Source organism: Pseudonaja textilis, chromosome 2, assembly GCF_049901715.1.
Source record: "Pseudonaja textilis isolate UNSWEBS1 chromosome 2, rPseTex1.2, whole genome shotgun sequence".
NCBI lineage: Eukaryota > Metazoa > Chordata > Lepidosauria > Squamata > Elapidae > Pseudonaja > Pseudonaja textilis.
The window spans coordinates 42,757,131-42,901,309 of NC_141991.1; the positions used below are offsets into that span (position 1 = coordinate 42,757,131).

The window sequence follows — 144,179 nt, forward strand, 5'->3', positions numbered from 1 at the left end:
GCGTTGGTGGGGCACTTTGTATCAGGAAACCTTCCTCCACCATTGCTTTCCCTTCTCCCTTGCTGCCACGGCGTTTAGAGCAACGCTGCGGCATTTGGCGCAGCCATGCGCAGCCAGCCAGGGCTCCTCCCTGCAACCGGAGCCTGATGGAGACACTCGGCTTCAGGTGCTCCTGTCGCTGCATTCCCTTCGCCTTCAAAGGCAAAGCCAATTCTTTAAAAAATGACACCCTACTACTGGTACGACAAAGCCTCCCCTGCCCAAGAGGGCAGCCCAACCCCACGTAGGGAGGCAAATCTCCCGGGGCCGCAGCACTGGATCGGCTTACCCCGGGAGAAGCACCCAGCCGCCATCCCTGCCTGGTGCCGGGCAGAGTGCGAAGAGCTTCGCCAGGGGCACCCAGCGCAGCTGACAGGTGGGCCCTCCTGCCCGGCGGTGGAGCTCTCACCAAGGCAGTGAGTGCTACCCTGCTGGACCTTCTGCTCATCCCATCAGGGCCGCACCAGAGCCAGGCGGGCTGGGCAAAGCCGGGAAAGCAAGCCGTGGGTGCGCACCTGCCTGCCAAGCAAAACAGCCAGGCCGACCTGAGCTTGGCTTCCTTCCCAAGTCCCTCCAGTGTGAACCTGAAGGAGCCACCAGGAGAGGCCGCCCAAGGCAGTGATAGTGCCCATCCATACATGGATAGGGAGGCAAGGTGACGGCCTGCACCGTGTCCTCCTCCGAGCTGATCCCTGCCGAGTCAGCGCCTCTGCCTGATGCCCATTCCGCTGCACCATTTGGAGCTGCTGGCACATTTGAAGATGGGGATGGGATGGGCGAGGGGTGGAAAGGACGGGTGGCTTCGGGCTCTCTCCACCGGCCAGGGAAGCAGCACTGCCATCACCTCGCCTCCCTGTCCGTGGACGGGTGGGCGCTATCACTGCCTCGGGCAGCCTCTCTCAGTGGCCCCTTCAGGTTCGTGCTGGAGGGACTTGGGAAGGAAGCCAAGCTCAGGTCAGCCCGGCTCTTTTGCTTGGCAGGCGGCGCGCACCTGCAACTTGCTTTCCCGGCTCTGCCCAGCCTGCACGGCTCTGGTGCAGCCTTGACGGGATGAGCAGAGGGTCTGGTGGGGAGGCGCTTGCTGTCTTGGTGAGAGATCCGCTGCCAGGCAGGAGGGCCCACCTGTCAGCTGCGCTGGGCGCCCCAGGTGAAGCTCTTTGCGCTCTGCCCGGCGCCAGGCAGGGATGGTGGCTGGACACTTCTCCCGAGGTGGGCCAATCCTGCGCTGCAGCCCCGGGAGATTCACCTCCCCACGTGGGGTTGGGCTGCCCTCTCGGGCAGGGGAGGCTTTGTTGTAGTAGGACGTCATTTTTAAAATAATTGGCTTTACTTTTGAAGGCAAAGGGAAGGCGGTGAAAGAAGCGCCTGAAGCCGAGTGTCTCCATCAGGCTCCGGTTGCAGGGAGGAGCCCTGGCTGGCCACACAGGGCTGCGCCAAACGCCGCGGCATTGCTCTAAATGACGTGGCAGCAAGGAAGAAGGGAAAGCAACAGTGGCGGAAGGTCTCCCGAAACAAAGTGCCCCACCAACGCCGATGTCAACATCCAAGCCATCGCTGCCCACCCACCCAAGAATGCAAAGGGGGGGAATTAAGTCACCCGTAAAAGACGGCCTAGCCATTTTTGGGGGGGGGGGGGTGTCAAAAAAAATTAGGCCTGGCCTTATTTTGTGAGAAACACAGTATTTACACAATGTGTGCATGTGACTTTTATGGTAAGATGACACACAAATTACATTACCTCTTAGGTTGTAAGATGCATACTGCTGAAAGTATGATTTTGAGATTCACCCATTTCTAAACTATTATTGTCTGGCATCTAAAATGAACAACTGGGAACAACTGGGAGTACCTTGAAGAACAAGACCGGGCTGCATCTCTATATTGATTCTGGTTTCTCAGTGTGTGGACTCTGTAATTACTTTGTAATATTTAAAATTATGTGTTGACATGCTACATAATTAAGCAGAACAAATGAATTTAGGACTACAGGCTGTCCAATTTAGAAGGGCCATATCAATCTGATTTATTTGATGAAGCTACTAGGTAGGAGAGAGTTAAATATTGTTTTAGCATGCATGCCTAGACAGAACTGCTCTGAGGGAATGTAGAACAGATAGGATCATCAGGAGAGAGAGGGTGAATGGCAGGGGAGTAAGAGGCAACTCAGTCCAGATATTATGTGTGGGAGAAAGAGGGTACAGACAGCCCCTCTCAAATAGTTCAAAGAGTATATTGTGTAGATGCAGATAATACAGTGCTCAGTATGGCATGATTTTGTGAAACAATAAAAATTGTTTGGAAGAATAGCCACATGTCATTTTTGGTTTGGGGCCAGAAAGCTGCAAATATATATTATTTGGAAGGATGGGGTATTTTTCAAAGGATGGTAGTCTCTGAAACTGAAGATGAGGGCTATCTTTTAAGAACAAGGATCTTAGAACATAATCCTATCATTTTTTTATATTTCTGCAAATACAATAACAAGCTGGACTGTTAACAGTGATTGGAAGAAATTGCTGAAATGAAATTAACTGAAAAGATAAAATTCTACCACTAGGTGGTGTACAAAGCCAGCAGCAAATCAACCTGCTACAGACTAGCAAAATGAAAATTTAGGTTCACTTTTACCCCAATCCCTCATCCAGTGGAACTTTCCAGTTTAATTTATTTTTCATCATGGACAAAGGATAATGGAAAATCAACTCTGCAGCATCTGATGGGAATCCACAAACCATATAATACAACTTATATTTTCAGTTTTCAAATTTTCAATTTCTAGTTCACCAAGTTGAATATACTCTCCATATTTATAGTTATATCTAATGGTGCTGTTCCACTGATGGAACAGTATCTCACAAACTCCTCCCCCAAATTGTTCATTTCTAATTTATTTTTTAAATAAATTTTAAACTGTCCAAGACAGACGATATCTTGGAGCAGATTTGGGACTAGCACAAAATGTTATGGAGGAGAGAAGGAAGTCCTTTTGCATAACCTACCATAGCAGGTTGGGGAAAATACAGATGTACCCTAGAAGTAAGGAAAGAGATATGGAAAATTCCAATACTGTTGCTATCAAGTTATCATCTGGATTCTTGCAGTCCAAATATGGTAGCCCTACATTGCATGGGGTTCAATGAAAGTCTAAAAATATAGTGGTGTACATTTCAAAACATTTAAAAGAGAATATTGCATGATCTTACAGAACACAAGCATCTGGTCAGCTGCTTCAGGCAGACTTACAACCTTTGTTATAATATAGTAATAGGAATACAAAGTTCACTGTCCTGGAGAAACACAGAATGACCTCAAAACATTTTTTTTCTAAATGTGCAACTTATTTTATTCAGACTCAATTATGTGTCAAAGGTTGCATAGATTTCAATATGCCTTCACATCGTTCCCTTCTTCAAATTGGTATCTACCAGCCATGTTAGGCTTCACAACTGTTTTTCATCTGTAATCAATATATTCAAAGACTTGAGGCTGGAAAAGGCTGTTTTAAAGGAGGCATTGGAGGCAAATTTTGTGCAGTGACTTATTCATGCAAGAAATGTATTCCTTGGCATAAAAGGTAGGCTTGGACTGCCTTTTACTGGTGGAAGACCATACCCAGTTTAGGAGTTGGATACCTATTGGATTGTTTCTCAGCGGGTTTTGCCCATCGAGTAAAATTTGGCTTTCTATGGCCTCCTTCCCTTACAGAACATCTTTGTTGTGGCCTCTTGCTTTTTCAGGAAAACCACCCAAATATCGTTATTCCAAGAGGGCTTGGGAAAGTCTTCCAAAATATATAACAGGGTTATGTGGTGGTGTGGTTTTTTGGCATTGGACTTGGTATAGCTTTAAAATAATACAGTACTAATTTTATTTTAACTTGTTTCTTACTGCAAAGGAAAAAGGTAAATTGTTCAGAATTCCACTGGACTGAAGAGACACATAAACTCTAGATATAACTATACGTTTTTTTCTTTCCCCAAAACATTAAGAAATGGTATTCAATACTGGTTTCAGGTAGACCTCAATTTATGACAATTGATCTCAAAATTTCTTTTGTAAAATGAGAGAGTTGAGTTTTGTTCCATTTTACGACCTTCCTTGTCGCAGTTGTTAAGTGAATCACTGCAGCTGATAAGTTTGTTAACAGAATCTGGCTTCCTCATTGACTTTGCTTTTCAGAAGTTCACAGAAGGTGATCTCATCACCTTGGAACATAGCAACCGTCATAAATATGAAACAGTTGCCAAGTATCTGAGTTCTCTTCACATGATCTTGGAGATGGCTGGGAAGGTCATACCTGTGAAAAATGGTCATGAGTCACACTTTTTCAGTGCTGTTGTAACTTGTTACCAAATGGACTGTTAAGTCCACACACTACCAAATGGACTGTTGTTAAGTCCACACACTACCTGTGTATGGAATGGATCAATGTAGCATGAATGTATGATTTAGAAAGTTGCCAGTTCAGTCAGTACTACAAATTTTGCTACCTTTTAAATCACTGCGTAGAAAACAAGCCTTCATGCTATTAGAGACAGGTAAATATTGTTTAAAGTAAAGTCCAATTCCCTCCTGAAGGCCATCTGGAACAATGGATTTGAAACAGTCCAAGGAATGCATTCAGTTGGGCAATTTAAACGATCAAGCTGAACCAGATACAGCTTATCCATTCTATTCCCAATCATTGCTTCTCTGCATGCCTTCACCAGTCTAGGTGATTATTTTATTGTAAGAAGGCCAACATGTTGGCTGCTGAATAGGTGATGAACTCCTGAAGTCTCTTGGAACATTTTAAGCCAGTTTTCAAAGAAAACCTTAATGCAGCTGCCAGAAGAGGTTTTAGAGGAGGATCAAGATATTTCACCGTACCTCCACCCACACAACTGTTCTATGGACACAACATCAGGTGATCTTTGATAGACGGATCAGCGTAGAATTCTTTCAAGGCAAGAGTTTGAAACCCATGGCTGAGGAGGGCTACAGAGCTACTTTTACAGATATTCTCAATTTTGATCACTTGTATTTCCAATATCAAGTAGTCCTATGGAGCCAATTTGGGGGAAAAAAACCTCTGCCTATGACTTTGGAAAGTCTCATGTAAATAACATGAGGGAAGACTGAGCTACAAGAACTGACAGTCTGACTTTCTGTGTGCTATTTTAACCTGTAGTCATGCAGCATGGAGAAAATTGAGTATGCCTGTGTTTCGATAGCAGTCACCCACTGTAACACTGACCTACATTCTTGCAATTTCGATTTCTTGTCCTTAGGATGTAAAGTTGCCTTAACATTAATTATTTCCTTGGTGTGTTCTCCTTCTCACATAACAACTAAGTCACACAACAGTGAATATCTGAGGTTTTATTGAATTTTATATACAGCATGAGTCACAGACAAACCCGTGACTATCAGACAAACGTCAATCCTTCTCAACAGTTAGCAGCTTAAAAGTTCTATAAACTACAGTGTCACTGCCATACTTGTCATCCCAAGCAAGTGAGTTTTTATTTTATCCTTTTTAAAAAAAAACTACACTTACAGTTGTGTCAGTTGCCTACTAATGCACAATGTCACCTGGCCTACACAACACAGACACACACAGACATACAACTCTTTTGCCACATTTGGAATTTCTCAAAACTGCTAAAGAATTTGACAGCTGCCTATCATCGGGCAACTCGGTTCCCATTGTTTGCACTTTAAATTTTGGAAGGTCCATTTTAAAGGCCAGTCCCATCACTTACAACATAGCCCGACCAAATGGAATAGTTTGGGCTCCACTGATGCAGAATAAACAAATTAGAAACTAGTAATTGTAAACATGCTTGATATTATCATAGAGTTCATACAGGGATCGTACTCTGTGCATGTATCGTTTATGGTTGGAGGAACAATGTTGGAACGTAGTATCTTCAGATTTTTTTAAAAAAACCATCAAGGTTAGATATGTTATGAACCATTGAAAATATTCTAGGCTAGTTGTTCCCATCAATTCAATCTGCTACATTCATTTCTTTTTTGTGACCATCTGATATGTTCTTTATACGACCAAAAAGGAAACTGTGGAAAATCAATACATAACTTAGGAGGGCCACATCAGTAATAATACTACACACACACTCACTTACTTGCAAACACTATCTGTAACAAATAATCCAAAAATGCTTGCAAAGGGAATTAGGAGTTTAAAGCTATAGTCACATTTTTAAACAACATTTGTTAACTAATATGATGCAGTGAGAATGAATGAATGAATTTGTTAGCAAAAAAAGGCAAAATGAAACGAGTTATGTTAGAATATTCAACAGATTGGATGCAATCTCATAAAATATGAACAGAAACCTTTAGAATGCATTGAAAGCCTGTTTTAATCATAAACCAAAACATCTTTTGGGGGGAAATTCTGAAGATTAGGACTCTATCACACATTTTTTTTTTTGCTGGTAAACAGATGCTAGCTGTTGTAGCATTTATCTAATAATACACACAAATTATAAATGTTTACAAGAAAAAGCAATGAAGTATTCACTAACAGACTTCAGTGAATATTGAATAATGAATACTCATCTAGGTCATATTTGTTCATATGCTGTGCTAAGTTTATCTATAGAAAATTCCGTACTTCACAAAAGTGGCCCTAGGAATCATCTCAAGCAATGCACGTTTTGACCAGATCATGCCCTACATGCAGAAAACAGGAGTGGTATTGAGTTGTTTAGGAGCAGTGATAATAAATTGAAGGAAAATATTAACAAACAAATAGTAATAAACAATCTACATCTATAGGGCTAGGGCCACAGAATGCTTAGTTGTTAGCCAGAATCTCTTCAAATTAACAATTTTTTTGGGGGGAATAAGTAGATCCCCCCCCCTCGTACCAATCTGTGGTTCATGTTAGCATTAGGGATCTGATTGTATAAAGAACTGCAATTCTGAAAATGATATGCTAGACCTCTTGAATTATGATTTAATTCTAAAGCAAAAGGAAGTTTCTCTATATAGGCTTTATGTATATATGTTTTCTTTGCTGACAGTCAGAAGGCCAAGTTCCATTTAACCGAGGAGAAGGGATAGAAACAAAATTTAAATAATAAAGCCTAAGAAGTAAAAACTTCTGTATAAAATTCCACATTATGTAGGTTATTTGGGGGATTGTTAGGGCTCTTAGATAAAACACTGGTCAAGTTAGAATTAAATAATTATATTCTGGCAATGTGAAAGAATACTTAACTGTTTCATAGTGTAAACAGCTAAACTTAAGAATTGTAATTCTGAATTTCACAAATATAAAACTTGTTGGCCAGCATTAAATACGTTTTGGAAAAACATGACACCATGGCTGAAGACTTACTAACAGAATGAATATTCATATGCGTCTAGGCTCTGTTTACATTTTTGAAAAAGCAGTGAAAGTTGAGGTACAAGCAGCTCATGCCACTGCTTTTCTAAATATATGTCTTGCAAGAGCAATGTCTGTTTGGAACACTTACCTATGCAATTTACTCAAGTTCTTGTTTTACATGCTTTGAAACAGGAAGAACCTGCTTCGAGCTTGTGTTGAGTAACTAGTGTGTGTGTGTGTGTGTGTGGAAATACAGTTTACTTGCTCTTTTGTTTCCCTACTTCTTGACAATGCTCAGCTGCCACCAAATCTTACTAATTTCATGATGTCCTATATAGGAACAAAATGAGGTTGAACAGGCTGACTCTAAATATAAAAAAGTACCAACAGCGTGAACACTGTTAAGTTTGTTAGTAGTACAGCTTTGGTTTCAGTTCCCAAGGGCATATTTGAATAACACATTAACTCGGGTACTATTTAAAGGATTGGCCTTATGACTTGATGCTTCCTTAAGCATTTATGCCTTCCTTAGAGACACAGGGTAACTTTGCAATAGACCTAAAGCTGACTGACTGTAGTCTATCTTAGCTACCACTCCAACTTTGGCATGAAGGAGCCTAAACTTAAAAGTTTAAGTCCTATTTATTATTGATATTAAGACTCCCTATTTTTCTTCTCAGAACAGCTCACTCACTCATGCTTTCAAAACTTCATTTTTCTTAAAACAAACCAGGATTTCTTTATTCTCATTAAAATAACTGGCCTAGACACAACAGGACCAGGGACAAGATTTCCAGTTTCCCCATTCACTCCCAAACAAAACAAACGGGCATTATGACCTGTCAGGAGGGATCAGATCATCTGTTTTCTTAATGTGAGGTCTGGAAGTTAAGGAGGAAACAGATCACATTTGAGCAGGTTTGCACTTGAGATACATTAAATGTTATTTGCAACCTTCCAAATCATCTCAGAACAAGGTAGCTCATATTTATTCACACACTTCTTCATTTAAGAACGTCACTTCTTTATTCAAAGAGAGCAAGAAAGAGAAAAAGAGATGATGCTCTCAACCATTAAGTTCAAAAACAATCCCCAATAAGAATAAAAAATCCTATTAGAAACAATAAGGAAGCACTGAGAGTTTGAGTATTACACTCTTCAAGTATGCCATTTGGATTTTTAAATCTGTGACTATACATACATTAAAAAACAGTCAAAGTGCAACCAAGGGCTTTTGCTTAAAATATTCAAAGGGCTACTTCAAAATACTGTAGAACAACTGTGCAGGAACTGTACACAGTGGAACTAATCCACTTCATGTATCTAGCCAGAAAGTTTAAACAGCAGAAGAGGCAAACCCAAGAAGAGATCCAGAAAGTTCCATGTATTGCATTGGTCTTTCACTAGAGAAAGCCATCCTGAAGCTATACATTCAGACACAGAAGGTGGTCAGGTTTCACAGTAGCAATGTAGGATAATCAAGAGTATCGCTATGCACCGGATTATCTTAGTTAGAACTTATGTAATTGTCTTTTCTTCTTCCGACTGGGTTTAGTACAGTAGTCGAGCCATAATTTAATTTGCCCATTGGTATGCTCCAGATTTGTGTTTTATCTCTGTACACATACAGAATATTAAGATTTGCATCCAAAGAGAACCATGCTACATAAAAACAGTTTTTTGAGAAAAAGAAAAAAAAAAAGAGTTCTTTAATAAATTCTAAAAAAAACCCTCACTATTGCCAATATGTCTCAGAGAGAAAATATTATTTTAACTGTAAACAAATTCACACTCGGACATGTTACGTCTTCAGTGGAGGAAGGAACTGCTGACTAAGTTTGGTGCACTTCCTTGCCAGATCCAGCTCGAGTGGGTGAGGCAACGGCCTGTTCTTGTCATCATCTGGGGGGTGAAAAGAAGCGTTCCAAGTAGCTGGTAATGGCATCCCAGTGCTTAAACAGAAAGGCAATGAAGACCATGGCAAAGAAAGTGCTGAACGTCCTGCTGCGAGTCTTCATCAGGGGGACCACGCAGTTGGCCACAGTAGAGACAAACACCAACAGGACAGCCATCACTGCTAAAAGGATGTTTATTAGTTTGCCCAGAAGGTTTCTGGCAGTGGCATTTTCAAGGCCCTCCAACTGGACAACTTGCTGCTGTTGCTGCTGCAGTTCCATCTTGGAGATTCTGGTCTGGCAAGCTTCCAAGGCCTCCTGTTGAGCACAAGAAAACTGCTTAGTCACCTCAAAAGGGAGGGAGGGGAGGGGGAGAGAGAGAGGAGAGAGAGAGAGATCAATGAGATCTTATACAAGACTCTTTCTTACCCAAACAGAATACACCTCTAGGCATAAATGTAAAGTGTCAAGCAGTCCACCGACAAAATATCAGGTGCCAGAAGTTGACAGGATAATAATCAGAAATGCAGCCTGGCACATTTTCTAAATAAAAGACTAAACACACCCTACAATGCCTTTGGGATTCTAGGAGCTGCAATCACATTTTTCAGGATGTGACTAATTCCTTTGGTTTCATATCCAGGACCAAAATTAAGGTTTCTCCAGGCTTGTTCCTACAAAACTGGGTTTAAAAAAATGTGGACAATCAACAGATATTAGTTTTCTGTATCTCTTTCCTACTATCTGGTACCATAGTTATCAGGATTTCTACTGCCCAGATCTGGCAGCCCAATCTGTAATATGGCTGGCATAATCTCCAAAAAATTGTAGAGATTTGAATGGCAATAAATCCCAAATACAAGTAATTTACAATTCATGGTATCATGTTACAGTCTTCTGCTGTGAACAATATGGAGTGAGGAATCAAGAGACTTTCAGGTTAGGATAACTGTCTCTTGATTTCACTTGCCTGCTTATTTTTCTCTGCACAGACAATTAGATTTTAAACCTGACATTGTGACATTTCTTGGTATAAATGCTCCAGTTGTAGTAATAACATCCAAGCATAATTTATGCTGAAGCAAAAATAAAGCCACTGGTGTAAATAAATTCCTTTTGGTCAGGAGTGCACAACTTCTGTAGCTTTTGAGAGCCGCATGTTGGGAATCACTCTCTAAAAATGGACTGGGGCAGGGCCCCCTTTTTTCTGGATGGGGTTTGAAAGTTTTAAGTGGTGAAAAAAACTACTGAATCATCTGCAACCAGTGTGATCCTGAAGATGTCCGCTACTACTGCCCACCTACATATTCATAACCAAGAAAAAGGTAGATTGTGTGGTTAAAAGTCTGCCTGCATCTATGCTTTTGCATCTGATGTTATATTCCCACACACAAAAAAGCTGCCAAATGACAGGATGGTGGAAAATGGGGTTGCTAAATTTCTCCTCTACATTAATCTCTTCTTAAATATGTCTCTCTCTCTCTCTCTCTCTCTTTCCTGCTCTTGTGTATTCTTATATTTGAAGCATAGCTGGGAGGAGGCCAAACATAATTTATGGAGATTCTCAATCATCCAGATCATGGTTGTCCCAAAGGTGCTGTTCAAAAAGCAACTGGATTTTCTTGGGTTTTTTTTTTACCTTGAAAACATTTTGCTTCTCATCCAAAAAGCTTCTTCACCTCAGAACTGAACTAACCTGAACTTCAGAACTGAAGTTCTTAGATGAGACACAAAAAAAATTAAAGGAAAAACCAAGGAAATCCAATTGTCTTTTGAACAACACCATTGGGACAAACATAGTTTAATTTTCTACACAGGATTGAAAACCAGCCCCATTCCACAAATCCTCTGGGGGATAGATCCATGTGGCAGAGATTATCTCAGTGTAAAGTTTTATCAGCCTCATATGGAATTAGCCTTCTTGTAAGGGATAAACCAATATTCTGAGTGAACATGTAGCTCAGTTCTTTAACGTTCCAGATTTTTTAAGCTTTAAATTCTATTTAAACTTGGGTATAACTTTATATACCCAGATTAAAAAAATCATCTTTAAGAAGTTCTGCTTCCTGAAGAAATGTACAGGTGAAACTCAAAAAATTAGAATATCGTGTAAAAGTTCATTTATTTCAGTAATGCAACTTAAAAGGTGAACCTAATATATGAGATAGACTCATTACATGCAAAGCAAGATAGTTCAAGCCGTGATATGTCATAATTGAGATGATTATGGTTTACAGCTCATGAAAACCCCAAATCCATAATCTCAGAAAATTAGAATATTATATGCAATCAATAAAACAAGGATTGTACATGGAACAATACTGGACCTCTGAAAAGTATAAGCATGCATATGGACTCCGCACTTGGTTTGGGTCCCTTTTGCAGCAATTACTCCCTCAACGCGGCGGGGCATGGAAGCTATCATCCTGTGGCATTGCTGAGGTGTTATGGAAGACCAGGATGCTTCAATAGTGGCCTTTAGCTCTTCTGCATTGTTCGGTCTCATGTCTCTCATCTTTCCCTTGGCAATGCCCCATAGATTGTCTATGGGGTTCAGGTCAGGCGAGTTTGCTGGCCAATCAAGCACAGTAATCCCACAGTCATTGAACCAGCTTTTGGTGCTTTTGGCAGTGTGGGCAGGTGCCAAGTCCTGCTGGAAAATGAAGTCTGCATCCCCATAAAGCTCGTCTGCGGAAGGAAGCATGAAGTGCTCCAAGATCTCCTGGTAGACGGCTGCATTGACCCTGGACTTAACGAAGCACAGTGGACCAACACCAGCAGATGACATGGCTCCCCAAATCAACACAGACTGTGGAAACTTCACACTGGACTTCAAGCATCTTGCAGTGTGTGCCTCTCCATTCTTCCTCCACACTCTGGGTCCTTGGATTCCAAATGAGATGCAAAAGTTGCTCTCATCAGAAAAGAGGACTTTGGACCACTGAGCAACAGGCCACTTCTGTTGTTCTTTAGCCCAGGTAAGACGCTTCTGACGTTTGTTGTTCAGGAGGGGCTTGATAAGAAGAATACGACATTTGAAGCTCATGTCCAGGATCCGTCTGTGTGTGATGGCTCTTGATGCACTGACTCCAGCCTCAGTCCACTCCTTGTGAAAGTCCCCAACACTTTTGAATGGCCTTTTCCTGACAATCCTCTCCAGGCTGCAGTCATCCCTGCTGCTTGTGCATCTTTTTCTTCCACATTTTTCCCTTCCACATAACTTTCTATTAATGTGCTTTGATACAGCACTTTGGGAACATCCAACTTCTTTTGCAATTACCTTTTGAGGCTTTCCCTCCTTATGGAGAGTGTCAGTGATGGTTTTCTGCACAACGGTCAGCTCAGCAGTCTTTCCCATGATTGTGATTCCTACTGAATCAGACTGAGAGACCATTTAAAGGCTCAGGAACCCGCTGCAGGTATTATGGCAGAATTAGCTGATTAGAGTGGGACACTTTGAGCCTAGAATATTGAACCTTTTCACAATATTCTAATTTTCTGAAATTGTGGATTTGGAGTTTTCATGAGCTGTAAGCCATAATCATCTCAATTATGACACATCACTGCTTGAACTATCTTGCTTTGCATATAATGAGCCTATCTCAAATATTACTTTCACCTTTTAAGTTGCATTACTGAAATAAATGAACTTTTGCACGATATTCTAATTTTACGAGTTTCACCTGTACATATTACACTGGTTACTCTTTATATTTCCACATTTCATTAAAATTAATAGCAAACATAGCCTTACTGGGAACAATACTATAAAAAATACTGTCTGCGATGGTATAAACATGTCTCCAAACCCACCTGTATTATAACTCTCTCTAAAGATGGAAGCAAGTTTGCCAGGAAATGAATTGATTTTCATTGTAAACCTGCCAGCTTTTCTTTACCAGGAATTTCTTAATAGGATTTGAACAAATTTTGCCAAGGTATATTGATCCCGGCTCCAGTAAGGGTCACAAAATTAAGATAATTTGGGATTTAGTATCTCAATTCTACTATTAACGAGGATTAAAATATAAACTGAAATAGAGCAATGTTTGTGAAAAATGCTCAGCAGATATAACGTAAATGAAGTGCAAATACAAACAACTGCTGACCTGGATATCTCTGGCTCGTTCATAGGATTGATAAGCTATTTTTTCCTCCATGCTGGCCAATTCCTGTTTTAAATTGAGGATTTCATTCTGATGAAGCTCAGTCAGGTCATTCAGCTGTTCTTCTAGTCGCTCACATCTAGAACAGAAAAAAAAAACCCACGTGGCTGTCATTTTTTTTCTTTTAAAGATATCAGCACAATTTCCTAGGTATCAAGACAATTACAATAATTTTGAAAATAGGATCTAGCTAGTGAACATGACTTACAATGATATAAAATGATCTGCACTTTCCTAAGCTGTATCAGACTCATCTCTTGGTAGGGTTTCAAATGCTCAAAGATGTTATCCAGAGTTGACTGTTCCATCATCAGTCCAATGTGTACAATCTTCAATATGAGTCTTACCAATTAGTTTGGTGTTATGCTTTCTAATTTTGGAATATATACCAAAACAAACTGAACGTTCCTAAACAGTTGAATCTGAATTCAGCCCTTGCCCCTGTTTCCTAGGCGAAGTCACCACTTTGAAACAAACGAGGGAAAACATAATGAAGTATCTTGGAAGAGGGAAGCAATGCAATTTCACACAGAATTTATTTTTAAAAAATTGTATAGTTGCCCTTATATGTAACATAACCCTGAGTAGCTCACAACAGTAATAAAATAAAGACAATAAAAAGAATAAAAATCAGCCAAACAGAGCGTGCCCAGTGTATCAAACACACACACACACACACACACACACACACACACACACACACACACACACACGAATAAGAACTGAGAAGACTCCCTGGGCTCTGGCTCTCACCATACATCATCACTTCAAGGCTTGTGGGAAAGGCAACTCTTTAAGAGCTTCTGGGAAGACCACGAGGATAGGGGCCTGCTTGATCTCAGGGGAAAAAGGTACTTTCAAGAAAGCATGGTGACAAGAATGCTTTCAGTTCTGATCAGTTTTGTAACCTAATAGTAACTATGTTGCTTTTTCTTTCTCAATTTCAAACTGCTCCCTTGATTTTTCCGGAAAGTTTTCACAACTAGAATTGAAAATTGTTTTTTTTTTCACTGTTTTAAAATGCTGTTTCTTTAAGAACAATTGTACTTTCAGAAACTATTTTAGAAAAGTGGGAAAAATTGCTCTGAATGTTGTGAAATTGCTCTCCATCCTGTGGATGATAGGACAGTAGTTGATATTCCCAACATTTGGGGAGATTCCCTTTAGGAATTAGTTGTGCGTTTTCCTAGCCATACTTGAAAAACTAAATGGTTATTCTGCTGTTTTTTAACTGTTTGGATTAGTCAGTTTGGGTTAGAAAAACAAATTTATACTAAAAAAAATTACAGGCTAATATCTAAATTCTCCATAAAACATCTAGAATGAAAAATTGCTAGGCAGCAAAAGCCATGTTTGGTTATACTATGCACAGTTACAAAAAAGAACAACCTGCAAGTGATAGAGAGAAGAAGAAGAAAATAATCAATTCAATTTTAATAAGAAATATCTTACTCTGATTTCTCCGGCTCATAAATGAATTAGAAATAGTTTGCTAGATGTACAAGGAAAAGGGAAATAATTGATTTAAGTATGTGTATGTTCAAATAGTCAAACACAACAGGAGGAAACAGGATATGGGTGTGTAAAAGAGAGCTTCCAAACTTTCTTTGCTTATTCACGAGGTAGAATTACAGAGAAAGAATAAAAGAAACTCACCTTTTATTTGCAGTCAAACCTCTGGTCAGGGAAAATGCTCCAATGGCACTGAAAAAATGTTTTAATAAACCCTTCATTGAAACTGTTGCTAAGTGAATAAATATATTCAGTTCAGCAACATGGGAAGTGAGAGCTTTTCCTTTGCTTGTTATTTTTAGAATAGCAGCAAGAATATGTAAGGTGTTTGAAGTAGCATAATGCTTGAATGCAGGAGGACATAACTGAATTGCTGTTGTTCACATGGCACACATGAGCCCAGTGACACATGCAATAAATGTAATCATATGCACTAGCACAACTCCAATGATATAAGTAAGCAGGAACCTAACAGTTGCCTCATCAATTTTAATGTTGCCTATTTAACATTCTTTAATACTATCCAATGTTTGCAAGCTGTAGCTCAGACATCACCTAATTGGATAGGAGCTGTGGTGGTGCAGTGTTTAGAATGCAGTACTGCAGGCTATCTCGCTCACTGCCAGAGTTCGATTCTGACCAGCTTAAGGTTGACTCAGTTTTCCATCCTTCTGAGGTCAGTAAAATGAGGACCCAGATTGTTGGGGACAATATGCTAACTCTGTGAACCGCTTAGAGAGGACTATAAAGGATTGTGATGTGGTATATAATTCTAAGTGCTATTGCTATTGCTGATGGGCTGCGTCTCAAGAAAGCTGGGTGGGCATCGTGACCCTACAAACTTTCCGTAATCAACACTTCAAGCCTTCATGATATTGTCTTTTGGGGTATGTGCGGAGTATAGGAAAAGAAGAAGAAATAATATGCCAAAGAAATTAAAGACATAAGAAAAGGAAGCATACTTAAAAGTGGTTTAGACCAACAGCATTCATTACATTTTTTCAAACTTCCTAGCCTTGCAAATTATTTCATCTCATCTATGAGACAGCTGATACCACTGCCCACACAAAGGACAAAATGAAACCAGGCTTCCCACGCAAAAAAAAAGGTCCTTTTGGTCCGCTGCAAAACACAGATGAGTGAAAAGAGACACAAGACTAGAGCTTCATTCGGATAGTTCATGCTGCTTCTTAGCTTAGTAGTAGAGATGCCTCTTGAAACAAGTTTTCAGAACAGCCTACCAAGAAGCCTGACAACATACATAAACCGTTTATGGTACTCTCTCAGTACAACGAAGTGAAATGATGTCATTTTGGCTTCATTCGGGAATATCAAGTCCTCGTAACACACCAAATACAGATGGTCTTCAACTTGCAACAGTTCATTTAGTAACCATCCAAAGTTACAATCGCACTGAAAAAAGTGACTTACAATCATTTTCCACATTTACAACCATTGCAGTCTTCCCATGGTCATGTTTCTTAATGACCTGCTGAGGAGAGAAAAAAAAATCTGTCCACAGGCACAACCCCTGACTTGCCGTAAAGCTACATTTCATTTCCCAAATTTTGCTCATTGTCTTATACCCTTTCAATCAGAAAGTTGCCAAACATTTCTTAGGCAAATTTAAAAAACAAATCCCTTATTAATTTTGCATTCATTTATAAAAGCGAGCAATAACATTGTTCTTCCAATGCTGAGATACAGATGCAACCTACACAAATGTGTTGAAACAATCCGTATTTTAACTTTTCTCCACCTGCATAATATGTAACTGAACTCTTACCATTCTTCAAGACGCTCACAATATTTATTACCTATGTTCTAGACACTAATATTCTTGAATTGTACTCTTCAATCTATCATTCCTGTACAAATCTTTAAAATATTCGTTTCAGCATTCTCTCATTTCAGTTTCAAAGCTCTTCAACTATTTCTTAAACAATTTAATACCCGTCAAGAATTCTCTGCATTTTCTCTGCTTCTTTTAATCTAATTGATTCCTTGCTCTCTTTGGCTACAAAATTGCATCCCTTTCTTGATGTATTTCTCACAGTTTTTCTCTCATTGTCATTGTGTCATAATTTCTGACCTTGCATTCTTATTTCTTTTGCTACTTTTGTATTATTTCAAGTCTGTTTTTTCAAAATAAATAGAATAATTCATCATCTTTTAATGTTTTTTTTTAAATTAATTATACAAAATCAAACCAGTCCTACTTTTATATTTGTAGTCATTCACTCAATTTATAAATAAAATAAATAATTCATATATCCAAAACAAACAGGGTCTTCTAGGCAGTTATTTGCCAAATTGTCATTTTTGGAGTTTTCAAACATACCAATAATTTGGGTCTGTGTCTTTCTGTCTTATTCCTACCCATCCATTCAGCTTCCTTGGATTACATTTATTCAGAATGGTGCACTGTTGTCCCCAAAAGTCACCTCTGTTTCCTCCATTAACTCATTAACTATCACCAATCTATTGATTCCTTTCTATACACACCCACAACATAGAAAATACCAATTCATACTCTCTGACATACGTTTTAGCCTTTTTCATTCATAATTAAATCTATACCCTCACTCCCCTGTGCATACAGGTAGTCCTTGACTTATAACAGTTCATTTAGTGACCGTTTGAAGTTACCATGGCACTGAAAAAAGGGACTTATCACTGATTTTTACTCCTACGACCATTGCAGTATCGCCATGGTCATGTGATCATCTTTTGTGACCTTCTGAGAAGCAAGTCAATGGAGAAGCTAGATTCACTTAACAACCAAGTTATTAACTTAATAACTGCAATAATTCACTAAACAAATGTGGCAAGAAAGGTTGCAAAATGGGGCAAAACTCACTTAACAAATGTCTCGCTTAGCAACAGAAATGTTGGACTCAATTGTAGTCATATATCAAGGATTACCTTTACTTGCACACTTTATTCCAGAAATCAAGACTGTCTTTATTCATATTTCCTCTTAATTTCACAAACGGATGATGATGTATCTGTTTTTCTTTCATTATGCAGCTAGAAGTAAGGCGAACACTAGTCAGCTATCACACATCTTAACCATCAGGCTTGTAAGTGCAACCAACCCATTTTATCCTAAGCATGCTAATGTTATTTTATGCAACTAGAATCTCTACTTTAGAGGCTGCTTTGCAAGCCAATATGCTGTTCCTCATATCCCATAAACAGGAAGGATATGAAGTGTACCAACAGCCAGGCACTACCTTCCATATTGTCTACATTTAAAACCATCTAAGTATTTATGGGTTTAAGTTTCTTACAATCGATAGATGTGTCCTAATAGGCTTATGCATTCCCATTTCACTAAGTCTTAAAACCATCTAAGTATTTATGGGTTTAAGTTTCTCCAATCGATAGATGTATCCTAATGGGCTTATACATTCCCATTTCACCAAGGTGGTTATCTCTAGAGCAGGGCTCTCCGACTTTAAGACGTGTACACTTCAACTCCCAGAATTCCTCAGCCACCCATGCTGGCTGGGGAATTCTGGGAGTTGACATCCAGAAGTCTTAAAGTTTCCAAGTTTGGACAGCCCTGCTCTAGAGATAACCACCTTGGTGAAATGGGAATGGATAAGCCCATTAGGACACATCTATCAATTGGAGAAACTTAAATCCATAGATACTTAGACGATTTAGAGAGCCCTGACTAGAGGTAGCAGAGGTTTCTACATGCTTTCTCCCAATATAATTAAATCCCGAGTGTTTCTGTTGAATGTGGTTCAGGAAATAGTCCCCAGGGTATGAGGGATGCACTATCCTCATTAGAAAAGAGATGTGAGATCACTGCTCAACTCTGCTAATCTCACCTCTCCCTTTGCTGTGGGAAAGGGAAAAGGGATTTTGCTGCTGAAATGGTGAAACTTTTCATGGATGAAAACTTTAGAGAACCCTCTTAGGTTTTTTGGGTTTTTTTTGCATACAAGCTCTAAAATTAGAAAAATACAGCAACATTTTCATTTATTTTAGTTTTTTACAAATGATGTGACATCTTGAGTGCCTGGGAGACAAAATATACATGCAAGCATAAGATTTATTTCCTAAATCTTTACAAATTTAAAATCTGTCCAAGGAGAATATACTGAATTACAGGGTTATTAAAAATCCAAAGGTTACAAAAGATAAAAATATAAGAGGCCTACTGGGGAAGACCAAAAACCAATTTAGTCCACAATATTATGATGTAAATCATCAACCAAAAAAATTGACAAACAGGACCTAAGGATGATAAGTCCTGTTTTACTTTTGCCAAACAACAATTGGCATTCAGCATATGCTCTCCTTGGGATTCAGAAGATAATATAAAGCCATTCATGATAACACAGGTTGAAAGACCTTTTAAAAACCACTACAATTGGAAAATATTACCATTTTGATCGCAACAAATTCCATAATTTAATTATGTATTGTTAAATAAATAGCTCCTTTAATTTTGATTTCAATGGATGGATCCAAATTCTAATACTGTGAGAGAAGAAAAACCTCTCTTTGCCATACAGGTAGTCCTCCTTTAGCAAGTACAATTTGGACCAGCAATCTGGTTTTTAAGTGACACAGTCAATAAGTGTAACGTTTTGGAATGCTGACTCTGTGCTGGGATAATTAGCAAGGAGTAAACTAATGTTTGTATTTGCATTCATTGAAAAGGAAGGGATTACAAGAAAATAAGCAAGCACACAGTGTGGAATACACATCAAAAGAAATGTGCTGGCATCATCTGTTTGCCTAGCATACATGCTTCAGTCTCTGAACCCCAAATCTCTTAGAAGGCTAGCAAAAGCTAAAGATTCAAGTCTTGTCAGTTACTGGCAGCAACTCCAGCTAGCATCAATTTAGTTCACAGAACTTGTTAACTTGTGATTAGCACTTTTTAGAGAGGCACTGTGCTGTGGAGACAAGCAACTCAGCAAGAGATGTCTTGTTCAGGCAATCTGCTCTGCAAGTTGGGGGAGGGGAGAAAGAAAAAATGGACTGGGCATAGGACAATGCATACTAATTGTCTGTAACGGTAAACATGACTGAGATAGATGCTGTCATAAATGCAGGCATTGGTTGGAAAGTTGTAACTGCAAACCATTGCTGCCTCAGACAGTTATTAGGTCTACTTAAACGTGATTATATATCTTTTGTCAGAACCTTTAATTGCACTTGAAAGCTAACTAGCAGCCAATCACAAAGCAATGGTATTACATGAGCATATTATACATTGCCCGTAACTGACCTCATAGCTTCAAGGATAGCCTCAATAAATATGCACTGCAATAGCCAAATATATGGGTAGATTAGGATATGAGTAACTATTTGGAGGGCCTACTGGCTAAGGAAATGCAGAACAGGTACACCGGATGATCTGTGAGTTCAGAAACTCCTCCAAGTTGCATACCAATACTGAAAGAGAGAATGCTATCCCATCCAAGACTAAATGCTACCCCATCCAAAACTAAAAATTCCAGGACTGAAGCATTTAGCTGTGCAGGGACTGAGCCTGAGTCTATTCTTCCTCATCCAGACACTGGGATAGAACTTTGACAGCATCATTTGGGTGGTCCAAGGTCAAGATATATAACTTAATACCATAAGCATATTAATAATACCTGATGGGTTGATATCCTCATATCCCATGTACATTTAAACAAAAGGGATAAGAACATCAAGCCCTGAGGCATCACATAGACTATGGGCTTGGATCTCAATTACTCACCAACAACTAGCATCTACCACAAACCAAACAACATCTTGACCATCTACTATTGCCAATATTTTCTGGACTAAATTCAAAATGCAGGTCTTAACTTTTAAGCTTTAAATTTTTTTATTAACCTGGCTATTTTGACTTTTCAACATACAAATAGTTCCCTTGTCATCAGACTGATACTTAAAAAACAGCAAATCAATGGGTACATATCATCAAAATATTTTACAAGCAGTCTCTGGCTTGAATCATAACCAGAATTTTTTTAAATTAAAAAATGGCAACTAATGCTTGCGCATAATACTATACTGGAAACATAGGCTGCAATCTTGAACATCTAAGTATTCTAAAGCTCAATGTACCAAGGACACTTTTAATCTGTATAACAGGATGTAAAGTTATAGCCGAACAAAAACTTTTGTCTATGTGTCCACCTAGCAACAGTGAATAGAATGCTGAAGAATTTATCGCAAAGCTTTCTTAATGGACTATGATTAAACTCCATGAAATGCGAGTCCAGGAAATTACAGTCTGCCAAAAAGACAAACTAAATGTACAATTTCAGTTGATACAGACAGTATGTGAAGTAAACTGAGAACAAAACAACTAAGTACATCTTATTTATGTGAACTCGTAATTCACTTTGTATAGAAAGGCTATTGAGTCATGAACAGTTTCAAGGGAGACTCAACAGGAATTCTCATGAAAGTACAGAAAGGACCTTTTTATCAAATGAACATCTGCTACAGCTCTAAAAACTGATAAGCAACAGCTTGTTTTGAAATCTAGTTGTGCTGATAAGCCTGCCATTGTAAAAAGAACAGAGGGATGAATGCAGAACTGGATTTCCAAAGAGAAAGGTGTGGCCACTCTCTCTCAACCGTGAGGCCACATCAAATATCCAATAGAAAATCAGCAGAGCTTTTGCTCAAGCTTTAACTGTTCGTTACATTACAAAGCAGGAAGAGAGGACTTAAGAAATTATTTCATCCTGAAAAAAATGTGGAGGTGGAAAGAAAGAGAAGAGTCGGAACTGGAGAGACAGCTCTAGCAAAATCAAGCCTTCGTGAACACAAACTACGACAGGATCAAGAACAAAGATAGCTACAGAAAAACAGAGAATGACAAACGCAGTTGATGTAAAATAAAGAAATACTCATTACGGGGGCTGGGGGGGAATCATCCTCAAGAGTCTAATCCTTTGGTAGACCTCTTTGGCTGAAATATTAAAGTGAGAAGAAAAATGTGATTGATAATTTGATTTCCAACAGTGGTTTTATTTGCAGGCTTACACAAACTGCTTTTCATTTTATTTCAAGACTAGCTAATATGAAAAGTTTCAATATAATATTCTTGATTTATCTGCAATTCTAGAGTGGTTATATCAATGCTCAGAAAAAGAATCCTGATATGGTGAGGAAAAAAAATTAGTAATAATTAATGTTAGCCCTACACTACAGACATTATATTTCCTAACCAACAGAAATTGTGTTTCTGAAAGCAGCTGGAAATTAAACTCTCAATTTTCATTATAAGTCTGTTGTTTTGGGAAACAAATATTGTACACTAAAGAAACTCCCATAACTATCAAATTAATGCCATTCCAATTATATTTATTGTGGGTAAGAACCAATATATATTCCCCTTTAAAAAAAGTGAGTGTTTAATATTATTCTGTGGGTCAAAAATGTGCCCAAATCTTACAATACAATTTAAAATTCTGCAACACATGTAAATACTTAATCTATGCCAGGGGTCCCCAACCCCTGGTCCATGGACCGGCACCATCTGTAGCATGACAGCAACCGGGCTGCGCAAACAAGCAAAGCCCCATCCACGAGATGCAGGTAGCATGCAAAACCACAGCCCGCCCAGTCCATGGAACAACCTTTCTTTGTGGAACCTGTCCCTGATGCCCCAAAGGTTGAGGGCCACTGATGTACGTTATGGCCATTGTTTTCAATATTAATGTTTACCTTTATTGTGAAATTATATTTAAAGAGATTTTGGGGGAGAATGGGGATTTGTGCATAAGATCTAATAGTCAAGGGGCTTGGAAAAAATGGTAAAGGAAATTAATTATAATGTAAACAATTTAAATAATATTTTTTTTAAAAATCACAAGCCTTTTCATGAAATCGGTAGAATGTTTAATTAAAAACTCCTTAATGAGTGTTGTTAAAAAAAAAAATCTGTCTCCATTCTGCTCTGAGAGATCTGAGTTTCTTAGCTTGAGGTTACAAGAACAAATGGCTAAATGGTATACTTCAAAATGAAATAACCTCATGTATTTTATTTATAGATACATAAATAAAAAAATGCAGAAAAGTTTTAGATCCCCAAAGATTGATGCTTCTATTGAGTGAAATGAAATAGTCATTTTTCCATGTTCAAAGAACAAGAACTATTTTATTTTCTGTCATTTGCTATCTTCTAATTATTTGTCTCCCCTATCTGATTCTATATTTTTCAAATAAAATCTTCTAATTAAAAGTTTTCTGTTAATTCAAACATGCTTCATTTAATTTTCTGACAGCATGCAATTGTACCTTTTGGCTGTTATAATACTTTTGGCAGTTAGTTTTCACTAAACTGCTAGAGTTTTAAAAATATTAAAAACAATTTAAGGTGGCAACTCCACTTTGAGGGTTAAATAAAATATGTATTGATATTATAAATGATTAATACCTGCATAAATTGTAATAGGATTAGTATTTTGTTAGTTCTTAAATAGTCTCTATCCTTTCTCCAATCCCAAATGTTATCAATTCAAGACTGTCATTTGATATGCTCATTTAAGTGAATTGTTAAACATCTATTTATTAATACTTAAGGATAACAGTAAAGTACAATTTTGTATATTCAGATTATAACCTAATTTTATAGTTACAACCACAACAGATAGTATAACTATTTACATTATTTGCTTTGAGATCTGCAAATGGCGTCAAGATTGTCAGGACTCTTTAGCACTACGCCTGGAGTTCTAAGGAAGAACTGACAAAATATCAAAATTTAGACTTATACTAACATCATATATGTAGGTGAAAATGTTGCAGAAAAAATATTTGTAAGATTTAATCTGTATAACTAGTATGAGTACTGAGCTTGAAAAGTAGTTGTCAGACAGTGCAGTGCTAGCTTATTATGCTCCCAAGCATTCTGAAAAGTATGCTTCTGTAAAAATACAGTAAGAAATAGTATATCTCTCTCTTTACACACACACACACACACACACACACACACACACACTCATCTATATATCTGATCTAACGACTTTCTAGATTACAGAATACACATTCTGTATTTTTACAGAAACATACTTTTTGGAATGCCAGAGAGCATAGTAAACCAGCACTAGCAACACTGCACTGTCTGACAACTACTTTTCAAGCTCAGTGCTAATACTAATTATACAGATTAAATCTTACAAGAAATTTTTCTGAGACGTGTTCACCTACTGTAATTTATAAACACTGTAATCAAAAGGGTCGTGCTTAAACATTCCTCATCCAACAAGATTAGGACTATGGGGCTATTTTGAAATGATAATCCAGAGTCACCTCAACATTAAAAATGAGTGCAGAAATTCACAGAACTGAAAAGTTATGGCAAAAAGACAGACATGTTGATTTGGAAGGGAGGAAACTTAAATATTTAAGCCAAAAATAAATATAAAATAATTATTAAGTTTACTGCCCCCAAGATTATCAATAGTAAATGAGTGCTGGCCCCCAAACAATTATGAATGTGCCTTAATATTAGGAGTATCAGTGAAAGATTGGACTGCCAAGTGCTCACCGGTATCTTTCTTCCTGTAGAGCCTGCATTATCAAGGAATAATCTCGCTGGTAGTGAACCTTGAGATCTTCAAAGGATTCCTCCAGGCGGACTTGAACCTCTCTGAGCTCTTGAATCTCATGCAGTATTGCATCAAACCCTGAGCTTTGCCTTTCCAGAGTGTTTGATTTGGAGCTTGGTGCTCCCAACAGGACACCTGCGGTGCTATTGGCTCCCACTGAGCCTGATGTAGCACTGGAACAATCCTCCTCACTGCCATACTTTGGGCTCAACTGAAAGTTATGAACACCTAAAGTCTTTCCTCCGGTCCCATCTTCTTGACTTTCTTCCAAAGCATCCTTCAGATTAGCAATATTGTCGGCACTTCCAAACTTGTTTCTAAGGAGTGAGGCAATTTCCCGAGGTTTAGAAGCAACGGCTCCAGCTGCTGAATGAGTTGCCTGGGAAAAGCTGGAAAGTCCACCTTTAACGCTATCTACCACTCCTTCACTGAAGCCAGTGACTTTTGCTCCTACATCCTTTAGCCCCTGGTGCATGTCCCTCAAGACATCTTTGGGCTGTCGATGAATACCATTCTGTTCAATCTCTCGCAGCTTCCGATGATAGTGCTCTAGCTTCTTCTGCAGCTGGAGGATTGTCTGGGATGATTTCTGGTTCTTCTTCTCAAACACCTGCTTAATCCGGGCGCTCTGCTGCTTGTCAGCATTATTGGCTAATTTCAGGTATTCGGCTACATTGTCATCCCGGGCAGTTTGCTCTATTTTGATTTGCTCTGTGAGTTTCAGTATTTTCTGCTGCAGATGAGTGATGGCCACTTTTGTGCGTTGTGGGTCTGGTGTTCCATCAACAGAATCTGCATTGATACTGCAGTCTGTGCTTGATGCCACTGCGTTAGTTGTTTGTGCTAGGCTACTTACATCTAATCGTTCGATCTGGAAAAAGAATTAAAAAATGAACATGAAAGTCTGATTGGATAATGGCAATGTCATAAAAAATGCAAACCAAGCCGAGTGAAAAAAATCAATAAATTTCAATAGGGCCATTAGCATCCATAAAGAAAATGATCAAAGAAATATGAATAGACTTTATGTAGTACTCTGTCATACATTTTTGTTTTGTGAATAGAGAGTGAATAAACTTAAATTTCAAAACAATTAGGTCTATCAATTAAATCCAAACCAGGTCTGTCACAATCCCGTATAAATTTACAATTATGATTGACTGCTATGTGCCTGCCTTGCTGATCATTAGGAACCACAAATCAACAAAAGATTGTTTAGCAACTTCAGCTAGGATTCCTGTGGAAATGGTAAAAACTGAGAGTTCAAACAACAGTGTAAAGCAGAGATGGACAATGTATTGTTTCCAAATGTTATAGACTACAACACCCAAAATCTTTAGCCATGGCTACACTAGCTGGGATATGAATTGGTTCCGAACATTTGGAAGGTACCAAGGTACCTTTCTCAAGTGTAATGAATCAGTTTTGGAAAGTATATATAATTTCTAGGCAATTCTAATTAGATTATAGAGTTAAAATCTTTCAAGTTTATAGCAAGAATAAAATTCCCACATAATTTAAATATGTTTTCCAAAGTAAAGGTGCATACACAAACTTTAAATTCTGTACTGGAAATAGTCAAACAAAAATGGTTTTAATCATCTCATCATACAGATGTTCTTAACCAATAAATGTCTTCAGAATTCATACATGTAAGTAAAATGTAATTTACTCATCTATTTTCTAGCAAAGAAATCATTCTTACTCTAGCCTACCTTGGCTTTCCTGAGGCGCAAGACTTGTTCCCAATGCATGACTTGAACAAAGGACCGACATGCCTACCACTGCTCTGCTGAAAGCTCATCTACCTGTGATGCCTGAAAGTTATAAAACTAAGTTTCAAGGAAGGCAACTCACTACAGAAACTAGTGAATCATTTAATTACTCTGCAGCTCCTCCCCAAACAGGGAACTTGTTCACCAGCATATGAAAAATAGCAACATGACTTCATTACAAGCCAGCCCTTTATGGAGATAAAAGCTCTCTTCCTCCTCCTTCCTTAAAAAAACAGAACTGCCTAAATAAAATAAAAGCTGTAAAAGTTCACCAATGTGGAGTGTCCATATAAACACCAAATGTTTTTAAAGGCAAAAGGTCCTAATGGAAAGAATGATTTAGAACAGCCTTTTAAAACAAAAAGCAGAGTCTGTTGAGGAGAAATGCTAATTTCTTACTCATTTCTTTTCATACGTAATTGTTCAGAAGTTTCAAGAACTACAGCAGTAATTTGTTTTGAGAACAGGAATCACAACCTCCTTCTTATTAGCCGAAACAAACATGTATGTACCTGTGTGTCTGGGTATATGCCAGAAATTAAGAGACTGGACAAACTAAGCTCTGAGTAACCATATAAGTCTGAGTGCTTGTGAAGTTACAACTTCTGGTCAAGTGCTCCATTATCAACAATGGATTGAGTTGAAATAGAGAAAATTTCATTACAGCCTTCAACAAGGCTGCACATGAGATAAGACAGAAACTGAGATGTAATAAGGGCTATTTTAAGCTAATGATTGAAATAGAAATAATTTAGAGAGGGGGAAAAAGAGAAAATGCATGCACACATATAGAAAATGATGGCTTGAGGGAAAACATAACTATGCCATGTTAGTTAGACAGAAAGATCCCAAGAAGCAAATCCAAAATCTACAAAAGACTGATACAATGGAAACACTGGAATCTATCCACCCCTGTTCTAAGAAACAATGGCAGTATGTCTACTCTTGTGAAAGATTTATGAAGGATTTTTAAAGCTTTGCAACAGAGACTAGTTCAGCTGACAGGCATTGAGGGATGGGAGACAGGTACCTTTACCATGTTACCAAATGATCCATCCCAAAACTGGTCAAATCGTATTCAGGTTCACAAGGAGAACAATAAATAAATTACCAACACAAGGACGGTTAGTGGTAGGAGGAAAAAAAAAGACTAGCTCTTTCCTAACTACCAGTTGCCTGCTTGGCAACCTGGACGGGAAAAGCTGGCTCTTCTTCTTCACCTGTTAGACCTGGTCTTGGAGAGCTGGCTCTTTCAGAGGCCCTCCATTTCTAACCTCACCACAGATGACCTGCGGGACTGAACCTGGTGTGAATAAACAGCTGGTTATCCCTTTTCATCTGCCAGAATCTCCCAGCATGGGGATACTTGCCTGGGCTGGAAGGATGGCAGACCAACAGTAAAATATGGTTTTAAGCTGCCAGATCTCTTGATTCCACAAGGACTGAAGGTTCTGGAAGTTTGAAAGAACTCCCTGGCAAAGGATGAAGAGTCCTGATATGGCTAAACCCATCACAAGCCACTCCAATTTAGTTGTGTTTGTTTATTTCATCAATTTATATGGCTGCCCAACTTGCAAATTACGATTCAGTCAGTAGATATGCCACAAAGTCAGCTGAATTTCCTGGTTCATTCTCAAGAATAATTTCAGAGAATACTTTTCTCTGGAGGCTGGAATTGTAGATGAAGAGGGTCAAGGTTTTTAGAAGTTGCAACAAGTGTAATTAGAGACAGGTGCTATGCTTCTTTTAGAAAAAAATGCTACCTGCTAGTATCCCTAAGCTGTACAATTATTCCAAAAGACTATACCTATTAATTTGTACAGGTGATACCAGTACTTAGTTAAATTGTTAACAATGAGACTGGGTCTACTAATGTCAGAATTGAGTGAATATATTGAATCACGAAAGAGCAACAATTTTTAAATAAACATTAACTTTGACAAAAGTATAACTATTGCAAGTGATATGTATCATTTCAAAGGGGGTTATTTCTATAGGAAAGTATGCATACCTACCTATAAAAACTAGGTTACTTCTTTTAGAAATATCTTTCACACATACAGAGAGAATAACTTTACTTATTTTATGCATATACAATTCATAAAACAATACTTTAACTTAAAAAAAAAGGAGAGCCTCAAACAAAGTAAAAATTCAGACTAAGAGAAAAAGAGATTCATGTTTTATACTTATCAATAATCAATGATTTATAGTGAATACACTACTATAATATTTATCTTATATCATATAAGCCATTTGTTTTGAGCCAGTACTCTTTAACATCTTCATACGTGATTCAGATGAGGAGTTAGAGAGGGAACTCATCAAATATGCAGACAACACCAAGCTGGGGGGGAACAGTCAATATTTTGGAAGACAGAGTTAAGATCCAGAAGAATCTTAACAGCTTGAAGACTACGCCTTTCCAATAAAATGCAATTCAATGGCGAGAAAAGTTAAGGTTTTTCATTTAGGAAGAAAATCAATAGGTGATGCATGGCTCAATAGCATAACTGTGGTGTACTGCAGGGCTTGGTACTTTTCCACTCCTTTTCAACATCTATATGAAGCTACTGGGTGGATCATCCGTCACCATGGGTTGAGGTATATATTGTATGCTAATGACACCCAACTCTACATTTCTCATCCTGGACATTCATATTTCGATTTGTTACCTTCAGGGAAGCATTATAGGTGTCTTAAAATGAGGACTAATAGATTGAGAAACAGTTTCTTTTCCAAGGCAGTAATTGTCTTGAATCAAACAGTGCATTTGTGATTTAGTCCTACTATTATTAGTATAATTATTATTTTAATTTTTAAAAACTCCGTAGTGTAATTGTGATGTGGTGTTTGGGGCACTGTGCTGGAGTAGCTTTCAAATTTCATTGTATTCGTAGAATGCAATGACAATAAAGGTATTCCTATTCTATTCTATTCTATTCTATTCTATTCTATTCTATTCTATTCTATTCTATTCTATTCTATGTAACCCAAGTGATGCTGTGGCTGTCGTTTTGCAGTGCCTGAAGACTGGGTGGGGGGTGGGGAGCTAGATGAGGGATAATAGGCTTTAACCGAACCCTGGCAAAACCAAATGGCTTTGAGGATGTGGGGCTCTGGGATCCGGGACTTTGCCATCTTTAACTCTGGATAGGGTGGCACTGGATGCTACATTCTAACCACTGTGATAGCTTCTAAGTTCACAGCTTAGACAGACTGTATCTGAACATTATTAATCTGTCAAAGATCAAGGCACCCATGTTTGAAAGGAAGAATGAAGTGTACAATTCTAATTATATGTTAACAATGAAATACTAGAGTATGTACATGAGACTGTATACAAGTATATGATTATTAAAAATGGGACTAAAGATGGAAGATTTAAAATCATTCACATGCTGATAGAATTGTAATGACGAATATACAGTCTTCTGCAAGGAATTAATTTCAGTTGAAACAGCTGGTCCTACAAATATTCTCCGTACTTATCTCCTCTGTTATAAATATAAAGTAAGCTGGTTAGAGTGGAAATGGGATGCTTAAGAAATATGTATGGTAAAATGAGATAAGGCAATGAAAAAACTGTTGTTGAATGAATGTGGACTGAATACAAAAGTAACTGATCAATACAACAAAAAAACATTCAGGTGGTTTTGTTAGCAATAATGAATGAGGATCCAATTGCCGAATAAATATCTGGAACAAGAGAGTAAATCACAAGAAAGAAGAACAGGTACAGTGAATGGTGGTGATATCAACTAATTTTAGTTATATCTCAAATTCCTTTTTCTCATTTCATGCCTTTATTCTTTGGTTTGATATTTTTCACTCCTTTTCTGCATTCTTCTGTAAAGCACATACCTTGAACAGAATGATGGGGATACATAGTCAAACTAATCAGATTTGTATAATTCATATTAAATATATTTTAGTGAAATTGTAATAATTACAACAACTAGCTATAATGTTTCAAAGGAGTCTATTATGTTAGCACATATATATTACAGTGGAGCATACTTTCCAAAGAAACTGAGGTCAATGTTTTGCAAACTTATTTTGTTTATTGACTGTGACTTCAAGTCCCACCTTAGCCATGAAAGCCAGTTGGATGACTTTAGGTCAATCTCTCCCAGCCCAATCCTCCTCACAGGGCTGTTGTTGTGGGGAAAATAAGAGGAGGAAGATATGTTGGATATGTTCTTTATTTTTAGTTATTTGCAAAAATAATAAAGATGGCATACAAATACACATACTCAAAACTCAATCTGACACCAGTAGGTAAACATCATTCTACACATGGAAGGAACATGTCCTGATCTGCCTTAGGCTGAAAATTTTGTGAATTGTACATGGATTAAGGAGTAACAGTCATGCATGAAATAGTTTTTGCATTTACATGTATGGCAGGACACAGGGTTTATGTAAACCCTGACTTGTACAAACCTGACTTTATGCAATGAGTTGAAAAATGATGAGAAGTTCTTCAAAAAATGCAGTGGTACCAGCTGCTTTATACCTGCATGAGGGATATGATTTAAAATAAAATGCGTGTGGAGGGGGCTGAAAAAAAATCTTTATAACTTATTTATTACTTTCACAGCATCTCCTCAGTCATATCATCACCACTGCAGGCAGTACCTGTGCTTGACCTGTGGTTTTTTTTTCTCCCATACCCAACAATTAGGCAGAGCAGAAAAATTGGAGACAAAAGGATTTCAAGAGAACAAGATGATTGGGCTGGCGCCTAAAGGTGGGAGCACTATGCAAACAGTGTACTCTCTTGAAATCCCTTTCTGTCTAACCTTCCATTCTACAAGGAAGGAGAAAAAAAAAGCTAGTGATTTCAGTATGCAATATCTCCTTCACCTAACCTTGCTTCCAAAGAAAGAAATTTCAAGAGAGTAAGCTGTTTACTCTTTTACACATCAAGAGCAATGCAATCATGCCAGTAGGTAAAGAATTGCCTACATCATTTGCTTATTCTCCCCACCCCCCACCCCCCCACAGTAGAGAGACTAGGAAAATAATTCAAGAAAATACTAAAATGTATGTATAGCAGCCAGCCCTAGACTGCCATCCCCGTCGTATTGCCTTTGATGTGCAAACAGCTTCTTTTAATGCTTACAATACAGTATGCAGGCACTTGAGCATTCCAAAGGGTGGGGGAATGGTTAGGAAGCAAACAAAGGCTAAAGGTGTGCAACTGAACAGTTTGTCTCTTTCCAGCTGGAAAGCACAGTGAGGGTCACGTGAGTTCACAGAGTTGCCAGTCCAAATTTGGGCAAAGCAAGGGCTAGCTGTAATCAATTATTACGGTTATTATTCAATGACATAGAAATGGCTTTTATTATTATCTCAACATTTGAACCCTTCTTTTGAGTACTATAATTCAATGAAATGGCACTTCACTTCTCTGTTATAAAGAACATTTTTAAAGACAGTTTAATAATTAAGAGTATTTGAATTTTAAAATGGATATTTATCGGCAATATTAATTAAAAACCAGATGCCCCTTTGCTGTGTATTACTAAAACATATGTGATACATGACACTCTTTATTATTTAACAGCAAAGAAACATTTTGACGTAGTGTGGTTTTCCTACAAAAATACAATTGTTCAAATTATGGGGAGAGAAAAACTTTGTCTTTGCCCTGCATTTCAAATGTCCACTCTGGTATCTTTCCAATGCAAGTCTTATATATTTTAAAAAATGCTTCCCAAGCTTTTAAATTTATGTATGTATTTTATTTCGATCCTGCTTTTTACAGAGTAGTTGTTTTAGCTTACTGTAATGTATCAGCGATTGCATGGTGTTTTAAATATTTTACTTGAGTCACTCCATTAATGTATTTTAAGGGAAGAGTATAAATCTAAATAAAATATTTTTGTAAATAATTCACAAACATAGAAAAATATTTATGGATGCTAATTGCAATAGATATGAAAAAAGGTATGCTCATCTTCAGAAAAGAGGATAGGAGGAATACAATCAAAAACCAAATCACAAATAAAAATACTTTGATTGCTTTGGAGTTGCCTCAACTCAAACTGAAAATTAGCACTTATATTTCTCTCCAAATGAAGTCAACTTAAAAAACTAAACATATTGTGTATGTTCTTAAGACTGGGTGATCAAGAAGTTATTCCTGAATTAATACTCTTATTACTTACTGTAAGGTCATAATTAGATGATATATCAATATTAGATATTTCTTTTTATATAACATCACGTCACATACATAGAATAGCATGTAATTAAGCAATATCAGTTTGTATGCTTTTCAGGTGACTTATTGGGGAAAGGACGAGGAGGAGCTATGTAACTGCTATTTGGGGGAAAATAAATCGAATGAAAATGAAACTATCTAGATAATGTTCTCTGTAGCTTATACTCTGGGAACAAGTGGTGGTCCCCAACCTTTCTGGTTCTGTAGACCAGTAGTTCTGGAGTTTTGCATACTCACACTCTTGCTCACCCCTTGCGCAGCCTGGTACCAGGCTGTGGACTGGGGTTTGGGGAACCTTGCTCTAGAAAACTTGTTGTGTTATGGTCTTTTAAGTCAACCCTGACTCTTGGTAACTGCAGAAACAAGTTTTCTTCATTTTGGGGAGGGGGGGGTGGCTTCTCAACTTCTTCTTCCCAGAGCTAAGAGACAAGGATTCTAAGTGGCTTTTGTACATACGGGGATTAAAACTCATGACCCTCAGCTTCTAATGGAGGGGCTGTAACCACTGCACCAAACTAGTTTACTAGTTCTCAAAATGCAGGACATTAGGAACAACACATTCTAAATTCTAAGCAAACATTTTGGGCTTTTATTTATGTAGTTATTTATTTATTTGGCCATCCAGCTCATTGGGCAGATTACATAGGGTTCAAAACATAAAAGAACACACCATGTTCCAGCATAACTGAATTGAAAGCAGACCATACAGCAGTCCAATTCTAAAATCACTACAGGACTGGCTCATCCAATACTCCAATACAGTACAGTGAGCCAGTACACTCTGAGAAGTACCAATATTACATGGATATGTTATCATCATGTATCAAGACAAGCAAGCAAATTCAATGGGGACGCCAGTAGAAAGTGACAAGTTGTGATCCCATGAGGACTTGCAACCTGTATAATCCTCACTTAGTGACAGCAAACAGGATTACCAGAACTGCCATTGTAGCAGTCACATGATTTTTTTGGCTCACAACCACATCATTTAATAATGGAATTTCTGACCCCAAATTAGCCTTATTACATACAGATCAGACTGTTCCCTTTCAGCATAAGCAACCGTATGCAAATAAGAGAAAAGGAATAAAAAATTTTTTGTTGTGAACTTAAAGGCATGTGGTGAGAAAAAGGCAATGGAATATTTCTCTAAGTCAAATTTACACCAACAATGTTCACTAAGCCTTTCCATGCTCTTTTTTTTCTCCATATCCTTTCAACATATCCAATGTCCAAATACTGCTCCATAAATTGTCTTATGTTCTTCAAACATCTTGCCTCTATTTTTCAAGATTTAATCAATGCCACCCAACCAGGACCTTCATGATTTTCTCTTTTCTTTTGAACCCCTTGCATGCTCTTTATAAATTTGTTTTACAATCTTGTTCTGTCTGCATGATCAGACCATCTGAAGATCTGCATTTTATATTGGCCACTTTTGTATTTATTCTAGTCATTGGCATTCATTCTTTTTTGACACAATTCCTCCATGTTGTTACTGTACACCAAGGGTCCCCAATCCCCGGGCCACTACTGGACTATGGCTTATTCAGAACCAGGCCACACGAGAGGCAGGCCAGTATACACATGTAGCTCTACTCGTGCAAGTGGCACCCCAAAGGTTTTTCTCTTGAGTGACTGGAGCTGTGTGCACTCATCGACCTACTGCTTGAGCAACCCAGTTCCCATCTCCTCCCCACATCCTGATGCCGATGTCCAACAACAGAGTGATGAGAGCAGAGTCTGAGTGGGATGAACGCAACGTGCTCAGCTTCTCTGACTTACTGAGGCTGCCTGTGCAGGACACCCAATCTGCTTTTGGAGTGTCGGGCAGCCTTGTTGAGTCTGAAGAAGCACGAGACCGTGCCCTCAAAGGCGTATCTTCTCCACACCAGAAGCTTTTGCCAATGGTTGAGAAACTTCAGGGGAACGATCTCGAGCTGCTTCAGGCCTTCCATCCCTTTGCAAACGATTTTGGCATGGAGAAGCCTGAAGGAGCACGAAAGCGTTCCCTAAAGGTTTCTATTCTCTCTTGTGCGAGTGGAACTCCATGTGTGCGCATGTGAACATCCAGAGGCCAGCCCACCAGTTACGTGGCCTGGTTCCCCTCCCCCCCAAGCCAGGCCGTCAAGCCGCAACGGTTAGGGACTGCTGTTGTACACCCTTAAATATCCCATCACATAGTATACCCACTCCTGAAGCAAGCCACAAACATATTTTAACACTTCTTCAGTTATGCTATCAATATCTGCAACTTTGTAATTTTCAACAAGATATTACGCTTTCCTCTTCATAATTTTTTTTTTTTTGGTTATGGTATGAGTTTCAATTCCATGTTTCAATGTATGACTGTAATTTCCAAAACAAATCTTTAAATTATTCCCTCCAAAGTACCCTCATTTCAGTTCGTTCTCAAATTGCCAATACTTTTATTATTACCGTGTTTTTCACACTATAAGACGCACCCTGACCATGAGATGCACCTAGGTTTAGAGGACAACAGGCAATGACAAAGACAGAAGAGGCGGGCTTCAGCACTGTAAAAGGATCTTGCCGCCATGGCCTGTTTTTTTCCCACTCCATAAGATGCACTTTTTTTGGGGGGGTGGGGGAGTGTGTCTTATGGAGCGAAAAATACGGTAAGTCCATTTACTATGTTGGAGGTTCCTTTTAGCCCTCGTCACAGATTTTCAAAGTAGCTGTTTATTACCATCAAAACTGATTTATTTCTTTCCTTCCACAACATCTTTTGCAACTCTTTTTCTCTATATATACACTTTATACATTTTTCTCAACTCATTTTCAGTACCAGATTCTCTACAACTCATTTTGCACAACTGCTGCTTCTTTCATTTATCATTTAACCAAGCATCCTTTATCATTCTTTCCACAAGCATGATGTCACACACTCCTGTAACATTGTATAAGTTAATTTTTCACCGTGTTCCAAGCACCTTTCATATCATTCATTTTGCTGTGATATTACTTGGACATCTAACACTTTTCCCACCCTCGAAAATTCATATTTTTTCTTCCTGAAGTTCCTTTACTTTCATTTTGGTTCCTTTCACTTCTTTCCTTTTCTTCCATATACCATTTTCCCTCAAGTTCCACACAATTCTATCAAATAATGGTTTGTTCCATATTCAGAACTTCTCACCATTCTTCTATCCTTCATTTATTTCCTAAAATTTTATCACAAAGCAAATAGTAATGCTTTTAGAGTTACGTTTTTTCTTTTGCCCTTTGTGTATGTGTGTTTGTGTGTGTGTGTGTGTGTGTGTGTGTGTAGCTAAGTGTATAGTATGTCTAAATCAATTATCTGGGGGGGAAAACATTTTCTGGGTGATCACCATTCTCTTTTGTATTGGGTTTCCAAACAGAACAAACATTTTTCTTTATACCTTCTGAACTTGTTCATGTCATCCAGCAGAATATTTTTTTCCCTGAATTTTTTTTCATTTAATTTTTTATATATACAGTATATTTTTTTCCCAAAATGCCTATCTGGTACTTCCACTGTCATCGTTCACCAAATATAACAAGCAAATATCACTAATTTGCAGATTACTATGTTTATATGCATCCACGGTAACCTAATGTCATATTTATTCTCCTCATTCAGAATAAAATATATCCAATATTTTAATATTTTCTCTAAATATATCCAATTAATAAAAGTGCACTAAAGGCAGTCAGAGAGGCAGCCTTGTGTTACTTATCAAAAAGCAATAATGGTGGGATAAAAATATAATCTAATAATCACTGGAAGTTGCCATTTTTTTTCTTTAAGGTAAACTTTTTCTTCAGCTTGCTTCCTTTCTTTCCTCTATCTAAAACCTGGCAGCACTCATCAAGGAACTTACAAGTTTTGTCACCTTCTTACCAGTAAATTTAGAAAATTCAGTAGTTAAAAAGGATCCAGATTAAAGGGCAGAGGTAGATAGTTCAGTTACAGAACCTAATGGGGGAGAGATTAACAAGTCTGACCCTCCCAGCTTCGTTTTCTTTATTGAAAAAATATGGTTTTTTGCTGGTAGGGAGGGAGTTAAGCAAGGAAAAGGTTTAGGGAAGCTGCTGCCTTGATTGTAGGTATCCGATTTCCCCAAAGCCTAGGATTGGTTTGCAGTCTCCCAGTACCTTAACCCACAAATGTGGCTTCATCAGCTAAGCATGGAGGCCTGTTTGGAAGCCTTTCTGGCATTGGAATGGGGTACTAGGCCCTAATCTAGCTGGACTCTTCCTCCCTTGCTGGGCTGTTTTTGGCTTTGCAAAGCTTTTTGCTGCTTGTCTGCCTACTTAGCTGACTGATGGATCTCCCCTACCCATGAGGTCACCCATGCTGGCTTACGTTCATTTTATAGTGGCATCAGGGAGGCAGGAGGTAGGGGTAATTAAGCCAGGCTGTCTCACTTAATGGTTGTCATCACAGGTTCCATTACATTCAAAAGTCAAGGACTACCTGTAGTGCCTCTAGTTCAGGGGTGCCAAACTCAAGTCCTGTGGGCCGGATCCTGCCCATGGAGGGTTCTTAGATCTGGTCCACGTGGCCGCCCTGGAAACAATGAAGAACCAGCCTGCTGCCTCTGCCAGTGAAAACAGAATCCAGGAAAGCTGTGTGCGGCCTCCCTGAGCTCTGTTTTCGCTGGCAGAGAGTTGTAGGAGGCTGTCACGACTGAATGAGTGATGTCAAGCTGGCCATGCCCCCTGTCCTCCCAAGGTCAAACACAATCCTCACATGGCTCTCAATGACATTGCGTTTGACACCCCTGCTCTAGTCAATCTCAACTGATCTCTGCAGAATTAGAAGTAACCAGATTAGTGAATGCATGGGAATCGTCATCTTGTCCTGCCTTTTAAAATACATTTTGATCAACTCAAGGCAGCAAAAATGCCTAATACTATCTCCTCCTCCTATTTTCTTCATAACAATAACCCTGTGAAGGGAGTTGAGCTGACAGAGAGCGAATGAATAACTGATGGCCAGACTAGAAAGTTGGAAAAAATACCCTGGACAAAGTGGTGGCAAAACAATTCTCTATACAACATGGGTAGAATCACTAGGAGTTAATCGACCACAATGGAGGGAATTCTTTTTTTTATTGCTGAGTCACAAGTTATTTTAGAAACTATTTATCACCCAGGCATTTACAAATCAGCTGTTTTGGAGAGTTGAGAGAGATTTGGCTGCAGGAGAAAAAAACAGGCCTTTCCACATTAAATAGCATAATTGTTCCATACAGTTGGTAGCTTGCACCACCAATGTCATTTTGTGGAGTTGTTTTCCTCTTATAGTGGTGTAGAAAGTATAGTTTTCATTTAGAACTTTTTCTCTGGTCTTTTTAATTTTGCTGGAGTATAAAGGAAAACTACTTTAGTTTAATTTACCTAAATACCGACTTATCTAAATACAATATGAACCATTATGTGAAAATCCTTTAGAAATTATTTGAAAAGAAAAGATAAGTTCATATCATGGAAAAGCCCATCCATAAGACCCTCCTGAACTTTCACTCCACTTCAAAATATTGCTAAGAAATATTGAAATCTATGTTGAAGCAATGGAGAATGCATTTATAAGCTAACGAACAATGGGAGATGCAAATAGTTACTGACTTTTCTGACTGCTTTATCTTTTTGGAGCTATTTCTTTCCATTTCAATTAGACAAACTTCTTAATTTTATTTCCAGTAGACATACTGTACAGAACTCTTCAGTTACTGCTATTAAATCCAAAATGCATAGTATGTTTATATCTGGATTTCTAGGGATCAAGCATGGACTCACAAAATCCATTGCCTTGAGTGGAGATCTGAAGTAGTCTAGGAAACAAAAACCCATTTAAATGTTCTCATCTAAATATTATTTAATTCTAAGTTCAGTGATGATTCTTTTGGGGAAAACATGGATAGTAAAAGTCCAGCTTATTTGATTGTAATATGAGCAACCTCTTTTGTGGCAATGGAGCAAGTCTGAGCAACTATACATTTGTCTTTTTTTTTTTTAAGATAAAAATGGACTATACTATTGCAATATAAGCAGCTTCAAGATTAAGGGAATGTTTGGTTTTGTGATGTTTTCCTTTTGTATAGATGTTTGTGTGCCATATTGTATTTTTATATTGTCAAACTAATAATTTAATTATAAGAATTTTAAAAAATCAGTCCTCAAAAGGTATATTTTGTTTCTTCTCTTGTAATAATTCTTCTACATTAAGATGTAAATCTATAATCGATCAACATCTGTCTGCCTGTTGTCTGTCTGAAAACCCAGAGAACAATCTTCTGTCAAACCTACAAAATTACTAAGTAAGGTTTATTAACAGATTCATTAGAAGGAATTAGGAACCAATTTAGATATAAGTTTCAGCAATTCACCACTGTTCTTTATGCTTTTTTTCAAAAATAGAAAGACATATAGCATGCATGTATGAATCACAGAAGTGGTTCAGGAGATGCACCGAGAAAGCTATTCATCTATTCTATTTGGATTGTTCATACTGTCACCAATTTGTTATATCACGTGTAAGATAATTAACTACCTTATGACTATCTTAATTTGGTACAAGATATCTTTTTTTAAAAAAAAATTTTTTATTGGTTTTTAAAAACAAACATAAATAAACAAAACATAAAAACATCAAACTTTCTTCCACAGGTATACAAACAGTGTGCCGGTTGGTTTACAAATTATTTTGTGCATCCATTTCGTAGTCTTCAATTACAGCTACATTACATAAAAGCTCATATCATCAATCAAAAATTAAATATCTTAGTATCATTATTAATCAATCATTTGACTATAGTTTTATTCATTCATATTTTACGAGATAACCATAATTTACTTAATTTATTTTATAACCATTCATATTATCCTCTCAAATCTATCCTAAATACATTTTGTAGATATAATAAAAAAAGAAGTACATCTTTATATATTTATTATTTTCTAAAAATCTACATATTTCATTACTGTATTTTATTATCTAACCATTGATAGAAAAGGTCCCAAATTTTATAAAATTGTTTATCCTCTTGTTCTCCAATTTCAAATGTCAATCTACTCATTTCAGCACATTCCAATATTTTCATAATGATTTCCTCCTGCGATGGTATTTTCTCATTGATTTGTTGTTGGGGTGGCATGCTTTTTTATGGTACAAGGGAACTAAAACACAGGGGTATTTTAGAAGACATTATATATGGGAGTCTTTGTGGTTAAATTGGGAGAAGATTAAAAGATAATGTTATTTGAAAATTCCAGTCTGGCTATCGACTATTGAAGCATTTTCTTATCCTATAATATATAAAAAGGAATAAACAGTTAGATATGGGGAAATATTGAATGAAAAGGGTGAACTTAAATCTATGCAAAAACTAGAGGAACAAGGTATAAAGATGAATTGGTTTTCATACGTGCAAATACATTCAAGGTATGATAAAGATTTTAAAACAGAAGGTTTCTATGATAAATTGACTGATCTTGACAGATACTGATGAAAAGGTGATTAAAAAATTGTATGGATATTTATTAGAAATTAAACTAGAAGAACAAGTTAAAGAAACTATGATTGCTTGGGGGAAGAACTTTGGATCTGGGATTGATTTAGAAAAATGGCAAAAATTGTGGTCTCAAAATTATAAAATGACAATGTCAACAGCTTATAAAGAAAATTTGTATAAGATGTTTTACAGGTGGCATTTCCCCCTGACAAGAATAGCAAGAATGTTCAAGAATAAATCCGAAAAATATTGGAAATGTCATCAGACACCTGGCTCATATTACCATATGTGGTGGACTTGTGCGGACGCTAAAAAATACTGGACTAAAATCCACATGTGGTTGGAAAAAATGACAAAAAAAACATATAGACTTGAAACCAGAGATATTTTTATTGGGAATTTTACCTGAAACATATAGCAAAGATTTGAAATACCTGATTGTAAATGTATTAACAGCGGCTAGGATTGTATTTGCTAAAAACAAGATATCTTTGTATTAATACCATTTATATTTATTATCTAAGTAATTTATTACTTCTATCTTCTATCATGAAAGTGACTTCTAACTTTATACTTATGGTAAAATGCAGCCCATATCAGCCTTGCAAGATAGTCCATACAGGAAGCACACCCAGAAGTACTAGATGTATCTTCTGTTAAATTAACAGAATCTTGCAAGTCTGAAAATATCTCTCTCCCCGCTCACCTTTACAGTCCAAGAAACCAGGCAGAGCCTCTTCTGAGTCATTTGCCACACCCCCATTGCTTTGGCAAGCTTAGCTGCCCTTTATCTGACTGTTGTCTAGTCTGCGATTCTTCTTCCAATTTACTAAGGCCATTTCCACCTGCCATTACAGTCCACCACTACATCATCAGTAAGCTATTGTTGTTGCGGCACATCAAAACAGTGCTAAAGAGTGAATTAGTAGTATCAGGTGCTGGCTATAACAAAGAAACTAATATGTTAAATACTGTAATAACATTTTGTTCCTATATTATTTCATATACATTGGCATCCAAATTTACATTGGTTAAATGGAGACACAAAATTTATTGGGATCAACTGTGTTTAATGTAGTACAGCAAGTTTATGATATGGGGAGAAAAATAGCATGGTACAATTAAGAGAATAAATTTCAACATAAATGTATGTAAGCATGTATTATTTTACTAGGCTGATATTTTAGCCTAGCTTTCAGGCACCATTTGAAAACACTACTGTTTATGTAAGTTTTTAATGGGTGTAATAATATCTGCCTTGATCTTGGATATTTGCAGTTCTTTTACAATTATACTAAAGATGTTTTGAACATTCTTGGCATATTTGCAGAGGTGGGGCTACTAGGGAGTGGGGGAGACATTGTACTTTTGCCCATAAAATAAATATTCATCTTAATTATATTGGAAACCACTTTGAAAATTTTCATTAAAAAGCTGGGCATTTTTCAAAGATATTCATCAATTTTTTTTGCATTTTAAGAACTGTGAGGTATCTTCCCATTCCAAACAGAAGACCCCATTACCTGGGATTAATATCACTTGAAACTTTCCACCAGAATATTTTACAGTGATTTTTTTATTGTGCATTATTTATTCTAAGCAACTGCTTTGATTTATGGAAAAAGAGGGCTGCTGCACACAGTACATTAGTAACAGCAGTGCCATTTCTTAAGAAAACATTCACTCAGAAAACAATATATTTGTAGGCAAATGGGGCCAGATTTTTTATGGTATTAGCATGGAGCTAGCATAATAGCTTATGCATGTATATTTTATATTCCAGAATGGGAAATAAATCAGTACAAGTATAAACTTTTTAATCTATTTTCATCTGTACACTGAGTAACAAATGTAACAAGGATGCTCTTCCAGAACGTACTCTACAAAACAAATTGTGTTTTTATTTTCAAATGTACAGATGTACAGAAAATTTGTTAGCCCTTATATTTCTTTTCAAGCTGGAGTAGCAGTTTATAAAAAAACCAAAAAGATAATAACTTTAATTACAAAAAGAAATGGGATATACAATAAGAGTATATGCCCATACTGGTTTCTCTGTCCGGTATCGATGATTCTGCAGTATTGTTTATATTCTCTATAAAATGCACATTATATAGCTAGGGGGGGAAAAAAGCAAAGCAAGCCAAAAAAGGTTTGTGGGTCGAAAGCATCTCTTTCACTCGCTTATCTTTCAAAAGGAAATGCCATTCACAACTGAGATGTAAATTCAGGCAAGACTCTCTATACCCTGAACCGACTTAACTGCCAGAGTTAAAACAATTACAAGATAACCAAAAAGCCAAGGCGGAAATAAATTTCCTAAAAGATTGCTTATCAATGAAGTCATATGCTACCTGAGTTTTAAATAGAACAGCTCCATCGGTTGCCACAAGGTTTCCTGAGATGATCTCACCTGGATTGCCTCACAGACATGCTTTTCACAGCACACACAGGTACAGCAGCACCACATAAACATTGCTGCATGGCCGGTGAGCAATGCCTTGCCCAGTGCTAGGTACTGCTCGGACTGTGTCCCAGACTGGCTACTTCATTCCCTACATCTGCAAGACTGAAAGTGCTCTGTGTAATTGCTGTATAAAAAGACCATTTGCCAAAACAAACAGCTCTGTGTGCTTCAGTATCATTGATTCAAATGAACAGTTACACTGAGGCTACACATGGCATACGCTTTCTTGGAAGAGAACATTAAGAAACAAAAAGCAAGCTCATGGACACTTGAATTTAACGTGACAGAACCATACAAGCCATAGCTAGAGAGCCCCTCATTTGAAAAATCTATTTATTTAATATAGTATTCTTGTTAAACAGGGATGGGAAAGCTTATAACTATTTATAGAGCTGTTATGTAAAGGGAAGGAGAATTCCTTTTCAGCATCCAGCTGGTGTGGATTCTATATGTTTAATCTTAAATTTATTTGATATTTGGTCCTTTTTTTGGTAGACATTTTTTCTTTTGTTGTTAGTATTGTTAGTGTTGTATTATGTTCTTCTGTTTTGCATTTCAATCTTGCTAAAGATGTATATAAAGATATCTTGCTAAAGATATAGATAAAACTACACAATCACACACACACACACACACACACACACACACACACAACCTATGCATATTAAAATAGAACTACAGTTAGTCGATTAAATTTTTTTTATTGCTAGTCAAGTAGATTTAATTAATCTACTTCCTCAAAATTTATTTCAAAACAGGATAGCCAATAACTACTACTACTACATGCATGGAAGACAGGCATGATTAGTCTAAGAGATGACTCTTCAGTTTTATCCTGGCAGTTGATTCATGTAAAAATGATTGTGACCAAACAATACCCAGAAATTAAAAATACTGGACAATTGTTTATCCAATTATTAGTGGATAGTGGATTATTATTATGTTAGTAAAGTTAGATGTTATAGGAATTATGGGACTGTGCTTCAATTTCTGTTTCCATTTTATGTGCTCCTTCCAAGTCATCCTTTCCTTAACACAAGCCAGGTCTTTGATGTAGTAAATAAGCCTAAGATACTGACTGTGATGAAGAAAAATTAAGACCTCTTTCCAAGTATATCCCTACATGGAAAATTAATAATACTCAGACTGAGCATATTAAGACCTTTATAATCCTATACATTTTTCTAAAGACAAAATGGCAGAAGCAAGGCAGCACCAGTTTACAGCAATTACAGCATGCTTTCAGTTCTTGTAAAGCAATGTCATAATTTCAGTACTTCCATATACATCAGCATGTTTAACAGAACGTTCATGTATATAATATTGAACTAAATGAAGTAGGATTTTACTCCTGGAGCAAAACAGAAGAATTTGCAAGGATGGATCAGTAGAAGGAAAAATATTTGTTTTACTTGATAAAACAAAAGATGTGTCAGGGTATTTTTTTAATTTAAAAAAAAAAACATTTTAATTTAGCTCAATTCGATTTAGATGGTGCCCAACTCTAGGCAGATCACAATAGTAGCAGTAGTAACAGTAATGGCTGTGATAGGCTGCCCAGTCAGCTACATGTTTAAACTGGATTTTATATTTTACATCCTCATCATCCTCATCATCTACTACCACCACCACCTACTTTGGTGTGGCTACCCATTCCAGCAGACTCTGGGAAACAAACAAAAACAATTGAAACATAAAACAATATATACATTACAACAAAAAATCAGTATTATTAAAATGGCTTTATAGTTCATAACCAGCACCTTAAACCACACCCAAAACCAGTGCAGCTTATGGAGCAGCATTATCATGTGGGAATACCAAAGCATGCTTATCATCATGCTGCTACATTGTGAAACAGTTGAACATTCTGCGAGATCTTCAAGGGTAGCCTCATGTAGTGTGCACACCAGAAGTTCAGCTGTGGGGTGACTAAAGCCTGAGCGACTTATGCAAGAAAAGGCACAACTGGCATACCAAAAGATGCCTTGTGCAAAGGCTTTCTTGGCCATAGCTGCCATCTGCTTAACTGCCACAGCTGCCATTTGTGTAGAAACTGTGAATCCCAAAAGACCTTCAGATGCATACCACCCTTAAGTGGGGAATACAATCCCACCCATGGTCAAAGATAGAGTCTCCCTGGATCTAGGTGGCCCTAGAACCCAGAGCTATTTAGTTTGAAGATGGCTTTACCTCATCCTGTCCCTCATGGTCTCCAGGTACCGGGGAAGGACACTGATAGCTTGTCTGCCACCCTGGTATTAAAAGATATACCTGGATATCATTAGCAAGCTAATGATACCAAACCCCAAACTAGATAATCTCACCAAGTGATTTCATGTAGTAGTTAAATAGGAGGGGAAATAGCATTAAACCCTGGGGGACACAACAAAGGAGGGGCCTGGGAGCAACCTCTTTCCCCTGACTAACACTGACCAGAATCAGCCCCAAAGGCAGGAAGAGAACTCCTGAAGAACAGTGCCTCCAATTCCCAAGTCCAGGAGCTGACTGGGAAGGATATAGTAGTCAATGTTACTGAAAGCCATCAAGAGATTAAGAAGAGCAAGGATGGATGCACCTCCCCAATTTTGGCTTTATTATTGGCTATATAGGTAGTCCTTAGGTTACAACCATTTGTCCAGTAATCCTTCAAAGTTATGATAGTCCTGAACTTAAAATGAGTTCTCAGAGTTCCAGCTGTGGCAGCATCCTTCATGTCATGGTGATCTGGGTACTTGGCACCTGACTACGATTATGACATTAAAGCAAACCAGAGTCAATAGTTATGATTTCTGATGTTCCCTGTCAGTTTCTGTCAATGGTGAAGCTGGCAAAAAAAACAAAAAAAACCCAGAGATTGCAAATCACATGCAGTCCTTAATGACAAATGTGGTTCTTATTTAACAATGGCAATCAGAACTGTCATAATTGCTGTTGCTAAGCAATGTAGGTATGTCATGTATTACTTTACAATAATTTCTTTAGCAATGGAATTCCCAGTCCCTATTGCCACTGTAGCGATAAATGTATACATTTAGAAGGATGGGCAAGTAGGGAGAGGAACAGCAATTTATAAATATTTCAAACAAATACAAATAACAAATAGCTATTTGGATACATGCTCGCTCTTCCTCTCTCTAATAATCAGAAAGATACTGGAATATTTTCCTTTGGTTTTTCATTGCTCAGAGTTTTGCAGTGTCAGGTTTGTTGAACTAAACCATCTTTGTAATGCATGATTGAAACTGCCTTGGAAACCATGGCTATTTAAGTTTGCTTTAGGAAAAAGACAAGCTAGGTTTAAAAAAAACCATATTTTCCTTATCACTCTGTCTGTAAAAGAGAGGAGAGAAGCAGTGTGTAAATTATGGTTCACTTCATTTCCATCATAATATAATGGTTTAATGTAATGCTGGATGGTCTTGATTTGAAGCTATCTGACAGACATGCAAATCCTTCCCTTGACTGTCCCTGAAACACTTACATGATTTAAAGTAAAATTAAAGATTAACTAATGTTTACAGATAGAGGAAATGGAAGAACATGTCTGTGTTGGTGCCTACAGCAATTCAAATTTTATCCCTTATTATAAAATATTTTTTGTAGCAATCTCTATAGTACACTACTTGTCATGCTCTTAGTTTCCGTTTATTAACATTCAACCTGAAGGACAGCTTACAGTACACCTACACTCAAAAGTATCTTCCTACTCATTAAGATCTGCCTCAGAGATGTTGGTCACAGGCCAGCTTATGACTGGTAACTATGTATGTTATGGAATTTCTGATCCAAGGAGGTAAGAATTTCAATTGCCCACAAATTTAAATGGATTTTAAAAACAATTTTATTTCACTTAGCATGATTTAGCATAAGCAGCTGATTGGTGGTTGGATTGCCTCCCGGAATACCGCCAATCAGCTGTTCCAGGCTGTGGGGATTGTCGCTGCCCATCACTGCTGCCTATCGTGACCACCGTGCACCCCATTTTTGGCCTCCGTGTGTCCTGTTTTCACCCCAACAAATGGGATGTGCAGACATCGAAAATGGGGCATGCGGAGGCCCAAAATGGTAGAATTTCTTGAGGCAGAGGCCAGGCAATTCTTTACTGTTATCCTACATCATGTCCCATAAGATCATACAGCTAGCTATTTTCATAAACATTGCAGTCCTTGACTTACAATGGCAATTGGAACTGGAATTTCAGACACAAATTGATGCGGTTCTAAAGTGTGACCACATCACTTAGCAATACAATCCTTCCAGTCCCTATTGCCATTGTTAACTGGAGTTATCTGGTTGTTAGGCAAGGCAACTTCCTGCCTGCTTCCCACAACCAAAGTCAGGGTGGAAATGAGCAGGAAATTGCAGATGTCAGTCCCACAGCCAGATAAGCAGGAAAGGTGTGCAATAGGTACAGTGTGATGAGGATCATGAGAGTGGAAAGGGATATACAAGAGATGATGCGCAAGAGTGCAATGGGGAGTACGAAAGGCATTGTGCAGGTCAGAGATGGTGTGTGGAGGTTCAGCATGAGACATGGAGGGTAAGAGAATAGCCAGCATGGCACAAGTATGGAGGGGGAATTCGATGAGGGTGACTTAACCCATCGACATGTGGCCTTTCCATTGATTTTCTGGGGAAACTGGCAGGAAAGGGAGCAAACAGTGATCACATGATTGGAGGGTTTTGGTAACCACATAAGTCAAATCACTTGCCTGCAAAGTTGCTGGGACGTCTGGAATGCCAAGACAGTCATAACTACCATTCATTGAGCGCTGTTGTAACTGTGAATGGCCTCTGACTAAACAGTCAACACAACGTGAATGGGACAGGAATTTCTCTCTCTAAGTGATGTGACCGTAAAGCGCAACATCATGTGACTTAGCAATAGCAATCCTGACAGTTCCCATTGCCATTTTTAATCTAATGTCACTGGTCGTTACCAGTGACCTCACCGTGGTCACTGGTAATGGAGAGACAGAGAAATCACTGTGATGCAAGCCATTCCCAGCTTTGTCCCTCCCAGCCATGAGCCTCAGGAAGGAATTGCATCTTCTGCTTCCTTTAGATCCTCACAACCCTCTCTCCTCCTGCCCGCCCCCAAATCTGCCCTTGTAGCCACTCTGCATTAAAATACTTCTCAGTGGTAGCTCTGGAGTTGAAGGGCTGGGGCTGAGTCTTGAGTATTGTCAGCAAATTGCCACCAGCCCCAGGCCTCTACTTCAGCCCCGGCACAGCTATCTCCTCAAACCCGGTGCCACAACCAGCCATCTCAGCACTCTAGCCCAGCTTCCCTCTGCAGACCCTGCCATGCTCAGAGGATATTTGCAGTTTTCCTCTCATTGCTGGTAAGTATGGCTAGCTTGGCCATAGGGGAGGCAGCTGCTGGCTGCACTAGGCCTTCTTCCCAAGGCTGGTTTTCTCCAAGGCCACTCTCCAAATAGTGCATACTGTTCTTCCCCCACAAAAATATGTGTCATTCTATCCTGAGAATAGAATATTCTGCTCCTGAGGCACACCGAAACGTTCATGAGAATAGTACGTGCAATTTGGAGAACAGTGGGTGCAGTCTTCTTGCAAAGGTTTCAGAAGGTCTCAAAAGTCTTCCGAAATTGCAAGAACAGTATGCACTATTTGGAGAAAGGTGTGGTTATCTGTGGTTTATTTGCAAGCAACCTCAACAAGGAGACCTGGTGTGTTCAGCAACTCCCCACACATGCTAAGTCGGATGTGCCTTATCAGCAGGAGGAGGAAGACAACGGAGATCAACTGGGGGTGGCAGGATTGTGAAACTTGAGGCAGCACACCTTGATGGTGGCACAGAGATAAAGGGCATCAGCCCTACAGCCCCAGTGACACGGAGGAGTGTTGCTGTGCATAGCAGTAAAAGGGACAGAGATAGGGAGAGATAAGCAGGTGGGGAAGAATTGAAGTAGTCATACAGTAAATGTGGGCACACTGTCAAATGGCCACAGAGGTGCTGCAAGGGGTGTAATTTCAGGGACCATTCATTTAGTGCTGCCATAAGTCTAAATGGTTGGTGAATGAATGGTGATTAAGTGAGGACTATATTTACAAATACAAATTAACAAATTTTCTCTGCAATATGAAAAATAGCAATTTACAATGGGGTGATCTCTCTTTCAAAGCAGGTAGTTAAAGTAATATATTGGAAACTGATGGGGAAATCCCAAAATATGTTTTTATGTCAGTAGACTATAGCCATTGGATTTGTTTTTCATTCAATATTCACCAGTTTACTTAAAGCACATAAGACTGGTAGTTAATTTATACCTAATTTCAGATCTATAACTACCTTGATATATTCAGGAAATCTGAAACTATGAGGAAAATTTCTCTTCCTTTTGCAGATCAGGATAACCTGGAACCCGCTGATCCAGGTAAAATTTATTCTCAATATGTTTAAACTTATCATCAAAGGCCAGGCTAAGTACAAACTCAGGAAGAGAAAGTTCTTTCGGCACAACAAAATGCTGTATGCCCACTATAGCACAGGGCATTTTAAACATGTGAAACCCAAGATTAATATTTAGGAGTTCAGATGAACCCTCACATGAATTTATTTCAAAGCTAATAACTTAGAATCAAGAAGGATTTTAAAGTCAAAAACATTTCTGCCTACACCCTAATAAAGATACCAAATATTGTGGAAAAGTAGTTTAATCATGTGGTGATTAGCAGTCCTCACAAGAGCACAGAGACGTCCTGATCAAAAAGATCTGTGCTTGGCCTACATACTCTTACTAACAAGTAAGCAGAAAAGGTTGGAAATAGGCTTCAGCACATACACTAGAAAAGATTAAAGAGTTCACAGGAAAGTCCAGATTAGAAAGCCACATGTATGTTCTTTCTGCTTTGCACACCTCCTGTCAAAAAACAAAAAGGGGGGGTTTGCCTCAAAGTTTTCTTTGTTACATTAAAAAAACAATCCGCTTTGTCTAATAAATTTTAAATGTTAGCTAAAACTGTTGATGTTTGATGATTCTCCCCATGTATTATGAATACCTTCCCAGTATCTCAATAGATCCTGTATAGTATATACATATCTGCGGATCAAACTCTTTCAGAAAAAAAAGGAGAACTGCACAACTAGAAACACTAAAAGAAATGTATTTCAAGATGCTTAATTATATTAAGCCAGCAGAGGGCATTCTAGTTAGGTTAAAATGCAGGGTTCTTTTTCCCTAACAATCAATCATGTCTCACTTATATTACAATAATTGAAAATTGTAGGTGTGTGTATGCATATGTTTATACTGTGTGTAAAATCCCCTCCTCACCCCTATGGATAGTACGTGCCTTCCTCAATCTTGGGTTCTCTACCAGAGATCTTGGAATTGGAGGGTTCTGCACAGTATAATTAGCTGTTCCTAACTCTGCATTCTTCTGGGCGGAGAGCTCTGATGTTCCTCGATCTAGTGGAATCACTCTTCCAGCTTAGGATCACAGCCCCAAGTGTTCCTATTACCACCACTGGGACCACTTTGGCTTTACTTTCCACATTTTCTTTAGTTTCTCTTTCAGCCCTGATACTCTTCATTTCCATGCTGCTGTGGCTTGGCACCACTATATCACCACTTCTGGGCTTTGTCTACTACCATGATGTATGGTTGATTGGCAAGTAACTGCCTGTGGAGTTGGAAATCCCACAGGATTTTTTTTTATTTTTTTGCCTGTTATTATGCTGCTATAATCAGTACCTGGTGCTATCTTTTAGTCTGGTCCTTTCCAGGCAAGATTTCCCAATGTTTGCCATTCCATGATCTGTCACTGGTATATCCCATGCAGGACCTAGTCTTGCCATGGCATTTCCTCTCTTTGATCTTCCTCCTATGCTCCTGTCTCATACATACTTTCAGTAGCTCATCTTTGGGTGCCATCTCACTAATGGACTCCTGGATGCTCTGGGTTTCATCCAGGTCGGTGGGTTTGACAATCCCTGCTTGCCCTTTTTTCAGCTAGTCTACAGACTCTGGATTTTGGACTTGAGGTGGAAACTGCTGTATACTGTGAAGATCAGCTTGGCAGCTTCCATGTTTTCCTTTGGCTAACTCACTATACTAGAAGGCTATATGATGGCTAGCAGGACATATGATCGTGTGAATCTTGTTTTTACCCCTGAACTAGCTCTTCAAAACTACTTTTATCCTTTGATGGTATTTGGATGCTGCTGCCTTCCTCCTCCTCATGGTTTCCACATGACTGTGGGACACCAATGTACTTATAGCTGGTTTGTATGTCTGCTATGTGGCCCACTGGTAGTTCCATCCCCATCAGTCTTAAATACCTTCCTTCTTTTGATTACTGTCTAGTTACACTTCACTAGGTTGAATGACATCGCAGTGTCTTCATTGTAGATCCCTATCAGGTGAATCAATGTCTCATCCACTCTTAGCATCCACCTTGATGTTCCACTCTTGAATTTGTATCAGAAGAACTTGAATCACGAAGCAACAGAAGAGTGTGTGTGTGTTTGTGTGTGTGTGTGAGAGAGAGAGAGAGAGAGAGAGACGGAGGGAGGGAGAAGTAGTGGGACCATCAAATAGACAAAGTAATAGAAAATTAGCAGCAGAATTCAGATAAACACTTGCCATAAAACACCTCAGATTTGAAAAGTGTTGATAAAGAACGACTTAAGTGTGGATAATGGACATGGCAGTACGCAGAGACAGAAGAAGAGAAAGAACCAGAGAAGATAACAAAATAAAAAGACCCGAAAATAGAAATGTGGCAATGAAAGCAAAGAAAGTACCAACCGTAATAGGCACTTAGGGTGCAATTCCAAAACGTTGGAGCACCACTTGAACACCATCCACATGGCCAAATCACTGTCAATTGCAAAAGGCACCTTTACTTGGAACAATATACATCCAGTGACAATATATTTAACACCATCAAACAATACCTGCCTGTCCCCGGTCCTTTGGTATGACTCAATAGGTAGGTTAAAAATAACAAAACCTATCTAAATATCTGGCTGACTTTGTGACCAACCAAAATTTTATGCCATTTGATTTCTGATACTCTGAACAACTCACAAGTAAGAATTACTTTCTAGCTAGTCTTTAATATATACTTTTTGTGCTTGAAAAGCCTTATATACTATGTAGTAGCTGTAGATAATTTTAAATTGGATAGAGGGGGTCTGGATTCAAATCTCACTCAGCCATGCATATTCTTCTTACCTTTCCTAATCCTCCCTCTCCATGGTCTTTTCTTTGGCCATTTTTAATTCAAAACTGCTTTGCAAGAGAATTCTGGTGGTTTAAAGAAACAGACAATAGATTCCACAGTAAACTAAGAGGAACAGTTTAATGATGCCCCTCTGTTCTTTGTCCCAACAAAGCAGCACTGTTCTGGGACCATGAGCTGAGAAGCCAAACAAACACAGTACGTAATGCTCTTCTTTTCATTCTTATAGATTTCTAATTTATGGACACTCATCCTTCCCTCTTCTGATACAGCAAATAGCTGATTTAAAGCTACACAAACCCACAAGTCACATCTTTTAAAATTTCTGATTACTGGGATTCAACAGTTCTGAGAAAGAAACAAAAGCAAACGCTGCTGCAGATCCAAACTTTAAAATTATGCATAAAACTAAGCAATATAAACCTCTTTGGAGCAGAATTATTGGCAGGAAGAATTTTTATAGTTTCAAGAGATACCTGATTTCGGGAACACAACAAAGGACTGCTTAAACCTTTAATCAGCTTTAACACAATTCTATAGTTATTCCTTATTACCATCATTTGACTAGGAGACAAAAATGAGACAGAAATTATCTTTCTTTAAATTTCTACTGGTGGAAAAAACTTTTGTTTTAATCTTCCTGAAATTCTAAAAGGCTCACAGAAGATTGAATTTCAGTTTCTTGTTAAAACAAAATCTGACCTCAAAGCCCTAATGGGGGGGGGGATAATTTTAACTACAACATGTTTCTAATGAGGTTGAAAATATTTCACTTCATATAAATAAAACAACACACAAAAAGGAAACACACACACACACACACACAAATACAAAGTGAGCATCTCAAGTCCTTATTACAGTCCCCAAACAATAGAAAATGTGAGGGTTAAGTAGAGTTTCATTCAGCTAACCTTCCCATACTTGAATCCTTTCCACAATGAATCCAAATTATTTATATTCATACCTAACTTGCATATTAAACTAATTTTCTTTCTTTAATCAGAACTACCCCGAAGCGCCATTATTGAAGAGAGGATAAGAAATATCTTGTATTCAAAGATGATGGCAAGTTTACATGTTGGCGGTAAAACAAGCAAAAGAATTTGCAATTGAGACCAAAGTTTTCCCCCTTGCTTGAACATGCTGTTCTGGAGAGTAAGAGTATGCCGGATGTTGCTCCAGTCTTGTTTCATTAAATTCTACTCTGACCATGCAGTATGAATCTAGTTACGAGAACAGTCGCCCTGTTGGCAACGCTCTGAATGGATGTTCAGGAAAGAATCAGTGACTTCAAATAAGCGAACTGTGCTGTGTATCAGATGAACAAACTTCAGCTATGTTAACAAGACAAATATAAATAAGTCTATGTTCCCGCTCCCCTCAAATGTTTTGCTGATGAAGTTCAGAAATGTACAAATCATGCGAATCCCAACTTCATCTTCACTGAACCATGTTACTGTATAATAAATTGGCTTTAACAGCAGAACTAAAACTCATGCTAAGTTGAATTATAACCGTGGCATTTGCAAATAAGCACCTCTTCTCTTCAGTACCATATGAAGTCTCACTTGAAGGCTGATGCTGTGGACTTTTCCTTTTTGCAAGTTAAGGCTGGGTCTCAGGAGTATATGTGGTTCCCAGAAACTGTAGCTCTCTTTCTCAAATACTGCCCGGAATTAAAGATGGTAATATGAAAGTTGATAATTTTTAAAATGTAACTGCAGGATAATCATATTAACCATACTGAGTATTTATTAAAAGTGGCCTTAAATGAAACAAAATCAAATCCTTTTTTTATCTTGATCCAGCTTCAGTCAAGTTAAAATGTAGCTCCCAGTTCATCAAAGGGCAAATACAGCTCCACACTTTGAAAAAACAAGTATGACTATTTCTAATTTTCAATAGGGGCAGCAAAATTAAAACCCTAAATTCTCCTTGTTCCTCTTTCTTGAGATGCTTGAGATTATCAAACCAAGACATCTGACTTCAATTTTCCTGACTAGTCTTTTTCATAATCTCATATAATTTCATAACCCTGAATAGGCTGAGGGTTGGAATGCCTAAGTGTAAGACCAACATGCTTATGTGAAGGTAGTTAGTGGAGAACAACAACTCTGTGTGACTGTGGAGAGACACGGAGCCTGGCCCATCTGATGGTATGTAGGTTACTACTAGAAACATGTACTGACAATAACTTACTTTGGGCCAACAAGTGGGCAGTCTAAAGTTTGATCTGGACAGGGAAGAAGAATTTCATAACAACATGAATTCAGTATTTAAAATATATTTATTAATATTTGTTCAAAATGTCCTTGAATTTTGCTGTTATACCATTTTATGAAACATTGTTAGCAATCACCGCTTAAGACACACTGACACTTTTATCACAAGTAGGTCTCCAGGCTATAACATTAGTAAAAATGAATCAATTCAGTGTGTTTTATCCCAGAAGAGAGATAATAATAATGTTAAAAACTGATCATGGACTAACAGAAACATATTTAACCTAGCCAAAAAAAAAAAAAGGAATTCCAGTGGGTGGCGGAAGGGTCAAGTTATTTTGGCACATGGGACATTATTGCCATAAATTAAATTCTATATTTGCAATCTGTCCTGACAACATTTAATGAGGCAACATATTGATGTACACCAAAATGTATTGTAGTATCAAAAGTCCCAAAGCTCAAAAAGTTAAAAGTTGCTTCTTGAGGATGGAGGAAAGAAAGCTCAGAATGAGCATGTGATATTTGTACCAAGAATACAAAATCTTTTGTAAAAAAAAATCATTCTTTGGGGTGTGGGGGGAACCTTTTCCTTGCCATTTAAAGGAAAACACTTCTTGTTCAGTTGGGCCAGCAAGTCCTTGATTTGAACCTTTTCTTTCTTAAAAAAAACAACCCTTTGTTTTCTGAAAAAGGGCAGATATCTTTTCTACCATTAACTGTTTAAAGTCTGCAATTTCAAAAAGTGTTATGATTTCCAAACAGCATTCTATCCCAAAACATTGGCGGCTGCTAAAGAAGTTAAACAGTTATCTAGCATTTAGTATGGTTTTCTGTTTTTTTAAAAAAATTGCAAAAAATTTTTTTTTCTTAAAATGGTTAAAAAACTTTCTGTCAAATAACACATTTTAGTCATATCAACATTTAGCCTGTTCCTTCCCTGATATAGAAAAGCAAAGCTGTAAAGGACATAAGCCAATTTAACATATTATCCAGAATAATCTACTACTAGTCTTCAAGATAAATTCCAAAATACAAGTGTTCAAATTAACACTGAAAATCCTTTAGGCAGATATTGTTACTGCTGCCGCTGCTGCTAATACTATTATAACTACAAGTAATTGGCAGATAAGATACAAGAGAAACTGGAATTTTGATCAGAGGAATTCAAATTGGTATCTGAGACAGAAAATTTCACTGCCTGATTTAAAATTAGTCATCTCCCAGCTTCACTATTTCTCCTTTTGTTTGGATAAAATGAGGGGTTTAATAAAAGTTGTAATATCAATAGTTTTTTAAAATTATATTTAAAAACCCAAGAGTTGTTTCATTTTAAATTCATATTCTGCTTTGAAATTAAACGTAAATTAGTCAATTGAACACTCGTGGAAATGAATTAACTGAACCGAGTTATAATTGGATGTCATAAATAGATCTGATTCTACATAAAAAAGCACTCTAGTCTAAACATGCAAAGATTCTTTTTGTGCCTCTGCTGCATGGCAATTGAACCACATTAAAGTCACTCTCCTTTTATTATTTAAGCACACATACACAGGAATAAAAAAACAAACCTAATCTTTCAATAAGTTATATAGATCAGGTAGTGGCAATCAATTTGCAAAATAGAATTATCAGTGGAATGAATTTGTCCTTGTCCAGAAGGATCCCCAAATGTTTTCCAATGAGTTAGAAAGTAACTTGTTTGGAGACCACAAAGTTTTGTGGTTTGGACACCACAAAGAAATTTGTAGTTTGGAGACCACAAAGACCGATCAATGCAGGGCAAAAACCAAGATGTGAAAGTATAACCGCCATCCTTGAAATAATGTCCCCTTGCGTGGATGCAACATAGCCTAGTCTCATGTCCGAACTTCATTCATTTTCCCTATATACAATTTAAACTAAGATGAAATACATTTTAATTGTAGACATCAATGATAATAAAATCCATATAGGAAACATTAACTTGCAATTTAGAGCAGTGGAGCAAAGCTTATTTAACCCAGCATAGACATATAGCCTTGCAATTTTATGGCTATCAGTGGCATGATTGCTGGTATGAGAGTGCTTTCTGAATACTTTAACTAGACTGCCTTTTAGGAGACAGAAAATAAATCTCTGTTATCTACAGCTGGAAAAGCTAAGATAGAAAGAAGGCAATAACTGCCAGTAGCCTGTGTGAAGCATTTGTGTGAACAAAAAAAAGCAGAGGGGGAAACAGCTTTGTCCTGCTTTATTTTCTTGGCTATTACTATCCGAGTCCTGTTGCTTCTTCTTTTGGTGGGGGGAGGGGAGGGAAGGCTACAATCTTCTATTTCAGTGGCTGAGAAGGTTATCTCTTGCTAATGTATTTCACTTTGCTAAATAAAAGCAGGACATTCACATGTTGTGGTGTGAAACAAAGGAGAGCAGTCCACTCAAGCATCAAATACTTTTATATTTGACATTTGCAAGTGTGAAGAAGGGATACCAGTACTACAGTGATGGGATTCAAATTTTTTTACTATGGGTTCTGTGGGCGTGGCAGGGGAAGGATATTGTAAAATCCCCATTCCCCACCCCACCCCACTAACCTGCTTTCCAGCTCCATTCTCCTGTGCAGGGCAACAAAAAAAGACCAAGCCAATCAGCTGGGACTCCGGAGGCAGAGAATAGATGGGGACGGGGCCAGTCAGAGGTGGGATTTGCCGGTTCTCCGAACTGCTCAAAATTTCCGCTACCAATTCTCCAGAACTGCTCAGAACCTGCTGAATACCACCTCTGCACTGCTACTATCCTTCACTTTTGCCAAAGGAACAGATATGAAGTAATTAAGCAGTCATGTAACAAAACCCTCCTAAAATTAATATCCTACAAAATGATTTAAGCCTGCTGAGTCTGTCAGAAAAGAAGCAGTGAACTGCATTGCTAAACTGACGTCTGGCAACCATCATTGAACTTCTCTTCTGATTTCTCTTCAACAATTTTATTTTTTAAAGATACTTCAGAATGAAAACAGAGAAAACAAAAAAGTTGTTTGCAAATTATAAACATAAGAATTTTCAAAAGGGCAGGGAAAAAAAAAAATCCCTCTCTTATTCTAGTAGTAACGTTAAAATCAATCAATATATTTCTATCAGTCTGCATCCTGAAAAACTATGATTAGAATCAAGTCAATTTGTTTAAACAAAAAAAAAAAAGCCAGCAAAAATCATATGAATTACCTTTATGACTAATTAGAGAGAACATGATTTATTTGATCTTATGTTAAAGAAAACCCAAATTTTGGATATGGCAGAATTTTATGTGCAGAATATTAACCCATAAATGCTTTCAAAATTAAATTAACATTGGTACTAGGCTAATTTCTTTAGATGTGAAGTGATATGTGACATTGATGCGTATTCCCTGAGCTTGATCTGCCAGTTCTCAAGAAGAAATTGAATGTTACTTCCAGTGGGAAGTATAAAGAAGCTGTTTATTTATAAACATCCAGATCAGTATTATTAACAAAGTATTTCTCTTTTACCCAGGGAAGAATGAACCACTCTATCCTTCTTCTGCTAGCCACTAAAACATCTGCAGGGGGTTTCACCACTCTCCTATATATAGTTTTCACCTAAGAGCTAACACATAAAACCTATGCTATAAAAAAGCATCAAATTCTAATGAATATGAGTCTAACCAATAAGCAAGGCCTCACCTATTAGTAACGCATTCATACTTCCAGGAAAAGTGACATAACTAACACATATTTGAACACACATCCTGGTTCACACATCTCTAGAAAATCTGCTAGTTGGGGGAGGCTGTCTTAGCAGGAAATAATGACTTGAGTAGAAATTTCTTTATTGTTTAAATATAAGTTAGGGATGAAATATGAGCACACTCAGTGAATAAAGTGATATTCTAGAAAAATGGATAGAGCGTACATGACCTTGGCTGGGAAAGAAATTTCATCTGGGAGACTTTGCACAAATACTCTAGAACAGCGGTCGCCAACTGGTGGGCCGTGGCCCACTGGTGGGCCGTGAGAAAATGTTGGTGGGCCGCAGAGAAATCTCACCCCAGAGCACCCTCCCAAAGCAATTAATCCAGGCTGCACAGAAACACAAGGCTACGTCATCCACATGGCCCGTGGGAACCTTCCCCACCCACTCACTCCTTACCTGGTAAACTTGCCTGCTAAATTGCTATTTTTCCTTTTTCCGACCATCATCTGTCCTACTGTGCCAGGAGATTTAGATTAGCTAGAAATGGTTGGATTTCTTGCTTTCTAGCTAGTGTTTAGATCTTCGGCTCTGCTTTTAAGTACAGCCGAACCTTCCTTAGGACTGAAGGTTCTACTATTCAGTGCAGACTCATGGCAAGCAAATTTGAGAGACTAAGCTAGCCGATGGCAGACAGATAGATCACTTAATGGTTCTGTGAACAACTCAATCTGCCTAGCTGCTTTGCCTGATTTTGGGTAAAAGTTGCTCTTTTTAAATAAAACATTCAATATTTATATAAATATTTATAATATTTACATACAAGCCACGCCCAGCCAGTCACATGACCACCAAGCCACACCCACAAATTAAGCCTTGCCCACAGAACTGGTTAGTGGTCCCTGGGTTTTAAAATTATGAGTTTGGTGGTCCCTGAGGTCCAAAAGGTTGGAGACCCCTGTTTTAGAATACATTAACCACAGGTTTTAGCCAAGTATTAACCTAATGCAAAATGTATTTCTTTCCAAAGACATCTTAATCCCTGAAGGGGGGAAAAAAACCTTAAAAGCAGTACAGTATATAATAGCAGGCAGAGAAATGAAATGAATACTGAGAAAGACAATGCTGTATCAGTTCATTCTTATTAATTATTCATTAATATAATTCTTAATATCACAAGCTGTTTTCTTGTATTAACAACTTCATACACTTACAGGAAATGAAACTATTCTATCAGTGAAAATGGTAGTTATTGTGCCCTCTGTAATATTTCAACAAGAAATTCCAGAAAAAGAAAGCCAGAAAAGTAACTGGAAATAACAAAAAATGGGATCTGTTTTAAAGCTTTATCACTCTTACTGATTGGGGGTGGGGGGTGGGGGGGCAGATAAGCAGAAAAGAAATATAAATGCAAGTCACTTGGCTGCTAATATTCATTTACAAACTCTCTACACCTACATTATGGGGTTTGAAGATATAAGACCATTACATAGATACAAAATATGTGTCTTCCATGCAAATGTCACAGGTCATGTTCTGATCCAACCAGGTAAACTCCAAAACAGGGCTCGGAAAGCACTCCTGTCTAAACTATGGCAAAGCTGCTAGTAATCAGTAAGGATAATTCCAAGCTCTATGAATCAGGGCTCAATACAGTGGAGTTTTCAACCAAGAAAAAATATTATTTTATAAGCCAACTATTTATTCTTATATACTCCCCCAATATTCCCTAGCAGCATCTACATTTGTTAGAATCTGTTTTATTGCTTAACTGCTGACTGATTCTTTTAGCTTGTGCAAAGTATGTAAAATCAACATAGTAAATGTTTAAAGAGATCAGCGTTCACAGGGTTTTTTAGGTTTTCAACTTGATCATCTTGATAGTCAAATCAGGACAATATTGCTCCAAACTCTATACATTTATTCCTAGCAGTGATTTCTATTCATAATATTATCTGAAAGTATAAGAGGAGGCACGTGTAGATTTTTCAGGTCTTGGGAAGAAAATTCACCTGGAATATGTTTTTGGTGAATTATCAGCAGCTACACTTCTGATTCAGGAAACTGAGACAAACAAGCAAAAACAATATAGCAAAATTCATTACTCTTAAAAATAACATTAAAGTGACATAAGAGCATGTGAAAGCCACTTGATTTTTTTGTTTTTGTTTTTTACTGTTTGATCAGATTTTTCCAACTCACCTTCTTTGAAGGCTTTGTCTGCATGGCTTTTAAAGGCAGCTCTATTTTTATTAGGTCCTTGAAATCTTTGGATTTATATCACCACTCAGGCATGTTACTGGGTTGCATTAAAAACCCAAGCCAGTATTTCAAAGTGCATTATTGCTCAGCATTTCTGAAGATGCCGTCTCATCAAGAGGAACTGCTCAAGAGGAGGAGCTGATAGAGATCACTCTCTAGAGCATGGTTGCCAAACATCCCTGGTCCTAAAGGGTTTGTTTCTATCTCACTGTTTTGTCATTATGGCAGACAATATTTGTATAAATTCTAAAATGTGGTAATGTTGTTTCCACAAAAAAGGGGAACAGTCTATTTCTCATGTCAAACTCTGAAGTTAAAAGACTCTGAATTACAAACACTGGAATTTTAGGAACTTTTTTCTTTTGGCTTCATAGCAAAGAAGAATGAACAGAAGAATGGTGTGTGGAGATGTGTAGTAAAATAGGAAATGAGGTGTGAAAGAGAGGTAAACAACTAAGCAATATCATAATTAAAGCATTACCCAACATTTTTCCATTAGATTCAGAGGATTACCTATAAATTTGGAGGGAAGCTGTCATTGTTGCAATAGATTCCTCAGTGTTCAACTAGGAGGGATAATATGTGTTTAGGTGTTTTTTTTTAATTCACATTTTTCAATGTTTTTGTTTGGTTTTGTTTTCTCACTATTCAAATTGTTTTTCTTTTGGATTTTAATATTTTGAATAAAATAAAATGAAATTGTTAAAAAAATTCTGAGATTCCATACACCATCAACAAAACTCCATCTATTTATCTATCAAACCAAGATAACATTTTGTGACTTTGGATAACCAATTATATGAGGGTCTGAACTGTGGGAGCAATTCAATACATGCTAAATAGCACATATAACAACAGATCTAGTCAGTAAAGTACAGCTCTTGATATATCAAGACAACAATAATCTCAGCCCCATAGAAATTCTCTTTTATTAGTATTTCAGGAAAATGGAATAATGAAGGTAATGAAAGAAGCTCAGAATTCCTTTAACTCTCTGAAAGACTAGGCCTTGTTGTAAATTGCAATCCAATTAGTGAAATTAAAAAACATACTGATAAGCTATTAAAATATAAATGAGCAACCTTGTTCAGTTGGGCCAGCAAGTCCTTGATTTGAACCTTTCTTTCTTAAAAAAACAACCCTTTGTTTTCTGAAAAAGGGCAGATATCTTTTCTACCATTAACTGTTTAAAGTCTGCAATTTCAAAAGTGTTATGATTTCCAAACAGCATTCTATCCCAAAACTTATTGGTAATGGCTTTAAAGAAGTTAAACAGTTATCTAGCATTTAGTATGGTTTTCTGTTTTTTAAAAAAATTGCAAAAATTTTTTTTCTTAAAATGGTTAAAAAACTTTCTGTCAAATAACACATTTTAGTCATATCAACATTTAGCCTGTTCCTTCCTGATATAGAAAAGCAAAGCTGTAAAGGACATAAGCCAATTTAACATATTATCCAGAATAATCTACTACTAGTCTTCAAGATAAATTCCAAAATACAAGTGTTCAAATTAACACTGAAAATCCTTTAGGCAGATATTGTTACTGCTGCCGCTGCTGCTAATACTATTATAACTACAAGTAATTGGCAGATAAGATACAAGAGAAACTGAATTTTGATCAGAGGAATTCAAATTAGTATCTGAGACAGAAAATTTCACTGCCTGATTTAAAATTAGTCATCTCCCAGCTTCACTATTTCTCCTTTTGTTTGGATAAAATGAGGGGTTTAATAAAAGTTGTAATATCAATAGTTTTTTAAAATTATATTTAAAAACCCAAGAGTTGTTTCATTTTAAATTCATATTCTGCTTTGAAATTAAATGTAAATTAGTCAATTGAACACTCGTGGAAATGAATTAACTGAACCGAGTTATAATTGGATGTCATAAATAGATCTGATTCTACATAAAAAAGCACTCTAGTCTAAACATGCAAAGATTCTTTTTGTGCCTCTGCTGCATGGCAATTGAACCACATTAAAGTCATTCTCCTTTTATTATTTAAGCACACATACACAGGAATAAAAACAAACCTAATCTTTCAATAAGTTATATAGATCAGGTAGTGGCAATCAATTTGCAAAATAGAATTATCAGTGGAATGAATTTGTCCTTGTCCAGAAGGATCCCCAAATGTTTTCCAATGAGTTAGAAAGTAACTTGTTTGGAGACCACAAAGTTTTGTGGTTTGGACACCACAAAGAAATTTGTAGTTTGGAGACCACAAAGACCCATTAATGCAGGGCAAAAACCAAGATGTGAAAGTATAACTGCCATCCTTGAAATAATATCCCCTTGCATCGATGCAACATAGCCAAGTCTTATGTCCGAACTTCATTCATTTTCCCTATATACAATTTAAACTAAGATGAAATACATTTTACTTGTAGACATCAATGATAATAAAATCCATATAGGAAACATTAACTTGCAATTTAGAGCAGTGGAGCAAAGCTTATTTAACCCAGCATAGCTATATAGCCTTGCAATTTTATGGCTATCAGTGGCATGATTGCTGGTATGAGAGTGCTTTCTGAATACTTTAACTAGACTGCCTTTTAGGAGACAGAAAATAAATCTCTGTTATCTACAGCTGGAAAAGCTAAGATAGAAAGAAGGCAATAACTGCCAGTAGCCTGTGTGAAGCATTTGTGTGAACAAAAAAGCAGAGGGGGAAACAGCTTTGTCCTGCTTTATTTTCTTGGCTATTACTATCCGAGTCCTGTTGCTTCTTCTTTTTGGGGGGGAGGGAAGGCTACAATCTTCTATTTCAGTGGCTGAGAAGGTTATCTCTTGCTAATGTATTTCACTTTGCTAAATAAAAGCAGGACATTCACATGTTGTGGTGTGAAACAAAGGAGAGCAGTCCACTCAAGCATCAAATACTTTTATATTTGACATTTGCAAGTGTGAAGAAGGGATACCAGTACTACAGTGATGGGATTCAAATTTTTTTACTATGGGTTCTGTGGGCGTGGCAGGGAAGGATATTGTAAAATCCCCATTCCCACCCCACCCCACTAACCTGCTTTCCAGCTCCATTCTCCTGTGCAGGGCAACAAAAAGACCAAGCCAATCAGCTGGGACTCCGGAGGCAGAGAATAGATGGGGACGGGGCCAGTCAGAGGTGGGATTTGCCGGTTCTCCGAACTGCTCAAAATTTCCGCTACCAATTCTCCAGAACTGCTCAGAACCTGCTGAATACCACCTCTGCACTGCTACTATCCTTCACTTTTGCCAAAGGAACAGATATGAAGTAATTAAGCAGTCATGTAACAAAACCCTCCTAAAATTAATATCCTACAAAATGATTTAAGCCTGCTGAGTCTGTCAGAAAAGAAGCAGTGAACTGCATTGCTAAACTGACGTCTGGCAACCATCATTGAACTTCTCTTCTGATTTCTCTTCAACAATTTTATCTTTTAAAGATACTTCAGAATGAAAACAGAGAAAACAAAAAAGTTGTTTGCAAATTATAAACATAAGAATTTTCAAAAGGGCAGGGGAAAAAAAAATCCCTCTCTTATTCTAGTAGTAACGTTAAAATCAATCAATATATTTCTATCAGTCTGCATCCTGAAAAACTATGATTAGAATCAAGTCAATTTGTTTAAACAAAAAAAAAAAAGCCAGCGAAAATCATATGAATTACCTTTATGACTAATTAGAGAGAACATGATTTATTTGATCTTATGTTAAAGAAAGCCCAAATTTTGGATATGGCAGAATTTTATGTGCAGAATATTAACCCATAAATGCTTTCAAAATTAAATTAACATTGGTACTAGGCTAATTTCTTTAGATGTGAAGTGATATGTGACATTGATGCGTATTCCCTGAGCTTGATCTGCCAGTTCTCAAGAAGAAATTGAATGTTACTTCCAGTGGGAAGTATAAAGCAGCTGTTTATTTATAAACATCCAGATCAGTATTATTAACAAAGTATTTCTCTTTTACCCAGGGAAGAATGAACTACTCTATCCTTCTTCCGCTAGCCACTAAAACATCTGCAGGGGGTTTCACCACTCTCCTATATATAGTTTTCACCTAAGAGCTAACACATAAAACCTACGCTATAAAAAAGCATCAAATTCTAATGAATATGAGTCTAACCAATAAGCAAGGCCTCACCTATTAGTAACGCATTCATACTTCCAGGAAAAGTGACATAACTAACACATATTTGAACACACATCCTGGTTCACACATCTCTAGAAAATCTGCTAGTTGGGGGAGGCTGTCTTAGCAGGAAATAATGACTTGAGTAGAAATTTCTTTATTGTTTAAATATAAGTTAGGGATGAAATATGAGCACACTCAGTGAATAAAGTGATATTCTAGAAAAATGGATAGTGTACATGACCTTGGCTGGGAAAGAAATTTCATCTGGGAGACTTTGCACAAATACTCTAGAACAGCGGTCGCCAACTGGTGGGCCGTGGCCCACTGGTGGGCCGTGAGAAAATGTTGGTGGGCCGCAGAGAAATCTCACCCCAGAGCACCCTCCCAAAGCAATTAATCCAGGCAGCACAGAAACACAAGGCTACGTCATCCACATGGCCCGTGGGAACCTTCCCCACCCACTCACTCCTTACCTGGTAAACTTGCCTGCTAAATTGCTATTTTTCCTTTTTCCAACCATCATCTGTCCTACTGTGCCAGGAGATTTAGATTAGCTAGAAATGGTTGGATTTCTTGCTTTCTAGCTAGTGTTTAGATCTTCGGCTCTGCTTTTAAGTACAGCCGAACCTCCCTTAGGACTGAAGGTTCTACTATTCAGTGCAGACTCATGGCAAGCAAATTTGAGAGACTAAGCTAGCCGATGGCAGACAGATAGATCACTTAATGGTTCTGTGAACAACTCAATCTGCCTAGCTGCTTTGCCTGATTTTGGGTAAAAGTTGCTCTTTTAAATAAAACATTCAATATTTATATAAATATTTATAATATTTACATACAAGCCACGCCCAGCCAGTCACATGACCACCAAGCCACACCCACAAATTAAGCCTTGCCCACAGAACTGGTTAGTGGTCCCTGGGTTTTAAAATTATGAGTTTGGTGGTCCCTGAGGTCCAAAAAGGTTGGAGACCCCTGTTTTAGAATACATTAACCACAGGTTTTAGCCAAGTATTAACCTAATGCAAAATGTATTTCTTTCCAAAGACATCTTAATCCCTGAAGGGGGAAAAAAACTTAAAAGCAGTACAGTATATAATAGCAGGCAGAGAAATGAAATGAATACTGAGAAAGACAATGCTGTATCAGTTCATTCTTATTAATTATTCATTAATATAATTCTTAATATCACAAGCTGTTTTCTTGTATTAACAACTTCATACACTTACAGGAAATGAAACTATTCTATCAGTGAAAATGGTAGTTATTGTGCCCTCTGTAATATTTCAACAAGAAATTCCAGAAAAAGAAAGCCAGAAAAGTAACTGGAAATAACAAAAAATGGGATCTGTTTTAAAGCTTTATCACTCTTACTGATTGGGGGTGGGGGGGCAGATAAGCAGAAAAGAAATATAAATGCAAGTCACTTGGCTGCTAATATTCATTTACAAACTCTCTACACCTACATTATGGGGTTTGAAGATATAAGACCATGACATAGATACAAAATATGTGTCTTCCATGCAAATGTCACAGGTCATGTTCTGATCCAACCAGGTAAACTCCAAAACAGGGCTGGGAAAGCACTCCTGTCTAAACTATGGCAAAGCTGCTAGTAATCAGTAAGGATAATTCCAAGCTCTATGAATCAGGGCTCAATACAGTGGAGTTTTCAACCAAGAAAAAATATTATTTTATAAGCCAACTATTTATTCTTATATACTCCCCCAATATTCCCTAGCAGCATCTACATTTGTTAGAATCTGTTTTATTGCTTAACTGCTGACTGATTCTTTTAGCTTGTGCAAAGTATATAAAATCAACATAGTAAATGTTTAAAGAGATCAGCGTTCACAGGGTTTTTTAGGTTTTCAACTTGATCATCTTGATAGTCAAATCAGGACAATATTGCTCCAAACTCTATACATTTATTCCTAGCAGTGATTTCTATTCATAATATTATCTGAAAGTATAAGAGGAGGCACGTGTAGATTTTTCAGGTTTTGGGAAGAAAATTCACCTGGAATATGTTTTTGGTGAATTATCAGCAGCTACACTTCTGATTCAGGAAACTGAGACAAACAAGCAAAAACAATATAGCAAAAATTCATTACTCTTAAAAATAACATTAAAGTGACATAAGAGCATGTGAAAGCCACTTGATTTTTTTGTTTTTGTTTTTTACTGTTTGATCGGATTTTTCCAACTCACCTTCTTTGAAGGCTTTGTCTGCATGGCTTTTAAAGGCAGCTCTATTTTTATTAGGTCCTTGAAATCTTTGGATTTATATCACCACTCAGGCATGTTACTGGGTTGCATTAAAAACCCAAGCCAGTATTTCAAAGTGCATTATTGCTCAGCATTTCTGAAGATGCCGTCTCATCAAGAGGAACTGCTCAAGAGGAGGAGCTGATAGAGATCACTCTCTAGAGCATGGTTGCCAAACATCCCTGGTCCTAAAGGGTTTGTTTCTATCTCACTGTTTTGTCATTATGGCAGACAATATTTGTATAAATTCTAAAATGTGGTAATGTTGTTTCCACAAAAAGGGGAACAGTCTATTTCTCATGTCAAACTCTGAAGTTAAAAGACTCTGAATTACAAACACTGGAATTTTAGGAACTTTTTTCTTTTGGCTTCATAGCAAAGAAGAATGAACAGAAGAATGGTGTGTGGAGATGTGTAGTAAAATAGGAAATGAGGTGTGAAAGAGAGGTAAACAACTAAGCAATATCATAATTAAAGCATTACCCAACATTTTTCCATTAGATTCAGAGGATTACCTATAAATTTGGAGGGAAGCTGTCATTGTTGCAATAGATTCCTCAGTGTTCAACTGGGAGGGATAATATGTGTTTAGGTGTTTTTTTTTAATTCACATTTTTCAATGTTTTTGTTTGGTTTTGTTTTCTCACTATTCAAATTGTTTTTCTTTTGGATTTTAATATTTTGAATAAAATAAAATGAAATTGTTAAAAAAAATTCTGAGATTACCATACACCATCAACAAAACTCCATCTATTTATCTATCAAACCAAGATAACATTTTGTGACTTTGGATAACCAATTATATGAGGGTCTGAACTGTGGGAGCAATTCAATACATGCTAAATAGCACATATAACAACAGATCTAGTCAGTAAAGTACAGCTCTTGATATATCAAGACAACAATAATCTCAGCCCCATAGAAATTCTCTTTTATTAGTATTTCAGGAAAATGGAATAATGAAGGTAATGAAAGAAGCTCAGAATTCCTTTAACTCTCTGAAAGACTAGGCCTTGTTGTAAATTGCAATCCAATAAGTGAAATTAAAAAACATACTGATAAGCTATTAAAATATAAATCCACTTATCTCCCCCAAAGTAAGACAAGTCACTTTCTCAATGGCAAAAATAGGCCAAAATTGTCAAGTGCAATTAAACACAAACTATGTTTAAGAACTCAACACAGTACCAGTCTAATTCCACAGAGGCCATGACAGAAGCAAAACAGTATCTTCTGAGAGGTGCTTTTTGCATGAAGGAGAGCAATAACTTGTATAGAAGATTTTTCATGCAATTACACAATAAAGTTGTGAAGAATGATGCAAACTAATACTGGTGGAGGGATACTGAATACAAAGAAACAAAGAAGAATTTAACACCGACATTCTATGTAGAAAATTGAAAAGCCAACTTGTACCGCATACTCATTATTGAGTCCTTCAGAGCTAACTGGAGCAAGATGAATCTGTTTAGAGTTGGGTTCTGGCAGAAGATAGGATTCCTGTTCAACTGAAAAAGGGAATAATATTCCTTCACAAAATACTAACTAGAGTTTTAAAACATCTGGCTCTGTAGATTTTCAATCTTTAATTCATGTTGGGATTGCACAACCCCAATCGGAGTTGGCACACTATATTTGGGGGTCCAACACATATGAAATGTTTCAACTTAAGATTTTAAAAAAGCTATAAACTAGCCTAGCAGTGTAGCTATTGTGGAATAGCAAATAGTAGTGAAAAATATAATTTTAATTTTATAAAATGTGAGCAAAATAAAAAAGCAGAGAAGAAAAATATACTCCCAAGGTACTGTATTGCAATGTTGAGAAAATGTTTTGTATTAATGATTATTAATTATAAGAACAGAAAAGTATAAGAACATGTATTAGTTAAAACCTATTTATGTACAACAGCTCTAAAATCTACTCTTCCCAAAATGACCGTGATTAACTCCCTCTATAAAACACTGACTTGATTGCAATGAGTGGTAACACACTATGTCAAAATGTGTAGAAACAATTTATATCATCCTCTGTAGACAGGAATATATTACTGCTATCACAAAAATGACACAACTGTTAAATAAATAAAGATGCTATACAGAAATTGAAGCAGTGTGATTGCAGATTTATCGAAGGATATATCCCTGAGTAGATGGTTGTTTATAAATCATTAACAGTATTAATGCAAGATTTTTGAACCATTAAGATTGAAGATGAGACCTTTCTCATCTTAGGTTTTTGGAGGCAGGAGTAGCTACAATCCAAACAAAGTGCTCTCATAGGTTCCTGTAAACAAAACACAGTTTTTACTTAAAGTCTTTAGTTTAATATTTACTACTTTAACTATTTGAAGTGTGATCCTATATTACTTTCTAATTGTTTTTAATGAAACTATTTTAATTGATATAGCCATCCAAAAAACAGCTGCAGAGGAATAAAACTTAAGTATTTTAAATTCGTAACTTTTCTTCAGGAAAATCCTATTTTTACAAAATTATAGCAGTGCTCTGTCGTATATTAGATATGGTATAGTAAGACTGCATATCTGCATTTTTAAACAACTAGAAACAATATTGGTGTAAATGGAGCTAAAAGTGTTATAACTTTAATTAAAAATCTTATTTACATATATAACTACGTTTATTATGGTGGGTACCATAATTTCTCCAAAACACCTTGGATTCTATTCAGTTGTGTCCATCCACTAATTGTATAGTATTCATGAGTGAATCATATTCAGTGGTGTTCTCTGCAAATCTCTTCTGAATTCTGAGGAGCTCCATGAGTCTAAGTTGTAAGGCCATGTAAAGAGGCCAGAGCAAGGGAAGCTTTGCTACTAGTTTGAAGAAATTTATAATAGCATACACAAAAAGTGATACACAAATAAACCAATACGACAGCAAATAATGCTAACATGAAATATGAAATCGGCTCAGCCTCCCTGTAATGCAAGGGTCTTCAAACTTGGCAAGTTTAAGACTTGTGGACTTCAACTCCCAGAATTCCTGAGCTATCATGACTGGAGGAAGAATTCTGGGAGTTGAAGTCCACAAATCTTAAAGCTGTCAAGTTCGAAGACTCCTGCTGTAATGGATAGAGATCCCAGAGAATCCCATAGTAATCAGGGTGTAATCTGACCATGATCAAAAGCTTCTCCAACTGCAGATGACATAGCTACTGCTCTAACAGAACACCAAATCTGTTGTGTGACCACTGTCCTGGGTCAAACTCTGGATGATCTGGGATAGGCCCATGGTTGTCATGGTGGCCATGAACCTTGAACCACCTCAATCCCCATTTCCAGGGAAGGCGTATTGAAGTCTCCAAGACCACAAGTCTGAAGAACTCCACTGCCAACCTGGAAATAGGGTCAAGGAACTCAGGGAGGGAAGCTGCTATGCAGCAGGGAGACTGGTAGAACAGCAACAATCCCAACTGATCCCTAGAGCCCAACTTAATGAACAAAGTCTCAAATCTGATGACCTGTGGAGCAGTGCTCCTGAAAGCCATAAGTGATTATTGGATGACAATTGCCACACCACAACTCCTACCCTAAGCTGGTGACACCCTCGAAACTCAACTGGCCATATCTCCAAAAGGGCCATTTTTTTTTCCTTTTGGAATAAACTGCAAAAGGGCGATTAAAACATTTAATTTTGGAAAATTAGAATGTACTTAAAAGATGAGAAAAATTATATTAGAAAGATTGAGAAAGATTAGAAAGATTGAGACTAATCTGAAAATGGATTTTAAAATGACCAGCTACAAGAACAATATAGAGAACTATGATACATTGGACATATAAAATAAGTCAGCTGATACCTTAATAATTTAAAGAGTTATGCAAATAATAAACCAAAATTGACCTGGATAATTTTCCTATACTGGATTTAGAAAAGAGGCCTGTTAAAGGTTTGTGAGAAGGGACAAATAAAAATATATCAAGTTCCACGATAGTATTTGAAAGGACTAAAGATTAAGATTGTTAAATGGAAAAGAAAGTAATATAAAGTTGATTTATTTGATCAAGGTTATAGTAGATATGTTGTTATCTCTAGTAACCCTTAATTGAACTTTTGCTGATCAGGAATAAAATGAAGAGGCTTTAACCTGTCTTACTGAAACCTCAAACATTCGATTTGATGTGCTTTTAAGTATGGGTATAACTAAACCTAGATTGAAAGAGCACTCTGAGGCTTTTAGAAAGAATGTTATATATGCCAATGGGCCTGGAAAGGGATTTAAAGGGATTGACAAACAATTGGATATCAATCATTCTGTTGTCCAGAAGATTTATCTTTAAGTGGAAAAGTTTTCGAACAATTGCTGACTTGCCCAGGCCAGACCTCTCAACCAGTTCAGCTCAAGAGCAGAACTTGATGCTAAAAGAATTTCATTACATGACCTAATGTAGCTCTTTCCACTACTGATTATCATGTGGTGCCAAAGTCTACCATTAGAAAAAATGAGGAAGAAGAATGGGGTGGAGAGAATAAATGTGGAATGAAGTAGAATTACTTTCCATGATTTGGAAACTAATTCTGTTTATGCAACCTAAGGCATCTGCCTTTATTGCATCCTTATCACACTTTCACATTCAACCTGTAATCAACTACTGTACTGGGATTTTTCTCAGAGATACTACTACCAAGTAAGCTGTCTCTTAACATGTACCTATGCACCTTTGCATTTACTTTGCTCCTCAAGTGAAGAAATTTGCATTAGTTTGTTAATTTTTCTCCTATTCGTTTCAGTTTCTCTCTCTAACTCATGAACATTTGGAATTTTATTTTCATTTTCCAAACATGAAGAATCTTAATTTTGTTTTATCTACAAATCTGAAATCTTGTGTCACTGCTCTTCTTCCCCATATGTAAATTGCATTGGAAAAACAAAAGAACTAGGGAGCAAAGAAAGAACAAATTCTTTTAAATCTGTATTATTTTCATGGTTTTAATTGATGCCTTTCCTCCACTCCCCCCCCAATTAACATTGCATAAAAATTAAAACTTAGCTGGTCCCAGAAATATGTCATAGTATATAATAGTGCAAGGCCCTGACTTCAACTGTATGATAATGTACAAATCAATAGGCAGGACTTCTGGTAGTGTAAACTATTATACACAGAGAGGCAAAAAGTAAACATTACATATATAACAATAGAGTTGAACCAACAGTGACTAACCTAGCTTTGTATAATAATGGAGAGACACATAACATCCAATAACAACATGAGCCATTTTCTATACAATGAATGTATTTTATATTTATACAATTCTGCTGGGTTACTTAGGTGATACTATTCACTGTACTAGATAATTTAGGAGTCTAAAAGTCTGTATATCATGCTTATCACTTTGCCAAATAGCATTCCTTAAACTAGACACTCTTGTCATGTTTCAGAATGTGAAATGCACTAAAATTGGTGCATATTAAGTAGGACAATTATAAAGGCCATTTCCATTAGAAGTTATTTTGTTCTGTTACTTATAATGAATAGTTTAAAACATGACACTTTGGAAGAGCTCCCAGTTTCATCTATTTTGTCTTTCAAGCCTTATGGAAGTAACTAGATAATGAACTCAATCTGCAAGTAATAACCAGGAGTGGGATTCTACCGATTCTGTCCACCTCTGTAGAATCTGTTTCTCTGAAGAGCAGCAGACATAGAACTGGTTCTATGTCTGCTGCTGTTGTGGCTCGCCCGCCCGCCCGGGCTCTTACCTGACCTTTATTTCCTGCTTTTTCAACTGCAGCTGCTTTGCGTGACACAGCTGCAGTTGAAAAAGCAGGAAACGAGGGCTTTTCCAACTGCTGCGCACTTGCACATAGCACTGCTCAGCTGTCCAGGAAGCTCAGCAGGTTGTAAATTGCACTCGCACAACTCACGCATGCGTGCACGACACTAATAGATAGAACTGTTATAGTTATACCAGTCAGATCCCATCCCTGGTAATAACAGACCAAAGTCGCTGTTAATTCTGGCTTCTTGTAAATAAACACAACGAAAGTACACCCACTAAAATAGGTACAGGTAATCCTCAACTTACAATCAATCTTTTAATAACTGTTGGTTTAACAACTGTTTGCAGTCACAACACCCTCAGAATTGGTGTTTTATGGCCTGGAAACCACATCCAGCTATAACGCCGCCACCCAGGACATATGACTGCATTCTGGGCACTTGGCAACCTGTTTGCATTTATGACCAGTTGCCAGGTGCTCTGCAAACATGTAAGTGCCATTTGCCATATTCTCTGAAGGCTTCCTCAGAATGTCAATAGAGGGAATGCTGGATTGAGATCTCTCCACTCAGCGTACTGAGGGATTTTCCCTCCACTCTGTGCAAATTGAGATTCTGGACAATTTACAATTGTGCTTGTAAGTGGTACGTACACTGGTGTAGTAGTTAAAGTCCTAGATCAGGACTGGGAAACCCAGACTCAAGCCATTCAACCATTTAATTGAATTTCATTAAATAATTTTGGTCAGTCATGCTTTCTCAGCCCAGCCTACCTCAAAATGTCATGAAACAAAATTAGAAGGATGGAGTACTATGTACATTGGCTTAAGTTCCAGAAGGATATGTGAGATATAAATGTAAGACTAACCTCTGCCTCAGAATGGAAGTTACAAATGATGCAAAACTATCAACTCAACTGCTAACCATGTAGATATAATGGACAATTGACATTCACAGCAAAGGATCTGGAATGACTGTCAATTATTTTTCAGGCACAGCCGAATGTGCTGGTTTTATTCTTTAAAATGGCAAAATATATCCAATCACATCTTAAATGGATGCTGGCTGATCTTCTGTTAGACATGTTTTAGTGGATTCTGAATAAAGCAGGTATTTGGACTAGATAGCCTCTATGATCCTTCCAATTCTATGTTTCTATGATATCACTATGTCAAATTCTTTCACTTTAAGAGAATATCTGAATCATCCCAAATCTAGATTTATATTCTTGGCATTCATTGTACTTGAAAAAGCTGACCTAACATTTATTCAAGGAGTAACTAATACAATTCTAATATATTAGGAATTCAATTTTAGTCCCAAAGCAAATTGCACCAAATTCCATTTGTTGGTTGTATTACAGTGATTGTTTTCTTCATTCTCTATTCCATTTGAGTAGATTCTTTTAATGCTACAAAAGTAAAAACATGAACAGATGTAAAGTATTCAGTGGAAATAATGAGATTTTCCAGGAAAAATATTGAAGTTTCTTCAATCAGCTAGCATTCATAGCATGATCACAGTAAGAAAAGCCCTTTAAACTGTTTATCTGACACATCATCATTTTTTTTTAAATGCCACAACAGGTAACTCATTGTCTCTTTTCAGCCAAGCTTGACTATTGAGGTCCTTTTGGGCATGAGCATGTAGAGCTTTTGGGGAACAAAAATGACTTCAAGAACATTTTTTTCAACTCCCAGTTTATCTTATAGTCCTGGTATCTACCAAAGGTCTCTAGTCTATGTTCTACCTAGAATCAGTTCTTCTTGGCTTAGCAGACTAAACAAGCAAATTTTTAAGTTGCTGGTACTGTACAAACTATTATAATCCTGAGGCAGCAGACCTGTGCATACACCAATGCATTTGGTCTTGTTCTGTGTGGTGCTTCGCCATCTCTATATTGTTTATCTGCTTGCCACTAATAAACTTCCCTGTTGGCAATTTGTAATGCCCTAGTGGCAAATCATGCTGTGTGGATGTTTTGTATAAAGACAGTTTGGCATATGGAACAGATTTCAGAAGCAGGCAGGTATGCCTACAGAAGCAACTGCAAAACTTTTAAGATACAACTATTTTACCAGTCAAAAAAAATTATCTATTATTTCAAGTATTAATATTTAATTACAGAAAGATACTTGAAATGCAGTAGTTAAATGCTCATGAGGAAAGGTGGTTTTTTTTAAAAAAAGAAGAAGACGAGTATTACAACAACTATACTGTTTGCTTTCTCGACCTATTCACAAAGTATAATTGTGGATTAACTTATTTGTTTTCCCCACTTCCTTTTAACTTAAACTGCTGTTCTGATATTAGCAGAGATTACTTTATAATCAAACACCGAGTTAAATATTTGTTTCTGAATAGTTTTTGGAAACACAGCTTCATGTCATTCCTTATATATTGATCTGTTCCTAGAGTAAACACAGCTCATGACACATAAAGCTGGATCCTATCAGTCTACAAGAAGGATCAGATAACACTTACACTGGGACTGCCAGCAAAAAGAAACACACATATAGGCAAAAAGGTAGGGCAGACTGTGAAACAGCTATAGGATCATTCTATAGGTACATAGGAATGGCCTGCTGGAGTAATCCAAGGCATATCTATTTTAGCATGTTCTCAGAATAGCTAACAAGAAGCATTTATGATGCTCACAAATAGAGATATACCGATACTCCTCAGAACACTCCTATACCAAATATATAGGTATTAGAATGAATCCTTATCCCAATGTGGAAGTAACATGAATTTACCTGGTTTATTTTTAAAGCCATTCAAGTTTGTGGCCATCATGTCTTATGGTGATCTAACTCAAGGCAAGCATTGTTTGTGCAATTCTATTAGCCCAGATATCAGTCCAACAGGAAAGGGATGTAGAAGGGGTCAATTCCTTCTCAAGTCTTAAAGCAGTTAGCAACCGTGGAAATTGAGCAAAAAGCACACACAGATGATAATTTGAGGACCAGAAATGAGATAGGCAAAAGAAGGAGGAGGAGGAGGAGGAGGAGGAGGAGGAGGAGGAGGAGGAGAAGGAGGAGGAGGAGGAGAAGAAGAAGAAGAAGAAGAAGAAGAAGAAGAAGAAGAAGAAGAAGAAGAAGAAGAAGAAGAAGAAGAAGAAGTTGTTTATTGTCATTGTACAAATACAACAAAACTGTGGATGCACCCTAGTAACTGTTCTCAATACAATAAAGCTAGAGCACTTAAAATGAAGATAAGAAAAATAGAGTACCCACAACTCCATTTGCAATAATATATACAAAATATACATCCAACACTGACTGTGATGCTTTGCTGAGTATAATACACAAGAGATGGATTGTACTGTAATATGTTATTACACATCTGAATGAGATATTGAGATTTCACATCTTAATAAGGTAGTGACTTTGTTAGTCTAGTGGTGTGGGATTTTATTGACCTAAAGCGCTGTCCAGACGGCAGCAGGTCAAAAAGATAATTGCCAGGGTGTGAGAGGTCTCCTATAATGGCCTTAATTCTGCTTTGGCAGCGGGACCTGGCTAAGTCTTCCAGGGAGGGCAGAGGGTAACCAATGATCTTTTGAGCTGTGTTTATCACCCCTCTGTACAGTTTTCCTGTCCTCAACTGTGGAGCCTGCATACCACACACCTAGACAATATGTCAGAGTGTTCTCCACAGAGGCTTTATAGAAAGCCAGCAACAGCTTCTTATCCAGATTGTTTTTCCTGAGAACCCGCAGGAAGTGCAGCCACTGCTGAGCCTTCTTCACTATGGCCTTGGTGTTTGGGGACCAGGAGATATCAGCTGAAATATGGATGCCAAGGAATCTGATCGTAGGGATAGTTTCCACTCGTTCTCTATTGATGATGAGTGGGGCATGGTCCTGTCCATGTTTCCTGAAGTCCATAATCAGTTCTTTGGTTTTACGGACATTCAGTGACAGATTGTTCTGTGAACACCAGACAGACAGGTTCTCTACTTCTGCCCTATATGCCATCTCATCCTCTCCGGAGATGAGACCAATCACGGTCGTGTCATCCACAAACTTTATGATGGTGTTTGTTGCGTGGTTTGGTGAGCAGTCAAAGGTGTACAAGGCATACAGCAGGGGGCTCAAGACACAACCCTGGGGGGAACCAATACTGAGTGTAATAGTGGAAGAAAGGTGGGGGCCAAGTCTAACAGACTGAGGTCTGTTTGTCAAAAAGTTCTTAATCCAGGAGCATGTGGGGGTGGGGACCCACAGAGTATACAGTTTGGTTACTAGTATATCTGGGATGATAGTGTTAAATGCAGAGCTGTAGTCCACAAAGAGCATCCTCACATAGGTCTGTTTGTTCTCCAGATGACTCAGCGCTCTATAAAGTGTGATGGCCACAGCATCCTCTATAGATTGGTTTGCTCTATAAGCAAACGGATGTTGATCAAAGGAGGGCAGAAGGCAGTCTCTGATGTGCTGTGAAACTAGTCACTCAAAAACCTTCATCATGAAGCTTGTTAACATTATGGGCCTATAGTCATTGAGAGTGTTTATATTTGTTTTTTGGGGGGGAATGGGGATGATGGTTGCGGCTTTCAGGCATTGTGGGATGATGGCATGTGTTAAAGATAGATTGAACAGCTCTGTAAGTATTTCTGCCAACTGGTCAGCACATGCTTTAACTACTGCACCAGGAATGCCATCAGTCCCTGCAGCTTTCCTGGGATTTACTGCTCTCAGTGTTTTTCTCACCTCATGCACCTGAAGAGAAAGAGGTGCAGCGTTGTGGTCCTTGTGAGGCAGTATGTCCAGGTTCTTGGTGGTCTCAAAGCGTGCGAAAAAGCTGTTTAGCTCCTCTGCTAGAGTGCTACTGCTCTCGCTGTTTGTTGGGCCCTGGTCTTTATAGTTGGTCAGGGCCTATATCCCTCTCCACATCTGCCGTGGGTCACTGTCAGTAAAATGGCCCTCAACCTTCCTCCTATACATCTCCTTGGCATGTTTGATGCCCTTCTCAGCTCAGCTCTGGCAGTGCTGTACTGTGAGGTGTCACCTGCTCTAAAAGCCAGGTCACAGAGTCTGGACTTCGCTGGTCATCCAGGGTTTCCTGTTTGGGGAGGTCCGTATGCGTTTGTCCACAGTGACATTTTCCACACAGGTCTTCATGTAGAAGAACACAGTCTCTGTGTATAACTCGAAGTCCTGTTGTTTGAAGATGCTCCAATCTGTGCGGGCAAAACAATCCTGAAGCTGGGAGAGGGCATTTTCAGGCAAGCATCTAAGGAACTGCTTAGGTTGAAACTTGTTTTGAACAACCTGCACAGGCATCTAGACTCCTATTTATACTTCTTACATGCTCAAAGTATTCCCCAGCTACAACTTGCCTGAACCTAGGAAACTGATCTATCTGCTTTTGAAATTTACTGCTCCTTCATTGTTCAGTCCATTCCATAGCCAAACATTGGTGGTGGTGTTCTTTAAAATGCAAAATAAAATTATAACTCTAGAATCCCTTTACCTGACTAGTTATCGATAACTCAAATCTCGTCAACATGTTTGAGAAGTTAAGGCTTTTGTTTCAACATACATCATTTTAATTTACTGAAAAATGAACCACATTTGGCATTTAGCTGACCATTCACCCAATTTAAAGATGTTTAAAACTCTTCATAATGACTTGGCTTTCACTACTTTCAGGAGCTAGATAACATCTGAAAATTTAATCAGTTTGCTGTTTATCTCCAAGATAATTTATGAATGGGTTTAAAAAGTATCTGACCAAAGAAATGTGAGGGATTTGACTTCTTTCTGTGCTGAGAAACTTGCTCAATTTTTTTCTACTCTTTGCTTTGATTTTCAACTTTTTAAATTTTTAATTCAACTTATAATTTAAAAAATATAGAAAATATAGAAAGGCAGTTACTTTTATTCCATGACCTCTAGGTTTATTTGAAATTTTTTGTCAAAGGAACTTGAGCAAATTTAGGAACTCTGTCAAAATCCAAACATACAATGTTGACGAGATGTCCTCATTTACATGCCTACTGAAATGCTCCAATAACTGTTATACGGTTAGTGGGATAGGATTTACCCTTGCAACCATGCTGATTCTTATTCAGCTAAGCTTGTTCCTATGTGCCATGTTTCTCAAATTTGGCAACTTTAAGATGTTGGAATTCAGCTCTGTAGACGTCAGTTCTGGGAGCTGAAGTTGCAAAGTTTGAGAAAAACTGGTGTACGTGCTTTAGTTAATTTTTCTTTAATATTTATTACATATAATTTTTCTAGAAAAGTTGTTAGGTCAACCAGACTATATTTTTTCTACATACTCTCTTGGTGTCTCTTTAAAAATTCCAGTCTTGTGACACTGAATTAAATATTTGTGCTAGGAGACCCAAATTTCACATCTGAATAGGTGAAACTGGATGGATACCATTTGTTAGAGCGTAGTCTCTTAAAATGTAGTCAATATCATAATTTATTTTAGTTGTTTGGAATATCTGATAAAGTCAATACAGACTCAAAATCTATACCTTCTATGTCTATATTTTCCTTGAGCAATCTTTTCATTATTCCTTCGTATATGGACAAAGACTGCTACCTCCTTCCCAAAACTATCCAGCAATTTATCTTGATAGCGTATAATGTCTGCAACTTTTGTACCAGCAGATAGGCACTATTGTTCACAAATCCACCTCTAAGTTTCTAATAACCAGACTGCATATAACCAAAAGCTGTTCACCTTCTGGAGGACTATCTTCAGTATGAAAGCATGTGGATTCACCACTCCAAACTAAGTTCTCCAACAGTCATGTCTCCCTTACCCTCAGAGTAGTATCTTTCTTCCTTGGAAGCCTTGGCAGCCCTGGGAGTAAGACAAAGATATCACTCTTTGTACTTCTTTGGCTCTCAAAACATCTCCAAATTATCTTTGGGTTTTTTCCCTTTAAACTACTTTAAGTTTAGAGATCTGGATTCTAAACTTATATAAATATTTAGCCTATGAAAGTGGGAAATTCTCATCCATTCTCCTGCCTTACAAAATTCCCCTACTCCTGTTTGTTCACTCAGTTTGCAAATTCACAACTTCCTTTCCCTTCCTTTTTTTAAAAGGAATGTTGGTTGGGACAATGCAGTTGGCTGAGGAATGTTGACTCTACCCATTAACAATTTGACTATTTTAGACATGGCACAATTTCAACTGATTCTGGGCAGTCAATTACAGTTATAAGCCCATCCTCCTATGTGCCATACAAGTAAGCACTTACTGTATTGAACCAGAAAAAAACATAAATCATTTCCACTAATTAACCAAACAACCTTCCTTAAATATAACTGATCAGTTCCATAAACTCATCAGCTCTCTTGCAAAGCTCTCCCCTTACTTTTTGTCAACTTGTCTGTTTGGAAACTTCAAATGACCTCTCCTTTTGCAAAGAAATACAGCTACTTTAATGTTTTAAGAAAAACAAAAACAACTATGTCACTATATATGGTCTTCATTCAAATATTTAAATAGTATGTTAATGATTATATCTCTCATTACCAATATTGTCCAAGATGTGATCACAAGCCTATTATTTCTAATAAGTGAACAATCCCCATGCATAGCCCAGTTAACACAATTTATCATATTCAATAAGATCATTATACTGTTAAAGGTAAAGGTTCCCCTCACACATATGTGCTAGTTGTTTCCAACTCTAGGGGGCGGTGCTAATCTCTGTTACAAAGCCGGAGAGCCAGCGCTGTTCGAAGACGTCTCCACGGTCATATGGCCGGCATGACTAAATGTTGAAGGTGCACGGAATGCTGTTACCTTCCCACTAAAGTGGTCCCTATTTTTCTACTTGCATTTTTACATGCTTTCGAACTACTAGGCCGGCAGAAGCTGGGACAAGTAACGAGAGCTCACTCTGTCAAGCAATGCTAGGGATTTGAACTGGCCAAACTACCAACCTTTCTGATCGACAAGCTCAGCATCTAAGCCACTGAGCCACCACTCTCTTTTCACTGTTAAATCCCAGTAAATGATTTTGCTGAAATAGAGATAATTATGTCAACAGAATTTTGAACAAAGGTTCTATATTCATAAGCTTCAGACTCACAGATTCTAAGACTATTGTGTGGAATTGCTCCCAAGAAAAGAATTGAGAATTAGGATGGAGAACATTGCTGAGAAACTTCTAACTCTGGAAATAGTTGAACTACAACTCCCAGCATCCTTCACTATTTGATGTGCTGGAACATGGCAAATAGTGTTAGGATTTGTAGTTCAGCAACTATAGTTTTTATTGTTTATCCAAATATTTTTTCACTTGCATGCTTTTGCATTATATTATTACCAAATGAGTGAAGATTTCCCCCTTTCAGTGATCATTAATATGTTCATTGCTTAGCTATTTCAAAAATGCTGATGTACTCTGAAAGGGGTCATACTGAATGCCTGTTCATTTCAATACCCTAAGGCTTCCCCACACTGTCTGCAAAGAGTGCATTTTGACCTAAATGCTGTGATCAGCAGCTGATCATTGCATTTTACACAAAAAGACAGCCTTTACAAGCAGTTCTGTGAAACAGGTGGAGAACAAGGGTTGTTATTATTTTTCTAACTAAACCTTTCTTGGTTATAAAGATGTACAGAACCCAAGATCCTTCCTGTCTGTCTCTTTGAGTATCTAATTCTCTCTCCCTTCTTCTCCTCCTTCTTCTTCTCCCACTCCCTATTTCTTTCTATCGATCTATCTATCTATCTATCTATCTATCTATCTATCTATCTATCTATCTATCTATCTATCTATCTTCTATCTACCTACCATCTCATAATATTAGTTTATCTTGGGTCCTCTTTTATTTAGTCATTTAAAAAAAACATTGAACTAGTTTCTTGAGGAAAAAATGGATTTTATTTGCTTAGTAGCCCCACCTTTTCTTTTCAAGCATCTTAAGAACAAACAATGCAAAGTATTTCCATAGCAGAATCTCTTAAGAACAACCCCTTTGTTCTTCCTTCTGCTGAGAGCCATGCCTAATACTTTGAAGCGATAGCTGCCATGTGCTTTGCCAGGTAGATTTTTCTGGGTTACCAGTGAAATGTATCCTAATCCTGATTCTCTATAGATTCTAATCCATCTTTGCTATTTCATCAGATCATATTCTGTTCTGATAATCATGTTTTGTTTCCTAGATGCTACAGACACACATTAGATGCTAAATCCAAAGAAAGAAGCAGCAGTTCTGATTTTAGAGAGAGAAAGCTTCTATGGCTGCTGACAGAGAATATATTTTAAAAACCTTTGTTCTGTTGGCAAAGGGAACAAAAGGCAGAGCTCCTTTCTCTCAAGCAGACCCCCCCTCCACTTCTGTCTAAGCAGGTTTCACTGTACTAGGAGAGAAAAGTGATCAAATGTAGATAGTTCCCACACATCCTGATGACAGAAGCAACCTTACCTTTGATAGTTGCCTCCTGAGGCTGAAACGTTGGACCATGGTCACTTTATATCTTCAGACAAAGCGATCCAAAAGGGGAAATTGTGGGGAGGAAGCAGGGAAGAAGAAAAGAAATTGACAGCTGTCTAAGATGGTGTCAAACAATGCATGCTGCAGGCTGCCACAGACAACTCCAAGGGGATCCCTCCCAGTCTTAAAACTTCAAATCAGTTCATTGTTCTTCTAAGGGAGCTTGTAAAACATGCAAGCAGAGACAGCAGAGGAGGAGGAGGGGCAGAATCCTGAAGCGGTTCAGCCTGTGCCAAGCTTCTCAGTCATTCCTACAAGTCAGCTGAGAGGGAACATGACAGATGGACCATTCCTCTTTCTCTTTCTCTTTCTCTCTCTCTCTCTCTCTCTCAATTCATTAGCTGAATGTTAGTACAGAACCACCTGAGCCTTCAAAGGGACAGAGTCCCTCCTCTAGTTAAGATAGGGTGGGGTTTAGCAAACATGTGCCTGAAAGACCGGTAAGGAGGAAGATTAACCAACACCCTAAATCATCTTCACAAAGATTTCAGCAGCACACCTCTTGCAGGTGTCAGGTTTACAGAACGCACATGCTCACACCCACATTTCCATGCCTTTGTTTAAAAGGGCCACCTAATTTACTTAAACCTCCGAGAAAGGGTGGGGGGAAGGGATGTTCAGCAAGGGCTTGGAGGATGCCGGAGGCACAGCAGCTGCAGGGCTGTGCTTAGAGTTACCACCACTTCCTCTTTACTCACAGAGAACTGACACCGCAAGGGAGATCACCTGGTAGAACTGCACATATTATAACAATAACATCAATTCTGCTTGCTGTATAAAAGCTGCCAAATTATTAATAACCAACTACTAAGTACTAACAAAAACCCAGAATGGGTGGGGTGGGGGGAATTAAGGAGAATGGTTGTATTATTACTTGATTTCAAACTTCTCTTTTAACTTTGGTGATTGGTTAACCAAAATCTTGGTTTGGAAATAAAATTAAGAATGGGTAACTTGGACAGGCCCTCAAACTTTCCCTTGGGAAAAGCCATGTGGGGGCCGAAGATTAGAAACACCTACACATAAATGCCAAGTTGCTAGTCTAGAGTTACTGGTGTAGATTTTCAGAAAAGATAAGCAAAATAAAAGAATTGGAAAGCAGGTATCTTGTTAATTATTACACACATTCCCAAGACACCAAAATTGCCCGATTCAAGTAAGAAACATATTTATATTAGAACCACTTAGTCTCTCATACTGAAAATGTGAATATTTGCACAGCACCTAGCTACAGATCTATAGTAATAATGTTGGGGCATTTGTTACCAGTTTGCATAAAAGAGTACATAATGGCAGGCCCAACCATGTTAAAATCTTTGGGCATTACAAATAAACAGTTTTCACAGAGCTGTAGAGTACAGTATCTATTAATCTGTTCCTCTCCCACTTGCATTATGCAGTACTTTAAATATTGTAATACATACGGGTAATTTTTGACTTGTAACCACATTTGGGACAAGACAGTTAAGTGAGTTGTGCCCAATTTTATGACTATTTTTTGCAGTCATTAAGAAAATCACCATGGTTGTTAATTGAATCACAGCTTCTGACTCCCCATATTGACTTACTTTGATGGAAGCCAGCTAAGAAAATAGTAAATAGGACACTGAACAGTCATAAATACCAATTGCTAAGTGCTTAATTTTTGATCATGTGACCATCTTGATGATTTAATTCTGAGAAAAGATTGTAAGTTATTTCTCTCAGGGCATAGTAACTTTGGTCACTAAATGAACGCTTATAAGTCAAGGACTACTTGTATTCAAAATATTATAAAGGTTCTGTAGCATTACAGAAATAATTTAGAAAAGCTGCTTTGGCACATTGCACCTCTCTGCAAATCTTAAGAAAGTCGGATCTTTCCTGGGATCATGTGGCTGGCTCTCCTCTGCAGCTGCAGATTCCAAAAGGGACCCGGTTGCTTTAAATAATTCAAGGTAGATGTTGGGTCTGTCCTCAGTTTGATGCCTAATCCAAAAGCAATCCACCTCCCTAAGACTTATGCATATTGCACAACTATATGAAATCTTATTTCAATGGTTATCAAACTTTCTTCTGTAATAAAAAAAATCTAGAAATTCATGGAGTGAATCTACAATAATGCTACATAATAAATCCAGTTTACATATAATTGTGTCAAAAGCCTGCATGTTCTACCAAAATTAAGGTTTCCAATAAAGCTTTTTTTTTTGGGGGGTATTGGCATGTAGACTGACCTCTTCCATTCTACTGATGTTGGCCTCCAGTTTAGTTTGGTTAGAATCTTTATTGATTATTATTCTGTTACTTGCCACATTTCTGTAATATTCCATCAACTTCTTCAAGATTTTGGTTAACTAAGTCTTCAGATTTGGTAATGATATGAGTACTGATTGCTAATCTACCTTGATAGTGATATCTCTACTATACAGAGTTTCTTTATTTAGTTGATTTTCTTTGAATCAGTTACTACCGGTAGCTATCCACTGGCACTTTTTTAGAATACCAATTCAAAGTTGGAGCTTCCTTCAAAAATCTTTTGGAAGACTTTTCTTGTTTTTCTATGTTTGTTTCCATCTTTAATATCTTTACAAATACTGTTGTAATTGTCTCGTTTAACAGATCTCTGACCTTCTTTATTAAATTCCTTCTTGCATAATTCTCACCGAAGTCCTATCCTGGCTATATCCTTCCTGACTATGAAAGGAATGCTATTTCCTAAGTACTAAACACTATCTTCTATCAACATTGTAAACCTTGTCTAATCAAGACAAGAAGCAAATCCAGAAGAACTATACCTACTTAATTGTAAGGTTAGATTGATAGAATTTTGCAAGTCTGAAGGTACATTTGCCCCCTGTCACCTTTACAACTGAAGAAACTAGGGAAGGTCCTTTCTGAGACAATTGCCACACCTGCATTCCTGCTGCAGGCCAAGTCACCTCTTATCTAACAACTGCCCTGCCTGTGGCTCTTCCCTGTCTCCCAAAGTCATTCCTACATATCCTTACATCATCTGACCGAAAGTGTTAAATTCCAGTTCATTCAGTTTGCCAGATGCCAAAAATGTCAATATGCAGCCAATTGATTTCATTTTTCATTGGGTTGAGCATTACCATGTTCTTGCTGCTTATGTTCCATATTCATATTACTTTGCACTTCTTGTCATACATTTAACCTTTGATTTACCTGAGATATGAAAGCTAACCATCACTTACTGCATGTATCTGTCAACTCCTTTACACAAATTCAGTTGATTATTCAGTTTGATGATTTCCTTCTCCCTTCTCTTTGTTTCAGAAACATACAATGTATCTTATTGATTTAAATTTTATCATAGTGATTGTAAGAAATACTGTAAGAAATTATGATTGAAACACTGAAATATAACACAAACAGAAGACGGAAGACACAAACACCATGTACACGGGCACTGTTACACCAATACATTTTTATTCTAAGTAGCCTATACAGTAGGTATTTTTGAATTTATCATTACCTCTGTTATAGCTTGCTACCATAAATTGGTAGTAATAAAGGAAGGAAGCTCTTTAAGGAAAGATAGAATACAGTAATAGTTATATACTTAAAAATATGATCTTATAATATCTTGCTTCTAAGATGAAAGCTAGAATATAAATAACAACATAGATATATTTAAAATAATGAACTTAATAACCACACAAAACCATTATCTTTTCCATATAAGATGACTGACCGTATAATTTACACTTTTATTCCCATATAGAATAGATGTAGCCAGTATTTCACTTAGTATCATACAGGTATCTGGTGAGCAAATTAAAGCTTATAACTCGATAATCTTAAAATTCTTGCTCTTCTTATTTGCACCGTTCATTTGGTTTGGTGTTTTGGGTTTTATCAGGACTATGGAGTTGCTCTACTTTCATTTGAAAGTTGGGGATCTGGTTACCCAATTGCTCATCTGACCAACTCATAAGTTATCCAGTCACCTGAGCTGCTGCTGAAGTCAGAAAAAGTAGCTTTGATTAAGGCAAGGGATAGTGGTGCTTTTCGTTCATTAACTACAGCACAACTCCATCTCCTTTAAAATAGACATTTAATTTTAATTAACAGGACATATTTTATATCTCAATTTAGTCTCAAAAACCTATCCTGTCACATTTGTTTTTACTTTACAGGATAATGAAATTTTAGATTCCTATGAGAGAGTTGAAATAATTCAATTAAATTTGTGGTATTAACAAAATTCTAATTGCCATATAGTAATTAAAAACTAATAACTTTGTAATTCACTATTAACATTGTATATTATGAAGAGGCTTAGGATAACAAAATGGTGATGAGGTAGACTCTGGGAAACTATTATGTTTTAGTTGCACTGAAAATAATAAAGAACAATAAACAGTAAACTTTACATAAAAAACCCACTAATGATGAAGTATTACTTTAACATTTTATATTGAAAAATTGGTAGTTTCCTCTACATCTATAAATCCTGTAAATAAAGTTCAATCTAACACTAACTACACAGTTGCCAGAAGTTACATACTATTAACACTTCATTACAATTACTGGAAAATATACCACATATTTTGTCCGCTGTCTGAAAAATGAGTTCACTTTATTTTGAAGCTTAATGAACAATTTCACCATTACAATATTTTGATTTCTTCAGTATACAATACAAGATATTTTGCAATTTGCTTGAGGCAGAATAACAAAATCAAAACAGCCTTCTATGAGTGAAAAATATCTGCAAAGCCCAAGGAAGGTCATAAAAGATAAAAGATAAAACTGAAGCCTCTAATTCTAGGATAGTATACCACACAAGAAATTACGTAATTATAATTACCAGCAGGTTAAGTTAGGAACACTTCCTGGTTCATAGAAACAGCATGCTTTTCCTTTATTTCCTTTATTTGGATCCTTTATTTATTTATTTTCCAGTTTGGCCATATGCTGCTTCCTCTATGATTTCTAACTCTAGTATCATGAGATTTTTGGCATTTTTGCTCATGGTGCCTAATAGTTTCCTGCTAGCTTCCTCATCAAAAATGAGGACGTTTTACAGTGTTAGTTTTACAGTGCTTGTATAAGTTACCAAAAACTTCCAGTGGCAATGTGATGATCTAAAAAAGAAAAAAAGAAAAAAAACCAGTAGCTTCGAGATAGTCCTGAATGCAAACTGAAAATTGTAGCATCCAACACTAACATTCTTTTCTTCATTTCCATCTGAAAGCTCACCATGAAGATTTCAAATCCTCAAGAATATGTTCAATTCCTCACTAGTGATTTATACTGCAATATCATATAAAAGCAACTGTGGTGTAGTGGACCAATGTTTTGGACCAGGACCAAAGAGACACAGATTCTACTTAAGTCCCACCCCACTTGGGTCACCCAATTATTTTCAGTTCAGTTTCCTTCACAGAATTAGTGTCATGGCCAAAGTATGGGATGAAAGGGTTATGTAAGATGCACTGGGCTCCTAAAGTCAGGATATAAAGCAAACATATAAATAAATCAATATTATCAAGCCACAGTAACTGTTTCTTTCATAAATGATTATAAGAGCAAACCATCTAATTAAGGTTCAATTATTCTCTAAACAATTTAGATATATCAGATAATCTTTTAAAGTTTGGGGACTATGAAAACTTCAGAACGTCTATAGCACCCTCTCTTGGCAAGGAAAAGAAGTTTGTAATCCTCTAACTTGCTTCTCTTCTGTAATACGAACTATCAGTTAATATGAATTCAATTGTCATGGAGTATTTCAACTAAATGCCTCATCTAATGGAGGCAAAAAATGTTATACATTAAGATGTTGGCACCAGAACTTTTCAATATTCAATTTTCCATCTCGGACTGCCATTTCAAGAGAGATGAATAGGTTTGTAAAAATCATCTAAATTCCATTTTCATCCCCTCCACTAAAATCACTGTAAATAATGCAGAATCACTATTTGATAATGATCTGGGGCACTTTTTACTGAAGTCAAATCTTGACCTTCTTTAAGCATTAACAATATATTAACAATGTATCCAACTATCTTTTCCATTTGTAAAACACAGGTACTTCTCGACTTACAACCAAAATTGAGTCCAGTAATTTGTGGTCGTTAAACGAGAAGCCCACATGACCACCTCATTCAATGACTACAATCGCAGCTTTCCCCACTACAGTCATTAAGCAACTGGACAGGTGATTAAGCAGACAGAGCGAAATACTGCCTACCCAAAGAGGCCAGGCTACTTCTCTCAGTACTCAGAAGGGAAATTGTAGCACTGGGTGGAGAAAAATAGCTGGGACCATGAAAGCTCAAGCTTCTTTTTCTCCAGCCCAGCCCTGAAGTTCCCTTCCCTTTTTTAGGCAAACGATAACTGTAGTAGTAGATCAGAGGGGGAAAAAAAGCTTGGAACTTCACACTCCCCAGCCCAGTACTGGAGTTCCCATCCCCTAGGTGTGCAGAACAGCAGCACGTGGCTAGATTGATTTTACCCATGCTAGGTGAAATCAATCTAACAGGCAGCCTTCTCAAAAAGGCTGGCTGAAAAACGTCCTTACTAAATCCAAGTGGGATTTTGGCATGAGGCACTTGCAGCATTTGCACCTAAGCTGGAAAAAAATATCCATGGAAAAGAAAGGGTGTGTGTGTGTGTGTGTGTGTGTGTGTGTGTGTGTGTGTGTGTGTGTGTGTGTGTAGCATCACCATTTGTGTATGTCCATGCATCTACAAGTTCTAAATTGTCCATTCTGTCAAAAACGATGTGATATCAAGCGGTTGATTTGGTTGTTGTCGTGTGTGGGGGTTATAGGCTTTTGTATTGGGGTTTTATTTTGTAAGCCACCTGGAGTCACTGTGAGCTATAAATTTTCTTCATAAATAAAGCTACAAACATTTTGGAAACTGTCATTTTAATATCTTTCCCAGAAATTCTCTATTTCTGTGGACAAATTACTCCATTCTAATATCCCATTAAACACCATTTTCAACATGATAACTCCTTTTGGTTTATCTATAAGTGCTTTGCAAAATGTTACTTTATCCTCATTTGGAGCATATATTGTAATTATCAATCTTGCTCTCATGAAAAGTAGCTTGAACCCCACATATCTGCCATAATCATCAGTCACTATTCGTTTTATTTGCAATTTTCATATAGAAACAACTCCATTTCTAATTCGGCTGAAATTTCTTTTTTCTTTAACTAGTAAAGTATTTTTTTAAGGAGAGTTTGCTCTATTTATATTCCATGTTATGAATCTAAAATTATATTTGTGCCCAACACATAGAAAAGTCAATACCTGTAGCCAAGGGTGGACTGCTGGGGGTTCGCAGGAGCCCCTAGCTAAGATTCTGTACAGTTCGGAGAACCCCCAAATCCCACTCCTGGATGGCCCTGCCCATCCTGCCCCTCCCCTCTCAGGAGTTCCCATGCGGTCCATTTTGGATGCAGGTAAGTGCAGGACGTGCGAGGGGACTCAGGAAGGGTGAAAACTGGGCCTCCAGAAGTTCAGGAAGACCAGAAATGGGCTGTTTCTGGCTTCCAGAGAGCTTCTGGAGCCCGGGGAGGCCGTTTCACCCCTCTGGAGGCTCGAAGAAAGCCTCCAGAGCCTGGAGAGAACAAAAACATCCCTCCACTGTGGTGCAGGAGGCCGACTAGGCTAGGCCCACCATGGTCACGCCCACCCAGCAACCGGGCAGAGAACCCGTTGCTAAATTTTTTGAAGCCCATCCCTGCCTGAAACACTAACATAGTGATATCCTTAATGTCTTGTCTTTGTTGTTTAGCACTGTCACTCCGGTTTGAATTTCTTTTAATTCCCCTTTAAATTTTTCTAAGAATTTCTTGCTCTCTTAGAATAAACTTAATCTAACCTCTGTTGTTTAAAAAGGAAGATCATTCCTTCCAATTTTTCCCATTGAAATTGTTTTTTTTCCTGCTTGATTTTGTCAATTAAAGAAACTCTTTTCATTTACACGGTTGATTCTGAATGGTAGTGATCTGGGCTGTCAGGACTACGTTTTATTTAGCATCTGTAGATTTCCCTGACATTGTATGCCATAAATAAATAATTCACACAGTATTCTGATTAGGATTTAAGTATAATCACATCTGCATTATTAATCTTCAGTCTGTAAAAATGCTGCCTCAACTTGATTTCTAATCATCTTCCTGACAAAGTGCATAAGAATATCTTTTGGTACATTTCTTAATTTTGCAAAATGTGTTTTAATTTTATGTTCTTTGTCAGTTTCTGCCTCCATATCATCCTCATCCTGTTCCTAAAAGTTTGTTAAAGACTGAACAATCTTTTCTTTAGTGTCTGCTCCAGGATCCTATGAACTGTTCAAGCCTACACACACACACACACACAAAATCAGTTCCAGTAATGCCAGATTGTTTAAGTTCTTATCAGCCTCTCTATTTATTATTCTGTTTAATTTTCTAAAACCATCACATTGTCATTAATTTAACTCATGTAAATTGCCCTATGGATTTTTCAACTTTTTTGTAACTTCCTCTTCTCTTTACAAATGTTTCTTCCATTCTTACTTCAAAATCAATCTAACTCCCTTTTAACAGATTTGATATATTCAGATAGCTGCTTCTCCTTCGTTTCAAATATATTTTGCAAACTTTCTGGACTAATCTCTTTTTCTGTCAGTTGTTCCAAAGATCTTTTTATCCCTCATCAAGTCTTGCGGTTTTTCTGGTGGTCACCATTCTTTTATTTATAATCCAAAAGAAAAAGTAAATCAATTATGAAGATAAATATGAAGACAAGTTTCTACCTTTTTCTCTTTGCTTTTTCTATAGCCTTAAAGCTTTAGTCCAAACTATATTTCTATAGTTTTAATGACACAGTCAATTTCATATTACACTTTGTTAACTTTATCATCTAAATTCCAACAACTGTCTTTTCTTTCTGATGTCAAACAGTCAACATACCCATGAAGGTCTGGCTTATTTATTCAATTAATTCCAAACAACAAAAGCACTTTTGCTAAAATATTAATCTTTCAAATTTGTACGGATACTTTTTTATCTGTTTATAAATTTCTTGGTCGAAATTTTGTTTTCTGTTGTTTCAAAGTCTTTTACAAATACTTTCCTCTTTGGTTTAGTTTCTATAATTTGGAAGGCTGATTGACTGAGTTGCTTCCTTTGTTCCACAATTTTCAACTGTAAATTGATATATCCAATTAAGAAAGTGAGGGTTAGGTGGAACTTAATGTCCTTTAAAAGGTTGTGCTTCTATGTGTAAGATGCTGTTTCTCTCTCAGCTCCCTGCCAAAAACACAGGACTTCCATCCTATGGTTTCCTTATGAGGAGCAGCAGGCCATGGTACATGTGGGTAATTCTTAGTCAGAAAACTTTGTTGGCCAGAAATCACTGCAGGCTGCTGTTCACCACTACAACGCCTCCTCTCCTTGAAGATATCTAGTCCATCATAGAAGCCCCCACAATTTGTTTAATGCTAAGGAACATAGCATCTCTTTATGTCAGCCTAAAAGGAAAAGGGAAGTAAAAATTCTGGACAGGAAAACCTGTACCATTATATAAAGGTACTGAAGGACATTATTTTTTCATGGAGAAAGCTGAAAAGGGAAATGAAGGGAAATGCTTGTAATATCCGTTTTACCACATGGAATACTGTCTACTCTCATTTACTGAAGCACGATCAATAGTTTCTACTTTTGTCATTTTCATGAGCTTTTGAAAACTGGAGACTCGCCTATATTGACATTACCTTTTCTACCTTTTCTTATAATAATCTGTTTTCATTTTGTATGTTTGCTATTCTGAAACAGCGAAGTGTTATAGCTGTAGGAGTAGACAGAAAATAGGTGGGATGGCTAAAAAATTTGAAATTACACATTATATTACCCAAATGATCACTTTGGATAACTACTTGCCAGCTGCTGCAAAAATTCCCTTACACACTACTTTCAGCCGAACATAAATACCCTTTAAATTAATTATATAGAGAAAGTGTTGAAGCTAGCGCAATTAGCTTTTATCTCACTGTAGTTTATTTTATCTCATTTCATTGTATCTTACCTTATCTCATTTTACTGTATTTTACTCTGATTTGGTCGACTAATCAATAAATAATAATTGTAATAATTGTATAATGTTAGAATTAACTTCACGTGCCAGCAACATAAACTTCACTATGGCCGAACTCGGTCAGCCTATATACTTTACTTCTCCTTTATCACAGCTTCACAACTGGTAGGCGTCTAGTGATGATAGGACATCTGCCATCACAGGACTCATGCATTGCTAAGTGGTACTTTATGCTAAAGTTATGGACTTCTCCCATATGGCAGATGAAGTGTGGGAGGTTAGGATTTGCAGGGTTGATAGCTGGCTACTATTGCACTGAAACTGGCAGCTCTGAAGATGCTCCCAAAATGGATCCAGCTCCAATCTCAGCTACAACTCCATGGACATTGACAATAGGAACAATAGCATGTAACAGTCTGAAAAAGCTTGCTATAAATAGCTCCCAATTTGCAGTTTATTATACAAAATGCCTAATTCTGGGAGACAACAGCACCAAAAGCTGACAATGCCATTTAGAATCATATGAAGAAAATGTTGTATCATTGCTTCTACCATAGAGAGAAAGGGTGTTGGTACTTACCTGACACGCTCGTTCTCTTTGAGCTATGAAGAGCATCCAGTAGTGGGAGGTGCTTCAGTCTCTGCATGTCTAGGCTGGGCTTAATTTGTGGAACGCTCCTCCTCCTCCACGGGACTCCTCCCCAGCGTTCCCCAGTTTTGGCGAAGAGAGAAATAACAGCCCTCATCCTCAATGCCCTAACAATTCATTGGCTGAAACAGGACCACACCAGATGGAAAAACGGGTGGGGCTGGATGCTTTTCACAGCTCAAAGAGAACGGGCGTGTCAGATAAGTACCAACGCCCTTTCTCCCATGAGCTGTTCAGAGCATCCAGTAGTGGGACATACCAAAGCTTGGCCTGTCCTACGGGAGGGACTCTGTCTGGCCTGGAATCTCCTCCTGTCCCTGTGGACCCATTGCAGAACTCTTCTGCCAAAGGAGGCCTCAGCGGATGCAAACACATCTATTTTATAATGCCTAATGAATGGCGATGGAGAGGCCCAGGTTGCGGCTCGACAAATTTCAGTTATTGGTGCCTCTGTGGCCCACGCTGCCGATGTTGCGGAGCTCCTTGCTGAATGAGCTGTTATGCCCCTGGGCACCTGCAGGGATTGAGTCTGATACATTTTCGCTATCGCGGCCCGTAGCCAACGACCTATTGTAGAAGGTGAGACCTTGCATCCCTGAGTGTTGGGCTGAAAAGACACAAATAAGGCTTCCGTTTTTCTGAAAGCCGCTGTGCGGTTGATATATATTTGCAATGCTCGCCTTACATCAAGCCTATGCCATTGTAGTTCCAACCCTTGGGATGGTCTGGGACAAAAATTAGGAAGTATCAGCTCTTGTGCCCTATGAAAAACCGAGTTAATTTTGGGTATAAATGTAGGATCAGGGCGAAGGACCACCCAGTCAGAATGGAAAACACAAAGATCTTGTCTGATAGACAAAGCTGCAATCTCTGAAATACGACGAGCAGAAGTGATCGCTACAAGGAAAATTATATGTCAGAAACTGGAGACTTGAAGATTTCAAGGGTTCGAAAGGACCCTTAGTGAGTGCGACGAGGACCTTGTTAAGGTCCCAGGTGGGATAATGGTGTACCGCTGGAGGGCGTAAATTTGTGGCTCCTTGAAGGAAACTCCGGATACGTGGATGATGGGAAAGAGATAGGAGACCTTCACAAGTGAGAACTGATGCCAAGGCCACCACCTGTCTTTTCAACGTATTAGGTGATAATCCCTTGTCAAATCCCTCTTGCAAGAACTATAGGATTTGAGCCACATATGGAGAGATGGGATCAATTCGAGACTCGGTACACCATTTGCAGAAACTGGACCATGTGGCATTGTAAATGTGAGTTGTTGAAGGGCGTCTGGTGGCTTGGATAGTGGCGATAACTCTGCTGGAAAACTTTTCACTCTTCAAACAACTCCGCTCAACCTCCAGATGGTGAGGTGCAACCATTGAGGGTCCGAATGTTGAAAGGGTCCCTGGGTTAGCGAGACCCTGGCTGGCAGAATTCTCCATGGTGTTGATACGGATAGACTGCAGAGGTCTGCAAACCATGGCCATCTGGGACAGTAAGGAGTTACTAGAAGTAGTTGACCTTGGGAACCAGTGGAAGTGGCGGGAATGCATACAGAAGTCCCGGGGGGCAACGCCAGCGGAGCGAATTGAAGTTCTCTGCTCCTTGCAGGGGGTACCTGGAAAAAAATCTTGGGAGATGAGCGTTGAGGGGGGAAGCGAACAGGTCTACCACCGGCTGTCCAAATGTCCTAATCAACTCTTGAAACAGGGTCGGATGGAGGCGGCACTCTGATTGATCGATCGTGGCCCTGCTCAGCCAGTCTGCCTATGTATTCAACAGACCCGAAATGTGCTCTGCTCTGATGGAAAGTAGGTTGCTCTCCACCCAACGACACAAGCGCTCCGCTTCTCGCATGAGATGTTTCGACTGTGTGCCCCCGTTTGTTTATGTGAGCTTTGGCTGTTACGTTGTCGGTCAATATTAGTATGTGCTGATAGCGTACCTGTGGAAGGAAGCTGCGGAGAGCCAGGTGTACTGCTCGAAGCTCCAGCCAGTTTATGCTGCACAACTGTTCTATGGTGGACCAGCGGCCTTGGGTTGTGAGCAATTGAACATGCGCTCCCCATCCAAACAGGCTGGCATCGGTGGTGATGGTAAGTCTGTGTGGCTCTTTGAAGAGGCAGCCTCTGTTGATGACTGGTCTGGTCCACCAGAGGAGAGATATGAGGACCTTTGATGGTACCTTGACCTTGTATTTGGAGTTGCTTCGGCCGGAACGCTGGTACGGAAGCAGAAACCACTGGAGGGATCTAGTGTGGAGCTGGGCCCAAGGGATGACAGCGATACATGAGATCATCTTGCCTAACAATTTTGATAGTTCCTCTAGGGACACCCTCTTAAGACCCCTGATCTCCTTGATTAATTGCTGAATGTTATTTAGTCTATCTGGTGACAGGTAAACTTTGCCTTCCACCGTATCTATGACTGCCCACATATGGGTTAACCGAGTCGATGGTGTTAAATGACTCTTTTTCCAATTTATTGAGAACCCGTGTTGTTGTAGGGATTGTAATGTGTTCTGAGTATCTTTGACTGCTTGATGAGCAGATGACAAAATCAAGATGTCATCAAGATAACACTGGAGTCATACGGGGATATCATGGAGATGAGCAGCTAGCAATGCGAGAACCTTCGTGAAGGTCCTGGGGCAGAAGCTAGTCCGAAAGGAAGGGCCACATATTCAAAATGGTGTTTATTATAACAGAATCTCAGAAATTTATAGTGGGAAGGCCAAATAGCAATATGTGGGTATGACTCCGTCAGGTTTATGGACGTGAGGACGTCACCCTTGTATGCCTCCCGTGTGCACTTATCTATCTGTTTTTATAAAGCTTTATGGCGTCTGATGGCATCCCTTTCTGAAGTTTTAGAATTTCCTTTAGCCTGCTTAGGTTTGTGCTGAGATTTGGCTTTGACCTTCAAGGATGAGGTCCGAGAGCTGCCACCATCTGCCATTTCGACTGAAGTTGGAATTGCAATATGCTTGTTATACAATGCAATACTGTGAAGGTGGTTGGCACACCTAGGGGCCTGATCTGAGGACAGACCAGTTGCCCTGAGATGTTTTTCCTCTTTTTTTTTGAATAATACCTATCTATAATGAGTCGTATCTCAGTAATAATATTTTATTGATATTAAAATATTATACTGAAGAGATTATTATTATTATATTATTATATAACCACTAATAAATAAATAAATAAATAAATAAATAAATAATATCTATCTCAATATGTATATGAATATTAATTAAGTGGCACGATGTTAAGTGCTGAGAAACCAAACATCCAAATTGAGAACGCCTAAAGGCCCAGATTGATAAGGGTAGAGGCCTTCAACAGCTTCCCTGCACGGGCGGACACAGGCCTAGGTGCTCGCTGTTGTGTTGCTGGGTTGATTGGGCTGTGAGGGTTAAGCCAATAATTTAACTGTAAGAATAGCCTCGAATGTAGAAAAGATGAGGATATAATGGTCCCCAGTGTTCCTGAAGGGAACTTCTCCTCAGGACAGAGTTACCTCACACAGCACGAAATGGAATACAGGCGCACGGCCATGAGGTCTTGTAAGAAAAGATGCCCTCCAGCCATTAATCTTTTGGCACACTCCCCAGCAGCAAACTCGCACCGGGTGAAGAAATAGCCTCCGATGGCTTTTCCTATAAGGCTAAACGGCAGGGAAGGGTGGAAGGCACTAAGCATTTGAATCTTCCACCCCAAGTGGCGTTCAGAGGGGGAAGGAAAGCGATACTTTCCTGTTCGGAGCATAGAGCTCACACCGCTGTTCGGGTAAAAGAAACTCTGCGGCAATCTGTCAGAATGGCAGGGGTAGAAAGATCGGTTGTGGGGAGGGGGCACGGAGCAGCACTGAAGCCTCCCACCGCTTTGGGGCGTGAATTGGCGCTTCCCTGTAATGCGAGCGATCTCTGTAATGCGAGCCAACGTTGAGAGATCACAAGCTAAAGACAAGCTGATTAACTTTCAAACCTGCTAGCAAGGAAAGAATTTTTCCTGTTTCGGCCAAGGAAGAATCACAAGCACTGCCTATCTCTCACGAGGCTGAGCCAAAACTGGGGAATGCTGGGGAGGAGTTCCGTGGAGGAGGAGGAGGATTTCACAAATTAAGCCCAGCCTAGACATGCAGAGACTGAAGCACCTCCCACTACTAGATGCTCTGAACAGCTCATGGGAGAAGACACATATTCTTTATAAAACTACACCAATGCCAGATTCCACTCTGCTGAGCACCTATTTCCAATAGCACTTTCTTATGTCTAAGGATATTTACCCATGTAAATATAACTGCATAACTTTTATCCTCCTCATCTTTCCTATTACCTTCTACTATTGGTATCATGATATATAATATTATATAGTAATCTTTGTTATTGTTTGTATGTACACTGAGAGTGGGTTTTGAGCAGAGATGGGGTTGTGCCTTCTTTATCACTGCACCAAACACTTCCAGCCTAAGCTTCTCCTTCAGAGCTCCATGCCAACTGGAATAGCCATGCTTTAAGCTCACCCTGCCACACAGCAGCAGTTGTGTCTCAAATGCGGGCTTGCTGATCATCAACCTAGCATCCTAACCATGTGTTATGTGCTTCATCTAAAGAGACAGCAAGAGCTAAACATCAGTTTCTAACACTACCCACATTTTTCAGACATGATATTCCCCTCTGAAAAAAAAATCAGGGCCGGCCAAAAGAGACCCCGCGCCGTGTGCCAAGAAATTGCACACACAACACCAACGCTACACGCCCTTCCTTTCCAGCCGGTCAGGTGTGGATCAGCTCTGGAGCTGGGCAGCCGCTTCCCTGGTGGCGGGGCCGAGGCCGCCACCCAGGGAGTGCCTGCTGCTTTCCCTCGCCAGGGCCAGGAGGTGGCGTGTTTTCCTGCGCCGCCTGGCCCCCGCCTGGCAGCGCGCTTCTCAGCACGAGGCAGCCGGGTTGCCCAAGGAGCCTGGTCAGCCAGGCGAGGGGAAGGCAGCGAGGGCCCTGCCGGGCTGGGGCGGAAAACCCGCTTGGCAAAGGGCCAGGGAAGCCTGTGGGCGGAGGACCAAGCATGCTGGGAGGCAGAGATTCAGCCGAGGCCATCAGACAGAGAGACGGCTGGTCTGTGGCTGCCCAGCTCCCTTTTCCTGCTGCTCAGCGGCCTCCGCTCGCACCTCCCGGGCTCTGCTCAGGTGTCCAGCTGGGGCTGTCAGGAGTTGCTACCGCCGGCACGGCTCCAGTCCCGCGTTGCCTCGGGAAGGGAAAGGCAAAACCGGGAGCCGCTGCGCCTGAGCCTCCGGTGCTGCTGCTGCCGTTGCAAAGCGCCGCCACGGCTCTTCTTTTTGCCTTTCCCTTCCCGAGGCAACGCGGGACTGGAGTCACGCCGGTGGTAGCAACTTCTGACTCAGGGGGTTTCGAGGGAGGGGAAGGAGGAGGAGAAGGGGGGAAAGGGGGGATTCCCCCCAAAATCGGAATTCCGATTTTAATTGGAAGAATATCATGTCTGATTTTTGTAAGTATAAACATATCCCATCCTGTCATGCCCCTATCAGAATCTGATTCCGAGGGGGAGGCTGAGCAGCTGACTTGGAGTGGGAGTGTGGCTCCGTTGGCTGTGGAAGAAACAGGGAAGGGCAAAGTCCGGCTTGGGAGAGCAGGGGAGAGGTAGTGCAAGGCAGGGGGAATTCAGAGGAAGACTCAGGGCCACTCCCTCTTCATCCTAGGGAGGAACGGAGAAGGGAGCAACATGAGTTGCGTGGCTTAAAGGGAGGAAAGGGCCCTGATTCCCTTCATTAGCTGCAGCTGGGAACACAGTGTTTAAAAAGGGAAGCTATGCACAGCAAAGTTGTTGGAAGCAAATGGGTTCCTGGCATCTTCCCAATTGTGTGTTTTGTTGGCCTTTCAAGTCTGCAATTCCTTATCCTTCCCTGTCAAGTTAATTGTTGCAGCGTGATTTGTGTGGATTTTTATTTACAGTTTGTATGTACTTTGTTTTCGGACTGAATTTCCTCCACTTAAAGACTGTTCTTGGGAGAGTTTTTTCTCCAGCCTAAGGTAACTTGGACATAGGGGGGAAAGTTGGAGGTATTTAAGGGACTCTTCTTGCTTATTTGACTGTGTTGCCTTTGTGCCACGCCCCGGATCATCACACTTCCCTTGGAAGGATTCTTCATTCCTTGTGAAGAAAGAAGTGTCTATAAGTTCTTGCATATTGTAGGATGGATTTTTTATTACATTACCTCAGTGAGCAGAAGAATAATAGATACAGTACTCTCTTTATTGTGGGACGAATGATGTTCCTGATTGAACCTGGCTGCACTCCCACCAAATAGCACTTAGACTTATATACTGCTTCATAGTGCTTTACAGCCCCCTTTAAGCGGTTTATAAAGTCACCATATTGCCCCCAACAATCTGGCTCCTCATTTTACCAATCTCAGAAGGATGTAAGGCTGAGTCAACCTTGAGCTGGTCAGGATTGAACTCCAGGCAATAGGTAGTCACAGATCCCAGATGAGAGGATACCATCAAAAAGGTGATGTGGAGAAGATGGAACTTCTGATTATCCTCAAAACCAGCTGCCTTTATTAGATATTCTCAAACTGCCATTGGACAATGACTAAAATCCTGCTTACTCCTTCTTGTCTAAAATAATCATCAGACACTTTCACCTCAACATCAATCAAAAGAAACATTAATGGCAGCTGCTATTGCTGCTGGCTCCAGTCATAACTGGTCTGGATGAGACCAGGTGGTTTTGCTCTAAAATCATGTCACGCTACACAGAGATGACTGACTAATTGGACAAAGTAAGCAAAATTTGTTGATCTCTGCATGAAGATTGCAAATACAAAAATGTGCAGTATGCATATGTGTTCGTAAAAAAGCCAATACTGAAATAAGGGAATTTATTAATATAATGCTCTTAGGTTCATGTGATGCAATCTTTACCATATTTTTGTGACTGTTTCGCTAACTGTAAAAATGGTGCTTAATTGTTGCTTCTACAGCTTACTAAATACATTTTTAAAACAAACAAACATTAATCTGAGGTTGGGTGCACTTGGCCAACACTATTATAATCTACTTTTACGGATAAAGCACAAAATAACCAGAGACTACAAGTTCTATTGTTTTCTTCTATGGAACACACAAAACATTAGCTTTTTGTTTCTTAGGAATCAGGACACTCAAAATGTTATGATAGAATTGTTCCTAGTGGGGCTGTTATGGCCTGAATTCATACCAAGATGAACAAAAGAGTTTTGGAAAATCTGGAGAAAGAACCAAACCAATTTCAAATAAAACAAAAAGAAACCCTCTCTTTCTAGATTATTTATAACTTTAAAACTTAAGCTTTTTTTCTTTTCACAACAAAGCCAAACCTATGAAATATTTAGCAATGAACTAAAAAAAAAAGCAAAATACGGCTTTATCTTCCAGCTTATACATTATAATTTTGATTTACAAAAGATATTTGATCTATGCATATTAGGTTGTAACTCCTTATTGAATACAACATAGCCCTTAATGCATACAATTGCCTAGTACTATAAAAACTGATACCTAACCAAAAACTGATAAATTAACATAACACAGAGAAATGCAAGACTGCTGGAATGGCAGTAAATTTTAACCATGTCAAATGGCATAACCTGAAATAGTAGAAAACATTTTTTAGGCAAAACCATTGTATTTTCATCAGGAATTCAATAAGCACAGTCACATAGTAGATTCTAAATAAAATGGATAAAAGCTGTACTCTAAAGACTACTCTTTTTACAAGAGAATTTTTTAATTGTTTAATGGGCACCACAGTATTCTTAAAATAGAAGATAACAATAGTGAAACATATTATAACTACATTAACTAAGAAGACTTAATTTCCTCCATTGGAGGTACATTTATATTCTATAGTCTTAAGATACTGTATTTTATTGCCATCTAAGACCTTAATACGATACTTCCAATGTTTTCTTTTACTTACTTCACCCTCAGGTCCTTGGCTATTTGGTTCTTCTTCCATGACTCTTCAGTTAAATTTTCAATTTTCTACAGACCACTATTCCAAGAGAGATTGTTCATTTAATCATTTTGCATATTCTTGTGCTCAATTATTACTGTTTTGTTTAAGGCAAACTTAAGAAATTTTCAGTACTCATTTCACTCAACAAACAATTCAGCACTTTTGATTAGCTAGTGCATCGAGATTTGGTACCACTGGAGTTTCTCTATAATAATCACTCAAGCAGAATCACATGTTTTGTACAACTCTGCTTGAAGAATTATACTGTACAAAGGAAATATTATTTGTGAACACTGACCAAGCTTAAGATTCTTAACTGAAAAGTTGTGCTAAATCATTACAAGATAGCTCTCCAATTAAGAATCACAAACTCGTGATACACATTTGTGGACTGAGATTCATGTGTTTTCATTGTGTGTAATATAATGAATAGCTCAATTAACTAAGGTACATCACTATTCATCTATAATGAGATGATATTCCAAAACAGTTCTGGCTTTGGTGCAGAGGGGAGTTCCAGTTCTTTAAGAAAACTGATATTCCCTTTAAAAGAACAACCAAATTAATCCCCACACATTTAATAATTAAGGTGGCCTGCAAATTTCTCATAATTGAAACTCACCAAAATTCCTCCATGGAATTACAAATTGAGGGTTTTGTCATCATAACTGAAAGAATTTTCAAGACTGATATGTAGCATTCTTATTCTAGAAGAAGAATGCTGTCCATACAACTGTCCTTCTGTTAAAGTGACCATACCTTACTCATATAATTCATGGGAATTTTTACAAAACTGTTTTGAGGGTTTTTTTCTTCTTCAAACTTCTTAAAAATCAAGAACACATATTGGGATGTATCGATATATTACAAATCCCTTTTGTTGGAGAAGAATGGATCAAACTAGGAATTTAAGAAATTTTTTCAATGTTAAAATCTTGCTATTTTTACCAAGCAGTTTGTATATTGGTTCTTTTCCTTTTCTTTTGAACATAGGTAAAGAAGCCCATTTCAATACCCTTAGCATCCTTTGCTGAAACTCAGGTGTTTCTGAGCTTTTGCTTTCTTCATTCCAGCTCTATTATTTTGGGTAACTGTTATGTCCCTTCCTCCGACCACCACTATAACTACAACTACTTGCTTTTCAGATCTTTATTAACCCTTTTATTAGATTTGGTTTTAATTAAAACTATTGGCTTTTTTCCGCATATTGTCTTCTTCTTTCTTCCTTTCCTTTTTTTTTTTTTTTTTGCTAATTGGAATTGTGTCTTCTGGGTTGCCTTCTCTAGTTCCCCTGTCCATATTCTGCCCTGGCTTAATTGATGTATATTTTTTCTGGAAAAAAAAATGAGGCACTTGATCTCACTCAATTCTGAATTCCCTTAAAATCATTAACTCCAGCAATACATGGTCATTTCCTCACAACTGCATGTTCCTGCTACCTCAACTAAGTCTTCCCTAAATGAAGTCAAATATATAACTAATCATATTGTGTCTTCCTTCACCCTTTGAAGGAGAAAGCTGTCAGCAATACAAGTCAAGGATTCCTGGGTAGACAGCACTAGACCAAATCTGTCTCACAGCAAATATCAAAGTAATTACTGCATTCAACTGCTAAATTTCTTCCCTTTTTTTTAAAGATCTGCCATTTTCTTTCAAAAGGTACCATCCATATCTATTCGGTTAGGTACATGCTAATGGACAGCACAACATTGTTTATTTGTTCTTTCTTGCAGCAACTGTATCAAATAATTCATCTGGATTTCAGAGAAGGAATAAATATGTGTAACATTTCTGCCTACTTTTCAATTGTTTCTGTTCTTTTGAACAAATTGCATCCTTTTTTATTATCACTGCTAGATAAATTAGCTGCATTTAAAATTACTATTCAAACTAGAATTCTGTTTCTGTTTTCTATACCCCTAATGCTGAAGACAATAAAGAAAAAAAAGCACTTCAATCAACATTGGCTTCTCATTGAGATAAGATGATACTTATCAACTATATGCCTCACAGAGTATTTTATGCTACTTTTATTCTTGATTTTAATTTAAAAAATGGGGAACAGAAGACATTTCATTGGCAAACTACTTATGTGAATTAAATATAAATCAGCAAGACCACCAACTCCCTACCAAATGTAAAATTATAAAATTTCATTTCCATTTCAGGTAACGTAAGATATATGCACATTCTTCCTTCAGTGTTAAGCAAAATGTTTCTGGATGGCTATAGCAGAATTTGAACATTTGGCCAGGTTTTAAATGGAAAAATTATTGCCCGTGACACTGTATTTGCAATTTTGAGATTAGAAAACAGCTGGGGGTTTCAATATAAATATAAAGCCCTTGCAGTTGTCGTAATAAAATAGTCTATGCTTGGTTTAATAGGGCACTCATTAAATACACTAACTGCTCTACTGGATGTCAAAAATGTCAGAATTAATCTGTCTGAATTAAGAGAGACATTACCAAATTTAAACAGGGGGATAAACTGCATTCAGTTTGCAAATTAATTGCAAAGACTGAATGCTTGTGTTTTAACATATAATTTACTGGAAAGCCTATTAATCCTGAGGAATGAAATACACATGATACAAACATGGCAATGAAATAATAACCATATCCTGAAAATGCTCAAGCAGAAATACACAATCCTCAGATCCTTTCAATAAATTTTTACACTGACTAGGCAGAAAGGCAAGGCAATGCATAATGATTGAATACAACTGGCAGATTTATCTACAGAAATAATTCTTCCTTTGTTTTCCCTTCAATTTGCAGGATTTCAAACACCAGACTTACAGCCTATTTTTTCACATTACTGGAAAATACATGATTTTTTTTTTAAATAATAGCATATTTCAAAAGATAACTAGGCTTTGGCCACAATACATAACATCAGAGTCTCAAAAGATTCCGAGTATCCATTTTTAGTAGTTATTTCATACAGAGTGCATAACAAATGTTAGTACTTGATGAATGACTAATACAATCATTTTTATCTTCAAGAGTAATTTTAGCCTTAAGAGAATTAATTTAATGAACAGCAACTGAAGTTCTTAAACTTCTTAGGTCAGATAATTGTCAATATTTTTAACTTCACACCTATTTTCTTTTATAACCAGGAATTCATGATACATGCTTTCTCTATAAATTGCAACTTGAAAAGCCACTTGTAAAAATTTCATGCAAAGCAAATTATCCAGAATATTTGAATACACAGCATATTATTGTCAAAAGCAGGAGACAAAGGAAAACCTATTGGCCAAATACATTCAAATTAATTCTAATTATTAATTTTATGTTATAGCTATATAGAGTATTGTAAATGTGATTAAAATTCATAAAATTGATACAATCTTAAGAGTAAAGACTTGCCAAATACCAATTAGAACTATGAAATGACAAGTATAATACATACACATGTTGAACAATGGAGCTACACTTAATGGTTTTAAGTGGGAAAAGCAGTGGCCATGTCTACTTTAACTGATAGTTCATTACAGAATATGTCTTTCTCATTAGATTGTATTTCACTGGGCTTCAAAGTTCTGCAGAAGAGAGGGTGAAATGAAAGATGTATTGTTTGTTACTATAGATGCACTAATCGCTAGTGTTAATAAGTGCCTACATGTCTCTTAAAAATGTATTCTGAATATGCTCAAAATTGTTGTAGATATTCTAAAGAACAGAATTATTTGCTTGACCAGGATTTAATTTAGGTTTGGATTTAGTGATATCAAATATCAGTAAGAGGTTCAGCAGCAGAATCAGAATAGCCAATTCCTTCAATTCAAATGCCACGACAACACATTCACAAGTGATTAAAGATAATTTATTCCTTTGACCAAGTCTGAAATATTTCTGTCAGGGTTCTAAACATAATTTATATAAGTACTGTAAATTAAATATTATTTTTGAGAATGAGGTTAAATTCTAAGTCATGGATAGAATATTTATAATAATATAGGATAGCAAATTAGACATTACCTTTAGCTTGTTAACCATTAACTGCAGAGAGTGCTTCATCACTAAGAAATCCACTGATCCACATTAAACTCCACAATTGCAATTTCATGTAATAGTAGAATTGTTGGGCTACTTTACACAAATCCATATATTTATGAATTTAAACGGATATCCAAAGAAAAACAACAATTTTGGGGTTAATATTATTTTTGAAACAATCTACATGATAAGCTTCTACTTTGTCCAAAGATTTTTTTAAAAGCTCTAAAAAGAATACAACTCAAGAATATTGACATTCTCCAGCAAGCTGTACTATTATTTAGATGTATATGCTTACCCTTCAAAACCAGATTTCAAGCCAGCTTACAATATATGAAAATCACGCAAAAAAAAGAAATTAGGACATACAATAAAACATAGCTGTTTTGATAATGTATTATTTTATTTAAAATGAAGTTTATTTGGTCTCCCTTAAAGTATGATAGCCAAGAAAAAAAATTGGTCAGGCCTCTATTTTTTCTCAATACCTTAAAAAAATATCATATAAGGAAAATAATTTTCTATACTCACCCGATCTGCTGATCCGACATCGTCACCAGCTAAGCAGATAGGAGAGGCCATCTCCAGAATTGATAAATTGGATGGAGCATCAGTAGTAGATGAGGATCTGGGACGACCTGAATTAATATCTTGGACAGACTTCCTGTTGATTTGAGGACTTCCTTTCGGAGGATCTGACTTGCCCCGTCTGCTGTGAAGACTTGTTCCTCTCTTCATTTTAGGTGGCACTCTGATTTGTTGGAGAACTCTATTCAGAGCTGTAGAGTGGGTAGAGATACCATCAATTTCGGCACAGGTGTTTTGATTTTCCAATTCTGTTTCAGGTTCCATATCAACCTGAGTTTGTTGAACATCATGCGGAGATACTGACGACCTCCTACGCTGATGCTGGAAGAGGTGCTTCAAACCTTGACCAATTACATTAATGTTCTCCAAGGCATTGTGGGTAATTTTTGACAGCTTTTGTTCAGATTCATGCTGCCTTTTGTTTTCTGGATCTTGAGTTTTGTTTCCAACATCAGGGTCGTCATAGAGTTGTTCACCACTAGAAGGCTCCATCAGGTGACAACGCAAGTTTATTTGACAAGTCAAACATAAATGTGTTGGGTCTTTAAATTTTGTCTTTTGCTAAAAAATGCCAAGATTGTCAGCCAATAAAGTGTGCAATTGCTTCAATTGTGCATATACATACAGCTGTGCCACGCTGGTCTCATGCTTATCTAATGTTAAAGAAAAACCTGAAGTTATCCATCATGCATGGATTAATATATATCCATGTGAAAACATACAATTAGTTCACAATTCCATCAAATTCTAAAATACCTTATTGAAGCATCTTTTTACCATGGAGATTTAAATGCATTATCTATTGAGGGCAGAACATACAACTTATGAATAGTTTGTTTTTTATTTGGAAAAATGTCCAAAGAAAGAACTGAAAACTATAAGCCATGCTATGCTGGAAGCAGGAAAAAAGCTAAAATGATATGAATCTGTGAATTTTATCTCATAATATAGCAAATATCTAGTAGTATTTTATTGCCAAAAATGTAAACATATCAGTAAAAAAATGTTTTCCCATGTTTTGGTAAAACACAAACATTGAACAAACTGAAATATATACAAAATCTACCATTAGTGTCTTAAAAATATTATACATATTTTGTTTGTAAATATGTTCATAGTGTGAATCTCAAAAAAATTAAAATAATTAAAATGCATTGATTAAATTTATTTTATTTTTACTTATTGTAAGAAATGATGCTACAATTAATATAGCACATCTTCATTTTGATTAGGAGAAGCAGGCAGAAAGGCAAGCAATTAATGCTGAGAAAAATTATAATTAAAAAAATAAAGCCAAAACCACCGCATAAAAATAAAGGAAACAAAGCTATATAGTGAGAAACAAGGCTCAAAACACTTACATTTAACAGATTTGTTTTTAGAATCTGAAGTACCATAAGTATTAGCAGCTTCTACTTATAATTTTTACTTTTTCGTGGATTTTGCAAATTCAGATTTTGCTACCATTTCAAAGATTATCTGCCATCAAGTTGTTTCTGACTCATATATAAGGTGTTTATATTTCTAGTATAATGTATTTCACATGTTAATCATGTAAAACATTACTGAAAAAGGAAATACAAGGAATATATACTTATTCTTTAAATTTATATCTGCCTGCTTAGGATTTTTGGGGAAAAAATAATAAAATGTCTTGAGGGAAATATGAAAATAGAAAAAAGGGCAAACATTTTCTCCCAAATTTCTTTTGTTTTTTCCTTATCTCAGGCTTCTACATCTCTCATATGGTATACCTTAGTACAGCTACACTGTCTAATACAATAGGATGGGTAAGCAATAAATCGTTCTTGTTCACATTCACTGGCTCCACCTACAAGTTGATATGGTTAGTGAACAATTTGTGGCCTAATCAATTATGCTTAAAGCTCATCTATAAACCATTCCAATTTAAGGACGTGTTCTCATGATACAGCATTTGTTTCATTCACATCCCATAGATGAGGCTGTCTCACTTAGTATTTAACTGATCCTATGTAATAATGGGGTTTTCCATCATTTCCCAACACAAGCCTTGCTGTATGCATGGTTTATGCTACTTTGGTGGCTACTGCAGTAATGATCAGCAGAGGCTGGGATCTGCCCAACTCTTGTCATATTTGACAAATGTAAGCAAGTTCCATTCTTCTAGACAATGGTGACTTTTCTCACCATTTTCATTTTGGCAACAGGACAGATCATGCATACCTAAGAGTACCTGGCACTTTGCAAAACACTGATCAAACATTAGGCTGGTTCTGTATTTATCATCTACAGGTGAAACTCGATAAATTAGAATATCATGCAAAAGTTCATTTATTTCAGTAATGCAACTTAAAAGGTAAACCTAATATATGAGATAGACTCATTACATGCAAAGCAAGATAGTTCAAGCTGTGATGTGTCATAATTGAGATGATTATGGCTTACAGCTCATGAAACCCCAAATCCACAATCTCAGAAAATTAAAATATTGTGAAAAGGTTCAATATTCTAGGTTCAAAGTGTCCCAATCTAATCAACTAATTAAGCCATAATACCTGCAAAGGGTTCCTGAGCCTTTGAATGGTCTCTCAGTCTGGTTCAGTAGAAATCACAATCATGGGAAAGACTGCTGACCTCAAAGTTGTGCAGAAAACCATCACTGACACCCTCCATAAGAAGGGAAAGCCTCAAAAGGTAATTGCAAAAGAAGTTGGATGTTCCCAAAGTGCTGTGTCAAAGCACATTAATAGAAAATTATGTAGAAGAGAAAAGTGTGGAAGAAAAAGGTGCACAAGTAGCAGGGATGACCACAGCCTGGAGAGGATTGTCAGGAAAAGGCCATTCAAAAGTGTTGGGGACTTTCACAAGGAGTGGACTGAGGCTGGAGTCAGTGCATCAAGAGCCACCACACACAGACGGATCCTGGACATGGGCTTCCTCTTGTCAAGCTGCTCCTAAACAACAAACAACATAAGAAGCGTCTTACCTAGGCTAAAGAAAAAACAGACCTGGTCTGTTGCTCAGTGGTCCAAAGTCCTCTTTTCTGATGAGAGAAACTTTTGTATCTCATTTGGAAACCAAGGACCCAGAGTCTGGAGGAAGAATGGAGAGGCACACACTGCAAGATGCTTGAAGTCCAGTGTGAAGTTTCCACAGTCTGTGTTGATTTGGGGAGCCATGTCATCTGCTGGTGTTGGTCCACTGTGCTTCATTAAGTCCAGGGTCAATGCAGCCATCTACCAGGAGATTTTGGAGCACTTCATGCTTCCTTCTGCAGATGAGCTTTATGGGGATGCTGACTTCATTTTCCAGCAGGACTTGGCACCTGCCACACTGCCAAAAGCACCAAAACCTGGTTCAATGACCGTGAGATTACTGTGCTTGATTGGCCAGCAAACTCGCCTGACCTGAACCCCATAGAGAATCTATGGGGCATTGCCAAGAGAAAGATGAGAGACATGAGACCCAACAATGAAAAAGAGCTGAAGGCCACTACTGAAGCATCCTGGTCTTCCATAACACCTCAGCAGTGCCACAGGCTGATAGCTTCTACGCCACGCTGCATTGAAGCAGTAATTGCTGCAAAAGGGGCCCAAACCAAGTACTGAGTACATATGCATGCTTACACTTTTCAGAGGTCCGATATTGTTCGATGTACAATCCTTGTTTTATTGATTGCATGTAATATTTTAATTTTCTGAGATTATGGATTTGGAGTTTTCATGAGCTGTAAGCCATAATCATCACAAGTATCACAAATCACGGCTTGAACTATCTTGCTTTGCATGTAATGAGTCTATCTCATATATTAGTTTCACCTTTTAAGTTGCATTACTGAAATAAATGAACTTTTACATGATATTCTAATTTTTCGAGTTTCACCTGTAAATGCTTCATGCAAGACTGGTAGATATACGCAAGTGACCCAACTGTTAGGCAGTTTGTATGGCAGAACACTCCATCCTGCTTCATCCAGTGACATTCTGCCATGCATGGTTGAAGCCCTTCTCTTTACAATTACAAGAAAATGGGAGAAGCAGCATTTTTCTGGCCATCTTTTAACAGATTAACAGATAATCAGAGTTGGAAGGGACTTCGTAGGTCATCTAGTCCAACCCCCTGCCCAAGCGAGAGACCGTACACCATTTCTGACAAATGGCAGTCCAATCTCTTCTTGAAGGTCTCAACTGATGACGCTCCCACAACTTCCGAAGGCAAGCTGTTCCATTGGTTGATTGTTCTCCCTGTACGAAAGTTTCTCCTTAGTTCCAGGTTAAATCTCTCCTTGTTCAGTTTCCATCCATTATTCCTTGTCTGGTCTACAGGTGCTTTAGAAAATAGCTTGACCCTTTCCTCTCTGTGGCAACTTCTCAAATATTGGAATACTGCTATCATGTCTCCCTTGGTCCTTCTCTTCACTATAGCCATGCCCAGTTCCTGTAACCGTTCTTCATATGTTTTAGTCTCCAGTCCCCAATCATCCTGGTTGCTCTTCTCTGTACTTTTTCTAGAGTCTCAACATTATTTTTATAGTGTGGTGACCAAAACTGGATGCACTACTCTAGGTGTGGCCTTACTAAGGCTTTATAGAGTGGTATTAGTACCTCCCTTGATCTTGATTGTACCCCTCTGTTAATACAATTTAGGATTGCATTAGCTTTTTTGGCTGCTGTTGCACACTGCTGGCTCATATTTAGCTGGTTGTCCACTAAGACTCCAAGGTCCCTCTCACAGTTACTGCTATTGAGCCTGGTTTCACCCAGCCTATATGTGTACTTTTGATTTTTCTTGCCTGAGTGTAGGACTTTATTTTTCTCTACATTGAATTTCATTTTGTTAGATATGGCCCAGTGTTCTAGTCTGTCAAGATCCATCTGGATCTTGAGCCTATCTTCTTGGGTGTTAGCTATTCCTGCCCGCTTAGTATCATCTGCAAATTTGGTAAGTTCCCCTTCTATTCCCTCATCTAAATCGTTAATGAAGATATTGAAGAGTACTAGTTTTCCTGATCCCAAGCTTGGAGTGTCATGACGACTAGGGGGTAGAAAAGAAGAGAAGAGAAATGAAGCAACACTACTGCTTGAAGTGTAATAACTCGCCCAAAAAAGCTGGATCCTGCTTTCACTACAGCTTCCATCACCTTACGGCCATGGATCAGACTTTGCGGATAATCTGTAAGGTAGTTCTATCTCCTGTTTTACTGGGAATCTGTTTCTAATTCAAATATCAGGTTCTGACACATAGCTATGCACAGGGGTCAAAACATGCCTCCTCTCTTAGCTCCAGCCTCCCCCATGTTATGAAAATAGGAAATCCTTTAATTGCTTTCCTTAAATTGTCCTTAAATTTCCAATGAAGATGTAAAGACAGTAGCACTCAGTGGCTTCATTACCAAGTCTGACAAGAGACATCAAATTATGCTTGCATGTTTTTGTGCCACTTCATAGACTGAAGAAAAGCCTATTAAAGCAACTGTTTGGGATAAACTCTTACTGTGAATGTGAGTAGAGGTCTGTGGCCTTATCCATCCAGCAAACACAAGAATATGAAGTAATTGTTTGTTGTTAATGATGTCTTCAGGTAGATGAAACCAGAATTCTGTTTTTGTACATTTATTTAATAATTTTGTTGTGTTATCAATTTAGATAACCAAGTTAGCCATACCAAATTAGCCATACTTGTAAGCAAAATTAGCAAGTTTATGAGGACAAGTTTACTGCTAAGCCAAAATGGAAGTACATGTGGATCTAGTTTAGAGTTTTAGGAACAAATTTATTCCTCGAGAATTTCAGGCAGGAGAAACAGGCAAACAGTATAACTAGAAAAAAGAGCCAGGCAGCGCTGAAGCAAAACTGCTAGAAAGGAAACTTACTGGAAGCAGTGAAAACTACATAAAGATCCACACATTTAGTTTAATCTGGATCATAAGCAAAAAAAAACTTTATAAAGTGATAAAACATTTTGTATAAAGTTTTAAATCTTGACAAAATTGAGCTTTAAGCTATATCCATAAATATGATGTATATATAATGGAGAAAACATCTAATAGAGCATGTGATTATGATAGCCAAACTGGCTGTGTGATATCATTTGCAGCTAATTCATTTACAAAGATTGAAATGATCTGTTTTAATTTTTTTTAAAATATATCTAGACACACAAATCCTCAAGTTAGATACCATTAGTATCCCCCTCATGAACCCTGAAACCCATAAAGGAGTAAGAACAATGTGAAGAACAATTATGGAGATATTTTGATTTGTGGTTAAAAGAGCCATATACATAAAATTTGTAGGATTATTAAGATGCAAAAACATCATAAAGCATGCAAAGCAGAGCTATAGTTTCCAACATTAATCCAAATTCAGAAAAATAATCTGTCAAAATATTTAGTACAAGTGAAATCTGAAAACCTCTAAAGAGCACAAGTTTAATAAAAGATGCAAAGCAGAGTTTATCAAGAGAACTGTTTTTCAGCTATGGCAATTCCTACATAGATGGACTACAAATCCCAGAATTCCATTCTCAACTTGGTCAGTGATGAAAATTTTGAAAGATGAGACCCACATACCAGAAAGTTGCCATATCTGAGAAACACTGATCTAGAGATTAAGAAGACTCCACTGGTTAAATAATTTATACCTTTCTGCATTTGCAAATAGAACAGTGCAAGTTGCTACACAGCCATTCACTCTTTTTGCAATTAATCAAACTAATTCCTCTGTTAAATTTTGTAGTTTATTACACAGTGATTATATGCTCAGAAAAAGTATATCTTTTATGCTTTACTCAAAACCAATTATATTTGAATGTGCTGCAGAATCATTAAGATGTTTATAGGTGAGTAACATGATTGTTACAGTACTAAATTCTAATATTTATCTACCATCAGCTATAAATGCTATGTGCATTCAATATGAGTTTGTCACTTTGTACTGACGTCTTAGTCAGATTTATTAGATCAGAAATATGCAATCTTCATTTCCCAAATATCTATAAATAGCTGAATACTGAACTGCTGAAATAAAGCAGCAAAATAGCCTGATAATTGACTGGTTTTCAAATTGTAAAAATGGGAATAGACTCATTTCCATAGTTAAATCTATCCCCATCCATCTACAAAGCAACACAGTGAAAATTTTGTGACAAGAGTAACTGAATTTCAATAATGTTTTTTTATTTCAGGAGAGAGTTGTTTAACAGTGGGAATGGAAGTGATTTAAATATCAGATGCTTTTTACACCCATTATAACACCTACAACAAAGCTGTTAAACACGCGGCCCGCAGGCTGTATGCTGGCCATGTCCACGCATGGTTTAGCGAAGGGAAAATAGTCCCAATACTTCATGTGATGCCTCCATGATGACGTGAGCTTGACACCCCTGACCTACAACTTCCAAACTCCTAGAAAGGCCAACACTTGTAGGTCTAGTCTTTCAAGTACATAAGGATAGCTAGCAGATATTTATTTGCATCTTTTGCTCATCACTGACTCAAGAACTATTACATGGTAACATTTAATCATTAGATAGCATGAAAATCATACATATTTATAGCTAATTACATCTTTTCAGCATGATTCTTCAAAATGCCATTTTATATTTTTTAAGCAAGCTTACTACTTCCTTATGAGTATAGCAAAATGTTTCACTACTTTTGTAAAAAAGGTTAATAGTGCTCAACTCAGCTGGTAACAGGAAAAATGTTCAGTTTTTTGAACATTATATAATTCTAACTTGCCAAGAAAGAGATCAGATTTGCTGATTAATATAACAATTAAGAATGCTTTTGAGACCAGATCTCTTTATGCAACACATGCTGGAAGAAATGCACTACATTTTAGCCAACAAACTAAGTCAATACTAGAGCTTGCTTTAAAAAATGCCTTCCTGTGCACTCATCAAAATTCTCACATGCCTGTATATCTTTCCATCTGCTGATCTGCCTTCTCAAATTCAATATTTTTCAAGTTCTGTATATAAAAATTTCATATGAACTAATAATACAAAATATCTGTTATCTTAACTATAAATTAGGAAGTGATTTCTTACCTCCACCACTTATCCTTAAGCATGAATAGCTGATGGGGCTCCTCTTCAAACAGCAGCTTGGGAATGAAAAAAATATATATTAGAACAAAACTCTCCATATCAGAATAATGTGATTTATAGAATGCCCTCAAAGCATACATTGTGCTAAGTTTAAAGTTCTAGCTGACCTCAGGATAGCAAAGAACAGAAAATACAATGATGCCTATGTACCTGCTGCCATCTGCAATTTTTGGTTTTGCTGAATGCGAGCTTCCTTCACAATGCTGTATTTTGTCCCTGCAGCCAAACAATCTTGAAATGAACTGCCAGAAATGGTGAAAGATGCAGCTTCTCCAAGCTGAATTTTCCAAATGCATTTGTTCAAGAAGAGGTTTCCTTTGTAACTTACAGCACCACAACCAAAATGAATAGATCTATTTATGTTTTAAGCTATCCAATTTTAAAAATAAAATTATTTCAATAGCTTACTATTATCATTTTGTAGCAATATGAAAAGAATTCAATTTTGAAAAAAAAACTGTAAGTAAAACAAACATGTTGATATTGGTCTAGGTTGTTCTCAGAATTCATTAAGCTGTTATATTTTGGTGGAAAAAAAGGATACACAACCTTTTGTATGATCAGAACCATACTTTTCATTATAAAGAGGCTACTAGAACAAGACATTATAACAGTGTTACTGATATGTTCTCTCACAGTTTAAAATATTCTGAGGTACACAACAAGGTAGGAAGACATACCTGGATATTTAAATTCCCCACATTTCTGCTAAAAACATCAGGGATTTGATTAAACATTTACTCCTGCCAAAGAATAGTCCAACAAAATTTTATTCAATAATGTGATGTATTTTACAGATGTGTTTACTGAGTTGACCATTATGAGATTTACTATTGATTTATCAAAATATTAATAGTAATTCTACATTATTAGACATTTAAATATAATATATAATTATTCAATAATACAGTATATAAAATATCTTGACAGACTATATTTTTAACTCACATTTCTCCTATACAAGTTTGTGGGGCACACAGTTCCTAGAAAAGTGTATGAGCAACTCATTTAGACAGCCTGATTTAAGATGATACTATTAATCTACTTTATACAGGTACATTACAGTAATGACATGTGAAACAGTTTGAATACTCACTCAAATATTAATAAAAACTGTCTAATAATTATAGCTTTATAAGTAAAAATGAAATTTTACTCTAGAATATTGCAACAAAACTGATACTACTGAGAAGCATCAAATGAAATTTACTTAGTAATGTATATGTTTACATACATCTTAATATAGATAAATCCAGTGAACATTATTTGGTCAATATCTGTGTTACTTATTATCTAGTTGTTATTTCATTGGAAGCAATAGAAATCTGGGGGGAAATCTGAGAATCTGCTAATTGAAAAACAGATTCAGAAGCCTGAGGGAATGTACAATACCAAAAATATGCTTCAAAAAGGTAATGAATAATTAATACTGCTCATTTACCTGTGGCTTACAAAAGTTTAAAACACACTATGCAATTAAAGATAAATATGTTTCCATATTATTACTATTGAACAATCCAGTCCAAACAAGCTATCTTTTTTAATGGAAAAGAAACAGTTGTAAGGGAAACAAGTCATAATGGACAGGCTATGGTATTTTTAAAAAATGTAAAATTCCAGAAGGTAATACTTGATAGCTCTGTTCAACAGTGTGTTTACTGGCAGCTGTTGCTACTAACATCTGCTTCCAAATGCCATTTTGAGCTCCAAGATGAATAATGTTATTATTTAAATATGTATTGAAATTTATTCATAGACAGACAGAATGTTATAGGGACAAAAGACAAAATCAGTAATATAAAAAATAAAGATACCAAGATATGGATATCAAATTGTCTTAGAGATATGAAGGATATAAATAAACCCAAATTTATTAAGCATATATGAATAAAACTAATTTGAGGCATGTATCTATGTTACTAGCACAAATCCTAGCTGACTCAAACCATTTCCGTTAAAGGTCCCAAAGATCAATTGACTTGGAATTGATAATTTTACAAAAACATTTTGCTTTTAGCTGGCAGATTATGATCACATCACAATCACTCCATTATTGTTAGCTGGAAATAAGTTTATTTCAAGGCAGAAAAAAAATTGAAGGCACAAAAGAATAGATAGGATTTGAAAGAAGGGAAAAGGGAAATAGATACAATGAAAATGTAAGTGACTCCCTGGAAGGATATTGCTCTAATTGCTAATTGCAACTGTTAATACATACAAAACAATTATTCTATTCTTTTTACATTCTCATAAAAGTCTATCATATGGTCTACTACATTGTTCACCTTGTGTAATCCTGAAAATGTTCTAATCCAAGGGTTCCTAAACTTTTTACCATCACACTTATTTTAGTGTAATTTTAATGTACACAGCCACTCTAAAAATCCAAAACAAAATGAATATAAACGAAAGCAATACAACACAAATCTGGAAAAGGTACATTTATTGTAACAATGTAACCAAAAGGTTTTTCCCACTTTCCTTGGACTCTGATTGCATCTCACAGAGGGAAGTACATCTCAGTTTGGGAAAGTGTGTTCTAATATTTAACCATTCTATTTTCAGATCACATACAGACAGTAGAGAGTTATTAAGAGCTAATAGAGACAAATGACTCTTGTGATCATAATTATCCAGCTCTGTATTAGCAAAATTGTATAAAAGTACAACATTCAAAGCTGAATAATATGTTTATCTCAAGCACTGGTTAAAATATTTGACTAGTTGCTGCTTCTACAAACCTTTTCTACTGTCCCTAGACATCCAGTTGTTCTCAAAATGTCAAAATTCATTTTAGATTAAATTATATTATTCATTCATAATGTATTATGCCCAAACTGTCTGATATTATGTCCTTGCCATTAGCAGGAAATGCTCTGTAATATAGGTGTAACTAAAGTAGGTGGGTCCATACCTTATCCGGCTTAGTAAGAGGTATTATGTAAAAGCCTAAACTTACACTTGGACCAGGATTGTTAACAGGAGAACATGAGATGTGGAAAATCAGATTTTTTACACAGTTCTGATGTGTGTATTTTTTCTTCTAATTAGATATATTTTTTATATTTGTGCATTGCCCAGAGTTCCACTGGTTAGATGGGTGGCCATATAAATTTGATTAATATTTTTTTTAAGATGAGAATAAAAAGAAGTTTTTTTCCCTCCCTTCATGGTATTTGAGTGCAGGGCCATTTGATAAAAATAAATATTGGGAGATTCAATAAGCCTTTTTATAACATGGTTGTGGTATTTCCTAACATTCAGTATACTGATAATTACCAATATAGATGATTTTAACATAAATTCATGGCGAATCTGGTTATCAGTAACTACTAATAATCATGGTTCTTTGCTATCTCAGGCAGCATACTTTAAATACCATTTGCTGGAAAGAGATAAAAGAAATTGAAACTGCAGATCTCCCTTGTTCCAAACATTAACCTCTTTTATGTGGGCCTCAAAATAGAAATATTTGTAACATCTATGAAGTTAAGTCAGTATACAATATCAGTAAATAATGTGGTTAATATTATTCATATCAGCATAATTAATCCTGGAAAAGTCCCTGAAATTTTCTTACAAGGTTTTTTTTCAGAAATTACTTCTTTCCTAGGGCTGAGGGAGAATAAGTGGCCCAAAGTCTCCCAGCCGCCTTTGTACCTTATATGAGATTAGAACTCACACTCTCTCAGGTTTCTAATCTGACATCTTAACCACTACACCAAACTGGCCATCAACTTTTAGATATGCATTTCTAATAAGCTACTTTGCATATAACAACAGAATTGCAATGTAAGTATATTCCAAATAATTAGCTGTGTTTAAAAGTAACTGCATGTTAGCAAGATTTAACATTATATGAAGGAATAAATTGTCTCATAATATTTCTATGCCATTTCTTTTTATTATTCTAGTTGCTGCTCTATCAGAGAAACACAAAATTTGAATTAGAAATATATATATAGAATATATAAATCTTATCTGTCTTTTAGACCCTTCCTCTTTACTATTAATTGAGAAGCATCAATAGACCTTATGTAACTGACCTATCAAGTTCCTTTTTAAAATGTCTATGGGAAATATATTGGGGAAGTTAGAAATTCTGGTTAAACTACAGACACACATACTAATGTGCTCAGTTCAATGTATAGTTTGGAGCATGCATGGGAATACAATGAGCATCTGTCAGCAACAACTTCAACCAAATACATCATTTATAAGTTGTAAGATATTCCTACTTGCTAGTCATCAACCACAGCTCAGTAAATTTAACTTTATTTGAAGAGATTCCTGACAGATACAAATCTACATGTGCTCAAAAGCAAATTCTTCTCATTTAATTTGTATCTCTTCATAGCTATAATACATACAGTATTATTCATGCTTCAAAAGCTAATATACATTTTTTCTGAAACATAGGAGTAAGCCTCTAATAATAGTAACACTACTGAATCAGATCAAAGATTCACATAATTAGTACAGCATCTCATCCAAAACCTATGCAGATATTATAAAAGTAATCGTTACTTCCTTTACTACTCCATGCACAGCACATTAGTAGTTGTCATACTCATCAGAACATGGAGCTTATATAATTATAATAAAATATATAAAATGTAATTATAATAGTAATATGTAACCATTGATTTAATTCATCACATGTTGAGGCAACAAATTAAAATATGTGTTTCATATTTTATGTGCTTTAGTTCTAAAATTAAATATGGTGTAATGAGGGAAATGTCCTAACTAGAACAATACCACAGGAAGAAAGAGATAAACTTGACATGAATGCAATCTATAGTAAATTAATAATCGTGATTTTAAAAGTTCTTCCTCAAAGAACAATTTATGCACCTTTGGCAGGATCAAGTTCTCAGAGTTTCCACTATATGAAGTACTAGAAGAGTTGAATCCATGTAAGTCATGATGAAGTGATGCAATGCCTTTTTATTTCAGGAAGTACAAAAAGATGACTAACACTTCCCATAGGGAGGCTACGAGGGGACTTTACCTATACAAAATAGCAATACACACACACAAAAATATTTTATTTCCTTCAACTATGGCACACTGATTCCTGATGTAACTAAGAGATAAATGTTACAAGTCTTTCCAAAACAGTCATAGTCAATGGGGGGGGTTTAACTTTTCAATATTTTGAAAAATTAATGTTCCTTGGTTTGTTCATGTTTGTATGCTTTCCAAAATTGGATTTTTAAAAAACTAATGAAGATTCTATCACAATAAAGAATTTAAAGTTCTTAAAACTGACTATTCTGCCAACTTAGGAAAAATACAAGTTACAATTTTAATAAAACTATGCCTATAAAATACTTCATTTGTTTATGCCCACCAGACTCTTAGTAATTTTTAAATTAGATAATGGTTAGGATGCACTAGGCATCCTAACTAGTCAGAGGGCCACACCTGATCTTTTAATTACATGTCAGAGACCACTTTCCAAAAATAGTGGATGGAACAAGGACAAAAAGTAATATTAAGAAATTTGATTGGCTATAATAAAAATACAATACCAATATTACTCTTCGGTCATACATTTTAAAACTTTTGCATTCTGTCCCATAGCTGTATTGGATAACAACTTTTGCAGATCAGGGCCAAATATATGTATGCAGAACCAGCATTTCCTAGATTTAGTTTCTATAACATTTTTAAAGCAGTCTTATTTTCACATTATATTGCCATGTTTCCATATTTTCAGATTATATTGGCATGTTATTGTATAGTATTGCTATTTCTTTAAGGTGCTATTTAAAAACCTGCACCTATTTTTATATTTTAAAAACAGGGCAGCAGAGCTTTTTTGGGGGGAGGGGGGGAAATAAACAATCAGAAAGAAAGAACTGGCGTTCTTATCCAGAAGTTAATTTTATTAAAAAGAAATTTTATTTGGTAACACAGAGGAAAAAATTAAAGACCAGCTCAACCCGCATACCTAACGAAGTCGGATATAAGTTGGTACCAAATTAAGGATGCTGCACGCAACCGCAAATACGCCCACAAACAAAGCTAAGCTAACTCCACTCGGAAGACGACCTCCTCCTCCTCCTCCTCCTCCTGGCAAAACAAACGCGGCACAAAATTAAACCGGCAGCCGAAAACCACAGGCACCGTCGAGAGTCCATTTCCTAAAACGGACCGTTTTGCTGGCAAAAAGCTTCGAGTCTTGCTCTCTCGCCTCGTTTGTTGACATTTGCCATTGTTTCCCACGCTGCGAACGGAACAAATGCGAAGCCGGGAGAAGGACCCCATCCAGTCCCCGAGCCCTTTTGAAACGCCTCTACCCACACACCCACCCCCAAAAAAGAAACCCCACGCCGGTGCGCGGTTCCGAAGGTATTGGCAGCCCGCAAAACCCACCCAAGTCCAAATCTCCCCGCGATTTCTTCCTCCTTGCACAGAGCTGCTTGGCGAGCGGGACAAAGCGCGTCTGCGGAAAAGCTGCTCCCGGCTGAGGCCGGATCCCAAACCCGGGAATTGGGGTGGGTGGGGGGTGAGGATAAAAAGGGAGGTGGGGTAAGCGCAGGCAGAACCTCACGGAAAGCAGGTACTCGGCAGAAAGACCCACCAGGCCAAGCAAGGGAAAAGGCGAGGGGACGGAGCAAGTGGCCGGGAGCGGCTGCCCGGCACCGGCGTCTCAAAGAGAAGCCGCTTGCGCCCACTTACCGGCTGAGGGAGTCGGGGGAGGCAACGCCCCAGCAGCTCCTGGAGGGGCGGTGACGGCGGCGGCGGCGGCTGATCCTCCATCCCGCGGCTCCAAGCGCCGCCACCAACACTTTCCTTTTTTTTTTTTCCTTCTCCTCCTCTTCCTCCTTCCCGCCAGCCACTGCCTCCTCACGGCAAAGGCAGGAACGTCGCGTCGTTGCGCAAGAGGTCGCCAGCCGCACATACACATTAAGCCCCACCTGACGTCACTTTTGCGCGTACCGAGGCGGAGGTGTGGGGGGGGGGGAGTTGGGGCGCAGCAAGGAGAGCGCGAGCGACTGGATCCGCCCATCTCGGCTGGCGATTGGAGGAGACAAAAAGTGGAGGCGAAGAGGAGAGAGGTCGCAGGACGGCAGGACGGAAAAAGCAGGGACTGCCCCTCCGTCGACTTCCTGCGGAGCATTCTAAACTCTATGGTTAGAGCGGGGCTTCCCTTTGGATGCGGTTGCTAAGGGATCGGCGTACGCTTGGCTTGAGGCTTCGACTCACGTGCTCCTCGGAGGCTTGAGGGAGAGATGCGTCATGTCTTCCCTCGGGAGTTTTCTGTAGTTACCGCCGCTTACCTCTCAAATGTTTTTAACGTTAATTCGAAATCTCATTTCCTCACTTTTCTTTGAGTGAATGAGAGCGATAATTTTTGGAGACCAGGGGAATGGAAGAAATGTAATATTGTCCGCAATATATCTAATGGCTGAACGACCCTATTTTCTTTGGAAAAGGAAAGTTTGCATCAATCTCTTTTGTATATAATAAAAGGGTTAACAAAAATTCAATATGTCACAGACTTCACAACGGTATTTCTCAATCCTTTATTTCCAAAGGCACCCAGAATAAAGCAGCGTAGAATAATAAGAGTTGGAAGTGACCTTGGAGCAAGGGTGGGATTCAACTTTTTTAACAACCGGCTCTTTGGGCGTGGCTTGGTGGTCATGTTATTGGCTAGGCATGGCCAACTCAATATCACTCACATCGAGGCACGCATCTCCTTGCCTGGCCTCAAGACTGCGGGGATGCTGCAACAGTCGTAAGTGTGAAAAATGGTCATAAGTCACTTTTTTTCAGTGCCATTGTAACTTTGAATGGTCACTCCATACAAGCAAAGTACCAGCAAAGAAGGGGGGAAAAAACTCCAGAGACGTCCAGAGACAGGAAGTCTAGTCCTGCCAAGAATGTAATAAAGGTCAACGGAGAGGCAGTTTCTGTAAGCAACACCAAAATGTTTCCTTCCTGCCTTCCTTACAGGATTAGGCCAGTAATTTCTTCTAACAACTGGTTCTCTGAACTGCTTAGAATGTTAACAACCAGTTCTAGCAAATAGGTGTGAACCTGTAGAATCCCACCCCCGTCTTGGAGGTTTTCTAGTCCAACCCCTAGTTCAAACAAGACACTGTATATCATTCTGGACAAATGGCTTTTCTATCTCTTCTTTAAAATCCTCAGCGATGGAGCACCTACAACTTCTGGAGGCAAGCCATTCCATTTACTTGTTATTCTTACTATTAGGAAATTACTTCTTGATTCTAGGTTAGATCTATCCTTGATAACCTTCCATTCATTTCTTCTTGTCCTGTCCTCAGGCACTTTGGAAAATAGGTTGATCCCCTCTACTCTGACAGCTCCTCAAATATTGGAAGACTGCTATCATATCAACCCTAGTCTTTCTCTTTGTTAGACAACACATACCAGTTCCGGCAATCATCATATTTTTAGCCCCCAGCCTCCATAATCATTTCTGTTGCTGTTATCTGCACTATTTCTAGAAAGTCAACATCTGGTTTGTATAGAGGCAATCAAAACTGGATGCAATATTCCAGGTGTGGTCTTACCAAGCCATTATAAGGTGGTACTTACGCTTCACATGGTCTTGATACAATTCCTGTTGATGCAGTCTAAAACTGGATTGTTTCACTGGCTCATACTTGGTCCGCTAGGTTGGACCTAGGATTCCTAGATTCCTTTCACAGTTACTGCTGTTGAGCCAGGTACCACCTATTCTATACAGTGCATTTGTTTTTTCTTGACTATAAAACCTTACTTTTCTCACCACTTGAACAGCTTTTTGTTGAATAGAGCCCAATGTTCAAATCTATCAAGATCCTTCTGAATATTGAGTCTATCTTCTAAGGTGCTGGCACACACACCCGGCTTCATATCATCTGCAAATCTGACGAATTCCCTTCTGTTACCTCATCAAAATAATTACATTCCATCCCATCTATTCCCTCATCTAAAGCATTAAATGGCAGAACACAAGCTTCTACGCTACTCAAACTAATTAGCCAAACTTAACTAAATGGAATTGAAGCTATTAGTCACAAGCCTAGCTGGTTTACAAGAATATATTTACAGTATATAACTTAAAGAATATAAAACAACATTAAAACTGAACATTGTGCCTGTAAGACATTATGAAATTAACATAAAGATGGATTCTATTTGAACTCCAATAGCATATGTTTACTGTACTTGTCCTTCTATGACCAGTTTTTACTACCTGGAGAACAGTGATGCTTTTGAAATTCTCTGAGCTCATAGAAAAGAAGAAATATGTGTAAATTACATCAGAGTACAAATGACAACTTGATACAAATCTTTGGGTAAGAAGTGGGTGTCCTAAAAAAAAGAAGAATTTCTCAGTAAACATTTTTGTAAATAAAAAAGCTAGTAGAGCAACCAAGTTCCTCATTCATTTATATTAGATTTTTACTTGCCCATTGCAATGGGTCTAACTTTTTTTCTGTTGCAGCCCTCTCTTATGGAAGAACCTCTCCCCTGAAGTCAAAACAGTGCCCACCCTAATGGCACAGGACTTGCAGGGTGAATAAAAATAGAGGCTTTCCAGAAAGCATCTTAAGGACAAGGAATATTTATGTATTTTTATAGTATTGTTATCTTTTAATATTGTTTTATTGTTATAAACCACTAGAAGTCCATGTAGATTATAGGAGTATATAAATGGCAGAATATATATCTGTAACTGTGAAAAATGACTATAAGTCACTTTTTTCAGTGCTGTTGTAACTTCAAATGGTCACTAAATGAATTGTTGTAAGTCAAGGACTACCTGTATTTCACACTAATTTACAGCCAAATTAGTACGGTTTAGTGACATTTTTAGAAGCTATTATTCATAGGCTATCAAGTACATAACTTGTTAAAAAGTACACATTGACATCATACTGGATTTTGAAGGAGCTCTCAGTATTTACCTCATATAGCTTTACAATTTTGTTATATCAGATTCCTACTCCCAGGCTTTTGTGCAAATAAAGCAGATTTTGAACAGAAGCTAAAGGAGAAAAAGGGTTGCTAGGCAACATTTATTTTCTTCTCCTCAAAAAGAAGTCAGACCAGCTTGTTGCCTTTTTGAAAGGGTGCAGGATGCTAATGCTGCATTACAAGCAATACAAGACTGATACTAGCTTCAAGTTTATGGTTCTGCTCCATGTTGCATTGTTTTCCTGGTAATTTCTGCCTTTCTATTTCTTGTGGCAACTAACTTAATATAGTTATGGTACTTCTGAAAACTCATTATCCAAGCTTAACATTCTGTTTTCATTTTAATAATTTTTATTTGTTAAATGCTTACTTTTAAAATTTAATTATTATTAAATGGCCATATAGAAAAAGCAAATTATAGATAAAAAAAGTTTAGAAGCACTGTAAAATTGACAAGAAAAATGAACTTGATATAAATCTATACATTAAACTATATCAATTTGAATTTTGAATGTGTTAATATTAGAATGAGATTATGTAGTAACTGATAACTTTTAATATGATTCAATTTAAAAATTCTAGTCCCAGAAAAATATTAATTAATTTTATCTTAATTAAAACATTTAATGAATATATAACATATTCGGGGGGAGAAAAAACAGAACATAAAAATATAATTTTATGTCAAGAGAAGACTAAATTTTATATGTGGTATAAATGTTTTGTGAGATTATAATCCAAAAATATTTACTGCATTGAATTACATTCTATATCAGATTTATTTTTTGTGTGAAATTAGTTTTCACATTGCTTCTATAACTTAATTTGCCATTTTTCCTTAATGGGAATTATACTTTCCCACATAAAGCATACATTATTATAGCAGCTGTTACCACACATAAAAACAGTCCAGTATATTTTAAAGAACAATAAGGTTTAGTAATATTTAATCAAAAATAGTGGACCAAAAAGAAAAATCTTCCTTCAAAATTTGCTTCATTCTATTATACATTATTTTCCTGAAATGTTGTGCCTTACAACACTGCCACCAAACCTGGAGGAACAATCCAACCTGCTTTTCCAAAAGTTATTTTTAAAAAAATATAAATCAGTATGTAGCGGGTGACTAGTCCGAGCCCAAGGAGGGGTCAAATGTGTCATAAGTCACAAGTCCCTGCATGCCTACAAGAGATCTAAGTCCAGCCCAACTTGAATGCCTCTCTTATCTCCTTGTCATTTCCTTTGACCGCCAGTTGGTCCGATTCTTGTAAAAAAAAGTTTAAGATTGCAATAAATCTTTATACTCATTTGGACTGCCTGAATCTCCTGATTTCCCTGGTGCTTGACATAATTTATAATCATTAGTGGAATAGTTCTCTTCAATTCTGAATAGGTTGGGCCACTCCCTTCTTCATATATCAAAGAAATTAAAGCTTTTTGAAAAGCACAAGACTTTTGGCATAGGATTCAGATGTGGTTAGAAGAGATGACAAGACTGAAAATAGATTACAAACTGGAACTATTTTTATGTGGAATTATGACAGACAGATATAATAAAGAGGAGACCTATTACCATGGCAGCAAGAATGACTTTTGCTCAAAAATAGAAGGATAGAGAGATTCCCAATGAAGATGGGGTGATAAAGAAGATATTGATATGTGCTGAAATGGATTGATTGACTTTGGAACTGAACCATAAAGATGAAACAGAGTTTTACAAGATATGGAGTAAAATTTGTCAATGGTGGGAACAGAACAGAAGGACGGACCCAGAATAAAAAAAATGTGCAGGATTTGTAGAATGGGTAATCGAGACTATGTAATTAAACACAACTGAATATGAAGGATAATATAATGGATATAAATTAACTGTACAAATGTATAAATGTATATATATATAATATGTATTATATATTATATATGACAAAAAGAAATATCAGGATGATCACACCGTGTCCAATGTTTTAACAATTCAGTTAATAAAATTTATTTTAAAAAGAAAGAAATTAAAGCTTTTTGAAGAGGTGAAAAGGCTTAATGTTAATCTTACTCTTTACCTGGATTAATGCTTTAACAAGAATTCCTGTGGAAAACCTTGTATATTTCAAAAGCTTTTTCTGTTTTTGGAGATTTATTCAATTTCAATTTTTGTGTTGTTGCTTCTCTTTAGTAATTGATTTATTGGAAGCTCCCTTTTGTTTTTCTGTAATTTTTATAAGTGATATTTTTCCCAAATGTCCTTCAGACTGTTTTATATTTAATATTTATTATATAATCTAGAATAATATTTAAATTGTTAACTCCTCCATTGTTGAAACACATCTGTTGCTATTCCAAATAGAAGTGATACTTCTTTTCTTTTCTTTTTTTTTTGAAAATTTTATTTGGGTTTTCACCCCCCAAAACCATAATACAATTAAAACATCTTTTTTTGAAAATAGCATGGTCCCGGGTTATCACTTCTTCATACAGACACAAACTCAATTTCATGCTTATTTTTGTGTTCTATTCCATATCTTATTCCTATTTTACATTTTCTATATAGTTTTTCCCCTCTTTTAATTTTCTCAACTTTATTTTGATTATCTCATCTCAATTCAAATCATTATATTTATATTTTTGTCTGTCCTGTTTCAATTTCATATTATCTTTTCTCATTAAACAAATTTTCCCCTGTAGTTACTAATTGGAGTATGACACCTTTATATTTTTTAATGTTATCCATTCAACTCTTATTTAAGCTTCAATGTATATCTTTAAGATTATAACATTCAATATAATACATAACTTCCAATCGAATTCTGCTTGGTACATTCTTAAAATACACACTATATTCTTAAATATATATATATATATATATATATGTGTGTGTGTGTGTGTAAATAAAGCACTCATTCCAATTCAATTCTATCATTAATATTCATTAAAATCTTAACATCTCTAACATTTATTTTCAATTAAATATCATACTTCCTTGGGAGCACTTATAAACTTTCTATAATTCTTTTTTCCCCATATTTCTCTTCACTTATATTTTATAAATCATTAATAATTAAAATGTTCCCATCCTTTCCTAATTTAATTCTCTCATTCACTTTATTTCATTTATTAACAAACATTCCACTAGATTATGATAAATATTTTATCCATCATTTTAAACATATTTTCTAAGATTATTTCTATTTGTAATATAACAGTACTATCTTATGTACCTTTGCAGAATCTCTTTTACAATCAAGGTTTCACCCATTATCTCTAAACAGGCTTATACTTTCAATTCTTATACCTTTTCCCTGTTTCTCTATATCTTGTTTCTGTCCTTTATAATTTCTTTTCCTTTCCTTCTTCCCCCTCTTCTTCTCCCTCCCCTTTTTACCCCTTTGTCTCTCTACTTCTAATTCTCTCTTCTGTAATCCCCTCTTCTGTTGCTTTCTAATATTAAACTTATTTTTCAAACTATTATTCTTCTTTTTGGTTGTTTTTTCAAATCTTAGACTTTTCATTCTTTTTCCCCCCTTTCCTTTTTCCCCGCACATAAAATTACTTGATCATTAAAGATGGCTCCTTCCTTGTACCAGTCTTCTTGTTCTGCAAGCGTTTCTTGTTGTTTCTCATAGTTCCAGATCTCCATTTCTAAGAATTAAAATACGAAGTCAGAAGAACCTCTCCCTTCTTGTGCATCTTCTTTGTACTTTTTAAGTTCCATTTTCAGATCTTCTAAAAGTGGTGCCATTTTAGACACTTTTAAACAACCACCCAATTGATTTTAGACATTTAAATGCAATAACCAAAACTCCAAAGATCACCAAAAAATCCAAAGCTATTTCTTCTTGCTTCTTTTTTCCACTTTCTCTTCCTGGGGTTCTATTATTTTGTTGCCAAGTTTCAGTTCAAATGTATCTTTTAGGAATCTTGTTGAGGTTTCACTGAAAATTACTTTTAATTCCAGGCAGTCTCCTCCATTTTTCCAGATCCTGCCCTTTTATTCTTTTTCTTTCCTTTCCTGCTTTTAAAAGCTTTTAAGTATCCAGAAATCTTTATTATCCCTTTGACATTTTATTTTCAGCTTAAATGCCTATTGATGTCAAAGTGGATTTTTTTTCAATTTCTTGCTTAAGTCTCTTAGCTGTCAGTATAGGGAAGGGAAGAAAAAAAACCCAAATCCTTTCCCTTTCCTCTCTACTTCACTGCTTCAAAATCTTCTTTGGGAACAATGTTGTTAAGTTTAAATTCCAGGGTACCTTATTTGTTGCTTTTGCTGTTTGACCCGGTCAACCAAAACTTTCTCTTCTTATCTTCCTCCTGCACATTCTTTTCCAGTCGAGTTCTTCTTTGTGGTGGCCATTTCTGACCACTGCTACAACCGCCTTCGGGAAAGGGAGTAATGGCCAGCTGGGGAGGAGAGATGCGGCTCTCCTCAACCCTGCTGGCAGTCTCCCCCCCTCTTCACCACCTCTACAGGGTGGCTTAGCCCCGAAACCAGCTGGCTTGGGGCACTCTGGAGGCGAGCACAGATCGAAACCGCGCATGATCGCTGTTTCGGTCTGTCAGCGAAGGGACTCAAACCGGAAGTCGACACTTATTTTCTGTTGTTCTCAGTTGATAAGCCAACAATTGATCTGATTTATTATCTTTTTAAAAAACATTTGTTTCAAAAATTCATCTTTTGTAACTATCACTTACTTCCAGTAAACCCAGTTCTTTACAAATAGTTTCAGTTTTTTGTTCCATATCCAAAAGAGGATTCTAATTATGTATTAGTTCTAATAACTTCAGTTGCTTCTTCAATAGGTTAGCTGGTTTTGCTCAAGTATATATTGAAAATAGAGAAACATGAGCAATTACATTGATTTGGAAGAAGCTTTTCTAAAATCCAAGCAAAGGCATAGTGCCAGTCATCTGCTGAGTCTGTGATTTTTATTCACTGTGACTGGTCCTGTTTATTTTTAGAAAGCAACACTCCTTTGAGAGGAATTTTTGATATGGCAGAATAATGTCTTTGATCTAGTTGTCTGATGCTTGCTGTTAGTTTATTAATAGTGGGAGGAACAGAGTCTGTTTCATTTGGAAAATAAAAAGATTGTGATTCCATATGTAATGTACAGATAGTCCTCAACTTATGACCACAATTGAGCCTAACATTTCTGTTGTTAAGTGAGACATTTGCTAAGTGAATTTTGCCCCATTTTACAACCTTTCTTGCAACAGTTATCTGAATCATGGCAGTTGTACATTAGCAACATGGTTGCTATGTGAATCAGGCTTCCCCATTAATTTTGCTCGTCAGAAGGTCACAAGAAGTGATCACATAACCCTGGGACATTTCAGCCATCCTACATATGAGTCAGATGCCAAACGTCTGAATTTTGATCACATAACTATGGGAAAGCCATAAAAGTCATGTGTTAAAACTGTCATTTTTCAGTGCCGTTGTAACTTTGGTCACTAAATAAACTAAGTTGAGGACTACCTGTATTCAATTTTTTAAAAAAATATATAGAAACATATTCGAAGCAACTGTTTTTCAGGAAGCTTCGCTTCTATCTCTTATAAGACCATAAAGGCAATCCTGCTAGTCACAGTAAATAATCCAGATACTGGCTAAGTACACATATCACATGAAACCATAATTATCTGAGTAAAAACTTTGCATTAAGCCATAAATTATGGTTTATAAATTAATGTCAGGCTTACACATTATAGTTTAAATAAAAATTAACTGAATAATGTTAGTGTAATTTGTGAGTTTGGTAAAAAATTATTATAGGTACTGTTTAATATATAGTACTTGTACCAGTCCATTGCTGTTTAACTTGCCATCAACATCTTTAAACTTTTGCTATGAGGCTGCCTTTTATAAATTTGAATTGAAGAATGGTAACTCCATTCTTATGTGATAAGTAACTGTGGTGGCACAATGGTTAGAGTGTGATATTGCACGCTAACTCTGCCAACTGCCAACGGTTTGATTCTCACTGACTCAAGATTAACTTAGCCTTCCATCCTTCCAAGGTTGGTAAAATGAGGACCCAGATTGTTGGGGGAAATATGCTGACTCTGTAAACCGCTTAGAGGGTTCTGTAAAGCACTGTGAAGTGGTATATGAGTCTAAGTACTATTGCTATTGCTAACCTGAGACAACCAGTGGAGCCAGGAGTTTTATTCATAAGTTATTGTGATTGTACATTGAGGCACCAGGGGACCAAACTCAATGACCATTTTTACAATGGTCATAAAGTGAGTCAACACAGTTGTTAAGCAAATCACATGGTTATTAAGTGAATCAATTCTTCTGATTTTTTTCTAAACTGGCAAAAAAAATTCACAATTTGTGGTCACATGATTGCAGGATGCCTCAACTACTCATAAATACAAGCCAGTTGCCAAAAGCCTGAAATGCGATGACCACAGGAATGGGTGGGGGCAGTAACCATATATTTGAGGATGGGTCGTAAGTAGCTTTTCGAAAGTTCATTGTAATTTCAAACAGTTGTTAATCGTAAGTCAAGGACTACCTGCACTGAGGGAAGCTGCATTAAATCTAGATGAACGTGGTTTCAAAATTGAAAGAAATACCAATAACCTATGCATATGTCACTACTCTGATTGACAAACATGTGAATGATCTGGAAGGTCTTATAATGAAAGTGAAGGAGCACAATGAAAAAAATGGGACCAAGCTTAAATATGAAGAAAAATCTAATGACAACAGATACAGCGACCAGCCTCAGAACTGGCATTGAAGCAAAAAGTGAATAGCTTCTGCTTTTAGAACCAATAGAGTCAATAGCAATTAAGGGCTCTTAGATAAGAGATGTAGCTTATCACAAAGAAAGTAATTCTTAAAGCAGAGATACTTTTTTTTTCCAGATCTAGGTAAAAGCCTGAAAAAGTGAGGATGCTTTAAAGAATATCAGAAAGGAGCTGTATCCACAGGAGGTTCAAAACACTTCTGCCCCCACACTTTTGAAATAAGTACTGCCTTATTGTGCAGGAAGGTATTAATAGCATTTCAGATTTAAACACATGAAAATATCTTGCAGAAATGCCTTAAACCACGGCCCACGGGCCGGATGCGTCACATGCTGGCCATGCCCACCCCCAGTTTAGCGAAGCGGAAAAAAATCCTGATATGTCACATGACAATGACGTGATGATGTGAATATGACGCCCCTGCCTTAAACCAAGCATTTAATGCAATAGGTTTTTCAAGTAAATGTAAATATGAAATGAGTCTTATATAGAGATAAAGTAACATTTTACTCTTGTGGTAATTCAGCCTTCCAATAGACAGAGTTATTTTTATTGGCTATGTCTGTAATATGCTGATCTTGTTCACTAAACTTGTTTAATTGGGTCATGGGAAGCAGATTAGCATGTAAAGTGAACAAGAAAATTAGGTTAATTGATGATACAGACTAGGCTGATTAGGTTAATTGATGATACAGTCAACCCAGTTAACCAAGAAGAGATTAGATTGAGCTCCAAAGAGATCTGGTTTCCTTGGGAATGCAGGAAAGTCAGGTCTCTCTCTGTTGTTTGTTTTCGGAAGAAAATCTGAGAAAATTAACCCTCCAGGGTTAATTTTCTCAGATTTTCTTCCGAAAACAAATAACAGAGAGATTCCCTCTCTTGCTTCTGGTCACATGTCTGAGAGTGCTGTTCCACACCAGCTCTCTTCTTCCTCAGAGATGTCCTTCAATGCTTCAATAAATCTTATTCCAGTCTTACTCTACATTTCATAAATCCTAATTAATAGGAACTGCTTGTCCATCTGAGATTTGCTAGCTAACTTTACTATGGATAGAACCACAGCCCATCTTCAACAGCCATTAAAACTATCCCACCCATTATAGCTCTCTAGCTGATAATTAGAGCATCTATTTCTCAGCTTTTTTCCCTCAGAATCCCCTCTGATTTTAATGTGTGCCCCATTCTAAGATCCGCGTGGCCTCTGAACCGATACTAATACTAATCCTCATTCTCAACTTCAAGTATTGTTTACTCTCTATCTTTCCACCACCTCCAGACTTCATACAGAGTTGTGGAAATGTAACTACCCAGCAACAAAGTGGTGGCATGACGGGGCCATAGAACTGAAGCAAATGTATGATTCCATTTTACTCCCTTCCAGGGCAGGAGAAAATTTTAAAGGAGGGAATGGTCAAATAAGTGACAGCTTTCCTGCTTCTTTTATGGTACAAAGAGGGCTACTGAAAAACATCAACAGGTGACAATCCTATTGTCTCCAATCTTGTGTGACTGACACAGAATTGGCTGGCTCAGAGGGGTGTGGATCACTTGATTGGATGGGGTGTGGATGACTAGATTCCTGAGACACAATTTAGTGTGCAAGCCTAGCCTGTACTAGCCTCACTATAGCGTATCAATTTAGTCAGTGTGACTACATTATTGTTCAAAGTATGCAACTGAGCTAATTGAATAAACCACTGTTTATTTGCTATGGGTATGTGTGTCATATGAACACAGCCGTTTAACAACTTGGTGTGAAAGCTACTCCAATTTTGCTATCTCAAAGTAAATTTTAAATAGAAAAGGCTGCCTTACAGATTATTTATGCATCTAAATCAGTGTTTTCTAATTCAGCCTTCCCAAATCCTTCAGATTGCTTATAACCACAACAAGCCCTAGAATTTACAACTGGCCTAGAATATTGGGAGTTATTGTCCTAATATATCTGGAGGAAACATAACTGGAAAAGATTGGACTGTTTGCTCTCTAGCAGCATTAAATGAACTTGGATCTATTTAGCCTGGGACATTTTGCATACACATGTTTGCTCAGCTACAAAGTTGTAGTTCTACATTTTAGCTGCTACTAGGAAATATTTACTATATCCCGATCTACAATATTTATTGGACTTTGATTTCTTTGATTGGAAAGCTGTCACAACTGCTTTAAAATACTCTCTAATATATATAGTGGAATGGATTCAAGGTAATTTTCTTGTCTACAATCAATCAATCAGAACAGAGCTGGAAGGGCTGTAGAGCTGGAAGGCTCATTGTACAAAATATGTTTTTTCCCTTGTTCATAGATAGCTTCCAGTAATTTGCTGGCAGAAGAAACAAGTGAAAAATCCAGCAAAAAGAAGTCTAATAATTTATTCTCCCCTACACTCCACTATGATTCTCCAAATTTGGGGATATAATCCACACAAGGAAAAAAAGCAACATTGGGAAAATCAACGAGAGCAGGAAATAAGCAAATTTCAATTCTTCTTTCCTATCACCAAGAATGTTCAATTATAATTCTGTTTGGGATTGCTCCTATGGGTAGAATAAAAGCTGCACTCAATCTCATATTGATTGGGTTGCAGTATAGAAATAAAAATTACGTAGATAATAACCAGGCTGGAAACCGTTATCTTAACCTCAAAGAAGAAGTGTGGTTGCTTAGCCTTAGAAGGTATATTTAAATCATGCAAAATTGTCTCCTCTGGTTGTTAATTGCTATAGAAACCATAACATAGTAACAGTTGTATTATGGATTTAAACCTTTCCAACTAGACTCATTTCTACACCAAAAGATGATGACTCAGCTGCAATTTTCCTTCATAGTATATTGAAGCCAATTAGGAATAATTCACAGGTTCTCATTACACCAAATTTGGCAGTTTTAGCTATATTCAGTTACAGTAGTTACTTAGAGAACTATATAGTTGGGAAACTATGCCCCCAGCAGCCACCCGAGTTTCTTTTACAGAAAAGGGGAGGCACAAAAGTCATGATTTTCAACTGTTCATTGCCTGTATAACTTTTCAGTGAAAATTTCATTTTTGTACTTCTGAAGGTACAGGTAGTCCTTGACTTACAACCATAATGGAGCCAAAAAAAAAGCTGGAAGATTACGGTTATTATTCACAGGCTCTTCTTCAGTTTTGAATCGGATAATATTTTTAATATATTTCAATTAAAACAGTCTTACCTAAATATGCAATGTCTTCCTCTTGTACAAAATGGTTTTGATTACTGGCCCAAAGGTTCTTTACATAATGGAAGGATAACCTTTTTTATTTCAATTGAAAGCTTACCTAATGCAAATGTCTCCTTGTTCTTGTACAAAGTTTGGGGGGCCTTTACATTAAATTTGTGGAGCAGCAATTTATCCCAAATGGGCATAAATTTGTGACGACAGCTTTTGCCATCTAATCACATTTTTAAAGGTTATGAGTAAGTACATTGCTTTCAGAATAAAGGTTCAAATGTTTTTGCTGTAGTTTTGCAATTATTTGTGCATTTGGATGAATTCCGAGAAGCTAATGGTTCTTCCATGCTGATAAATACAAGCAAGATCAGGTTAAACATGATTGCTTTGGTCTTTGGTGAAGGTCCAGAAGAAGCTGGAGAATAATGCAGTTGATTAGGCTTATGGACAGAGGCCATTCAGCTAATGAATCTGTCTTACCATTGGATGGTTCAACAAAGCAATCTATTTTCAGACATTATTCTGATTTTAAAAAAGCAAAAAAAAAAGTCAGTTACTTACTGAAGAACTGGAATTATATCCAACACACACTGCTTGCAGGCAGTGTGACAATCTTCCTTCATATAACACCACCATATCTCAGAGGCCGCTCTAATCTTAAGGAAAGGAGTTGCAAACAACTCCCTTCTCTGTTCTGCTGATGCAAATAGTTCCATCAGTATGATTTAACTGGACAACATTTTGCATATCCTACATATTTCAAGAGAGTGTTCCTTCTCAGGGAAAGAACTTCTAAGTTAAAGTGTGATATGGTAGACATGAAGTCTTTCTAAATAGGTATCAGAATGCAGAAATTCCCCAAGTATATGCAGATAATCATATTTATGTATACTGAACATCTCACCACAATTTCTGAAACCCCAAACAGGACTTTGGACAAATTTGCTCTGCTATTTTAAGTCTGGACTGAGCAGTGTTGGTTCTTGCTTTTTCAGATTCAGCCCTTATACCACCTAGTTTCTCCTTCTGACTACATGGGTGCAGCTCTCCCTCCCTCTCATTGTGTGATGGTTCTTGGGAGGGGGTGGAATTTCACCCTGGCTGTTCTCCAGCAGAACCTACATAAGTTTCTCCCACTTCCAGGCCCTCAACTCCATTTCAGCCTGACACTAAACATCAAGAAAAGGATAACTTTATTTCCTTCCTTGCAGTTTGAAAGCATGCAAATGCAAGTAGATAAATAGGTAGCACTTCAGTGATAAAATAACAGGGACATGAAAGGAGTCTCCTTGGGCATCCCCTGGACAGCAGTAATGTCACTGGCTAATCCTTTCAACCTGGAAGCACCTTGTTGGTAGGTGCTTCCAACACAAATGTAGTACCTGTTTATTCTTTTAGAGAACACCCCCTCATTCCAGAATTCCTCCCACCACCACCTCACCCCAGTTATGGGCACGATACTCTGGTTTTGCACCAGTAGCTGTAGAAATGTCTTTCCCACTTCTCCAAACTATTACTTATCCCACAGAATTAGGTCTTTCTTTTCTTTTCTTGACATACCACAGCACAGGTAGTCTTCAATTTACAACAGCTCATTTAGTGGCTGTTCAAAGTTAAAGTGGCAGTGAAAAAAGTGGCTTGAGCATTTTTCATACTTACAACTATTGCAACATCTCCATAGTCACATGATCAAAATTCAGACACTTGACAACTGACTCATATTTATGACAGCTCCTGTGTCCCAAGGTCATGGATCACCTTTTTTGACCTTCTGACAAGCAAAGTCAATGGGGAATCCAGATCAGTGGTGGGATTCAATTTTTTTTTCCTACTGGTTCTATAGGCATGGCGTGGCTTGGTGGGCATGGCTTGGTGGATGTGGCAAGGGAAGGATTCTGTAAAATCTCCATTCCCTCCCCATCCTGGGGGAAGGTTACTATAAAATCCCATTCCCTCCCCACCCCACTTACCTGCTTTCCAGCTCTGTTCTCCTGTGTAGGGCAACAAAAGAAGACTCAGCCGATCAGCTGGTACTTGGGAGGCAGAGAATAGATGGGGGCAGGGCCCGTCAGAGGTGGGATTTGCCGGTTCTCCGAACTACTCAAAATTTCCGCTACCAGTTCTCCAGAACTGGTCAGAACCTGCTGAATACCACCTCTGATCCAGATTCACTGTGCAACCATGTTACTAACTTAACAACTGCAGTGATTCACTTAACAATTCCAGGCTCAATTGTAGTCATAAGACAAGGTCTACCTGTATTACAAGAAGAATAATCACATGAGTTGATATTCCTTATATTATACTAGCATTGTGGGTAGAAGAACACTATAATTTAGAGGTATCTGGACGCTCTAGTTAAGGAAGTATAGCAATGTCTCAAATTTAATTAGAAGATACTTTGTTTGAAGTAATAGTAAAGATGCAACCTTTAAAGTACTAAAACACATTAACAGCAAGAACATACAATTTAATAAACCATTTTCTGGTTTGTTCATTTTCCTATGTGAATTCCATTGATACTTGTTCATCCACTTGATACTTGTTCAGTAAACCATGATCCAATAAACTATAATTTTACATAATGTGTGAAGCCAGACAATGAAATGTCTGTCCAAATAAGTAAGGATTATTCTGTACACATATTATAAAGGTTTAGAAAATATTCTGTTATATGAAGGATCCTTCATATATATTTTCTCTAACTAAATCATACTATGGGAAAGAAATAGGTCAGCTTTCATAGTAAAGGATTGTCTTTATGCACATTCTAACAATAAGGAGCACATACACCAAATTGATATTCCATCTATCATAGTACTTTAAATGGGCTAGAATTGGTATAATTTTCTATTTTTATACTTTTTCTGTAATGGTTGGGGCATAGTCATATTTTTAGCATGCTTGTGTAATTTGGAAAAAAAATATCTCCATGACACCTGCTACTAACTAGGTCATAGTGAAAAAAGTGCTAATAAAATGGTGCAAGATACAATATTAATCTGGCACTCTTCAGATCAATCAAACCTGGGCTCAAATTAGAAGTGATGTAGCTAGCTTACATACACCCTAGTTTATGTAATTCCATAAGTAGGTTATGAGCATAAATCTAGATCACCTTCCTTCTTACTTCTGTGCCAGTATCCAATGTAATGGGGCTAACACCCAATTCTGAAGCACCTAGTATGGCTACTACAGGCCAGTAATCTTAATTTTCTAAAGTGTTTTTTGATTTTCATATCCAAAGCATTTTAGGATAATTGAAATGATCCCTAAAGATACATCATCTGGTATCCCCTTCAGCATGCTGGATATTTTACCTATTCTATATGACATGCAAATGAACACAAGTTATGAAGTGCCACAAATTATCCTTACTGGTTTTTGCTTCAGCAATAGAATTCAGCAGGATAACATTAAGGCCCTTGTTGGCTCAAGTCACATTTATTGTCATATAACTTCATTGGATGTCTTTATAGTTGCTTACAGATAAAAAGATATTCCCTGGGTTTATATTCTTTAGTAAGTCACAGGAATAAGTTGTAGAAATACTCACATAACAAAGTAGTAATAATTAAGATATACTTACATTTTAGAATGTATGACTTAAGACAATTTAGAACATACTGATTTTATTGGTTTTTCCTATTTTCCTATTACTTGTTCTTAACTTTTGATAAAACTTTCACGAGACCTAGGCAGTGTGCCCATTGTGGCTAATGGAAACCTATGCATGAAATCACACCACTCTTAGTAAGCTACATGTGGGTCTGTAAAAACCACTTTTCATAGTGTTTCCCAAATCTGTCATTAACACTGCTTCCATCACATCTTTCATCTCTTCTTGTAGTCTATATCATAATTTTTCCCCTCATCATTCAACTCTTTTTGGCTACTAGGTAGACACTGAATTCAATATTTTAAGAGAAAACAATGATTTGGGACAAAAGGATTAAGTTTTCTTTTGCCAGTAACCCCTCATCTTTTTTTAATGACATTATACTTATTTCAGGATAGCATTTGAATGCATTTTCTGGGCTTTTGTATTCACTGTTTATCACTGTAGCACTGTCTGCTTTGATTTCTACTCTTAAATAACTAGGACCAGCTCTATTTTAAGACAAAAACTGAGTTTGTACAAAATTCTAAGACAAAAGGGGGAGAGGTATTACAGTATTGTGTGAGCTAAGCCATTGGGATAGATAAATTATGACTTAATGTGTTGCATGGAGCCACCATGCAAATTGAGTTTTATTGAACACACCATAGGTAAGCAAGATATATTTAGTACCACCTGTGAAATCCAGAGAGGCAAACACACCAGCCACAGATGTTGGGACATGAAGAGGCAGCAATTTTTTTCATTGTATATTATTTTGTGAAGAAGATACTAAGGATGCAGCAGTATGTTCATGGATTTTCTGCCTTGCTAGTTTGGGGTGGGGAGGATTTTGACTGGGCAGGTGTGTGATTCCTGTTTTGCCTGCTTTATTCTGCTTTGTTAGGATAGAGATTTTCAGAAATCTGTTTATTTTGTACATTTCACAGAATGCTACCATTATTTTTCTACTAGCAAGAAGAATATAGAAATAAAAATAAAGAATCTATACAGTAATTATAAATACTCAAACTTTTCATTTAAAAGAGTTGGCTTTTAATCACAATAACAGTGGCTAAATTAGGGCTAGCTTTATTATTCAGCAATTGACTCTGACAACAGTTCCAGAGAGTGGCATCAAACCTAGCATTCTCCTGAGCTGGTATCCTAGCAACAGAAATATTTGCAGGAAAGACAGAATCGTCTAGTTGTGTTGTCCAAGTGCCAAGGCATTGTGGATAGGGAAAACTCTATGCCAAGCAAATGGGCTTAACTAGGCCATTCTCTCTTGCACATATGATAACAAGTATGTGTTGTGTGCTGTTGCGGTCATGTTATCCTAGAGTAGTGCTGCCTTTAAATAGGTTTCACAAGAGGAAACATATTGGGGACAGGATAATTCCGCATTATTACATGGCTATTTTAGCTGCTATTTAGATACTTGAAACAAATCCTGATACTGAAAGAAGTTTCTATTTGTGTCCCCATGGATTGAAAAGGGGGACATCCATATTGTTTTCACCTTAAATAGCTATATGTCTTGTTGTTTCCCTGGTATAATTTCATTTTGGATGGTAACATCAGTATCACTATAAATGTGGGACATTCAGCAAGTCCTATCAGCTTACAAAAATCTTCAAGGCTATAATTTCATCACCTTGGGGAATCAAGGAAATTTTCTGCTTGGAAGCAGCTTTCCCGATTAAATATGAAAATGAATTGAAAACTCCACAAGGGAGAATCTCTGAGAGACTTCTAATCAGCTCTTCCTTTGCAGAGTAATAACATCATTAAAAACCTGACAAACAGCATGCCTGGGAGGGAATGTATCTTCAGTATTCAACTGAAATAGGAGATGCAAATTATAGTACATGACTTACACAATCTTCCTTAGCCATAAGTATTGTCACAGATGCCTTGTGCATAAGCTAAAGGTCCAGAAGGATCTTGACAGACTTGAAGACTGGGCCCTATTCAACAAAAAGAAATTCAATGTTAGAAAAATAAGGTTTTACACTAAGGCAAAAAAACATAATTGCACAGGTATAGGGGTCAGGGGTGTCAAACTCAAAGCGTCACATGATGTCTCATGACTTTTTCTTCCTTTGCTAAACCAGGCATGGGTGTGGCCAGAGCATGACACATCCAGCCTGAGAGTTTGACACCCCTGGAATAGGTGATATCTGACTCAATAGCAGTCACCTGTGACAGGGATTATAGATATCATAGTGGACAGCTACTTAAATATGAGCCAGCAGTGTGCTTTAGCCACCAAAAAAGCCAATGTTCCATCACTGGAGATTTTAAAGAAGAGATTGGACAGTCATTTGTCTAAAATGGTGTTGGGAGTTGGACTAGAAGACCTCCAAGATTCCTTCCAAGTCTGTTATATGTTGTATGATGGCTGTCCCTTGCATATGTTCTATTGCCAAAAATTGGCTTTATACCATGAAGAGAGTTCTTCTTTACTTCAGAAATATGTATAAATAAAACTGGGTATCTCACCTCCTATTTTCTCATAGCAGAAGCTCTCTGCAGCGCTTATTACCCAATAGGATAGAATGCAGCCATCTTAGAATTCTACTGCATATGGTCTATGTAAGAATAAATGTTACATTTTCAAACCATTGAAATTTGGACCCAGATTCTACAAACTGGCCAAAAAATTTAAGGCGTTGCAGTAATGGCGTGTGGGTGGGATGGTTTCAAAGTTTTTTTTTAAACGTGTGATTCTTCAAAGACATTTTTCTGAAACTGAGACACAACAGGTTAAAAAGGAATAGAACATAAGTAACTTCTAGATTATCCTTTATTTCCAGGATGAAGATTTCATTAAAATGAAATTAGACAAATTAATAGAGGAGAGACCTGAATGGTATGGTGGCCTAAAGGTGATTGCCTCAAAATCAAGAGGCTGTGAGTTCGATTCTAGGTATCAGTAGATACTTTTCTCCCTGGACATAAAGAGAAAATATCTGCTATGAGCTTCACATGGGCATCAGGAAGGGCATCCGGCCAGTAAATGTTCAACAGCATTCAGTCATTCCAAGGTCACTAAAAGTAAAAATAAAGTAAAAATAGAGGAACCAGCTGTAGTCATGTTAGCTTTATCTGCTTGTATCTCTGCTTCCATGTGCATAACACTCATTTAAAAAAAAAAATCCAGTATGTTGAAGTACATGAAAATTGATCACATCCATCATAACTTCTCATATAACATTTTTTTTTAAAAATGAATAATTTAATGTTGCTTATTATGAATGGCTTTAAACTTCTACCATATATGCACCTGTGCATCTCTGCTTGGCCCTGCCCACTTCATCTTCTATTGATCTATGAAATATTGCCAGGATGAAGATCATAAGGATGCCATAGGATGAAATTTTCCCAATCTTGCTGTACAGAATTGCACAAGGACTAGTTCTTATTAAGAGTGGGAGTTGGCTCTCTTCTAGAATTCATTTCCTGCCCATTCTTACAGTTTCATCATAGTTACCTTGCACTATAGTGCCTGGAGTTTTTCTCTATAGCTTCCTCACATTTCTAAAAGTGTTTGTCAATGTCATAATTGTTAGATTGGGTAGATCGGTTCCCATTGAGACGCGAGACCAAAAGTGTTCATTCAACTCTTTATTTGGTATATAGACCAGTACAGCACCTTGGAGCCGCAGCAACCTTTCATATAGGAATTGCTCACGGCTCGGCGGCCAATGACAGGGCTTTGAATCTCCCACAATCGGCTTGGCCAATCGCGGTTGATTCTTAGCGCACCAATCACGGCCGCTTAGTCGGCCAATCATGTTGCAGTCCGTGTGGACCAATCAGGATTCAGGTTTTGGAGTATGCTAATATAGAACACCCCTCCCCTCTTGGTTTCAGCCGACGGAGTGTGGTCACGTAGTCGCGCAGGTAAGCGGGACTTCGTACCTGTCTAGTTGACCTGCATGGTTCAGTTGCTGTTTGGTCCTCGACCAGTTCGGACGGACTCTTCGTTGCTCCTGTTCTCCTGGATGGAACCGCCTGGAAGGGTGAGCCGGGCCTACTATGGTAGCTCCCTCCCAGTCTACCTGGGTTGGTTGAGCTGCCGATTTCGCTGTTCCCGCATGGTCTTTCCGGGCTGTTGAACTGGCTTGGCTGCTCCTTCCAGGCGAAGCTCCCAGTTGTTCGTCTGCTACAGGTTCATCGTTTACCAGTGAGTAAGGCTGGTTTATTATGGTTTGGGGCTGGTTTATTCTGGTTGGGGGGTATTTTGTTTGCGCTTTAAGATTTTCTTCTTCTGTTTGCTTATGGGTTGGGGTTCTCCTCCCCCTCTGGTTTCTTTGTTAGTTGTTGTTTGCGGTGTTTGCGTGCTGTCAGTGGCTATTCTTGACCTTAGCTGGTCGATATGCCTCTTCCAGGTTCGTCCATTGCTGGTCTGTAGCCGGTAAGACCGGGGGCCCGTTATCTGGGTTATTTGTGCCGGTACCCAGAGTGGGTCCCCTGTAAAGTTCTTGGCGTAGACAGCATCTCCTATGTTAAATGTTCGGTGTTTGCTTGATGAGTCTGGGGTTTTTTCCGGATTGTATGTGGGGTGTAGTCTGTCTAATGGGGATCTTAGTTTTCTGCCCATGAGTAATTCTGCTGGGCTTTTGTTTGTGGTTATGTTGGGTGTAATGTGTTGTATTAAAAGCATTTTATTTATTTTCTCTTGTATTTTGCTGGTTTCAATTTTTTGTATGGTGTTTTTTGTGTAACGGACCATGAGTTCCACCCGCCCGTTCGCCGCCGTATGAGCGGGCGCTGTTAACGCATGCCATATGCTCCGTTCTGCCAGGAATTTTTCAAAGGCTAGTGCGGTAAATTGTGGGCTGTTGTCCGACACTAGCACATCTGGCAGCCCATGCGTGGTGAAAAGTTTGTTTAGTTTTTTGATGATGGCCTCTGTAGTTGTGTTTTTCATGGGGCTTTCCTCCAGCCAGTTGGAGTAAGCAACAACGATAATCAGGAACGTGTGTCCCTTGGTAGACCTGGCGAAATCTATGTGGATTCTAGACCAGGGGCCCCTGGGACTTTCCCATTCCAGGATCGGGGCAGTGGGGGGGCTTGGTCTGGTTTCCTGGCACCTTTTGCATGCGGCTACCCAAGTCTCGATCTGTTTGTCCATCCCTGGCCACCAGGTGCAACTCCTGGCCAGGGCTTTCATTTTGACTATGCCCGGGTGCCCCTCATGCAACATAGACAATACCCTTTTTTGCAAAGTATCTGGAATCACAACCCTGTCCCCCCAAAGTATGCAACCCTTCTGCGTAAAGAGTTCAGTTTGCCAGTTCCTGAAAGTTTTGAATTGTTCATTGCCATCGCTTTCCGGCCGCCCTTTTTCCACCCAGCTCAAGACTCGTGCCAGCCATTTGTCTTTATTAGTCTCTCTGGCAATGTCTGACGCGGTCAGGGGTGAGTTGGGTAATGTCTCTATGTGCAGGGTTGTTGTTGTGGGTGCCGGGTCGTCCTCCAGGTCTGGCAGGGGGGAGCGGCTCAACGCATCTGCATGTGAGGCGTTCTTGCCGGGCCGGTGTGTCAGCTGGTAGCTGTAGGCGGCAACACAGGACCACCTTGTCATCCTAGGTGACAGGATGTTCGGGGTGGCCTTGTTCCCTGCCAGAATCCCCAGTAGTGGCTTGTGGTCGGTAACAATTGAAAAGGTCCTACCGTAGAGATACTTGTGGAACCTTTTCATGCTGGAGATGACTGCTAGGGCCTCCTTGTCCAGCTGGCTGTAGTTCCTTTCCAGTTTGTATAGTGTTCTCGAAAAGAAGGCGATGGGTGCTTCTTTTCCATCTGGTAGCGTGTGGCTGAGGATGGCCCCGACGCCAAAGGGTGACACATCGCATGTCACAGTCAGTGGCAGGGTCTCGCTGTATTGGATAAGGACTGCGTCTGACGTTAGTAGGTCTTTCGTTTGTTTGAAAGCGTTTTCCTCCCGCTTTCCCCAGGTCCAGATGGCTGTTTTGTCCAACAGCCTATGCAAGGGTTCCGCCGCGGTCGCCTTTTGGGGTAGGAGTGTAAAAGTTAATGAGTCCAAGAAAAGCCTGCAGTTCCATCTTATTCCTTGGTCTAGGGGCTTTGATGGCTCTGAGCTTTTTCTTGGTGGGGTGGATTCTGTGCTTGTCTAGGAGGTACCCCAGGAATTTGACCCTCTCAGTGCACAGTTGACATTTTTCTTTTTTAACTTTAAGCCCAGAGTCTTTGAATTTTTGTAGTACCTCCCTTAGGAGGTTTTCCAATTGTGTTTTATTGGTAGCTGCTACCAACACGTCATCGAAATAGGGCACCACCCCTTTGATCCCTTGGAGCAGTCTTTCCATTGGGCTCTGGAAGACCACTGGCGCCACGCTGACTCCGAATTGGAGTCTGTTACATCAGAATGCCCCTCGATAGGTCACGATAGTCTGCGCCTCTGCAGTTGTAGCATCGACCGGCAGCTGCTGGTAGGCTTGTGCCAGGTTGAGCTTCGCGAAGACCCGGCCTCCCCCCAGTGAGTGCAGGAGGTACTGTACCACTGGGATGGGGTAGGCACTCTGCTGCAGTGCGTGGTTGAGGGTGGCCTTGTAGTCACCGCAAATCCTTACGGACCCATCTGGCTTGATGGGGGTGACTATGGGGGTCTCCCATTGGGCATGGTCAATCAGCTCTAAAACCCCTTGTGCAATGAGCTTGTCTAACTGCTCATCGATCTTGGGCTTGAGCGCGAATGGCACTCGCTGCGGCTTAAGTCTAGATTGAAAGAGATTGGGGACCCCTTGTACTTGCCTAGGGTGTCATCGAAGACCTCTTGGAAATCCCTCATGAGTGTTGCTTCCCAGTCCACCTCGTTGACGTGTGGATGCCCGTCACCTCGATTCCCAGCGGTGTGAACCACTGTAGCCCCAGCAGGCTTGGGCGGTCTCTGTCCACGATGGTGAGCGGCAGCACCTCGGTACGCCTTTTAAAGGTTATTTTGAAGTATCCAATTCCGACTACAGGGATACGGTTTCCCTGATAGTCTTTTAGGGTCAGCTTTTGATTTTCCAGCTCGCGGCAGCAGATGGTAGGCACCAGGCATTTGATTGTGTGCCAGGAAACCATGGAGAGGTAGGATCCGGAATCCACTTCCATCTCACATGGTTGGTCCTCGATGCCTACCTCTATGTGCACCTTCCGGGCTTCGATGGTCGAGGAGTGGCCGATGATGACCATCTGATGGGTCTCCTCTCTCCGCCATGCCTTGCTGAGCTGCTTGCTCCAGCCCTCTTGGCTCCATCGGTTCTTGGTGTGGCGGTCTCTGGTCCTGGGGGTGCCGTCTTGTCACCGGGGGCTACTGTCTCGTCGGCGGGGACTGTAGTTCTGCTTATTCCGGCATACCTTGGCAATGTGCCCCCGCTTGTCGCAATGCTGACAGATAGCATCGAGGAAACGGCATTCTGAGCGGGGGTGATCACCTCCACAGCCGGCACACTGGAACCCCGACTTACATCCTCTCCGCTCCCGCCGGTCACGTTCCACCTGGAGTTGGTGGATTTCTTCCTCATCTTTGGTGTTGGAGAGGGAGTCGATGTCGCCATGTTGGGGGGGGGGTCGCCGGGTGGCTGGTCTCCATGTGCTTCTCTGGTGCCGGGGGCGTCTTGATGGCTGCCAGATGGTCTGCTGCGTTCACCTGCTGCATCCGAGCCGCCGATTTCTTGGTTGCTTCGGCTGCAGTGGCCTCAGCAATGGCTTCAGTGAGGGGGATGTCTGCCCTTGCCATTAGCCGACTCTGC

The 144,179-nt window shown here is 37.8% G+C and overlaps 1 protein-coding gene across 6 annotated transcripts; it reads right to left on the reverse strand.

Moving 5' to 3' along the window:
• Window positions 1-5,385: 5,385 nt before the first annotated feature.
• Window positions 5,386-119,898, reverse strand: TMCC1 (transmembrane and coiled-coil domain family 1). 6 transcript variants are annotated; one of them, XM_087923739.1, is made up of 8 exons: window positions 119,604-119,898; window positions 112,854-112,909; window positions 104,763-105,472; window positions 101,014-101,039; window positions 100,186-100,228; window positions 24,481-25,412; window positions 13,386-13,521; window positions 5,386-9,594 (listed from the first exon to the last, which is right to left on the reverse strand). In XM_087923739.1, exons 3-8 carry the CDS (start codon window positions 105,309-105,311, stop codon window positions 9,280-9,282), a joined length of 2,001 nt encoding a protein of 666 aa, XP_087779865.1. In that variant the 5' UTR covers window positions 105,312-105,472; window positions 112,854-112,909; window positions 119,604-119,898; the 3' UTR covers window positions 5,386-9,279. The 6 variants fall into 6 exon arrangements, with proteins under 6 accessions (XP_087779865.1, XP_026578677.1, XP_026578683.1 ...); XM_026722892.2 differs by lacking the exons at window positions 100,186-100,228; window positions 101,014-101,039 and having other exon boundaries at window positions 119,604-119,897; XM_026722898.2 differs by lacking the exons at window positions 100,186-100,228; window positions 101,014-101,039 and having other exon boundaries at window positions 104,763-105,010; window positions 119,604-119,894.
• Window positions 119,899-144,179: the final 24,281 nt, after the last annotated feature.

Coding starts and splice junctions, on each gene's coding strand:
- TMCC1 (XM_087923739.1), bottom strand. CDS start 105,311: ATGGAGCCTTCTAGTGGTGAACAACTCTATGACGACCCTGATGTTGGA. Junction 25,413..100,185: donor GCCAAGGACCTGAGGGTGAA/GTAAGTAAAAGA, acceptor TTCTTTTTCCAG/ATCGAACGATTAGATGTAAG. Junction 9,595..13,385: donor AACGAGCCAGAGATATCCAG/GTCAGCAGTTGT, acceptor TGTGCTCAACAG/GAGGCCTTGGAAGCTTGCCA.